Source organism: Mauremys mutica, chromosome 4 (genome assembly GCF_020497125.1).
Source record: "Mauremys mutica isolate MM-2020 ecotype Southern chromosome 4, ASM2049712v1, whole genome shotgun sequence".
Lineage (NCBI taxonomy): Eukaryota > Metazoa > Chordata > Testudines > Geoemydidae > Mauremys > Mauremys mutica.
In genome coordinates, this window is record NC_059075.1 from 21,978,574 (window position 1) to 22,102,504 (window position 123,931).

At 43.0% G+C, this 123,931-nt stretch overlaps 3 protein-coding genes across 13 annotated transcripts; 2 read left to right on the plus strand and 1 right to left on the minus strand.

Moving 5' to 3' along the window:
* The first annotated feature begins 5,768 nt into the window (after positions 1-5,768).
* On the plus strand, positions 5,769-9,159 carry ANKRD9 (ankyrin repeat domain 9). Its single transcript, XM_045012763.1, has 2 exons — positions 5,769-6,092; positions 7,461-9,159. The coding sequence occupies exon 2, from the start codon at positions 7,541-7,543 to the stop codon at positions 8,426-8,428; it is 888 nt and encodes a 295-aa protein (XP_044868698.1). The 5' UTR covers positions 5,769-6,092; positions 7,461-7,540; the 3' UTR covers positions 8,429-9,159.
* Positions 9,160-38,008: 28,849 nt separating this feature from the next.
* On the minus strand, positions 38,009-112,916 carry TECPR2 (tectonin beta-propeller repeat containing 2). 6 transcript variants are annotated; one of them, XM_045012761.1, is made up of 20 exons: positions 112,788-112,916; positions 105,025-105,307; positions 104,766-104,894; positions 102,930-103,061; positions 99,051-99,208; positions 97,213-97,525; positions 92,010-92,142; positions 90,020-90,322; positions 88,167-89,161; positions 86,273-86,456; positions 84,273-84,446; positions 81,231-81,411; positions 79,561-79,702; positions 77,091-77,331; positions 74,251-74,340; positions 70,909-71,142; positions 64,984-65,132; positions 41,632-41,773; positions 40,575-40,724; positions 38,009-40,263 (listed from the first exon to the last, which is right to left on the minus strand). In XM_045012761.1, the coding sequence occupies exons 2-20, from the start codon at positions 105,277-105,279 to the stop codon at positions 40,106-40,108; spliced, it is 4,263 nt and encodes a 1,420-aa protein (XP_044868696.1). In that variant the 5' UTR covers positions 105,280-105,307; positions 112,788-112,916; the 3' UTR covers positions 38,009-40,105. The 6 variants fall into 6 exon arrangements, with proteins under 6 accessions (XP_044868696.1, XP_044868691.1, XP_044868695.1 ...); XM_045012756.1 differs by having other exon boundaries at positions 64,984-65,147; positions 70,894-71,142; positions 90,020-90,499; XM_045012760.1 differs by lacking the exon at positions 112,788-112,916 and having other exon boundaries at positions 70,894-71,142.
* A 35-nt stretch (positions 112,917-112,951) lies between these two features.
* LOC123368190 (cyclin dependent kinase 2 interacting protein) lies at positions 112,952-121,567 on the plus strand. 6 transcript variants are annotated; one of them, XM_045012767.1, is made up of 5 exons: positions 112,952-113,001; positions 114,431-114,599; positions 115,415-115,541; positions 118,696-118,822; positions 121,139-121,557. In XM_045012767.1, the coding sequence occupies exons 1-5, from the start codon at positions 112,995-112,997 to the stop codon at positions 121,339-121,341; spliced, it is 633 nt and encodes a 210-aa protein (XP_044868702.1). In that variant the 5' UTR covers positions 112,952-112,994; the 3' UTR covers positions 121,342-121,557. The 6 variants fall into 6 exon arrangements, with proteins under 6 accessions (XP_044868702.1, XP_044868701.1, XP_044868699.1 ...); XM_045012766.1 differs by having other exon boundaries at positions 112,955-113,001; positions 114,428-114,599; positions 121,139-121,558; XM_045012764.1 differs by lacking the exon at positions 112,952-113,001 and adding an exon at positions 113,112-113,343 and having other exon boundaries at positions 114,428-114,599; positions 121,139-121,567.
* The last annotated feature ends 2,364 nt before the right edge of the window (positions 121,568-123,931 follow it).

A 123,931-nucleotide genomic window follows, 5' to 3' on the forward strand; every position in this document is an offset into this window, starting at 1 on the left:
TTCCATTGATGATAGTCAAAATGTACAAATTGGCAAAGTAAGAAAACTGCTGCTTGAGAACTTATTAGAATTTGATTTAAGGTTATTTATTTTATATATTTTGACATGTGATGTTAACAATTTGCGTTTTAATCATTATAAAACTTTTTGAATCTCAAAATCTGCTGTGATTAAACAATTATTGTCTAGCACTCACTACAGACAATTTCTCGTAACTGTGAAAATTGAAATAGATAAACATTGAAAAAATGCTTAAAACTCATAATCTGGTACAACTACGGAAATTTAAATAGATGAAAATTTTTAAATGTTTAAAAATAAATGATATTATCTGCCAAAATTATAACAAAAATTGAATTCTGCTAAGCTTATTCATAGCCTTGGGATCATATTGGATCCATTGCATTTCCTGGAATCTCAGGAGGCACAGAGTATCTTTCATAACTTGTATTCAATTTTGTATATAATACACTTCCTGCTAATTACATTGCACTTACATTTCAATTTAATCCTATTAATTCAGTCACTGGTTAATTTGAACAAAAGCTCAGGATCAAAATGATAACTATTTTAAAATAGCTAAACCTACATCCTTTATTTTGAGCAATTTTGAAATTATATATATTATGAGTTGCCTAATGTAAATGTGTGTCACTTCCCTCTGCTAGATGGAATCAGAAGTGATCAACTGTGTGTCATAGGCAATCAGGCAAACTGCCTCTGCTTTTGAAGCAGAATGATCTGAGTTCTATCTCTGTTGTTGCCACAATGGTGTAAGTGGCTCTGGTGTACAACATACTGACAACTAGGGCATGAGTGCTGGAGGGGAAGGGGCAAAGGGCCATTTCCCCATTTTTTTAAACAAAGGGGTCCATGCCCCCTCACTTTTGAGAACTTGAACTTGGAAGGGGTGCAACAGGGGGGCCAGCCCTTCCTCTGGCCCTGATTGGAGCTGGGTGGCATAACAGTGTAGCCTCATCCCTGCTGGCATGACGGAGGGGTGACTAGGCCAAATTTGAGTGAATGTAAGTGAGTGGTGTTGCTACCCCATGTACCAGGACATAATGCAACTCACTGAAATTTGGCCCAGTCGACCCTCTGTCATGATTGAAGTGGGGCTGGGCCAAATTTGAGTGAGTGGTGTTGCAATCTGACACATGGGATCATAATGCTACTCAGGTTTGGCCCCTTTTGGTTGCTTCCTCCCCTCCTCCACTTTTGCAGTCCTTCCGGCTCCCATGAACTAGGTGTACCATGTTCCCATCTCATTTTTTCACAAAGGTTTTGTTTGTGGAAAGCAAATTTGAGCCCATGGGCAAGAGATATGTTTTGTGACTGAACAAAATTTGCTTTGTAATAAAAACAAATATATTTTGATCAGAAGCTGGGATGCTTTATAAAGGACAAGCCATCCACTCAGGTGGGGAAAAGAAACAATACCATGTGACTTTGGTGTCCAGTCACACCGCTGAAATATTGAATTGAAACTGTTGAATACCCGAAGCCTCAGCAAGAACAGTTTGTAAGCAATCCATAGGCTATCTGTTTGCATAAAGTATTTGTCCAATTACTTTGAATAATGAACATATTATTATAAATTGCACTCTATTGGTTGATCATGCTCAGACAGGAAAGAAAGCTAAGTTTGCCGAACAAATTTGTTTATTGCAAATAGTTTGCCCAGCTGTAATGACAAACCATGATATCCATGATATCCATTTGTTAAATATATATTTTACACACACATACACTGCCTTGTTATTTCAGTCTAGCCTATTTTTATCACTTTGAATTAAGTAGCTGATCTTGTTACATAGATGATCATTTGGTGCTTATCTCAGGTTCCATAGCATGACAGTGATTATAGCATCAGTGTAACTAAATTGGAATAACACAACTCTTATGTGTGACGAAGACATGTGTCTGGCGAAGAGGGTATTCACCCACAAAAGCTTATGCTCCAATACGTCTTTTAGGCTATAAGGTGCCACAGGACTCTTTGTCGTTTTTTACAACTCTTAGGGCAGGTCTACATTTAAAATGCTGCGCAGCTGCACCAGAGCAGCTGCGTCGCTGTAGCACTTCAGTGAAGACACTACTGTGCCAACGGGAGAGCTTCGTCTGTCAGTGTAGTTAATCCGCCTCTATGAGAGGCGATAGCTTGGTCAATGAGAAAAGTTCTCCCATTGACAAAGTTCTGCCTATGCTCGGAGTTAGGTTGGTATAACTGTGTCCATCAGGGATGTGGATTTTTCACACCCTGGAGTGATTTAGTTATACCTATGTAAATGTATAGCGTAGACCTGGCCTTAGTTATGGTAATCTTTTATTACCATGTGCCTTTCTTGGGATACTTTTTTTCTTCCATCTCATTCAAAATTTTGGCTCTTTGCTAAATGGCAATTTTCTATAGCTATTGATTTAATAAAACCTGTGTAAAGTGATTGAAATTGATCCAAATAAAGGTTGGAGAGATGTGTTATTCTTTTAATATAAATGATTCGGTTCCTGAGGTTATGATCCAACTGAATGGGGGATCAAATTAACCAGTGATTGAATTAAGGAGATGGCATTCTATATCATTAAAAGCAATACCATGAAATTGACCATTATAAACGACCATGTTGAACATTGTTAAAGTTTAACATCGGTTTCTAGGGGAAAATAAACCCTTTGCATACTTCAGTTTTGAAAATTGCCTGACAATATAGGCTTTATAATAGTCTTTGCATTCAAGTGGATAGGACATTGGCCACTGAGCATTTATCAAACTCCATAATGGAGACCAGACCTAGGCCCAAGTCCCAGCAAAGCTTGGATCCTTACCCAAAAGCCCTTACAGCTCCAGGATGTCTGGATGTGGGATTTTTGTTTAAGCCTATACCTGCTGGAATCTTTATACATTAGCCAGACTGGAGCTGCAAAGGTAGTATAAAAATACCCAGTGTAACCAAAATCAAATTTTTTGGTGAGGGAAATGGCTTGCAGAGAGGCTTCTGTGGGTAAAGCACTGGACTGGGACACAGGAGTTTTAAGTTCAGTTCCTGGCTCTGGGACAAGTCATTAATCTCTCTGGCTGCCAATTTCCCATCTGTATAATGATACTTCCCCTGGCTGTCTTGCCTATGTAGATTGTAAGTTCTTCAGGGCAGGGATGGTCTCTTGCTATATATAGGTGCAGCGCCTAGCACAATGAGCCCTGAGCCTATATATAGCCATATATAATATGGCTGAGTCTCTAAGTGCTACTAGTACAAATAATAATGATAGCTGTCATTTGGCAGTGTGCTGTCTGTCACTGGGTGGGGCTTTGAGATTTCTTGTTCCTTTGGTTAAACCAAGGGTCTCAAACACGCGGCCTGCAGGCCGCATGTGGCCCGCGAGGTTATTTTCTGTGGCCCACGAGGTCCTCGTGGCCCCCCACCCACCCTCCCCCAGCGTTTACCTAGAGCGGCTCTGGCCCGGCGCACAGGAAGCGGAAAGAACATGGGGGAAGAGAGGCGCAGGGGTGTGTGTTGATGTTGCTTCAGGCACCACCCCCAGCAGCTCCCATTGGTCACGGTTCCCCATTCCCGGCCAATGGGAGATGCGCAGTGCCTGAAGCAACAGCAACACACACCCCTGTGCCCTTGCTCCACCACGTTCCAGCCGCTTCCCGGAGTGGAGCGGCGTTGGGGCAGGGCAGGCAGGGATCCTGCCCTGCCCCCGGTGCATGCTGGGCCACAGCCTGCCCCCCGAGCCCCTCCTGCAGTCAAACTCCCTGCCCTGAGCCCCTTGCCACACCCCGACCCCCTGCCACACCCCTTCTGCACCCCAACCCACTGCCCTGAGCCCCCTGCCGCACCCCAACCCCCTGCCACACCCTGCACCCAACCCCCCTGCCCTGAACCCCCTGCCGCACCCCAACCCCCTTCCTTGAGCCACCTGCCGCACTCTGCACCTGACCCCCTGCCCGGAACCCCCTGCCGCAACCCGCACCCCTCCTGCACCCCAACCCACTGCCCTGAGCCCCCTGCCGCACCCCAACCCACTGACCTGAGCCCCCGCCGCACCCCTCCTGCACTCCGATCCCCTGCCCTGACCCCCTGCCACGTCCCTCACCCCTCCTGCACCCCACACCCCAACTCCCTGCCCTGAGCCCCCTGCTGCACCCCTCATCCCCAGGGCCGCCCAGAGAATTCAGGGGGCCTGGGGCCCTCGCCGCCAAATTGCTGCTGAAGACCCGGCACTTCGGTGGCGGGTCCAGAAGCGGAAGGACCTCCTGTTGCCGAAGACCCAGAGCGGAAGAAGCTCCAGGGGCCCGGCCTCCACGAGAGTTTTCCGGGGCCCCCAGAGCTTGTGAAGGACCTTGCTCCAGGGGCCCCAAAAAACTCTCTTGGAGGCCCCTGCGGGGCCCGGGGCCTGGGGCAAATTGCCCCACTTGCCCCCCCCGGGTGGCCCTGCTCATCCCTCCTGCATCCCACACCCCAACTCCCTGCCCTGAGCCCCTGCCACACCCCACACCCCTCCTGCCCTCCCTGGGGGCAGGGAGGGGGTGGAGTTGGGGTGGGGATTTTGGGGAAGGGGTGGAGTGGGGGCAGGGCTGACGGCAGCAGGGGGTGGGGAGGTGTCAGTAATGCGGCCCTCGGGCCAATGTACTAGTCCTCATGTGGCCCTTGTGGTCATTTGAGTTTGAGACCCCAGGGTTAAACTGTGTATAGCAGCTGGGAGTGAATTATATAACATGAATAGTCTAGTGCCAATCCTAGGCTGTGTTATTTGGCTGCTGTGAGCAATAGCTGCTGCTGACCTCTCCTCGAAAGCACAGATAAACATTGTCTTTAGAAATATTTCTGTTTGTTTGAGTTCCTCTGCTGCTGCTGCTGGTTCCCCACCAAAAGTGCCCAGCCTCAGCCTTTGTTTATAACATTGCCCCAGCAACTAGCTGTCAAACAGAGCCTTTTGACTTCTGATGGGGAAAGAAATAAGCAGCAAGGGAGTTTCCAAGCTTCAGGACAATGCTCTTGATGGAAACCAAGTAAGGGTTTCCTCTCTCTCCCCAGTGAGCAGATCTCCCTGCCTCCTCCCATGGCTGATCCTTCCCCTCTCTGTACTCCTGACATCCTTATGCTGCTGGCTTGCCTCCTCTCTAGGCCACCTGCCCAACTTCCTGCCTGGAGCAACTCTGGGCTCCATGCTATTTCCTTTCTAACCTGTGGTCCTGCCCCTTGGTGCACTGCCTGCCTCACAGGATCATGGCCTTGGGAGGCTGCAGCCGGGAGGGAGGGCACATTCAGCTATTTCCTCCGTCCCCTTTGGGGACCCTCTCGTGCCCCTGCAGGGGGATGGATTAATAGGCGCTTCCCTCCCACTAACTCACCACGTGAGTGCCTTAAAGAGCAAACCCGACTTTGTCAGAGCGAGAAGAGGGGGAGCCAGACACCCCCTGCACAGAGACCCAGCCCTGCCCTGCCCCCTGGCGCTCGCCCGTCCCAAACCTCGCAAGAAAGCGTTACGGAGGGGAGAGGGCGGGGGAGGGATTTGGCTGGCCCCGCTCAGCTGCGCTCGCTCTGGACGACAGAGACACTCGGCCCGGCCCCGGCACGAGCCCTCCCGCTCCCCCACCCCTCGCCGTACAAAAAGCCGCCCGACAAGTTTCTTGGAACTTTGCCTGCCCTGACGCAAACAATGGTGCAGGGCCCCATCCTCCCGGGGCAGCCAATAGGCAGCTGGGGGACCCGGTTGCCACCAATCAGAGGGCGCTGGACAGTTCCCCGGTCCTGACTGACCTTCAGCCGGCTGGCGTGGGGGGGATAAAAGAGCCCAGAGGCGGGAGCGGAGGTTTGGCTGCTGCCGCCCGCCGTCCCTCCCCCGCCTTAGAGCCAGGCAGAGGCGGCGAGGACCCGGCGCGGCCAGAGCCGAGCGGGACGGAGCGCGAGCCCCAGGGGGAGCGGCCGCCGTTCCGGGGGCTCCCGCGAAGCGCCGCCCCTGCTCATTCACTGAAGCCCCAGCAGCGCCTGGAAGCCGGGGCTGGGCAGCGGCCCGGCAGAGCGGGTGCAGCGAGAAGCCTGCCCGCCCCCGGGAGGGCGCCGCTGCCCTGCGCGCAGCCAGAGGTGAGCGCCGAGCCACGGCCCCCCCCCCCCCGCCCCCGCGGCTGCCTGGGCTCGCTGCGCCGCCCCCTGCGCGCCGTGCCCCGCTACCGGTGTCCCCTGCGGAGAGAGGAGACGAGGGGACAGGGAAAGGCACCTTGGGGAGGGGAGGGTATCGGAGCTGGGTGAGTGGGGGGAGATTTGGGGACAGGGAGCAGGGTGACGGGGGGAGATTTAGGGATGGGGAACAGGGAGCTGGGTTACGAGGGTGAGTGGGGGAGATTTGGGGAGCTGGGTTACGGGGGTGAGTGGGGGAGATTTGGGGAGCTGGGTTACAGGGGTGAGTGGGGGAGATTTGGGGAGCTGGGTTACGGGGGTGAGTGGGGGAGATTTGGGGATGGGCCACAGGGAGCTGGGTTACAGGGATGAATGGGGGGGAGATTTGGAGATGGGTAATAGGGAGCCGGGTTATGAGGGTGAGTGGGGGGAGATTTGGGGTTGGGGCACAGGGAGCTGAGTTAAGGGGGTGAGTGGCCGGGGGGGAGATTTGGGAACAGGGAGCCGGGTTACAGGGGGAGTGGGGGGAGATTGGGGGATAGGGCACAGGGAGCTGAGTTATGAGGGTGAGTGAGGGACAGGGCCTAGGGAGCTGGGTTACGGACGGTGAGTTAGGGAGATGGAGACTTTATAAAATTATAATTTATATTAGCCTGTGATGGGCTGAAATTTCTCAGTCAGATTTATCAGCATATTGCATTTCTTGTTAAAGTGGATTTGTTTGCTTGTGATTCCAACTCTAGACTTCCTATCTTGCCCTTGCTTTGTTTGCCTATAATTCAGACAAAGGCGAGGGGGGTTAGTGCATCTCTGCCATTTTGTATATTATTGAAAATATGTGCCCTCGTGAGTCAAAAATGTACAAAGCTAGAGCAACCCCAGCACAGTTCTTTCCACTTAGTATCTTTCTCAGGGTGGCAAAACATAAGCCTTCTTTACAAGGAAAGGCACTGTCTTAGCCTCTTGGATACCAAAGTGAATCATTAGACACAGACCCTACCTACCAGCTTGAAAAATTCCTCAAGGCAGTTTAAACAGGACAGTGACTGTGAGGAGACCGCTGTGGCCTTGAGAAAGAACATTTCAGTTTGGACCAGAGTGGTAGTTCAGTTTGCTGAACTGATAAATCTGAATCAGTCCTGCCCTCTACATAAAAGTTAGAAATGAACTGTGATTAAAAGCACAACCAGAGTTGGAAAAGGAAAAAAAAAAAGAACAGGGCTTTGCTGGGGAGAGGTGTGTGTTACTGTGCTGCCACCAGGTTCACTGGGGAGGGGGAGTGACTGACTCACTACCAATCATTAAATTGCATTTTTGGTTTGTTTTTTTGGGAAGTGTTTCCATAGGTCTTGGACCTAATGAGGCATTTTGACAACGAAGTGGGGACAAGCCCCTCCTGAAACCCAAGCTCAGCGATGCCTTGGAACGTCAAATGGCTGAACAGCTACAGCAGCCACAATTCCCAGTCCCAAAAGCAATGTAAGAAATCCTCCTTCGCCTTTTACCAGGCAGTGAGGGACCTGCTGCCTGTGTGGCTTCTGGAGGACATAAGAACAATGGAGGCCTTTCACTGGGAGGAAGGCGGAAAGGTGAGCACCTATTCTCCCTCTGAGGCTCTTCTCTATGCCCTGGTGCACAATCACCAACCTTATGCTCAGTACCTACTGAATAAGTTTCCTCAGAGCGCCCTGGCCATACCCAGCCAAAACTTCAGCTGCTGCCAGTCATCAGCTCCTCACCTGGCCATGGCCGTTCGCTACAACCGGACCCACATCCTCTTCAGAATACTGAAAGCCATCAGAGGCTTTCCAGAGAGAGAGAGAGCCAGCTACTTGGACCGCAGGGGATGCAGTCGCGTGGAAGGCAGCAAAACTGTCTTGCATGTGGCCTGTGAACTGTTGAGACCCGAATGTTTGCTTCTAGTGCTGGGTCATGGGGCATCCCCCTGCTTATGTGACTGCAATGGGAATACCCCTTTGGACATCTTGCTCCAGCAGATTTCTCAGACCCCAGCGGTTAACATGTGCACCAAGCTCCTCTTGCTAGACTCCCTTTTCCTCTTCATGCCTCAGGAACTCCAGTTTTCAATGAAACAGCAACTGCTGGACAATCACCAGCCCTGGCAGGATCGTTTGGGAGAGAACAGATTCCAGTGGCTGGCAGGTTTAACTCCTACATCTCTGTTCATCACGGCTATGCGTGTCTTAATCAGGAGCATTCCACCTGAACAATTCCCAGAGGCACTGGAAAATCTGCCTTTGCCACAGTTTCTGAAGCCTTTAGGCTTGAAATTGAAGAACTAGGGGACGTGCCCAAGAGCCTCCAGCTTGTGTGGTTTCGGCAGATGTAGGCCAATGCTCTTGTTTTAATTAGAACATGTTTTTAAAAGGATTGTATCTGGCACTTTACATATCTTTTTATTTAAAGATCATTGTAGTGAGTAATTTTCACACCACTTTTTATAAAAGTATTATATGGTATGTGTAACTTAAGATACATGGGTGTATATATTTATAAACAGGTGTAAATAAACCAGTGGCAGATATGACTGAAAAGGGGAATCTAGTAATTTAAAGTTCTGATGTGACATATCCATGTGAGAGTGGTAGAGAGAGGCCCTTTGGTTCTGTCCTACCTTTCGTTTAAACATGGCACAATTCTGGAACAAAACAATTTATTTTTACAAGTATCCTGGTAGGAGTTGTGAGGGAAACATTATATATACATACACACGCACACTAAGGCATAGGTGAAAAATTCTTGATCTTGTACAAAAACGAAGGTATTTTTAAAAGAATCTAACTAAATAAGGATGGCAAGGATATACATATTAACAAAAATGGCCATGTGTATGAAAACCAGATTGTTTTCCCATAATGTTCTGTGTTCCCTTTGCCCTTCAGTGAAATCAGAGGGGCCTAGCTGTCATCTCTCTTTTTGCTGTGGAGGGAATGGCCAAGATTTGGTTAGAAGGAGGAAGGGGGTAATACATTATGGTTTCATCCTCCCTCAATCCTGCAGAGGCACCTTCACGTGAACACTATATGTTTGAGGCGCTATCGTCTTAGGGGAGTGGCTAGGAAAAGGAGCAGAGCTGGACAGAGCCATTCTCCTTGCTATTGTCCTCCTACAAACCCACAGGGACTTTTTTGTGCAAACTGATGTCTGCATTCTGTCATGTGGATTCTTCTTTGTTGTCATTCTCCATCGCCACCCCAAACATGTTGGCATAAGTTGTTGAAAAGCCTATGGCATCCTTAGTCGCTGTGGGTATTTAGGGAGCAGCTTGGATGCACTGGACCTCCACCTGAATATCTTGACCCTCAGTTGATGACCAAAGATACATGGAATATTCCCAGAGATTCTCCAGACATCTCTGCATTGGGAGAGCTATGCCCTTGTCCGCTCTGCAAGGAGCAAACCATGCCTTCCCCCACCAGTCATTGTAATCTTCATGGCTTCGACAGAGTTTTCCACCTACCTTTGGCTCTACAGTAGGAGGGCATTAGCTGAGTTGCCGTGTTTTTTTTGGCACCCAAGACTCTCGCCATGGAGTCAGTTATTATGTTAGAGATTTCAGCCTCCTAGCTCCCTACAGGGAGATGCACAGAGCAGAAGTGAAAAGCCCTTGTTTGAAACATAAATCTCTTTGATCATTAACAAGTTTGGTGAGAAAAACTATGAAAAACACAGAGCAAGCAACTGTAAATTGTTCACAGTTCAGCTGAAAAGATTCTAGAGAGTTTCTCCAGTGTGGAACTCCCCTCTTTTAAAAACATACAGTCCTATTGGATATATGATAATATAGGAAATACTAGAGGGTTGGTGTGCTTCAGAAATTTGAGATGCAACAGAGGAAAAAATAGTTTGTTTTACGCTGAGGTAGAAAAAAAACAAGAGGGTGATTGCTCAAGCTAATTAACACAGGAAATGCAGATCCCTTGCTAGGGTGGCTTGAAATAACCAAAATAAGCAGTCTTTGAACCTCCCTCCCCCTGACCCCATTACCTCAGGGATAACAAAATGCAGCCCCATAGTAGAATTCACTGAACTGCTCAAAGCCAAGAATGCCTCTCACAGCAGTATAAATACCTATATTGCTGGATTCTTCATACGACTATATCTTTCCCATTATTCCAGGAGCACTGCTGTATAAGTGCTCCTGGAATAATACTGCTGTATTTATTGCATAAATAAACTAGAAGATAAAGCAATCAGTTTTGCTCTCCACTCCATACACACATAAAAAACTAGCCTTCATAACACCATGGGCTAGGAAAATACAGGGTTTTGAAAGGATGCTCGGAAGTAAAGAATTGATTTTTTTAGCACGTTTTCTATTCCACCCAAAGGTGTTTACTAATGAGACACAGCACAAACCACTCAAATTCTGCTATCAGCAGAGCCTGTACATGCAAGCAACAGCTTCATTCTGCAGGGTTATTAATATATTAAAAAACTAGGCTATTTTATTCTCTTTCCTCTCACACCTGCTTTTCCTGCTCCCCCAGCCCTCTCAAGGTGCAGTTGTCACTTTCCAAAGCAATTACTCACTGCAATGCTAGTATGAAACTTTTACTCACCTCCCTCAGCAAGAAGAGAGGATGTATTATGCAGAACATTACACACCCCTATTGCTCCTTCCCTAGTGAAAACAAAAGGAAAGATTAACATGAATATTTTGTATCATGATCATTTCCCAGACCAGGGCCGTCTCTAGGGTTTTTGCTACCCCAAGCAAAAAAAGTTTTGGCTGCCCCCCACCCCCACCCCAGTCCTGGGCTCTCACCCCCTGCTGTCCCAGCCCTAGGCTCTCTTCCCCCCCACACACACACACCCTGCCGCCCCAGCCCTGGGCTCCCCCCCCCCACCAGTGATGGCTCCCCCCTCGCCTCCAGCCGGTCCGGCACTGGCAGGGTCGGGGTAAGCAGCAGGGCTCTCAGGCCGCGTCTCAGCCCAGGGTCCCTCCAGCCGGGACCCAGGAAGGCAGAGCCGGGGGACTGCCCCGGCAGGGGGCTGAGGAGCCGGGTCAGGGTAGCCCCAGAGAAAGCGGAGCCCTGGAGAGTGGGATGCGGGCCCTGCGTGGCAGCACCCCGTGTTCTATGGCCCCACTGCTGCTGCTGCTTCTGGCCACCCTGCTGCAGTCCCTGGGTGGCTCGGGCCGCTTCGCCCCGCCTAGGCTGCGGCCGCCCTGCAGCACCTGCAGATGGCTCCATGTGCCCTGTGGGGTGTCCCCCACTCAGAGCCTGCCCGGCCCAGCCACAAGGTGCGGCACTGCTCCCCCGCGGCGCAAACCGCAGAGGTCCGAGGGTGCCCCCCGCACATGACGTGCTGCTGCTGCCAGGGCCGGTTCTAGGCTTTTGCCACCGGAAACAAACAAACAAAAAAGATGGCCAGAATGCTGCCCTTGAAAATGTGCCACCCCGAGCACGTGCTTGGTTTGCTGGTGCTTAGAGCCAGACCTGTCCCAGACGCTTGTAACCATGCCTTAGTGGGTAACAACTGAGAATACCAAATTCAGGACAAACTGCTGAGAAATAGTGCTGACATCACAAAACTGGTGGTTATTCTCCCATAAGATATATCAAACCAGCAACAAAAGTAAACTTCTGTTTCACCACACTGGCTAACAAGGAGTCAGACCAATAGTGGACTGGATCTGTTCTTGCAGCATAATTCCTGCATGTCTTGTGTGATCTTGCCATGAAGCTCTGGCAAATGTTTGGAACCCAGTTAACATCAAGTCAATGTAGATATTAATGTTCTCCATAGTGTAGGTACCTTGGCATTTAGCCATGAAAGCAGTATGGTGGCATGCCTCAGTTTCCCTTCTCATACAGCATATTAGGTGCCCTATGTACAGTTTCAAGGCTGGTTACAGGCTCTAACTGTGAAACATCCATATTCCAAGGCCTTTTAACATAAAGGCTTCTAGCACATAGCGAGTTCTTATGTATCACTCCCAACATGTTCAAGAGTTTTTCCAAAAGACCATGCACATTGTAAATTCTTACAGTTGTTGGTATCAGCAACACATTAGTCACAAAAGTTAATATCAAGCATTAATATCAAATCTATTACAAGTGTACATTTACAAGCATTTTTGTTATGCCATTCCTTTAAATTAATTTAATGGAGATATCCTATTCTCCTAGAACCTTGAAAGATCATTGAGTCCAGCCCCCTGCCTTCACTAGCAGGACCAAGTACTGATTTTGCCCCAAATCCCTAAGTGGCCCCCTCAAGGATTGAACTCACAACCCTGGGGTTAGCAGGCTAATGCTCAAACCACTGAGCTATCCCTTCCCTCTGTAGCTCAATACCCTCGGAGTTTTGGCACTTTAGGGTTAACCTGTGGCTTCCATTTGCAGGATTAAGTTTTTCCTTTCCTCCCTGTCCTGTAGGGTCAAATCCTGAGCTCTCTTGCTTAACAGAATTAACTGGCTGGTTAGATGTGTCCTTTCAGCTAAGAGCTATGGGTAAGTCTTTCTCTCTCTCACCCCCTCCCCCCACCCGTTAGGTAATTTGCATCAACACAGAGACACTCACTTGTTTACTAGTTTTCAGATTCTTAACCATTACCAATTCCAAGGCTGGATTCTGTCTTAAAGAGATACCATCCATTTTCACTAGCATGTTAGACAAAGTTTTTTTGTCCTTCCATTACCACCCTCTGCTTCCACAGGGAATCAGGTGTCAAGTCCACTAAGAGACTACAAGACCTATCCAAAAAGTGTCTAGAGATGAGAGTTTGCCTGCCATCCCCTGTATTCTCAAAAGATCAACTGCACAACTGTCCTGCTCTGTAGATTGAGCTACACAGTCTTCCCTCTGAAACTGAGATACAAACTGTTTACTTAAAGAGTCAACATGGAGACATTCATGTCCCAACAACATTGCCTCCCCAAAACACTGGTCAAGCACAGCCACTTGGGCATCCTAGGGCTGTTCAAATTCCCTGACAATTTTCATTCCATATGAAACCTCACAGCTGGGTCTGTGGATCCATACACATCTGAAAGACTCGGGCAGTTAGGAACTGAAACTAACTTAAATCAAATCATTTCCACACCCTTCAGTTACAGCAAACTGCTTGCAGAAACTATCACAAGGATTCTCCCTAGCAGACACAAAACTTAGGGTATGGCTACACTTGCAGCTGTACAGCGCTGGGAGTTAAACCTGTCTTCGTACAGCTGAGTAGGGAAAGCGCTGCAGTCTGTCCACACTGACAGCTGACAGAGCACTGTTGTGGCCACATTGGCAGCATTTGCAGCGGCATTGGGAGCGGTGCATTATAGGCAGCTATCCCAGCGTTCAAGTGGCTGCAACATGCTTTTCAAAGGGGGGGGGTGGAGTGTGACAGGGTGTGTGGGGGAGAGAGAGAGTGGATTTTTGGAGCTGACACTGTGTCAGCAGCTGCCTTGCAAGTTCTGACCCCCTCCCCATCCCTCTTTCTCTCACTCACTAAAAGCAAACTGCAACTGTTTGTTTTTTTCCTCGCAGACCAGATAAGCAGCCGCTCCGAAAGGGACCCCCGCTCCCTCCCGCCCACCGTGCTGCTTCTCTCCTCAAGTCCCCTCCCTCTCCCTCTCCTCAAGCAAACACTAGCTGAGGGCGTTCCAAAAGGAGCCCCCTGCCTCTGCTCATTCACAGCAAACAGTAGCTGTGTTTGTTTTTTTGATAAGCAGCCTCGGGAGCCCAGAGTTCACAACAAAATAAAGAGAGGCATCATAACAAAACAAAGAGCGGTACCTTCACTTAAAAGGATTATGGGAAGCTTCCGGAGGTCAGTAACAGCGTACTAAGATTATTCCCTGTTTACACTGGCACCCCAGCGCTGCAGCAGCAGCGCTATACTCTTTATTCCTCTCGTGGAGGTGGAGTACAAGCAGCACTGTAGCCACGGAGATACAGCGCTGTATGTGCCTTGCCAGTGTGGACGGGGAGTGAGTTACAGCGCTATAAAGCCACTAACAGCGCTGTAACTCTCAAGTGTAGCCAAGGCCTTAGGAACATTTCCTTCCTGGGTTTTAGTTAAATCCAGAACCAACTTGGACAACTGACAAATTCTCAAGTAGCATAAGCTGAGAAGCACTTTCTGTCTGCTCCACAGACAAAAAACTAGAGACACACCCTTTTGCAGCAGACACTGCTATTCTTAACAGACAAAAATTGGAGATATCCTTTCCTCTGTCCCAGCACCTATGGCTGTTTTCAGACATATACTTGGAAAGTGGGACAGTTTCCTTACCAGGCATGTTGCCACTCCCAACAGATAAACTGCCATTCTTCACATTATACTGAGCTACTTTAAACAAATCACTTCTACCTTGTTCAGGCTTACTTTCACAAGCTTCACTTGCCAACAATCCATCACCCACAAAAAAATCTACCCTTTTTGTCCTCAATTATGACTTTAACATGACTTTAATCTGCTCTAGAGAAACACTGTCCTGATCAATGAGTTCTCTCTGTGCTTTATCTAATTCCAGATTCACTTCTGAGATATTAGACAGATATTCAGAAACTTCATTCACAAACAGCTTTTTTGCACAAACAGCTATTTTCCACCTTCCCCAGGTTAAAGACACCCTTTCCCTCACCATAGCAAAATTGGTTAAAACACAGACTTCGTAAAGTCATACAACATACCAACATTGTTATAAACTGGACTTCCAAGATGATACAGTTTCTGCTGTTCTTCCATTGCTTTTTTGATTTGGAGCTTCAGTTTGTCCACTTCTGTCTTAGCTTGCAGAGCTTCTATTTGCCTCCTCTACGCTGCTTTGGCTCTCTCTTCAGCTTGCTTGGCTCTCTGTTCAGCTTCTTTTTCCAGCTGGGCCAAGGCTTGCTTCTCTTTCAGTCAAAGTTCTGCCAGTCTTTGTTCATGTTCAAGACACAGGCTGTCTCTCAGGGCTTGCAGTTTGATGGCTTCTGCTGATGCCTTCTGGCTAATGGTCACTGATCTTTAACATTTAAAACTCTTAATATCAACATTCAAATTTTGAATAGTGTGGGGTTCTGATCCAAAGCTTAACTGACTTGGTTCTGTGGATCTTGCCAACTACGCTACTGTAACCGTGCCTCTGTGGGTCACAACTGAGAATACCAAATTCAGGACAAACTGCTGAGAAATAGGGCAGATACACCTCAAAACTGGTGGTTATTCTCCCATACGATAAACCAGCAACAAAAGTAAACTTCTGTTTCACCACACTAGCTAACAAGAAGTCAGAAAAGCAGTTTCCTTAGGTATTCCAGTCCTTGTATCACCACCAAAAACACTAGACTTAAAGATGAGTGGTTCTTTAAAACCAGTTTCATCCAATAAGAGATTTTTCTGATCCCAGAGGACCAGCCACACACCCAGGTGAATATATAACTCAGATCTTACCCAATAATCATGCTGTTGCCAATCCTTTAGTATCTAAAATCTAAAGGTTTATTTATAAAAAGAAAGAAAGGTGAGAGTTAAAATTGGTTAAAAGAATCAAATGTATACAATAAATGCACAGTTCTTAGATCAGGCTTGTAGCAGTGATGGAATAAACTGCTGGCTTCTTAAGTCTCTGGTTGCTTCCAAAAGATTGGAAGATCCTCAGTCCCTTGGTTAGAATGCTCCCATCAGTATGAGTTCATAGTCCAGAGGTCTAAGCAGGAAAGAGGCAAAATTGAGATCTTTCTAGGGCCTTTTATAGCTTCTCTCAGGTGAAGAGAAACCCATTGTTCTCACTGTGGAAAATTACAGGTGACAAGATGGTGTTTGGAGTCACATGGGCAAGTCACATGCCCATGCATGATTTTGTTTAGTCATAGCAGAAGCCATTACTCACACTGTAGTTGTTCATATGAAAGTCCATCAGGCGTGGATGGGCATCTTCCATGGTCCATTGTGAGTTAAGTGTTCCTTGATGGGCCACTTAACTTGAATAGTCCCTTCAAGATGTGCAGGCTAAATACCTTGTGGACTTTACCCCTGGAGCAAACATATTTGAAATACAGGTATAGAGCCAATTCTTATAACTTCAAATACAACAATGATACATGCCTACAAATAGCATAATTATATTAAGCAAATCACAAACTTTCCATCCAGCCTTGCATCTAACGAAGTGGGTATTCACCCACGAAAGCTCATGCTGAAAAACGTCTGTTAGTCTATAAGGTGCCACAGGATTCTTTGCTGCTTTAACCTTTCCATAGACCCCTTGCTTGACGTACTTTGTACAAGATTTGTTGCAATTATATAACAGTGGTAGCAACAATGATTTGCATTGTCATATTTTAATCAGATACTGTCACAACTCCTCATTGCTCAACCAAACACCCATATGGGTCATGTCCATATTCCATTGTATCCAATTACTAAGATCTGTCAAAAATCAGCCCTTTGCTCTGTGATTATGTTTTTAGAATGTATATAGCTGGGAGAAAATTACGATCCAATGTTACATGAAAAACGGCAATAATAAAGTGTAAAGGATGGGACACACTATAAGAAGATAAAAAAAAGAGGGAAATTAAAAAGCCTCTCCGTGACAGAATGGACTCAGTAATCCACCATCATTAACTAGGGCATGTGTCCCATGAGACTGAGCATTCATTGCCATAAAGACAGAATAGCGATCAGAACATTCACAGCTTCCATATTGATCCCAAAAGGGTCAAATTAAGCCAGATTAAAAAGTTGACCTGTTTTAGATGCTGTTCAAAGAGGGTCTAAGGACAGGCCCAATTCCCACAGAAGTCAATTAGAGTTCTTCTGGTGACTTTATTGGGGGTCAGATCTGGCTCCTGAATATAAATGGCAAAGGAATCCCTACTTGTGAGACTCTTCCAAATCCTATCAGAATAATCCAGTGTGCTCTAGCAGGGCGTGTTAGAAACATGGATAGCTACAGTCTTGATTCAGCTCCATTAGCATCAATAGACTCCCATTGATTTCAGTGGGAATTGGATTGGGTCCTAGGCTGAGCCAAATACAAGTGCATGAGCTATTACCACATATAGGCCAGAAAAAAAAGAGAATATTTAGGATTTATTAGACTGTAAGTACTTAGGGGCAGGGACTGTGTCTTCCAGTATTTGTGTAGAGCGTCTAGCACACTCTGGGCATTACAATTACAACTACAGTTATGTCAGTCACAACTTCAGTTTGATTTGCTGCCAAAAGAAATTTAATTTTCACACAATTCCACCACATGCATCAAAAATCTACACCGCCACAGTCTACTAGAACAGTGCTTCTCAAAGTGGTAGTCCACGGACCGGTGCCATTGGCTGCCGGTCTGCGGCAAGTTTCCGGTGCCATTGGCTGCCGGTCTGCGGCAAGTTTCCTCATAAGAGTGTTGAATAGGATAATAATATGGCACTGGTCCCTGGCACATTGGGGGAAAAAATTGCCAGTTCCCCACATCAGATAGCTTGAGAAGCACTGTACTAGAAAGTTCCTAATGTGTGAGAGGTCCTAGATAGCATGTTGTATTAAACCTGCAAAAGGTTAAAGGTCAAAGTTGCCTCAGAGTCCTTGTGTATGGCCCTGGCTGTTGAGTGATTAATTTGGGTAAACAAAGGCTCCAATCAATGTGTTATTATGGGACTGAAGTCAGGCCTGTTCCTGTGGACCTGCTGTTTTTACTCTAAGGTCACTGAGAGTTTGTTGCAGCCTGTTGATGTGTCTAATACTTAATCTGATAAATGGAGACTTTGGGCAAACTGTACTGTTCTTATATAGTCTGATAACATACTCTAATAGGGTTGGATTTTGTTCTTTTAACTGAGTCTAGTGCTTGTAAAAGATGCTGGCTTGCCAGCCCTGGGAAAGAAGTCCTCTGTTTATTTACAGATTAGTTACATTGCAGACAACGGCGGCAGCACGAGTTTTCCTCCCAATGACTTGCCTCAGCCCCATATTGGAGAAGCCTTTTGCAGCAATCAGAATGAATAGGTGTTCAGTCTCCACGGCCTATTCAGTCCTTGGCCTTTCTGCAGAGACTGCCAACAAAAATTTCAATTAGTGCCAGTTAGATAAAGCAAATGACGACACTTGTATCAAGTCTCCACAGGACCAGAGAAGCAATGCGAAATTTTGCAAGTCTGTTGCAGAGGCTAGGGAAAGCAGATGCACCTAGTCAATCACAAAACCAGGGTCTTAGGCAACAGGGGATTGAGCAGGAATAGCCTGGGTACATATCTAAGCAACTCCTTTCAGAGAGGAATAGCAAAAGGATGAGTTACTTTCAGCTTTGTGAAATGCTTTCAAAAGTATCAAGGATAGCACACATACCCAGCATTCCAGGTGTAGCCAGTGCCTCCAACCAGTAATTTTAACAAAGGTGGCACACATGCCATGCACTTAGCATTTAAACAATGCTTTAGATTTCGAAAGGGCTGTACACACTGATTATCACAGCATCTCAGTATTATCATCTCCATTGAACATGCTGAGAAACTGAGGCACAAACAGCCCTATGAAATTTGTTTTGCATCACTCAACTTCCTGGCTAAAACGTTTGTTACTCATAACCCTGCTGGAGTCAAAAAGAATAGCCCTAATGTGCAGCACAACTAGGGAGCACTCTCCTTTCTTGGCACTGGAGTTTTATCCAGCAGCTCTTTCAGATGTGTCACGTATACTGAACCTGCCTCTTCTCCTTCCACAGCATTTAAGTAACCCCAGCCACAGAAACACTACCTATTCCTTTCTCAGAATTCATCGAGCAACCCCTTCTTGCCATGCACGGTGTTTCACCAGTGGCTTAACTCTATAGTGTCGCATGGTTGCTGCTTAAAGAAGTTTGAGTGTTACCTTTTTCTTTGCACAATCTGCCCTGACTGCCTGTTCGCTTCTGTCTGGAGTTTAAGGAGCTGTTTGTAACCTAGAAAACCATACATAGTCTGGTTTCAGAGTAGCAGCCGTGTTGTTCTTTTTGCTGATACAGACTAGGAGTACTTGTGGCACCTTAGAAACTAACAAATTTATTTGAGCATAAGCTTTCGTGGGCTACAGCCCACTTCATCAGATGCATGCAGTGTATTTTCCACTACATGCATCCGATGAAGTGGGCTGTAGCCCACGAAAGCTTATGCTCAAATAAATTTGTTAGTCTCTAAGGTGCCACAAGTACTCCTGTTCTTTTTGCATAAATAGTTGGCATCCAGTTCCCTCTTTCCCTGTGCAATACCCACTGCAGCTGCAATTAGCAGAGGCACGTGAGCTGAACCTCCGCCCCTCACCCAGGTTAAGCTTGGTGGGCTCAAAAGGGCATTCTTCAGTTCTCAGCTCCAAACCAAGCTTCCTCCTGGTCTGCCAGTACCTTGATTCATTAGCGTTCAGCACAGACCACAAATCCCATTCTTTTTCTTTGGTGTTTCAGGAGGGAGCTGGCCAAGGGATATGATGTGGTGGATTTCATGTTAGGATGATTACTTCCATGTAATAGTATGTGAAGCACTAGGGAAAACTCATCACAGAGTCATGCTGTTTAATTCAGATGGTTTGCGTTGCTCACTCTTGTGAAAACACCCAGAGGAATGAATAGGCACTTTACCATCAATGGTCTGTGAAATCCACTACTGTTCCCAATACAATGGTTCTAAATGGTTTCTGTTCTGCAGAACATTGACCAGTCTTCACATGGTCTAGGCCATTCTGTAAATGGAGTAATCAAATAAAGAACCACCAAAAAAATACTATACTGGGTAAAGTTAGGAGGGTTTATACTGGTATCAACTGTACTCTTTGTGTACCCGGGAGATAGAAGGATCAGATGGCTTCATGATCATCTCCCCCATCAGATTTCAACATCCCAGCTCAGCTTTGACACCCCCTCATCCTCTTTGTGACTAAAGATCACAGCCAGGCAGCTCTAGAACTTTATTTAGCAACCGAATTATCTGGCAGAAAATCATTTTCTGAGACCGAGCCTGATGTCGTTACAGGGTTTGAGAGAGCTGGCGGGGGTGATTCATTGGCTTATTCATTCATTGGTTCAATCATTTTAACATTGAAAACAGATTTTTAAAAATTATAATCAACTGCATAACATATTTCCACCCCCTTCCTGTACATGTTAGGTAAAATGCTTTTTGAATACCTTGGCCACATTGTGAGCGCTCTGTGCACAGGTGAGTTATGCAAAGTGCAGGTGTTGCCTCCACAAAACCCTGCAACTGAATGTATGAAACCGGTAGTGTGTCCCCCTCCCTGTGCTCAATCCACAGAGGATAGAAGTTGTTACCGCCCTCAGCTACAGAGTTTGGCTCTTTAGCTCAAGCTGTAATAGCTCATGCGTTTAGCTCTTAAGGTCCCTGGCTCAATGTCCCACTGCGCTTGGCCAAGAGGGCAGCTGTCACAATTGCACAGGCAATCACCTGATTTGCATGTGCAGGCCAGCTGGCTGAGCATACAGTCACGTGGTCTTGAAACACCCCACCCACTCTGTGTGCAAACAACTTGTTTGCTAATACATACGTGGTGCCTAGTAGGTATATTTTGCACAGTTCACCGACTGCACTACTTTTAAAAACATGGTCCTACAGTCACACAGCGTGAAAACAAAGTCAGAGTTACACTTCTGCATTAAAAGGGTATTTACCTAATCCTGTGCTCAGACATCATGACTGTGCATAGCTCCCATTATCTTTCCACTTGCCCTGGTGAAAAACAACATAAGGAATTAAGAGGAAAGCTTTTTTTTAATTTTCCTGATTAAAGTGGGAGCATGAATTGATTTATTGCCCTTGAAAGTGAGAGAGTAGCACTGCGAGCTGGCACCAAGCAGGGAAGAGGCTGCACAAGGTGCCATGCTATCTTAAACCCTGAGCAGCAACACTCCAGTTATTCGAGTGCTGCACCTTTCTTCAGTGGAGGCTGCCGAGCGGAACTGTGTGTTGGCTTTGTGATACGACGTGTCCTGGCTGTTACTCTGGATACTGCATTTGCTCATCTTTTTAACATTTGCAGTGTGTGTGAAGGACAGGATCAGCACAGAAGTCATAAGAAATCTTGAATTCTGAGCTGCGAGCGTTCTCAGAAGTCCTTTGTTTTGGGAGTCAAAAGAACCCTTGCCTGCCTTCCACTTTGGGTTTAATGCTTTAGAAGCAGTTGCCCAGATACCAACAAAATCTTGTGTAGCCTCCATGCCTGCAACAATACTTCATTCCGATTGCTGCGGCCGTTAGCTAAGCAGGCTAGGGCTGAGTTGACATTTGGATGCCAGACTTCCAAGGAACATCCCAGATACCAGTACTGATGACCCAGTGGCAGGCAGCCTTTCTGATGGGGCTGCATGCTGCTGAAGGTGCCATTTGTATAATGAGACGTTGGCCTTGAGGATCCCTGACCACTCATGATCATGAAAGACAGCACAGAACATGGGCACTTATGTAACGCATTAGCAAAGCATGTGCCAGCCACACCCCTCTCTGCTAGCCAGTCTGCTCGAGGATAACAGCCCACTAACCCCTAATGGTCTTCAGCTCAGCTGGCAGAAGTCTATGCTGGGAGGCCAAAAGTTCTGACTTCAGGTCCCATGTGCTGGTATCGTTACATTATTTCAAGTATGGAAGTCACATTCCAATACATGTAATGGCATTGTACTTACCTCACTGCCTGTTGCTTCAATTGGGTAAAGTGTGGCCTTTTAGGTGCGTGTGGCCTTTTAGTGGCAGGGAAGCATGCACTAGACAAGTGCCCAGATGTTGACCAAAATTGCTGCAGGATGTAAACCTGAGCATTTTCTGATTATAATTCTAGAGTATGACAATGTGGCAGAATTAACAGAGACCTAAATTAATCCTCCCTCCTTTTAGACTCTTAAAACCTATTAACACAGCTTGATTTTTTAATTAAATTTGTGTGTTAACCTTTTTTAATGTATAACTTTCCTGCTGCTTTCATGTCTCCTCTGCTAGAGGGCCACAACTTTCATTGTGCAATTGAAAACCATGAATTAATCACTGTCACTCCTACATTTAAACTTTACCTGAAGTCTCCATCAGGAGTCTGGGGGATGATCAGAAGTGCTGAGCACTCACAACTCCAGGTGGGAGCTGCATGCGCTGAACTCCGCAAAAACCCAGGCCATTAGTTATCATCATTTAGACCTTACCTGGGGGGGAAGAGACAGGGGGAAGGTCCATGCTAGTACCTATCTTTAAAAAGGGAATCAAAGAACACTTGGGGAATTATAGACCAGTCAGCCTAACTCCAATATGTGGAAAGCTACTGGAACAAACTGTTAAACAATCAATTGGTAAGCACCCCTAAAGAATAACAGAGTGATAAGCGATAAGCCAACATGGATGTCAAAAACAAATAATGTCAAACCACTCTAATTTCCTTCTTTGGCGGGCAACTGGCCTACCGGATAGGGGAGAAGCAGTAGACATGATATATCTGGATCTTAGTAAGGCTTTTGACACATCATATTTATGTGATTTTCTTTTGAGACGGTCATGTGGGGTGTAGATTAAATTACTATATCAGAGGGGTAGCTGTGTTAGTCTGGTTCTGTAGAAGCAGCAAAGAATCCTGTGGCACCTTATAGACTAACAGATGTTTTGCAGCATGAGCTTTCGTGGGTGAATACCCACTTCTTCGGATGCAAGCAGTGGAAATTTCAGGGGCAGGTGTGTATATATAAGCAAGCAAGAAGCAAGCTAGAGATAACGAGGTTAGATCAATCAGGGAGGATGAGGCCCTGTTCCAGCAGCTGAGGTGTGAAAACCAAGGGAGGAGAAACTGGTTCTGTAATTGGCAAGCCATTCACAGTCTTTGTTTAGTCCTGAGCTGATGGTGTTAAATTTGCAGATGAACTGGAGCTCAGCAGTTTCTCTTTGAAGTCTGGTCCTGAAGTTTTTTTGCTGTAGGATGGCCACCTTAAAATCTGCTATTGTGTGGCCAGGGAGGTTGAAGTGTTCTCCTACAGGTTTTTGTATATTGCCATTCCTAATGTCTGATTTGTGTCCATTTATCCTTTTCCTTAGAGACTGTCCAGTTTGGCCGATGTACATAGCAGAGGGGCATTGCTGGCATATGATGGCATATATTACATTGGTGGACGTGCAGGTGAATGAACCGGTGATGGTGTGGCTGATCTGGTTAGGTCCTGTGATGGTGTTGCTGGTGTAGATATGTGGGCAGAGTTGGCATCGAGGTTTGTTGCATGGGTTGGTACCTGAGCTAGAGTTACTATGGTGCGGTGTGCAGTTGCTGGTGAGAATATGCTTCAGGTTGGCAGGTTGTCTGTGGGCGAGGACTGGCCTGCCACCCAAGGCCTGTGAAAGTGTGGGATCATTGTCCAGGATGGGTTGTAGATCCCTGATGATGCGTTGGAGGGGTTTGAGCTGGGGACTGTATGTGATGGCCAGTGGAGTCCTGTTGGTTTCTTTCTTGGGTTTGTCTTGCAGTAGGAGGCTTCTGGGTACACATCTGGCTCTGTTGATCTGTTTCCTTATTTCCTCGTATGGGTACTGTAGTCTTGAGAATGCTTGGTGGAGATTTTCTAGGTGTTGGTCTCTGTCTGCGGGGTTAGAGCAGATACGGTTGTACCTCAGTGCTTGGCTGTAGACAATGGATCTTGTGGTGTGCCCGGGATGGAAGCTGGAGGCATGAAGGTAGGCATAGCGGTCGGTAGGTTTTCGGTATAGGGTGGTGTTAATGTGACCACCACTTATTTGCACCGTGGTGTCTAGGAAGTGGACCTCCCGTGTAGATAGGTCCAGGCTGAAGTTGATGGAGGGGTGGAAGCTGTTGAAATCATGGTGGAATTTTTCCAGAGTCTCCTTCCCATGGGTCCAGGTGATGAAGATGTCATCAATGTAGCGTAGGTAGAGAAGGGGCGTGAGTGGACGGGAGCTGAGGAAGCGTTGTTCCAGGTCGGCCATAAAAATATTGGCATATTGTGGGGCCATGCGGGTGCCCATAGCGGTGCCACTGATCTGGAGATATATATTGTCATTAAATTTGAAATAGTTGTGTGTGAGGATAAAGGCACAGAGCTCAGCAACCAGTTGTGCTGTGGCATCATCAGGGATACTGTTTCTGACAGCTTGTATTCCATCAGTGTGTGGGATGTTTGTGTAGAGAGCCTCTACATCCATGGTGGCTAGGATGGTGTTTTCTGGAAGGTCACCAATGCATTGTAGTTTCCTCAGGAAATCAGTGGTGTCACGGAGATAGCTGGGAGTGCTGGTAATATAGGGTCTGAGTAGAGAGTCCACATATCCAGACAGTCCTTCAGTGAGAGTTCCAATGCCAGAGATGATGGGGCGTCCAGGATTTCCGGGTTTGTGGATCTTGGGTAGTAGATAGAATAACCCTGGTCGGGGTTCTAAGGGTATGTTGATTTGTTCCGGTGTTAGTGTAGGGAGTGTCCTGAGTAGATGGTGCAGTTTCTTAGTGAATTCCTCAGTGGGATCTGAGGGAAGTAGCCTGTAAAATTTGGTATTGGAGAGTTGTCTGGCGGCCTCCTTTTGGTAGTCAGACCTGTTCATGATGACAACAGCACCTCCTTTATCAGCCTCTTTGATTATAATGTCAGGATGGTTTCTGAGGCTGTGGATGGCATTGCGTTCTGCACGACTTAGGTTGTGAGGCAAGCGATGTTGTTTTTCCACAATTTCTGCCTGTGCACGTCGGCGGAAGCATTCAATGTATAGGTCCAGACTGTCATTTCGACCCTCAGGAGGAGTCCATGTGGAGTTCTTCTTCTTGTGCTGTTGGTGGGAGGGTAACTGTGTATCAGTGCGCTGTTCAGTGTTGTCCTGGAAGTATTCTTTGAGTCGGAGACGGCGAAAGTAGGCTTCCAGATCGCCGCAGAACTGTATCATGTTGGTGGGGGTGGCAGGGCAGAAAGAGAGTCCCCGAGATAGGACAGACTGTTCTTCTGGGCTGAGTGTGTGGCTGGATAGATTGACGATATTGCTGGGTGGGTTAGGGGTATCACCGTTGTGGCCCCATGTGGCAGGTAGGAGTTTAGACAGCTTACAGTCCTTTTTCCTTTTTAGAGAGGTGAAGTGAGTAATATAGATCTCCTGTCTTATTTTAGTGAAGTCCGTTTGTATGGAAGTTTGGTTATTGATGAGAGTCTCTAGGTTGGAGAGCTCTTTTTTGATGTTTTCCTGTTTGCTGTATATTGCTAAATTACTATAAATAACTATAATTTTAACTCACTGAAAAACCATACTCAAATGGGTTGGTGTTAAACTGGGAGCATAGGCGCCAACTCCGTGGGTGCTCCAGGGCTGGAGCACCCACAGGGAAAAATTAGTGGGTGCTCTGCACCCACCAGCAGCCAAGCTCTCTGCCCCATCCCGCCTCACCTCCTCCACCACCAAACAGCTGTAGCAAGCTCCAGGAGGGAGGGGGGAGGAGCGGGAATGTGGCATACTCAGGGGGAGGCGGGGAAGAGGTGGGGCTGGGGTGGGGATTTGGGGAAGGAGTCGAATAGGGGCAGGGAGGGGGCGGAGTTGGAGCAGGGACTTTGGGAAAGGGGTTGGAATGGGGGCATGGCCGGCAGCAGAGGGGGGGGTCGAGAACCCACTGGTGCCATTAGAAGTTGATGCCTATGGCTGGAAGAACACATCTAGTGGAGTCCTGCAGGGGTCAGTCCTGGGTTTGGTATTAGTATTTTTGTTAATGACTTGGCTAATGGAGAGGAGAGTCTGCCTATAAAATTTTCAGCTGACACCAAGCTGGGAGGGGTTGCACACACTTTGGAGGACAGGATTAGAATTCAAAATGACCTTGCCAAGTTAGAGAATTGGTCTGAAATCAAGATGATGAAAGTCAATAAAGACAAGTGCAAAGTACTACACTCAGAAAGAACAAATCAAAGGCACAACTACATTTTGGGTAATAACTGGCTAGGGGGAAGTACTGCTCAAAAGGATCTGGGGTTATAGGAGATCACAAATTAAATACGAGTCAACAATGTGATAAGGTTACAAAAAATTACTAATATCATTCTGGGGTACATTAATAGCAGTGTTGTATGTCAGATACAGGAGGTAATTGTCCCATTTTATTCAGCCATGGTTAGGCCTCACCTGGAATACTGCGTTCAGTTTTGGGGGCCACACTTTGGAATCTTTCCAATTTGTCCACAACTTTCTTAGAGGAGAGCAACAAAAATGATAAAAGTTTTAGCAAACCTGGCCTATAACGAAAGGTTAAAAAAACTGGGCATGTTTAGCCTTGAGATAAGAAGACAGAGGAGGGACCTGATGATAGTCTTCAAATCTGTTAAGGGCTGTTATAAGGAGGCTGGTGATCAATTGTTCTCCATGTTTACTGAAAGTTGGACAAGTAGTAATGGGCTTAATCTGCAGTAAAGGAGATTGAGGTTAGATATTAATGTAACCCAGGTTAATGGGTCTGATGAAAAAGAGCCAAGCTTGCTGCTGGGTAGAGGAGAGATAGGGAAGACGGCAGTGTTTACCTTGCCGAAGGTGCTGAGACTTGAAAATGGGCAAACCCTGGTGGGATGGAAGGCTGACTAAGCCAGTCAGAGGGGCAGGATGAGAAGAGGACAGTTCTGCCTGAGAGGAGTGTTGGCTAGCCCACACTTTCAACAAGTGTTCTTCATGCTCTTCCAAAGTGCGACCAAACACTATCAAGTCATCCGGATACACCAGAACAGCCAGAAGATTCATGCAATGATCTGCTCTATTAATCTCTGGAATGTGGCCGGGGCCCCAGATATTCCCTGGGGCAGTCTCAGAAATTTGTAGAATCCGAGCAGACAGATGAAGGCTGTCTTCGTCATATCAACTGGTCCCCTGGGTATCTGCTTCTCAGATCCAAAATAGAAACCCAACAGCTTCCTGTTAGGCAATCTAAGGCTTCATTCACTTTTGGGGTGGTGTTGGTCAGGGATTGTACCCCTGTTCAAAGTATGATAATATATGCATTTGCATACACCTCCATTCTTTTTTCTGGCCACAACAACTGGGGAGGCATAAGAACTTCCAGAGCTCGATTCCTGTGGTCTTCAACTCCTGGATACGTTTTCAAACATCTTCGACATCTGCTAGCCTCTTCGATCTTTCATGAAAAGGCCTATCATTCAGCCAAATGTGGTCAAATCCCTTGCCACAACCTACATCCCACTCGCAAGGAGAACACTTGGGCTCATTGCACTAGTTTTCATTTCTATCTCTCTTTCCGCACTGGAAGAAATTGGGGAGTTCCCAAAGTTCAATGTGTCTGGGTGTAATCTTCCTGCTGGGGGCAGTATGGGCCACAGTTGCAGCCAAGTATACCTGTACTAACAGTTCCCTGAGGGATAGTGATTGGCTGCTCAGTTTCATTAGCCACCAGCAGCTTTATTGACACTTTTGTACGAGATGAGGTTTTGGCTATACCTTCTTCACCACCCAGCAGTGCATCTGTGTCTAGGGCTTCAACCAGGATTAACTGATTGGTGGCCTTCTGATCCACTTGAGCAATTTCATCCACTACCTGGGTTGTCCTAGCAGGAATAGTAACTGGAGGCCTATATCTTAGTTTGATCGTTCCCACCAATCCTCAAGTCCACACTGGTCTCGCTCTCCTTCTTTAGCTTGATATGCTTCTGAACATAGTGCATGGATCTTCAGGCTGTGTGCGCATTTAGGTCCAGCAAAGGTTTTTCACAGCTGATCCAAAGCTCTAAACATGGCTGCATTTGTTCCTACAATTCAAGGCACCTGGTTTGGATACCCAGTGGATGAACCAAAGCAAGTGTCTCTCTCTTTCTCAATTCCAACCACATCCTTTGGGATTTTAATTTCACTAGCACATATCCCAGTTATGGGTACTGCTCATCTCCTAACTCCCATACAGCCAACCCAGTTAGAGGTTGCAGGGGCAGATGGCGTAGATGTTGCCATGAAAAGGGTTCAAAGATTATAGTGACTTGAGCGCCACTATGTAGGACCACTGTACACTCTCTTCCCTCAATAGCCACTCCAACCTCAGACTTCGGTCCAGCCACTTCTACAGGCAAGCCAGACACATTGGAGGCAAAGACTCAGCCTTCACATCGTTGAGTGGAGGGGAGCAAAGGTGGTTACGGGACCCAGGGTGCTCCCTTACCTGGTCCCGCCAACGTTTCCCACTATCTTATTGACATAGAGGGCCATAAATTGTTCCGCAGCTCTCCGAGAGCTTACAGGATCCGAACATTCTCATAGGCAGTGCCTATCTTCTCCACACTAACAACAGAAACGTGGGCTCCAAGAGGCAGGGGTTCTGCCAGGCCCTATCATTTTCTTGACCCCTGCCTCTCTGGTATAGCTGTCCATCTCGCATTTGTCTGGAAGTCGAGATACTCCACCTCTTCTCATTTGTTGGGGGAGACACTCCTGAGTGCTGTTTCACTGTCAGTACTGCTACTTTCTCTTGCAACTCAGTGATCAGTTTCATCATATGGTTACTTTCAGGAGAGGTGTTACACTGAGTGGCTTCCACAGTACACACTAGTTTCAGTCCCTCCAAAAAGCTTATCTCCAGAGTCCCGAGTTTTCCTCTCCCTGATCTCTCTCATCAGTGTTGCGAAAGACAGGGGATTCCCCTCTCTGTCCTCTATATGTAACTGGAGCAGCATGAATCCAGCATGTCTAACACCCTTTAACACTTGCTCCAGTCTGAGGTGATCCAAATCACTCCCTGCAACTCTCTTCTCATAGTGGGCTCTCTGCTGGAGTCATTCCATCCATGCCAGGTACCGAGATTGCTGCCCACCCATCAGGAGCCAGGAGAGAAACAATTTTAATATACCATCCTCTCCACTTTCAGTGCTTCTAACCATGCCCTTCAAAGCTGAGAGGTATTCAGCCATAGTTGCCTCTGGGTTACTGACCCAGAGCGACCAGATAGATTCAGCAGCAGGTCCTTGTGGACTTTCCACTAGGCTCTTTTGTTTTTCCCTTTTGGAGCAGGTCCATTCCTGTTCCATCTGAACAACCAGGCTTCAAATTCTTCCTTCTGCACAGGGGGTAGGTTTTAGCCCTGAAAAGGTTCTTAGTCTCTGATGGCTGCTAGTTCCAGTTTCCAGGCCTGCCACTTGTCCCATGGCCTGGGTAAAGGCCTTCAGGAATGAATCTTCTGTCAGAGGGTGAGAAGATGGGGCAGGAGGACTATACACTGCCGTCAAATTGTTTTCCTTCTTTCCCATTCTCAGGAGCAAATGTGGAATTTCTCTTTGAAAATCAGATGTCTCATCTGATGGTATAGGAGGCATAATAGGCATAATGCCTACAGTTTGCAGAGTCCACTTCATCCCCAATTATTTCTCTGGGTGCCATCTGCACATCAAACCTCATGGACAGAAGGCATCCCATCTCTGTTCTTCCTCTCAATAGGTTTTGCCAAGGAAGGTGACCTTTCCCAAGGCCTGTACAATCTGTGCTCTGGAGATACTCTTGCTAAAGCTTCCCACCACCACAGCCTATTTTGGATCTACTTTATCCCCTTCACACAACTCTAGGACCTGTCCTCTATCCATGCTGACTAACAGAGGGAATGTTAGGGGCATGGGTGTTACAATTGGTGGTCCATATGAGGAATTCAACTGGAAGGTCTCTGAAGTTCAGGACACACTGCCCCTCCCAGGGGCAGTATGTAAGCCATGCCTGCTCAGTGTGGCACTCTGTCCCCCTCTAGTAGTGGCTATGCCAGCTAGAGAAGCATCTCTTTTAGCTCAGGCAGTGGAGACTCATGCATTAAGATCAAGAGGTTCCAGGGATGTTGGCGTTACATTACGAAAAACTTTCTAACTCTAAGGATAGTTAAGCGCTAGAATAGGTTGCCAAGGGAAGTTTTGGACCATCCTTTAAGGTTTTTAGAACAAACTAGCCAAACACCTGTCAGGGATGGGCTAGGTATACTTGGTCCTGCCTCAGCACTGGAAGAAGGACTAGACACTTGAGGTCCTTTCCAGCCCCACATTTCTATGATTCTGTTTTAATTTTACAGTCAACAAGAAAAGACAATTTGGATGGGGGAAAGGAATCAACTTGTATAATTAAAGTGGCAAATCATATAAAGGAAAAATTAAAAGGCCCTTTTAGATCATCTTGTCCCTTCATGTCAATGCAGAATTGCTCCTTGCAGTATATTTTCCAGTGCTCTGTGAAGTCATAAATGCCTCAAGCAATGGAACTTCCACCATTCCCCGTGAAAGACAATTGCAGAGTCTAATAAACCTTATTGTGAGGAAATATTTCCTGCTAGTGAGCGTGGCCTTTTCTTTACTCCATTTCATCCCATTTCTCCTAGTTAATCCCCTTTAGGGACGTACAAACAAATGTATTCCCCTACACTCATCCCATCAGCTATGCTTTACTCAAGCCATACATATTAGGTTCTTTAAACATTTGCTCATGAGTCATTCTCTGCAGCCACTTAATCATTTAGGACAGTCTGCTCAAGTTTCTTTTAGGGACTGAGGTGTATTGAGTGGCTTAGGTGCAGTCTCCACCATGTCACACAGAAAGAGGAGCTAAAAGGCCATAAGACAAGATGATATAGGAACATTAAGAATTGGATCATTTATTTTGCTCCAACAGAAGTTTTACTGAATGGTAAATCTCTCATTGACTTCAATGGGACTCTAGTTAAGTCAATAGTGGACATTTTTTAGAAGCCCACACTAAACCCTTATCTTTCCAAATAGAAGTTATCTTTATAGCTGCTTGCTGGCTTCTATATCCTATTGCGTTGAGTCCTCACTACCCCTTGCACATGTTAATACTCAGAGAAGGCCTCACAGACACCAAGGGAATTACCAGTTGCTGACAATGGTTGTCATCAACAATTCCCAAGACGTCACATAAAAGTGGTGTTGAACTCAGGCTAGCTGTTGCTGTGGACAGGACAGGACAGCTCTCTGCACCCTTCCGGGAGCTTTGTAGAAACCTTGGTCCATCAGGGCTCAGTGCTGCTCCCCGAAGGGGTGATAATAGTTTTGCTGCCAGAATGGCCAGGAATCCATTTCCAGCGTGGTTATAGAAAGTGTGGCTGAGACCTGGAGGAACATGGTATCCCCCTCATGTTTTCTGTAAGGTGCTGAAATGGGTTTTTTTCCCCCACCTGCACTAGCAGCACAACAGTTTTCAACATCACTTGAGAAAAGGCCATGGGGCACCCACTGCTAACAACCACTCTCAGCACTGGATCACTTTGCTAGTGCAAATAAGGCCTTGCTGCTTTACCAGCCCCACACCTGAGGCCTAGCTTTGCTACCTCCATCCTTCTAGCCAAGGAAGCTGAACATGTCAGCCCCCATAAGTAGCTCTTGATCATCACTTATTGAGTAATGCCAGGTACAGTCATCCTGCCACCAACCACCGATCAAGCTGCCTCTAAAATGGATCACAGAGCACATCCCTTGCTTACGCGGACCATGAGAGAGACACTGGAGTACAAGCTGGACAGGGACAACATCACATCTCACAGCCCAGACGGCATGAGGCAAAGTCTTAGATTTACAAATGCACTTAAAGACAACCCCAGGACCTACAGGAATCTGAGTTTTACCATGGAAGAACATGAGAGCAGGATTTGACCCTTAAAAGGTGTGATAATCCCACAATTTCCATTTGTTTGTTGCAATCGCCATGCTAAGAATATAACCCAAGGAAATGTCAGTGATCAGTAACATTAAGATGTAATCCAAGACCAAAAAAAGGCTTTGCCTAGAGAATTCATTACTTGAAAAAGAATAGTATCTAAACAGTTATACCAATGCTAATAGATAAAAATAAGCTCATGTTCATAGAAGGTGCCAGGTAGGTATCTCCTTTAAAGGCCAGGAACACAATGTATATGTATGTACTGCTATGTAGTGGTGTTCTCTAGAATTATTTATTCTGATGAGTAGGTGCCTTTAATGGAAACCAAGAAAGAGAGAAAAGAGCCCTTTGAGGCAGTAGAAAGCAAGAGTCACAATGAGCAGAAGAGTCTGGGTGCAGACTCAGATATCATGGTAAAGACACCCAGATACTACAGGGAGGAAAACACTATAAGGCTAGGGTCCTCACCCAACTTTCACTGAAAGTCAATGGGATTTGGGAGCTTCACTCCTTTAAGATCCTTCGCAAATCCCTGCCTTGCTGCCTAGACAGAATAGGACTTGCACTGCTCCCCAGCACATTTGACCTTTTAATTGATCAATTGCACATTACGGGTGAAATTCACCAGCATGCAGAGGGCCAGCCCTGGGCCTATGCACCACTACAGCTCTACTCTGAAAGATTAAGTGGGATTTAAATTGTTCAGAGCTGGCAGGTTCTCCCTTGGCTGACACCAGGGATTGAACGAGGGCTGTCTAGCACTAAAAGCATGGGCCTGTACAGCTTGAGTTAAAGAGCCGGGCTCTAGAACTGAGAGTTGTAGTAGACTCACTTCCTTTGTAGATCGGACGAAGCAGACAAGGGACACAACATGCTGGCCAGGAGGCCCTCTGCACTGGGATGAATTTCACCCCAAATGAACTTCCTTATGGGAAATGTTGAACTCCATGGCATGACTCCTAAGGATAGCAAAGAATCCTGTGACCTTATAGACTAACAGACGTTTTGGAGCATGAGCTTTCGTGGGTGCATCCGACGAAGTGGGTATTCACCCACGAAAGCTCATGCTCCAAAACGTCTGTTAGTCTATAAGGTGCCACAGGATTCTTTGCTGCTTTTACAGATCCAGACTAACACGGCTACCCCTCTGATACTTGACTCCTAAGGATGTTCTTCAGATAATATTCCTCTTCAGATTTTTGAGCCCTGCCCTGCTCTAAAGCCCTGCCTAGATCTAAAACTGGCTTTGAGAAATCAGCGATTGCGAAACTCAGGGATTGAATGAAGCATGGCCTTTTAAATGAAAGCTGAGCCCATTGCTCAATGCAGCGCGCTCAGTTCACATGGCAAGAAGCCTGTCTCGCCCATGCACAAACTGTCTGCCACATTTCCAGTTAAATACAAGGCTTTAATTAAAACAGGTACCAATGAGTCTCCTTGCTGGCAGCACGTGGGTTGCTCAAAAGTGCCATAAAGCATGAATTAGCAGAGCAAGAGCCATAGTGTCAGAGCTAACACACCAGTTCAACCCTGGCTTTAATAAAGGGTTAACAATCTGACAGCACTTTAGTGGAAGGAAACAGCTCAATTGCCTTTTGGTATTTCTTGCTGTAGGGTAGTTATGAGCAGTAAGGTGGATGGGAGGAGGGCGATACACAATCATGAAAGGAAGGAGGCTGGTGCACAACAACACAGGCAGCAGCTTTCCTCAGATGATCATTTGGTTGGGTGTCAGTCAGATGAGGTGGTTACATTCAGAGCATTCACCCTCCCTCAGAGAACGCTTTACATCGGTGCCATGTAATCAAGCTATTTTGTGGGTGGGGTGGTGTGTGGGGCATGAAAAGGAAGCGAGCTCTCTCGAAGGCAATGGGATTTGGCTCTCTGATTTCGCTGGGCAACAGTTAGGTCAGCCAAATACAATCTTTACCATTTTTTTGGATACATACTGATAACATTTGAAACAACCATCCAGCTAATTAGTGTGGAAGTGCAATAGATCTCCTACACCAGTACTTATGGCATCCCTATTAATATCTGATGCGGTTAGCATTTTAGTACTACAATTACAAAATGAATTAACAGGGATTAACCTGTTATTTTAAAGTGTTACCCTGACAATTTATCATGCTCTCCACAAACTCGAGAAAATTACACTTTCACCACAGGCAAACTATAATAAGTGCAATATTGATGACAGGTCTTTGCTGGCTTACTTCTATGTATAGGTCACACAGCAGTTGCTCTTATAAAGTTCAAACTATTAAACAAATGTGGGTGTGAAATTGACACATAGTTGATATATAACCTTAGGGGTATTTTCTCTGAAGGGGATATTTCAGCACACAAGCTGCAATCTCTTTTATTCAAGAGATGCAGAAGTAGACAGTGGCAATTTAGAAATCCACAAAACACCATCTCATATATTTCACTGGGAAGCAGCTTACCTTTCTCTGTATCTGCAACACGGAAATCCCGCATAAGGCTTCTTAAATATAATTTCACTGTATCTACTGAGAAAACTACACTACAACAATCGCTAGCTTGTCGTGAGGAGACAGACTAAGAATAGAGAATGGTGTTTGAAGGCCATATGTAACATTTAAAGAAAAAGTCCTCATATTACAAGAAGGTAGAATTGAAAGTGTCTGGGAGGGAAAAAAAAATCTTTATTTCTCCTGCCCCACTTGTTCACTAATATAAAATATAATTTTATGGCTGATACAAGGTTTGTGGCAGATCTATTAATAGCCCTTAAAGCCATTATGATCTGACTGCCTACATAACACAGGCCATAGAATTTCATGCCGCAATTCCTGCATTGAACTAGATCATCTCTTTTAGACAGACATCCAATCTTGATTTAAAGATTTAAGGGATGGGGACTCCATTACAGCCCTTGCTAAACTCTTCCAGTGGTAGGCCTGAGAATATTCCCACTCTGCAGGCTGGCTATACGGCAGATTTTAAAATCCTTTAATCATTATTACTCTTCTCTGAACCCTCTCCAATTTCTCATCATTCCTTCTTGAACTGTGTATGCCAGACCTGGACGCAGTATTCCAGCAGTGGTCACACAGTGTCAAATACAGAGGTAATATAGCCTCTCTACTCTTAAGGAAATGTCAGGACCTTTGGTCAGTATCACAGTGTGCTCATTTGCAGTTGAGCATCCACATCACCATCCAAATCTTTTTTAGAATCTTTGTTTCCCAGGATAGAGTACCCCCTTCCAGTAAGTATGGCCTACGTTCTTTGTTCCTGGAGGTACACATTCATTAGCCATATTAAAATGGATATTGTTTGCTTGTGCCCAGCTTACCAAGCAATCCGGATCGCTCTGTCTCAGAGACCTGTTATCTTCATTATGCCACACCACCAGTTTGTCACTTGCAAACTTGATCAGTAATGATTTTTTCTTTTCTTCCCCCAGTCATTAATACAAGCATTAAATAGCATAGTGCCAACTGATCTCTACAGGACTCCACTAGAAACACACCTGTTTGATGACTACTCCACATTTACAGTTACCTTTTGAAACCAATTGAGTAGCCAGCTTTCAATCCATTTAATATCATTTTAGTTTTTAATCAAAACATCATGCAGTACCATATCAAAAAATCTTATAGAAGTCTATTACATCAACACTATTTATTAACCAAACTTGTAATCTCAAAGCAGGATATCAAATTAGTTTGACATTTGCCATAAACCCATGTTGATCAGCATTAGTTACATTACCCTCCTTTAACTCTTGATTAATCAAGTCCCATCTCAGCAGCTCCATTGTCTTACCTGGCATCTATGTCAGACTAACAGGCCTATAATTACCTGAATTATCCCATTTACCCTTTTAAAATATTGGCACATTAGGGAAATTCCAGAAGACTGGAGAAAACAGAATAGAGCAGAGGTTTGTTAAAAAAATTGAACTGGATTTGCTACAAAGCATTTTTTTTATGGGTTGCTCCCTAAATCAATCCAGAACTCAAGGAGGTGCAATCTGTAGTGGCCTATTAAGCAGTGCTTCACACTCAAAGAAAAAGACTCTTTGAGCTTCAGGATCTGCATGGGCTGCCTATTGGTTTCGGGATGATTTAAGGGGCTGGTTTTAGTCTAAAGAGCCTGCCACCTTCCTATTTGGCAACATCTACACTGGGAAAATGTATTGGTTAGAAAATGTTAGCACAAATGTGAAACCTGACTTGGCATCTAGAATAGACAGGAGCAAGTCATGTTTAAAAATATTTGGTGGTCATGGCTGTGATCAGGAGAGGCACTGAGTGGAATCCCCCTAGATTGAAAAGTGAGGGGACAGCACTCCCCTCCAGTCTGAAATAGCCAGTCTACTAGCGTTCAGGACAATCTTCAGGATTCTTCTACTTGTTGGGCCTGATGCAGAGGGAGGAGCATGATGGGGTTGGGCATGTGTGAGGGTGGGGAATTCCGTAGCTGTTGAGGTTTGTTGGCAATTGTGGGAGTTTTCTTGTTCTTGCAATTTGTGTCAAGGGTGCAAAGGGGCATAGGGAGATGCTGCTTTTTATATTTGTATAAATATTTTTTAGAAACTGAAAACAAACCTGCAATTAAAAGTTTATTTCTTTAGCATCAGGAGAACTTTTAGAAAACAACATACATACGTACATAATTCATCTATTATACAATTCTCCTCAATGCTTTTGACAGTTAATGTACTTCCAACAAAACTCATTTTCTTCTGTTCAGTCCTGCAGTGAAATCAATATGAAAACTAAACTATTTTCATCTGCCAAGCACGGTAATCTATACTGCACCCATCCCTGGGCGCCTGACCTGTAAACTGTGACTTGACAATTACTCCTGTGTCATAGAAATGGATTGAAGTTAGAAGCAAAAGATATAATTTCACGGCAAAATTCAGCAGAAGCTGGGTTTTCAGGACAAAAGTTATACTGATCCTCACTGAAGACACTAACATCTGAATCTAAGCAGGAGAGCCAGGATGGTCTTGTGGTTAGAACCTGGGAGTCAGAAGCTAATTTATTAATCCTTGCTGTGCCTTCCTGTGCGAATCAACCTCTCTGTGCCATAATGAGTACCATAATGTCCAATATCCCTGGGAGGTAGGTGGGGAGGTGGACTCAATATACAAGTGCTTTGAGATACTGGGATATTTACAAATGCTAGGTATAATATTGAGGGCACAGATATTGTTTGAATCATCTTCATGTCTTTCCTTTGCGAGACCTTCATCTAACGTGCAAATAAAACTTCTGTACATTAGCAAATAAAGTAGTATCATGATATCACAGTAGCAAATGATAAAAACATAGGAATGGCCATATGGGTCAGACCAATGGTCCATCTGCCCAGTATCCTGTCTTCCATCAGTGACCAGTGCCAGATGCTTCAGAGGGAATGAACAGGAGAGGACAATTGAGAGATCCTGTCGTTTAGTCCCAGCATCTAGCAGTCAGAGGCTTAGGGACACCCAGAGCATGGGATTGCCTCCCTGACTATCTTGGTTAGCAATTGATGGACCTATCCTCCATGAACATCTCATTCTTTTTTGAACACAGTTACTCTTATGGCCGTCACAACAAGTTCCACAGGTTGACTCTGCATTGTGTGAAGTACTTCTTTATGTTTGTTTTAAACCTGTTGCCTATTAATTTCATTGGGTGACCCTGTCTGTTGATTACCTGTTACAGAAGGCCAAGATCAAAGGCCTGAGCTGTATAAAGAAATGGGTGATCAGCCCAGCCTTTGTTTTGATTCTGAATTTAAGGCAGATAAACTTGTAACCACAGGGAAAACCCAGTTGTTGGTTTTGAAGGTGCACTTCAGTTCCTCCTATTCTCTCCCTGTAGCACATAATAGTCTAGTCTCCTGTAGGCTGTAATACTTTGGCCACATTTTGGCTTTTGGGTTTAGTGTGCGGGCGCTGGGTGATGTCCTGTAATATACAGGAGGTCAGACTAGATGATCTAGTGGTCCCTTCTAGCCTTAAACTCCAGGATTCTGACTCAGGACTAAAACCTACAGAGCCCTATGTTGAAGTTGGGGGTGACCTGTTTGCAATAAGGTAATAATATTTCTTACACTGGGGATGTCTTATGTTGTACAGTGCTCAGAGCACTTTGATATATGTGTATGATGCTTTGAAAATCGAAATTGTGTTCTTTAATATAACCAGCCCCCATCATAGTGTCTGGAGCTTCTGGACATTGCTGGGTGGTATTTCATATGTATGTTTCTCCAGCATCAAGAGGAGCTCCCAGGATGAACAGACTCCCTTTTCTATTTGTCAATCATAATAATTGAGGCTCTGAATACAGTAGTTTGAAAAAAGTCTAGTTTATTGCACTCTCTCTCAAAGCACAACAAAAATAAAAGAAAATCAAAAGTACTGAAATAAAGGAAAGTAAGGAGGTTAAAAAAGTGTTTCAAATTATTACCTGGGTTCAGGTTTAATCAAATTACACAAAAAAGTCCCACCAATTTAGAAGGGCTTTCAACACCAATTAATATTAATGAACAAAGCAAAGTACAGTATTATGTGGTGTACAAACAGCCAGCAAGCTCAAGCCATTACCAAGACGACTTTTTAAAAGTGTAATAAAAAAAAGCGTCAGTATTAAATAACACCGTTGTATCTGAGCATCGGGTCCTTGACAGGGAGTGGGGAAGATGTCTTGTCCCTCCTCTGAACTGGCTGACTTGGGAGCTGCCACAAGATACTGAATTTCCACTTGCCAAGGGGTTCTCAAAACAAACACCCTGCCATGTTTGTATAAAACAAACTGGGTAACTTCAGAAGCTGAATCCATTAGAGTGTGGTGCCAGGAAGACTAAAAAAGAAACTCTGTGGCAGTCTCCATATACAGATGAGAAAGAAATCAAAACAGATCAGCTGTCAAAGGGAAACAAACCTGATCTCTCCCCAATCACCACAGATTTAAAAATCAGACAGAACCAAGTCAATAATACACATGCTATATTTAAAAAAAAAAGTGAACCAAGTTAGTTCTCTCTCTACAGTCAGATTTACATTTAAACCTTTCACCTGTGTCTATTCCAAACCAAGCACAAGAGCTATTTTGAAAGAGCAGAGGTTAAAAGGAAACGTCTCTCTATGCATTGACTCCTAGGTTCTCCATACTGAATTCTCTCTCCACTTTTTCCTCATCTCCTCCTGAAGCTGGCTCATTTACAGCATTGGTTAGCAGCTGTTTAAACATTCTGATGATGTATGAGTTTAGAATGAACACAAAAAATATTCTTCCGCTTACATCAGTGAACTCAAGTTCTTTTCATCTATAATTCTAGTCTTTAAAAATGAGGTATCCTTTAGAGAACATTTAGAACATAAAGAAAAATAAACAGCACTGATTAATTTATTCAGCATGGTGCCCAGTTCATTAAACACCTCTGCTGCAACATTTGTTAAGACACTTCAAAATTTAGCTAATGTAGCTAAAAATCACAATATTGTTAAGCACCTCCCCACAATATCACAAACTTTTTATGGGTGATAGAATTATTTTTATATATATAAATAATTAATTCTATCAATTGCCATATTTTTTAAACTGGCTGAATTTGGTACTTTAAAAAAAAATGAGTCCAGTCCATAAAGCACTGGCTACAGGCACAAATACAGTGCACCAGGTACCAAGAAAGCTGCCTCACACAATCCTGCCAATATACCAGAAACTTTGCTGCTATTCCAGCCCTGGGCCTCATGGAGCAATCAGTCAGTTTCTTGATGGTATGTGAGGTGGACAAATCCACCTGAGATTACGGTAATTTCAAACTTCTCATCTGTGAATGAAACCAGTTATCAAACCCAAATGTCCAGAGATGGGAGGTCAGTGAAGCATTGGTGATTTTGAAATGAAAATGGTCCAAACAATATTCATTTTGACACCCGTGCTGTAGAATATGTTTTCAGTCCCTATTGGGATCATCTTAAATTGGTACGACACGACAGACAGACGGCATTTCTCTAACTAGAGTTTCAAGTACAGGAAGAAATTGAGAAATATTTAATGTTTCTGCTATTGAGAAATATTTAATGCAACAGAAAGCCTTCTCAAAAGAAGAAGAAGTACATATATATTAGTGTGCATGCTGTTGTAAAATATTCACTTTCATTGCTAATAAGGTTAACAGAGTTATATTTCCAAACGAGGTGCTAGGGTAATACAATTGAACAATTTCAGTATGACACACTTACTGTCTCCCAAGAAATACTGGAAAAAACATATGAATGCACAGTTTGGGGGTTATTTGAAAGGTCATTTTTTTAGTTAAAAAAGTGCTAATATTGCATTTTAAATACAAGTGGCTTTAAACCCCAACATTTTCTATGCATGTTACTGGAAATACGAGCATTGCTCTCTCATTATTCCACTGCCTCTCATGCTTGAGTGCCTTCATATCACTTCCCATTCATCTTCAAAATCATCGGGATGAAGCAAAACAGAAGTGTCACTACTTTTTTGCAAGCTATGAGAGTGACTGAATGTTTTCGTGAGACGCTGAAGAAGGTATCCTGAAGAACCAATCGCCCACAGTTCATCTAGAGGTGTCACTGCCAAGCAAAAGTTATCCAGATTTTAATCAAAGAAGTATGTTCCAGTTGCAAACACTCAAAAAGCAGCTTATATTTCAGTAAATTTTTCTGACTAGACCCAAGAAAAAAATTTTTGGGGGTCGAGGGGGGGGAGAGATTATAAAAGCTAAATTGATGAAAGAGTCATGGTCAAATAACAAAACAGCAGCACTTAAAAATAGTATTTCTCTTTACTAATAATCAATTTGAGCAGCATCAGGTAGAACACACGCTAGCTATCATAAGGTCAGTCAGTGAAGGTTTCAGCTCATCGTGCAGAACTGACTTGCCTGTTAAACAAGACACACTCCCTGGAATCTTCTTCCAGTAGTCTCCTGCTGGGTTTTTGTCAGTAATGCCATACCGACGTGCTACATCTCCATTTGGACAGCATGCCCAAACAGTTCTTGTACTTATAGCCAGCTGACATGCCTGCAACCCTAAATGGAAACACATGAAAGAAATAATAACTAAATGTTTTCTTATTAAACTGTATGTAACAGTTTCATATAAAGGTACCAAGCCTGTCAAGTTTTCCACATTTCTTTCTTGACTGTCCCTTTGACTAAGACGGTTGCTCAAGCATGAGGGCAGAATTTGGACCTAAGAGTTAAGATGGACAGGATAACTTCCTCAATATTATGAAAGTGGGAATAATCTTACATTTATTTAACACCCTTTAGCCAAACTGAGCTCAAAAGGATTGTGCAGACTAACTTGTGCTCCCTGCAGTCATTTCTGGCGTGGAATGTGGGAACTTTTTAAAAGCACACAGCAACACTACTCAGCCATTTAGAACAGGGGGTCAGGAAGAATACTGTATCCAACTTCAACCAAACTTTTTGGCAGGCAGATGGAAGTTGTCCAGGACAAGGGGATTAATACAAGTAGATTTGAAAAATGAGATTAAGTTTTTAATAATCACATGGGGGCAGGACCCTGGATTTTATCACATTCAAAGACAGAACTTCCAGGAGCATAGCAGGGCCAGACACCTTGCTGAGCACTGCTTTAGTACCAACTCAGAGGGAAGAGTGCACCAGCAGCACCACTGATTGCGACCACTTGGAAACGGTGCGGTGCAGCCTGTTCTACAATGGAAACACTTCCAGAATCTGAAATTTCTCATCAAGGGGCACTTACAATGTTTAGTGAAAGTGAGACCATATTTAAGAGAGACACACTCAAGTCAAGATAAGGATTATCCGGTAACCAAATAAGTCTTGTTAATTACAACAATCTAGCACGCTTGGCATTGGAACAGCTCACTAACAAAAACAGAATTAAAGTGTTTCAGGGACTGAATGTGTGAGAGGAAGCACATAGGAATAGTCTCATTATTTTTACCTGGTACATGTTCCCAGTCAGTGCCTACTGGCATTTCTTCTGTAATTCCTATTCGTACATGGACATTCCATTTGCTATCAATTGCCCATAGGATCTGATCATTTGGACTTGAATGAACACTGACCAAGTTTATTCCCACTGGCTAGAAACAAAAACAGTACTTAAAGTCTCAGCCAGTACAACATTTAAAACAGATCAATTCACTCTCTTACGGATATCTGCTATGGAAGTAATAAAATATGTCAGACTACAGACAAAAACAAAACAAAACAAAAAACAACCCCAAACCCTGACAGTTTTGCAAATACAGACCACATTGCATAGTTACCATGTAAAATGTAATGTTTCCTCTAAGTTAACGCGTTAAGGTTGCAAAAAAGGAAATAATCTGGGCCGGCATAAATTGATGCTACTTTGTTTTCAAAATCTAATTGTTTTATTAATTAAAAAGCATATTTTAATTTGCAACATCCAAGTTCAGTAATTGCAAACCTAAATTTTATTGTTCCAATGTTCATATAAGCAAATCAGTCAGCACTGCAATTGGGATAGGGCGAGATTAAAAATGATTTGTAAGTTCAGTAGAAACCTTCCTATGCAGAGCAACAGATGCACCAATTCATTATTTTCTTACTGCCTTCTCAAATTCTCCTAGCATATTTACATCTTGACCTGTATTGACAAAAACACACTGGACATTTTTAAAGAGTCCAACTGTCTCAGATTTGGGACCATTTGGTGACTTGCCTCCACTGTTCCCACCCTCACTATTAGTGAGGGGTCTGGCTTTGCAGGTCATGTCTACACGGCGAGAGAGTGGTGTGATTTGACACATACTCATGCTAGCTAAATAGCAGAAGAGGTGCAGGATGAGCCATGCCAAGTACAAACTCACCAGCTTCAGGCAGGTATGTACTTGGCTACCCTGCTACCGCAGCTACATGGCTATTTATACTTGAGATAGCACAAGTATGCATACACAAGCAGAGGAATCACACCCCTAGCTCGTAGTCTAGACGCAGCTGCAGATACATCTTCTTAGGTCTGGATCACCCACATTTTCACTAGAATATCTGAAATCCTAGTTTCCTGGGAGCCCAAGTGAAACATTTATCTCATTCTATTCCCAGGCATCAGTCCTTATTCAGTGAAGACTTAATTCTGGAAGCTTAACAAATGCAAATATAATCTGAAAAAAACTGCATATCAGAGCAAAAACAATGCTTCCCTCTAAACGAACTTTAGGAGGGCTCCACTGAACGACAGACAGATACAGCTTTAAAAAGGTCAACATCTTACAAGGAACTGAGGTATTTACGATCATGTATTTACAATCATTTGTAAGCACCTAGAGTCTAACAGGGTAATAAGTAATAGTCAACAAGGATTTGTCAAGAACAAATAATGCGACACCAATCTTATTTCCTTCTTTGACAGGTTTACTGGCCTAGCGGATGGGGGAAAAAAGATGTAGATGTGATATAACTTGATTTTAGTAAGCCTTTTGACCCAGTCTCATGTGACAGTCCCATCAGAAAATGAGGCATATGTGGTCTACATTATATTACTATGAAGTGGGTGCACAACTAGTTGAAAGACCATCATAACAGAGTATATCTATCAATGGTTTGTTGTCAAACTGGGAGGATATATCACTTGGGATTCTGCAGGAGTCTGTCCTGGATCCAATACTAGTCAATATTTTCATTAATTACTTGGATAAAGGGATGGAGAGAGTGTGCTTATAAAATTTGTAAATGATACCAAGCTAAGAGGAGTTGTAAGCACTTTGGAGGACAGGATTAGAATTCAAAATAACCTTAACAAGTAGCACAATTGGTCTGAAATCAACATGATGAAATTCAGTAAGGACAAGCATAAAGTACTACATGTAGGAAGGGTAAAAAAACCAAACCAAATGCACAACCACCAAATGGGGAATAACTGGCTAGGCAGTAGTACTACTGAAAATAATCTGGGGGTTGTAGTGGGTCATCAATTGAATACGAGTAAACACGATGCAGTTGCAAAAAAGGCTAATGTTCTGGAGTATCTTAACAGGAGTATCGTATGTAAGACACAGGAGATGATTATCCCACTCTACTCAGCACTGGCGAGGCCTCAACTGGGATACTGTGTCCAGTTCTAAGCACAACAGGTTAAGAAAGATGTTGCCAAATTGGAGAGAGTCCAGAGGAGAGCAACAAAAATGATAAAAGGTTTAGAAAACTTGACCTAAAAGTAAAGATTTAAAAAAACTGGGCATCTTTAGTTTTGAGAAAATATGACTCGAGGGGAGGGAGAACACCTGATAGCCCTTAACGTATTTGAAGATGATTGTTATAAAGATCAATTGTTCTCAATGTCTACTGAAGGTAGGACAAGTAGTATTGGGCTTTATCCGAAGCAAGGGTGATTTAGAAAGGTAAGATATTAGAGGGGAAAAAAAACTATAAAAGGAGTTAAGCTCTGAAATAGGCTTCCACAGGAGGTTGTAGAATCCCCATCACTGGAGGTTTTTAAGAACAGGTTAAACTAAGTCCATCCCTGAAAGGTGCAAGCATTCTTGGCCCTGCCTCAATACAGGGAGCTGGATTACAATGACCTTCCAAGGGTCCAGCCCAGTGATTCTATGTTGTCACATATGTGCTGGGTTGCATTGTCAATGTGAGATACACCGCTGCAAGCATCTCTGCAGGTACCTAATTTAGGAGCACACACATACATGCACAAATCTACACATAGCCCTGTGCCAAACTGAGCTTGTGCACATGCGGGCTTGCCCGCTTTGCATTTAACATTAAAATTCTAGCCCAATGTCTGTCTGGCCCTCTTTCTGACCCCCCGCCCCTCTTTCCTTTTCAGGCTGCCTTCATAGCGTTCTCTAAACCAGCTCTGCTTTTTATCCCTATAAAGACCATCTCAAGATGCCTACTATAGTATCTGCTTTTTGTGATATGCTTTTCATGTAGGCTAAACGGCATGGGAAGATCAGGCCTACACAAAAGCATACTCCTTCTCCACTAGCTGGGAACTTGGCCTTTGCAATCTTTATCTCCTAGGAGATATACCAGGAGAGGCGGAAGGCAGGTCTCATGCAACATTTCATCTACCAAAGAAAGTCTATGGCATTTCAGGAACTTAAATCAAGCTTTTTTCACTGTAGGTGACTCATCAGCGTGGACATATCAACTTTACCATGACATTTTTCACACACACATGCTATATGCTCTTAAATGCCCTTTAATCTATGCAGAGAAGAACAGTAAACACACCCTCTTATCCAGTCATCTGGTATTTTTAATATATATTTCTAGAACGCTTTGTATACTTTATACTTATGCTAAACTGTGAGCCATGCTCCCAGGGTACCTTGCTGTAACGCCAATATGCTAATAGGTGAACTCAACCTCTGGTCTGTGTATCTGTAGAATCTGTCAGAGAAGATGTACGTTGTGTTGAAGCGTATCATATATGATAAGTGTAATACGTATAGCTCGCAGAGTATACTAAGGAAGAAGATGGATGATTTTGTTGACACTTGACCAACATGCCTCTGTACCAACCTATGGCAGTGCAGAATATCTCCAATTTTGCTGACTTTTGGGTAAACTATGTTCAAAACAAGATAAGAAACTGGTAAGAACTGGTGCATAAGTTTTGGCTAATGTTTCATCAATCAAACAATTATTGTATAAATATAAATAGGCTTGAACTCATACTTTTGAAAAGAGGGTAAAGTATGGCTTCTTTTCATGTTGTGCTGTTCTAGGTTTGACTGATAAAGCTGAATGAGCCTGGATTATTTGACATCTCATCAGTAATCTAAATCAAACCCTAACAGTTAATTTTACCAATTTCATTCCTGGTGGAAATCTGAGTGCTTAGGTATGCACTTGGAGTGATGAGTATCTGCCCTCATAAGAACTTATCTTTCATACCTCCTATTACAGACCTGAAGCACATGCTACACAACTGGGTTTTCTACAAAGTTAATTACACAACTGAACTCCCAAGTAACTCCTTATCATGGACTTTAAGAAAACAATTTAGAGAGTCGTAATGGAGATGTAAACTTTCTAGCACAACTTGTTAAACTTTCCATTGTGTTTAAGTGCAGCAGAAAAAAAATCACAGACAAAAACATTATAAAAACCATGGCACTAACATGGCATTTGCCAACCATCACTGAGTTTGTGTTGCATCCTTTTGCCCATTCTATCTATTTAGGCGGTAAGCTCTTTGACACACCATTATGTTTGTGTAGTGTACTGCAAAATGGGACCCTGATCTCTGTTGCAAACTCTAGGCAGTATTGTAATACAAATAAATATCCCACAATCTGTCTCTCATACTCAGGGCCGCCCAGAGGATTCCGGGGGCCCGGGGTCTTCGGCGGCGGGGGTCCCTTCCGTTCCGGGACCCGCCGCCGAAGTGCCCCGAAGACCCGCGGCGGACCCCCCCACCCGCCGCCAAATTACCGCCGAAGCCGGACCCGCCGCTGAAGTGCAGCCCGGTCTTCGGCGGTAATTCGGCGGAGGGGGGCCCCTGCCGCGGGTCTTCAGGGCACATCGCCGGCGGGTCCCAGAAGGGAAGGGCCCCCCGCCGCCGAATTACCGCCGAAGACCGAGCTGAACTTCGGCGGCGGGTCCCGCTCCGTCTTCGGCGGTAATTCGCCGGCAGGGGGTCCTTCCGCCCCGGAGCAGAAGGACCCCCCGCCGGCGAAGACCGGGAGCGGAGAAGCTCCTGCGCCCGGCCCCGCAAGAGTTTTCCGGGCCCCCCGGAGGGAGTGAAGGACCCCGCTCCGGGGGCCCCGAAAAACTCTGGTGGGGGCCCCTGTGGGGCTCGGGGCAAATTGCCCCTCTTGCCCCCCCTCTGGGTGGCCCTGCTCATACTTTGTGAACATGGGTGAGAAATTAGTTTCCTAACTATGAGAAGGGGGAGGGGAAACACACCTTTCCCCATTTCTTTCCCTCCCCTCCTCTTCCATCTTTCCTTTTTCTTTCAACTGTTCTCCTTTTCCAATATTGTTTTCCTCTTCCCATGGCTAGTATCAATCTTTTTCTGCCTCCATTCCTTTCCAATATTTTATTGATATATTTACAATTTTTTTAGCCAACAGTCTGAGCCCTGCCGTCTGGGGCTGACAGCCCGAGCCCGGCCCATTTCTCCTGATTACCCAAATTTTTGATTATCCAATCCGGCTCTGGTCCCAATTAGATCAGGTAAATCGGGGTTCTACTGTATATGTTTATTTTTTCCACAAAATATAAAAACTAAAAGATTCTCTTTAAAAATGAGAATTCTGCATTTTTCCATGGCAGATGGATTTCGCAGATCCCTGATAAAGGTAACTAGATAGTGGTACAAGATTAGATGGTGTTCTTTTCCCATTACTACTAAGAAAAGTATCAGTGGAGGTATATAAATTGGCTTATGTTTCAAAGAGCAAAAACCTTGCAATTTTACACAAACTATCAGAGAGAATTCTCCCTAATGTTTGCTCAACTTCTATTTGCGTTAATGGGATTTATACACACTTACCAATTGTAGAAGATGCCATATTTGTAACTTGTACAATGGTTTGGTATTTTTAAAAGTAGCATACAAGTCTCCCAACCTTCCTGATCAACAGCTGATATGCCAAAAACTTATTTATAGGCTTTTATGTGGTGCTCATCACTAGAGTCTCCAAGTCCGTCACAAACACTAATTTAGCCTTATCACTCCTGTCAGGTAGGGGAGTATTGTCATTTTACAGCTGGGGGCAACTGAATCAAAGAGAAAGTAATTTATTTCCCAAGATTGCAAAGGAATCTGTGTCTGAGCCAGGGTCAAAACCCAGATTCTCCCGGCTCCCAATCTTGTGCCTTAATCACACCATTGCTGTGTCTTCACCTATTGGGACAGAGATCCTCCCACTCATCTCAGATATGGAGACTAAAACAGACGTGTGGTTTTCAACATTTAATCCAATGTTCCTATAAACAATGAATATTTGGTTTTCTGTCTCTGCCTACAAAATCATTTTTTGAAAGTAAGTTTCTGTTCTGCTAGCATCTAAGTGCTTGGGAAAAATCAGTGCTGATTAAGCAGTTTATAAATACAAATAAATGAAAAAGGAAATACATCAACTTCCAAACATCAGTTGTGAAATGACATCAAGAAATGACAAGACAAAATAGATACAACAGAAATGTTTTTCACTAGCTCAGTAGTGCTTTCTAACTTGTAAACAATGATCCTATAGAAACAAGTGGCTTTGGGGGCATATTTTTGAAGTACACCTTCTGAGTAAGGTGAACATGCTGAAAGACGAGAATTGCTTCCTGGAAGAACAGTATGTATATCTCCTTTTCATAATGTACTGTTTTACCTTTAGACAATACATTTGGCTAAGTTTGGTTATTTGGTCAAACATTTTTCAAAATGAACCACAAGTGTAGTAATACGTGTAGCTAATCTGACAACAGTATGAAAAGACGGTTACTCACCGTAGTAACTGTTGTTCTTTGAGATGTGTTGCTCCTATCCATTCCAGTTAGGTGTGCGCGGCTCTTCGGAACATTTTTACCCTAGCAACTCCGGCGGGCCGGCTGGGCGCCCCCTGGAGTGGCGCCGCTATGGCGCTGGATATATACCCCAGCCGGCCCGTCCGCTCCTCAGTTCCTTCTTGCCGGCTACTCCGACAGTGGGGAAGGAGGGTGGGTCTGGAATGGATAGGAGCAACACATCTCGAAGAACAACAGTTACTACGGTGAGTAACCGTCTTTTGTTCTTCGAGTGATTGCTCCTATGCATTCCAGTTAGGTGATTCCCAAGCCTTACCTAGGCGGTGGGGTCGGAGTGAGACGTGGCAGAGTGCAAGACTGCGGAGCCGAAGGCTGCATCGTCTCTGGATTGCTGCACCAACGCGTAGTGGGAAGCGAAGGTGTGGACAGAAGACCAGGTGACCGCTCTACAGATGTCGTGGATGGGGACATGGGCCAGGAAGGCGGCCGACGAGGCTTGTGCCCTCGTCGAGTGAGCGGTGAGGCGGCACGCGAGCAAGCTCGTAGCATGTCCGGATACACGCCATTACCCAGGAGGAAATCCGCTGCGAGGAGACCGGCTCGCCTCTCATGCGATCGGCAACCGCTACAAACAGCTGGGTCGAACGCCGGAAGGGCTTCGTCCGCTCGATATAAAAAGCAAGGGCCCTGCGGACGTCCAGGGTGTGAAGCTGTTGCTCCCGAGGTGAGGCGTGCGGCTTCGGGCAGAAGACCGGGAGGAAGATCTCTTGATTGACATGGAAGGCCGAGACTGCTTTTGGGAGGAAGGCCGGGTGCGGGCGAAGCTGTACCTTGTCTGCACGGAAGACGGTGTAAGGTGGACCAACCGTTAGGGCACGAAGCTTGGACACTCATCTCGCTGAAGTTATAGCGACGAGGAAGGCCGTCTTCCATGACAGGTAGAGGAGGGAGCACGTGGCCAAAGGTTCGAAGGGGGCTCCCATCAGCTTGGCCAGAACGAGGTTTAAATCCCAGGCCGGGGTAGGACGCCGTATGGGCGGGTACAACCGGTCCAGGCCCTTCAGGAAGCGGGAAACGATCTGGCTGGAGAAGATGGATCGGCCGTCTATTGATGGGCGAAAGGCGGATATGGCCGCCAGGTGTACCTTTAAGGAGACCGCGAGACCCTGCTCCTTAAGGTACCAGAGGTAGTCCAGGATTGTAGAAAGAGGGACTACGAAGGGATTGAGGCCTCATTGATCACACCAGAGGGCAAAGCGCTTCCACTTCGCGAGGTAAATGGAGCGGGTGGAAGGCTTTCTGCTTTCAAGCAGGACTCGCTGTACTGCCGCGGAACAGCCTCTCTCCGCCTGGGTCAGCCACGTAGGTACCAAGCTGTGAGATGGAGGGACTGCAGGTCCAGGTGGCGGAGTCTGCCGAAGTCCTGTGTGATGAGGTCCGGCCACATTGGGAGGGGAATGGGCTCCCGAACGGAGAGCTCGAGCAGCAGGGTGTACCAATGCTGCCTCGGCCAGGCCGGAGCGACGAGTATTAGGCAGGCTTGGTCCCTCCGAAGTTTGAGCAGCACTCAGTGGACGAGCGGGAACGGAGGGAAGGCGTAAAGGAGGTGATCTGTCCAGAAGTACAGGAAGGCGTCCGACAGGGAGCCCGGAGAGCGACCCTGGTAGGAACAGAACTGGTGGCACTTCCTGTTCTCCTTGGAGGCAAACAGGTCGACCTGGGGAAAGCCCCACTGTTGGAAAATTGTGTGTACCATGTCCGGTCGAAGGGACCACTCGTGGGCGAGGAAAGACCTGCTGAGGTGGTCCGCTAGCGTGTTCTGCACTCCTGGGAGAAAGGACGCTTCTAGGTGAATTGAGTGAGTCACGCAGAAGTCCCACACGAGCATCGCTTCCTTGCAGAGGAGGGAGGAGCGGGCTCCACCCTGCTTGTTCACGTAGAACATTGCCGTCGTGTTGTCCGTGAACACCGCGACGCAGCGGCCTTGCAGGCGGGTGCGGAAGGTTTGACACGCCAGACGGATCGCTCTTAGCTCCCGGATGTTGATGTGAAGAGCGAGCTCTTGGGGTGACCAAAGACCTTGGGTGTGAAGGTCGCCCAGATGAGCCCCCCACCCCAGCGCTGAGGCATCTGTGGTCAGCGTGACGGATGGGCGAGGAGGGTGGAACTGGACTCCTGCACACACCACCTCTGGGTCCAGCCATCAGCTGAGTGACTCGAGGGTGGGCTTCGTGACTGTGACCACCATGTCGATGGGGTCGCGATGTGGGTGGTACACCGACTCCAGCCAGGACTGGAACGGGCGAAGGTGGAGTCTCGCGTACGCGGTGTCAAACGTACAGGACGCCATATGGCCCAGGAGGCGGAGGCAGGACCGAACCGTTGTCGTGGGAAAGGTGAGGAGGTCTCGGATGATGGAGACCATCGTCTGGTGCCGCGATCGCGGGAGGCAGGCCCTGGCCAAATTGGAGTCGAAAACCGCTCCAATGAACTCCACCCGCTGAGACAGAGTTAAGGTGGACTTCTCGGCGTTGATGAGAAGACCGAGGTGTCGAAATAGAGACAGGATTTCTGTCATCTGGTCCATTACCAGCCGCTGGGACGTTCCGCGAACCAGCCAATCGTCGAGATACGGATAAACGTGTATATGACGACGGCGGAGGGCTGCGGCAACCACTGCCATGCACTTGGTAAAAACTCTCGGCGCGGTGGATAGGCCGAATGGCAGCACTGCGAACTGGTAGTGCGCATTGTTGACTACAAAACGCAGGTAGCGTCGTTGTAAAATAAAAGGGGAGGATCCGGTACAGAGACTGATGGGCCGTCCTCGGGCGTCCCATCAAAACGCCTGCTTGGGGCCCTGGGGGGCCTTGGAAGACGGATGGGTTTGGTTGCGCCGGTTGCCCGATGGTCTACGGCGATTCAGGCCTGGCCGTCGGCTGTTATAGGGACGGGACCTGGGCTGATTAAACCGGTAGGGTTGCTGCCTGAACGACCTGCGCTGGGTTGCAGGTGTATGCATCCCCAGAGTGCGGATGGCTATGCGACCGTCCTTCAGGGTCTGGATTCTGGAATCAGTCTTTTCAGAAAACAGACCCTGGGTATCGAAGGGCAGGTCCTGCAGGGTGTACTGCACCTCGGGCGGCAGTGTGGAAGATTGTAACCAGGAGATGCGCCTCATGGTCACTCCTGAGGCCAGGGTTCTTGCACCCGAGTCCGCCGAGTCGAGAGCGGCCTGGATGGAGGACCTGGAAGACTTTTTCCCTTCTTCCAACAGCGCCGAGAACTCCTGGCGGGAGGCTGTTGGTACCAGCTCTGCGAATTTCGCCAGGGACACCATGATGTCAAAGGTGTACCTGGCGAGGAGGGCCATCTGGTTAGCGATCCGGAGCTGGAGACCGCCTGCAGAATAGACCTTGCGGCCCAACAAATCCATACGCCTCGCCTCCCTGGACTTTGGCGCTGGGGCGGGCTGGCCATGCCTCTCCCTGTCGTTGACCGACTGGACAACCAACGAGTCTGGGGCAGGATGAGTATACAAGTACTCATACCCCGTGGGGGGGACGGAGTACTTCCTTTCGACCCCGCAGGCGGTGGGAGGAACGGACGCCGGTGACTGCCAGATGGTAGCGGTGTTTTTCTGAATGGTGCAGATGAACGGCAAGGCCACCCGCACTGGAGCCTCCGCTCCAATCACATTTGTCACCGGGTCTTCATCTTCCGTGACCTCCGCCACGGGGAGGTCGATAGCCTTCGCCACCCGGCGAAGAAGGTCCTGATGGGCCCGCAAGTCAATTGGTGGAGGGTCTGTTGTAGCAGCCCCGGCCACCGCCTCGTCCGGTGAAGACGATGAGGATAGGCCTTGAACCACTGCCTCCGCGGGTGGTTCTTCTAAGGCGTGGGCGGCTGACTCGGGCCGAGGATGTCTCTGGGGATCAGGTGGCAACTGAGCCGAATCTGGTGGAGAAGGGGGCGGTCTGCTTATCGTGGCCTCCGGTACCCTGTGTTCGGAGGCGGGGGCCCTCGGAGGGAAAGACATGCCTTGGGTTTCGTATTGGGCCCAGGGGACCCAGAAGCCCCACTGCTGCGCACCCTGGGCTTGACCTTGCGGGGCAGCCGGAAGATGAGCATCGCTGCCAGTCCCCGAAGCGACCGATGAGTGTCGAGATGGCCACACGCGTGCGGAGGCGCTGATGGACTGCGCTGTCGAGGTCAGCCATTTGTCCCCGGACGGTGCCGAGGATCGGTGCCAGTCGTCGCAGTGCCGAGATGGCGAACGAGACCATCGATCGCCGCGGTGCCGGGAGCTCGACCGGTGCCGGGAGCTCGACCGGGATCTCGACCTGCGGTGCCGGGAGCGGCTCCGGGAGTCACGGTGCCGGGAATCGGACCTTTGTCGGTGCCGACGGGAAGGCGATCGGGACCGGGAGCATTTCCGGGAGCGCGACCGGTACCGCGATGTTGAGCGGTACCGGGACTGTGACCGGCGTCGAGAAGGCGACCGGTACCGCGATGGTGAGCGGTGCCGGGATCTCGAGCGGTGCGACGGTGACCGGCGTCGGGACCGGGAGCGAGACCGGGACCTGGAGCGCCGTGTACTTCGTCTGTCCAGTGCAGGGGGCCGCATCATAGCCGGCTTACCCGCTGACACGACAGCCCGCACCGGCGGTGCCGGGGGCTGGAGGCTCAGTGCCTCTGTGAGCTCGATGAGCTCCCTCGCCGTCGAGAAAGTCTCGGGCGTGGATGGCAGCTGCAGCTCAACTGCGGTCGTTGCCGGGGAGCAGGGTGGTACCGGACTCGACGGCCCTTGCGGCGCCGGAGTCAACGGCACGGTGCACGGCCTGTGCACGGCCACAGCCGGTACCGGAGGTGGTGGAGGTGGCTAGGCGATAGGACCCTCAGCATGGGTCTTTGCAGCTGTTTTCGCCGGCTTACGCTTCCTCGATGGTGAGAGGGAGCGGTGCCGGGTCGTCGGTGCCGCTTGCAGAGGACGAGGAGCCTCGGTGCCGGAGCGGCTCGGGGCTGCCGGTGCACTGCGCGCTGATGAAGACTTTGGCGCCGGCGCGGTCGGTGCCGGGGGCTGGAGCGTTGCCTCCATGAGGAGCTGTTTTAGGCGACTGTCCCGCTCCTTTCGTGTCCTGGGCTTAAAGGCTGCACAGATAGGGCACTTATCTGTACGGTGAGTCTCCCCGAGGCAGCGCAGGCAGGAGTCGTGCGGATCCCCGACAGGCATGTGCCGCTGGCAAGACGCGCAGGGCTTAAAGCCCGGTGCCTTGGGCATGAGCCCGCACCGGTTGCGGAGAAAGGGGGGGGGTAAACCCTCCTTATTCCCTTATACCTAAACTATACTAACTAACTAATTCAACTATCTAACAGTAACTACTGAAACAACTATATACAGACAAAAGTAGCGAACGCTAGGGTTGTGGAGGTAAGGGAGCACTCCACTGTTCCAACTGGCCGTCACGGGCGGTAAGAAGGAACTGAGGAGCGGACGGGCCGGCTGGGGTATATATCCAGCGCCATAGCGGCGCCACTCCAGGGGGCGCCCAGCCGGCCCGCCGTAGTTGCTAGGGTAAAAATGTTCCGAAGAGCCGTGCACGCGCGGCGCGCACACCTAACTGGAATGCATAGAAGCAATCACTTGAAGAAGAATCTTCCTTCCATCTTCTGCTCCTAACTCATAAATGTACCAGATTTCTAGAGTTTTTTGGCATCTAAGCTTTAAGAACTCCATATTACGTTAAACATCTTGGAAGGAGGATGGGCAGCTCCCGTCCTGAGAGGCTGATCCCAGCTTTCCACATTTGCCCCTCTGTAGAGTGAGACAGAAGGGCAGACTGGCCAAATCTGAGTGGCACCCAGACAGGAGCCACCACTGTAGGGTGAATGCGGGATGGGCTCTCCAACACCCACCTCCACACCAGCCATTTCCAAGATTTCACAGGCTTTATTTGGGCCATTGAAAACTACACCACTGAGAAATGTATTTTCCTTGAGGAAATCCCTGAAGTACATGGCTAATCTACAAAAAGAGCAAAGCTACATGACTCCTGCCAGGAAGGCTAGTGCTTGCTCTCCAATCCCTGCCCACCCACCCCTCTGTGCCTTTTCATTTTTCCCCCTGCACTTCTGCTGTGAAGTTTACCCCTAAAAAAAACAAAAAACACCTGTGCCAAAATAGTCATCTTCCTGCTCAACTAATCCAAAAGTTCTCTCTAAAGAATATTCAGTACAATATACTTCTCAATAAACACACCAGACAGAACACAGCATGGAGTGGTATAATGCTTTTATGGGCATAGCTTCTTTAATCACAAAGGTGAGTCAGTTATACAAGTCATCCTAAAGGATTGCTAATAGAGTCCTTATCCCACCACATCTCATCGTGTATGTTAATGTTTTACAGAAAAGCCACTATGAATAGTTTAGAGAGTTTTAAAATATTTTGCTGGTATTCTATTTGAATCCTTTCACTTCCAGATCACCTTAATGCTTGAGCGAAATAAAAGTGCTAAACGCAGGTATATGGTTGCAATAGAAATACTATTTGGATATGAAGTGTTTTATTTCGTTTTAGTACCTGACTATCAAGGACCAATTTTCCAAAAGGTAGAGAGTACTTTGGCATGCAAACCCACATGCATATTTTTGCATGCAGACCTACATTGGCACATACAATTACTAAAATTGCACCCCCAATTTGGGCACTAAATACCTAAAAATCTATTTGCATGCCCAAATACCAGATTTGCGCCTAAAATTACAGTAATTGGACTTGAAAATAAAGGGATTGCCATACAAACTAGTTCTCAGCGTTTAAACTTCTGAACCTCAATAAGATCACCTCCATAGTTTTGGAAGGTATAGGATGCCTCATTGAAGAAAGGATTTCTCAGAGAAGCGAGCACTCTAGATTCTAGTTTCAGCTCTGTTCTATGCTGTATGTGATAATGGTCATTATCAAAGCAGTTTTTAAAGTGTAAATCCATGTTATTTAAACATTCTTAAGAGGTTTGTGCTGCAAATGCAACAATGGAGATGGTAAACAGAACCCTGCTAATTTTACAAGCTAACACAGTAGTTTCTCACTCTCCAAACTCAACAAAGTAAATACAAGTGACCTTGAGAAGCCATTTATACAGACAGAGCAAAACTAGATACACCTCTTCCCCAATATAACACAACCCGATATAATATGGTTTTGGATACAACGCGATAAAGCAGTGCTCTGGGAAGGCGGGGCTGCGTGCTCCGGTGGATCAAAGCAAATTCGATATAACGCAGTTTCACCTATAACACGGTAAGATTTTTTGGCTCCTGAGGACAGCGTTATATCGGGGTAGAGGTGTATTCCATTAAAATCAAAGATTAGGGTTAGGGTCTTCTTTAAACAGCCATTGATCCAGGACTGAATATAGCTCTGAATACAAGACCAGCATAATTTCCATACTTGCTTTAACCTGATTCACATTTGAGAGGACAACCAGGAGAAGCCTTGGAGAGGGGTGTTTATTTTTGTTGTTGTTGTTTTGGGGGGGGGGGGGGGAATTAATTATTTTTTTAATCTCAGCTGCTTGAAAAACAGCTCACATGTTTGAGCACAAGTCCAAGTGGAGAAGCTGAGGCACCCCTCAGGTGCACACTCTTGTTTAACTTTAAGCACATGAATAGCCCCATTGGTTTCAGCAGTACGGCTCACAAGCTTAAAGTGACAGTTATAAGTGTGTTTATAGTATTAGTGACGTAGGGTACGTCTACACTGCAAAACACCTCACGGAAGCAAGTCTCTGAGCCTGTCAATTGAGACCAACACAGCTACACCACCACAGACAAGAAACTCTACTGTAATGCACAGGCACAGCTGGGCAGGTATAAGGTTTGTGTGCTGAACTTCCTGACTTTGGTGCAACAAGAAAAAAAACAAACTATGTTAATATGACTAAAGGCTGAGATTCTAAAGATTAACATCGGGGGAAAAATTCCAGTGTGTAAAAAAAAAAAAAAAAGTACCATGTGTTTCTTAAAGGTTCACCACTCAATCAAGTACTGCTGGACAGGTTTTCTTCAAACTTTCCTCCCCAAAACCACCCACCAGCCAATCCATTTCCCCTTAAGCGAACAGTAAAATTTTTGAAATTACCCTTTGAACTAAAAAGTTATACACCTTTGAAAACAGGACTTTATAGTGAACCTGCTCTCTCTCTCAACCACAGTTAAATGCATATAAAAACAGCTGAACAGCTATAGTAAATATTAACAATGTGTTCCACCTAGAACAGTCATAATGCCAGATCTGGCCATTGCAGAATACAGGAAGTTGGTGAGTAAAAAATAGATCTTGATTAATCTTGCCTAACAAAAACAATGAACCAGGAACATCCGCACCCAAAGACAAGAATCTGTGTCTGTTATTACTAGTCCAATCTGAAAACTACAAGCAAATGTTGCTCAAAAGATACTCTTGTTCTACAGACTTTGTCCCTTTGAAGGTCTCTCACTTCAGTACTGACAAGATCCAGTCCTTCTTGGCCTTTAAAACCAGATAAGCTTAAGCCTACTCTGAAAAGAGCAGCACTGACTGACTCTCTCAAGCATCCAGAAACTGGTGCCTTAATTAAAATTTTTGTGAATTAATTTATGCCAGGATGAATCATTTTATCTCTAAATCTCACATGAAAAGTCTCTACTCAGCAAGTATTCCATCACACACCTAACTTTAAGCACGTGAGTAGTTCCACTCAAGTCAAGGCATGTATTTAAGTATCTTGTTCTAAACAGATTATAGAAAGCTGTGCCAGAGTCAAGTTAGAAGTTGAAGATTATCTTTTCAGTTACTTAATCCTGTAAAGAGAATGGTTAAGGAATATTTTTTAAAAATAGCAAGGCATAGATTTATCTGATGAAAAAAATTCATAGAATATATTGGTGAAAATATGTCAACAGATGAATGCACAGGTGCATTTCAAGAGTCCTGATCTGATTTGAAGTAACAAGCAAATGGATATTTGAAGGAGAAATGGTCCCCCCCACTCCCAATTTTCATTTTTTAAAGATATTTATTAAAAATTACTACAATGAACAAGCCTGTTAATTTCAAGGTAAACACTTGCTTTTTGGGCAAATAGCCTAAAGAAAAGAAAGTGAAAATACCAGTTTAAGAGGAATGTTTTTAAAAGTAGCACAGAAAAACATCACTACGCACTGCAGTAATCTAGTCCCAGAGTCTTTAGGGTGTGGTGAAAACATTTTTGGTACCGATAAGAGTAGCTATCAAACACATAACAGGCTGCACGTATACTTCCTGCACCATGACGGTAGCAATATCTTAAACAAAAAATACTGGAAGGCTAGAATTCTTAGCAAAAGCAGCTTAGAGTATGTTAATATTGGCTTTCTTGACCGGTAGAAAGAGGAAAATATTGCGTCTCACTGGACAATGGACTCCATTTGAAACAAAGACTTTAAACAGATTTATTTAAAGTGTTGTAAGAGTGTGAGTGTGTACGTGCGTGCACGTGTATATGAATGATTGCCTGCTAATTAAAATACTTCAACTACAAAGATGGTTTCTAACAGAATAAAACGCTGATATTAAGGAAAAGCAAATACTTGAAACGAGACACTATGGAATTCTACATCAGCTGAATAAGCCACTTTAGTGGGAGCCCTGATATGCTGTATTTATCCAGTTTCATTTATCTATAACATGCGCTGACTAAAACACTCATGTGGAGCATTGCCAAGTCATTGTTTGCCTTTTCCCTCCCTCCCTCCCGATTGAAAAAGAGAGTCCTCTAGGAAAATCCTCTCCTCCATCACTACCTTGAATAGAACCCACATGGCTAAAGAGAGCTGGCACCAGTTCCTCCAGAGGCTATCTGGACTAGTCTGCATGTTAGTCAGACACGAGTTACTAGAGTGTACTATCTCCCTGGCAGTATTCACAGGGAGGAAGAGGGGAGCAAATGAATACAAAACAAATCTGGTCTCTTTCTTGTTTTGATCCACTCCATCTCTCTTATACATCTTGGGCTGGTAGCAGATGGTGCAGTATGACTGCTAGCCATCGTCATCTCCTGGCTGCTTGCCAGAAGATGGTGCAGTATGACTGCTAGCCATCATCATCTCCTGGCTGCTCGCCAGAAGACAGTGCAGTACGACTGCAGGCAGGACTGAATCTCCATGAGACGAAACTTAAAAAGAGAATGACCTGGAGTCACTCCCATTTATGTCCAGGCGCCCCTGACCGACCTCACCGAGGTCAGCTAAAAGAGCACCCAGGAGACGACGATGATGACGGCTACCAGTCGTAATGCACCGTCTGCTGCCAAAAGGCAATGAGCTGCTGTTGTGTAGCAATGCAGTACCACGTCTGCCAGCACCCAGGAGACGTACGGTGATGGTGAGCTGAGCGGGCTCCATGCTTGCCGTGGTATGGCGTCTGCACGGGTAACCCAAGAAAAAAGGCTCAAAACTATTGTCTGCCGTTGCTTTCACAGAGGGAGGGAAGAAGGGGGGGCCTGACAACATGTATCCAGAACCATCCGCAACAACGTTTTTGACCCATCAGGCATTGGGATCTCAACCCAGAATTCCAATGGGCAGCGGAGACTGTGGGAACTGTGGGATAGCTACCCACAGTGCAACGCTCCGGAAGTTGACGCTAGCCTCGGTACTGTGGACGCACTCCGCCGAGTTAATGGTCTTAAGTGGGGACACACACAATCGACTGTATAAAATCGATTTCTAAAAAATCGACTGCTATAAATTCGACCTAATTTCATAGTGTAGACATACCCTCAATCTTTCTAACCTCTCCTCATATGGAAGCTGTTCCATACCCCAATCATTTTTGTTGCCCTTCTCTGTACTTCTGTCCAAGTCTTTTTTTGAGATGGGGTGACCAAAATTTCACACAGTATTCAAGATGTGGGCATACCATGGATTTATATAGTGACATTATATGTTCTGTTTTATTATCTATTTCCTCATGGTTCCTAACATTATTAGCTTTTTTGACTGCTGCTGCACATAGAGCAGATGTTTTGAGAGAACTATCCGCTATAACACCAAGAGCCCTTTCATGAATGGTAACAGCTAATTTAGACCCAATCATTTTGTATGCATAGTTGGGATGTTTTCACATGTGCATTACTATACATTGATCACCATAGAATTTAATCTGCCATTTTCTTGACAAATCACAAAGTTTTGTGAGACCCCTTGTAGCTCTACCGAGGGAAACAGTGGGGGTGAAGGACCTCTCTGGCTTTAAGATTGAGCTTGATAAGTTTATGGAGGGAATGGTTTGATAGGAGAACGTGATTTAGTCAATAGGTCAATAACGTGCGACCACTGGTAATTAGTACCGAGGGTCAATGTTGGGATACTGAAAGTCTTTTTCCTGAGTGTCTGGCTGGAGAGTCTTGCCCGCATGCTCGGGGTTCAGCTGATCGCCACATTTGGGGTCGGGAAGGAATTTTCCTCCAGGGTAGATTGGCGGTGGCCCTGGAGGTTTTTCGCCTTCCTCCGCAGCATGGGGCAGGGGTTGCTTGCTGGAGGATTATCTGCTACTTGAAGTCTTTAAATCAGGATTTGGGGACTTCAACAGCTGAGTCAAGGGAGAGAATAATTTCAGGAGTGGGTGGGTCAGCTTTTGTGGCCTGCATCTTGCGGGAGGTCAGACTAGATGATCATAATGGTCCCTTCTGATCTTTAGTTCTATGATTCTTTGCAGTCAGCTTTGGGCTCAACTATCTTGAGCAATTTTGTATCATCTGCAAACTTTGCCACTTAACTGTTTACCTCTCACTGTTTACAGTAATGTTTCTTCAAAGGCAGTTTTAAGGATTGGTTACGATACACAATGAAATGTGAATGGGTCATAGATTTTTAACATTTGTGCAGAAAATTATCTTAGCATTCTAACTGTGCTAAAATGGGTAAGGTTTCTGCTCGTGATAAAGTCAAGTTGAAAGACCAGACAAAAGTACGTAGATTTATTGTTTGTTCTCTTGTGTGCTTAGGAGCCCTAATCATGGACGAGGACCCCATTGTGCTAGGTATAGTACACAAACAGAACAAAGAGCATGTCCCTTCCCTGAGGAGCTTATGATTGTCAGAAGTAGACTGGTTAGAGGAAATGTAGAAAAGTCTTCAGGATTCACTAACTCAGACCACAAGAGAGCATCTATAGCCAATTACATGAACTTCAGCAGTACTCATCTACTAATTAAAGAAAGCGGATAGCAGTTACACAAAATGGTCAAATGGTAGCCATCTAATTAGGTAAATCCTTTCCCTTCAGTGATAGCCAGAGAGTAAATGAAAAACTTTGTTTAAAAATGGTAACTTCATTCCACCTTCTTCTCTCCACAATGTCTTTGTTATAAAGCAGAGTAGAGGTTAATAGGTGAATTGCTTTTCTCTGTTTATTTTTGTAATTCTGTGTCTACTTTATTATTTCTTTAGACTGAGTGTCTTGGAAGCACTACATTTATATTTATATTTCATAAACATTCTATAACACTGTATATCTGAACACATGATATAGTGTAGCAATCTCTTTGTATTGCATATAAGCAATAAAATGAAAGGCTTTCTGTATATGCTATAGTCAAATCATACCACGAAGAGAGATTTTTTGACCAGTCTAGTCAACGGCCTTATATAGCAGCTCCCTTAGGGTAAAGGCGTCATTGACAGCTTTAAACATGTTTTGTAACTTTTAGAAGTGTAGAAACTACAAAATGGAACAGGCAGAAGTCTAGAAAGCCACTGTTCAAGATTTTACAGCACTTAATCTAGTCTTCTTGCTGACCACAAATCTAACATGTTGGATAAGACAGGAAAGCATGAAGATGATATAGCATATCTTCTTTTACATGAAGTGGCACAGCAATCATTGTCCAGACTGTGGGGAAGAGGATGGAGAGATGAAGAAAACAGGAATGCCTACATATCCATTTTATATTAGCTAATCAGATTCACCTTTCTTAAAAACAGAGGTGCGGTTTAATTGTTAGCTGATTTTATTTTGATTAAAGTCTTATCAAAACTGCATTGTTTCTGAATACAGCCCATGAAACTGCTTGAATACTGATATACAAGGAAAGCTATGATAGTACAGCTTCTGAGTACTGACATTATTAAAGCAGAGCCAGTAGTTTATGGGCACTTCATGAATCCTAAGCTCTAGGATACAGAAGATCGTATTTTTTACATTCGTGAGAGATTGAATTTTAAAACTAATTACATACATCCTATATTTTGAGAGAGCTTCTGTACCTCAAGCAACTGAAATGCAGTTTTGCCCTTTGATTTTCTTCTTTAAACAGAAAATATGATTGAACTATTCATAAATATTTCTGACAATACTCTTGCTGCTATGAATATATAGTGATGCAGTATAAACTCTGTGTCAAGTCAATTAAGGGACAAATATCAACTAAGGAGCAGCTAATAATAAAACCAGGTATTATTCCCTGAAGGGCTCACTAATCAGTCATTGATTTGTTACATTTGCTGGTCAAATGCTACGTTAACATTTGAAAGTTTATATATTTTCTTATTTTGCATTCAGTCTTCACATGTGCATGAATAATTGCTCTTTTAATACTCTTGTAATGACTTGATCTAATGCCCTGGAATTGCCTCAGGACTATTATGTAACCAATGAGTTTTCATCTTCCCTGCAAGAAAGAGTTTGAATGTTTTGCCTTTTGATATTGACTTATTAAATTTGCAATGCTGAAATTTGGCAAGAGGACATGAAAGAACTACATTGCTCTGGGTATAAGAGTTATCAGCTGGAAACACTGCATCTTATGGGAAGACGCTGTCACCCAGATGCTTTGGGAACTGTAGCAAATAACTTGATGTTCAGCCTTATCCAGTTGGTAAAAGCTAACGTTGTCAGAGGTTACTTTAATTTGATATTTTTGCTGTTGGAAAGCTCAAAGTAGAAAACAGGTTGGTGTTGCTTTTCAATTTTTGTTTTTATTGTAAGTAATTTTACCTATGGGAAAAGCTCATAATTGGGTTTGGGTTTTCCTAACCTCCCCCCTTTTTCGAGATAGTCCATAAGCAGAAACTATGCTTTTCATTGATTAGGTCAGAATGAACCATATGCAGCAGCCGTAGAAGGGCGACTGATGTAATCTACCTCCTATTGCTAAAGTCCCTGTTCAAAGGACAGTTGGTGGTAACTTATTGGTCTGCCCCTCTCCTTTGCAAAACACCCTCGTCTTCAAAATTGGCCACCTGTCTGGCTCACGTCCATTAATCCCAAGCAGTCACGGAGTCTGAGCACTGATGTGTTAAATGATGAGGTGCAACTGAGAGCCTCATTTCTGTGTTGCCTCCTCCCCTTTTCTGCTAATCCCCTGAGGGAGGCAGAACTGGCAGCTGGCTATCATGAGATAAGCAAAGCTAAAAGGGAATGATGTAAAAACAAACTATTGCAATTATAAATGCTGGGATTTAACTTCATTCCATATTATGAGTTTTTTAGAACACTGCATTTTAAAATATTCAAGAAAGAGTCTGTAATGTTGTTAATGTGACTGGAAGATTGTGGTTTTCTCACAGCAAGAGCTTCGCATTAGCCACTTTTCGCTCTGCTAGCAAATTAAAAAGAAAACTCCAGACACCACTTCCCCAAATTTTATAGTTCAGGCTTCCTTTTTGTCCTCTTTGCCCAAGCACGTGTTATTCAAAACAAATAATTATACAGCAGCACTGTACTTACCTATATCTGGTAAGCATTGGTATCTGGTAAGTATTCAAACCTTGGTTCTATTACAAGCCTATAAAGCAGCTTTGTTAATAAAATCTGTCATATTTAGTAATGATGGGAAACAAGACACTTTATGAGCTTTGCAGCAGTTAAGAAAAATTCTTTAAAATGGAGTTACACAAATTGTGGGGGGGTATTGGGCAGGAAGAGCACCATTTTCAGGATATGTTACCTGTAGCATTCCGAGATCTAGGACTTACAAAGTTTAAACCTGGCAATTGCAGCCCAGCAACCGCTGGGCAAATTGATAGAAACTATAGTAAAGAACGGAATTATCAGACACACAGATGAACACCATTTGTTGGTGGAAGAGTCAATGTGGCTTTTGTAAAGGGAAGTCAAATCTCACCAACCTAACAGAATTCTTTCACAGAGTCAACAAGTGCACGGATAAAGGTGACCCAGTTAATACAGTGTACTTAGATTTTCAGAAAGCTTCGACACGGTTCGTCACCAAAAGGCTTAAGGAAACTAAGTAATCATGGGATAAGAGGGAAAGTCCTTTCATGGGTTAATAACTGGTTAAAAGATAGGAAACAAAGGGTAGGGATAAATGATCAGTTTTCACAATGGCGAGAGGTGAACAGTAGGGTCACCCAAGGATCTCTACTGCGACCTGTGCAGCTCAACACAGTCATTAACTGTTCACTCCCTTTTCCAGATCATTAAGTGTCAAAGTTTGCAGATGATACAAAGTTATTCAAGATCATTCCAAAAGCTGACTCTGCAGAGTTACAGGGGAATCTCACAAAATTGGGTGACTGGGCAACAAAATGGAAGATGAAATTTAATAATTGGAGATATACCAATCTCTTAGAACTGGAAAGGACCTTGAAAGGTCATTGAGTCCAGCCCCCTGCCTTCACTAGCAGGACCAAGTACTGATTTTTGCCCCAGATCCCTAAGTGGCCCCCTCAAGGATTGAACTCACAACCCTGGGTTTAGCAGGCCAATGCTCAAACCACTGAGCTACCCCCGCCCTTCAGTGTTGAGAAGTTCAGAGTAATAGACATTGGAAAAAATAATTCCAACTATATATCTAAAGTGATGGGGTCTAAATTAGCTGTTACCACACAATTAAGAGATCTTGGCATCATGGATAGTTCTCTCAAAACTTCAGCTCAATGCAGAGCAGTAGAAAAAAAGGGCTAACAGACTGTTAAGAACTAATAGGAAAGGGATAGAAAAGTAAGACCAAAAATATCATCATGCCACTATATAAATCCATGGTGTAGTCACACTTTGAAGATTTTGTCCAGTTCCAGTCTCCCCATCTCAGAAAGGATACAGTGGAACTGGAAAAGGTTCAGAGAAGGACAACAAAGATAATCAGGGGTATGGAACGGTTTCCATAGGAGGAGAGACTAAAAAGACTAGGGCTGTTCAGTTTAGGAAAAAAAAAACAAAAAAAAAACTACTAAGAGGGGATAGGATAGTGATTTATAAAATTATGAACAGTGTGGGGAAAAAAAAAACAAGTATTTTCCCTTTCCCACAATACAAAAACCAGGCGTCACCCGATGAAATTAACAGGCAGCAGGTTTAACACAAACAAGATGAAGTACTTTTTCACACAACGCACAATTAACTTTTGGAACTCATTGCCATGGGATGCGGGATGGCGAAAAGTATAACTGGGTTTTAAAAAAACCAAAAAAAACACAAACCAAAAAAAACCCCAAGAAGAACTAGCTAAGTTCATGGAGGATAGGTCCATTGATGGCTATTATCCAAGATGGCCAGGGATGCAACCTCTGACTGCCAGAAGCTGGGAGGGGAAGACAGGGTTGGATCATCCCAACTGCCCTGTTCTGTACACTTCCCCTGAAGCTCTAGTACTGGCCACTGTCAGAGACAGGACGCTGGGCTAGATGGATCATTAGTCTGACCCAATATGGCAATTTTTATGTTCTTAATTTCAGACTTTTTGGGGTCCTTCATCTATCATCTTTTCAGAAGGAAAAAAGTGTTGAAGTTCCTTGATTTTCAAGGCTGATAGCTAAATTACCACATTTTAAAAGTTATGATTCACTGTTTTACCTGTACAGGTGGCTCAATCATTATCCACGCAGGAAGCATCAAACTTGGGTTTAGAGGCTGAGTTCCTACACGGAAGTAAACGCTGCCACTAGTATCACACGCCCAGATGTGCTGATTTCCACATGCCAAACTGGTCAATTTTATAGCTCCTAATGATGAAGAGACTGTTAATAATTTGGCATGATTTTTTTTTAATTCAGCTAATCTCCACTGTAGAATTTGACATTTGATTTTACAGAAATCTCTAAAAAACTAACATTCAAAAAAGTTATCAATATAATCTATACATTTTTGTAAAAAGAGAACATTTGCATACAGTCTAACTATAAAGCAAATGGGGGAAAAAAACGAAGATCTCATTTACATTTCATATTCTAGTGATTTTTTCTCATCTGTCTAAAACGGCCTATTTTATGCAGTATCCTGCCATTGTTCAACAACATTTTGACAATGCATCATGTTCTATCACTGCTGCTAGAGAACAATGCAATTCAAACGATTATCATCAGGGAGTAAGAGGCAGAAACCATATGAAATATAATTTTTTTCTATACTTAGAGAGACAAACTTTCATGCGACCTAAAGTGAACTCTCTTCTGTAGTTAGTCATGCTTATAGAATCTTAATGGTCTAGGTCTATAAATACATGTCAGCAATGAACATTCCAAATGTTACCAGCAAATGCTAAGGGTGGGTTAATATTTCAAGGTTAACAAGTCTTCATTACTTGTGTTGAGTATAAAACCTATTTGAAAAGTGTCTCCCTATTTGTGTCACACAACTCTCTTTTATTTTATAGTGGTCACAACAAAACTATCAATGCTTTAATCCTACATAGACAAGCAACATGAAGACATATAGCTCTGAAACAAGTGTGTTCCAGAGTTCTTAATTTTATTCTCTCTTTCACAACCGGATTACAAATACCCATCAAATTAAGCTGTGAAATGTCTATGATTTTACAAGGATGGGAAAGAAAGCCTATAGGATACTGTAGACTGAAATGCTGTGATCTTGGTAATTCTTACTTTTTCATATTCATTTACTTTTAAAAACATCCATTACAGTTAACATCTGGATTTTTTTCTAGTGTTAGGAAGGCATGCACAATGTTAAGTAGTGGAAGACATGAACTAACAATGCTGTTAAGGCTGCATACTGAATGCTTTGGTCAGATGCCAAATTAAAGAATCTGAGAATAAATCTCACTGGTTTACTAAATGTTCGCTGTTCGGGATACCTGTTAATCAACATAATGTTCACTTGGGGGAAGTGAAATCTGGCAACCAACTCTTCATAAAGCACATCACATAATACTTTTCACTTTGATTAGAAGATGCAACTTTATCCCTTAAACTGTATGCTTACTGTATGCTTATAGCATTTATCCGAGTACAGATTCTACAATGTATTGCTAAAAGCTTGTAGTAAAAAGACACAAGCACTATACAGCTTTAACTTTTAGTTTGTTAGAATGGTGAATGGATTCATTCCTATATCAAAACTATTTGGTATTTAACTGTTTCTGCTTATGGGCTCAAAGGAAAGATTTTATGGCTTATTTCTAAATTCCTTTATTTTAACACTATTACTATACTAAAATTAATCACAGAGTTCAAAATTCTGTTGCAAGGAGCACAAATTTCTACAGCAGTTAGAAGTCTGACATACAGCTACAAAGTCACTATTTAAATAAAACTTCATTACTCCTTGCAGCATGAAGTATGTCTGACAGCAATGGTTTTATGAGAGAGAAGGTGGGTAAGGTAATATATTTTATTGGACCAGCTTCTGGTGGTGAAATAGAAAAACTTTCAAGTTCTAGAGAGCTGAAGAATAAATAAAAGATTACCTCACCCACCTTGTGTCTCTCATTCTGGGACCAATATGGCTACAACTACAAACAGCAATAGTTTTGTCACATGATATCTCAGCTGTCTAAATGTTTTGATCCAAATAAGCATCAACTCACTCGAACATGGAGTCATATGTCACTTACATGGCATTGCAGGTATTACTAACCTCTAAAGTAAAATATGACATGCCAAAATACAATCACTATGCAAACATTTTCAGCTCCCTGCCCCCACTCCCCCCTTATTGCTTTTACCTTAGGGAAAGGTCATGCTAACCACCATTCATCCACAAAAAAGGACAGAGGTATCTCTACACTGATTCAGACACATTGTTTATTGTTGAATTGTAAAGGTCATTCTACTGTGTTTAGAAACCTTGACACTGATAGTGTAAACCTTAATCAAAACAGTTTACCAGATACTATTCTACAGTACATAGTGTAGGGATTGGAGAAAGTTACAACTGACATAATACAAAATATTTCAGCATTTATTCTGGGAACATGCTCATCCAATTCCAAAGTCTGCATCTCTTTTTACAACAGTTATATTAATGTTTCAAGACAGTTTACTACTTTTAAAACTTTTCCATGAATAAAATTTGGCATCTAGATTTGACAATTATTTTATAGTTATTACATTTCTTGGGCCACAACATAACAAGCTAAAGACCTGATTCAATAATTCACTGCATGTGGATTCATTGCTGTGCCTGCACAAAGCCCCGCTGACTGCAAAGGTGGACCCGAATGCATTAAATTGAAGGACTGTGTCCCAAAATGGTGGTAAGATGATGTAAGATGTTTTATTGCACCAATCAGCTACTGTCAATGATTTCTTGGCCTTTTCCCCCTCCCAATGGATAACTGATCTATAGCGGAATCATTTCTTAATCCAGTGGTCACCAACCAGTTGGTCGCGATCAACTGGCCCATCCCAGAAGATCTCCCAGTCGATCATGATTTCTGGTGCTGTAGTGGGGCTGTCGCTAAGGCAGGCTCCCTGCCTGCTGGCCCGGCCCCACACCACTGCCGGAAGCGGCCAGTGTGGCCCCACAGGCAGGGGGACATGGGTCTCCCTCCACACACTGCACTTCTCTGCAAGCGCCACCCCTGCAGCTCCCATTGGTAGCTGTGGCAGCGGTGCTCGCAGACAGGGGCAATGCGCGGAGCCACATGCCCTCCATCCCTCTCCCCCAAGGGCCGCAGGGGCACACTGGCCCCTTTCAGGAGCGGCGTGGGGCCAGGGTAGGCAGGGAGCCTGCCTTAGCAGAGACATGCTGAATTGCCAACTAGGAGCTGCCAGAGGTAAATGCTGCCTGGGAGGCGGCCACACTCCAGCTCCCTCCCGGACCCAGCACCCTGTACCCCCTCCTGCACCCCAAAACCTGCCCCAGCCCTGAGCCCCTGCCCAGAGCCAGCACCCCAAACCCCAGCCCTGACCCCCCTCCCAGAGCCAGCACCCTGTACCCCCTCCTGCATCCCAACTCCCTGCTCCAGCCCTGTACCCCCCTCCGAGAGCCAGCACACTGTACCTCCCTCCGTATCCCAGCACTCTACCCCAGCCCGAAGCCCCCTCCTGCACCCAAACACCCTCCCAGAGCTTTCACCCCACACCCCCTCCTGCACCTCAACCCCCTGCCCCTGGCTCAGCCCAGAGCCCCCTCTCACACTGTGAGCCTCTCGGCCGCAGGCCAGAGCCCACATCCCCACCCGAACCTCACCCCCCTACCTCAGCCTGGTGAAAGTGGAGTGAGCGGGGTGGGGCTTTGGGGAAGGGGCGGGGTAGATCCTGACATGCCCTTAAATTCAAAAAGTGATCTTGGGCATATAAAAGGTTGGAGACCACTGTCTTAATTCTTAAATAATGTATCAACTAATTGAGAATTTTGTTTATATAAATTAATACTAGAAGGTATTTAAGGTGATTTGAGTCAGTTAACCCACAGATAGTGGATTACAACTATTGTAAAATACACTACAACATCTATAATTCACTGTAAAGATATGACTAATCAAACTTTCTATGAAGCCACCAATGTATGCCAAGAAAGAAAAATACCAGTTTAAATACTCCTGACCCATCATGACAGTTCCTGTAGTCTTTTCAAGAGTTTACATATTGTAGCAATGACTGAAAATGATTCCCAGCTGATAAGCCAATTTACATTTTAGTGTCCATCCTCCAGCCCTCTCTTTGCTCACTGGCTCCCAAAGACAGGTTTCTCATGCTAGAGAATTATTTGCTTAGTACAGTCTGGAGTCTTCTACTACAAACCTCCCTGATCCACCACCGCCACCACCGCATGATTTACATCTAATGTGTCACGTAAGTCCTGGATATCTCAGAAGTGAGAAATGTACCAGAACGGATCAAGTGCTGTGTGGGCTACTGTATGTAACAACAGAGTGGGGAGACCTAAGGTCTATTCCAAGCTCTGCTGGGTGATCTTGGACAAGTTACTTCACTGCCGTGCCTCAGTTTCCCTTTCTGTAAAAGGAGGATAGTGATACTTACACCTCCTTTGTAAAGTGCTTGACATCTACTAATGGAAAAGCTATAACAGCTAGGTATTAACCATGAAATTGAAATATCACCACCTAAACTGCTAGAAAATAATAATAATGATTATAAAAGAGGTTCAAAGCCCTGCTATGCAAGTGAGGAAGCCTGTTGGTGGCCTCACTCATGAACCAGTGAATGTGAAACAGCTTGAGAGGCATTCAAATTTAAGGTTTCAGAGTAGCAGCCATGTTAGTCTGTATCCACAAAAAGAACAGGAGTACTTGTGGCACCTTAGAGACTAACAAATTTATTTCAGCATGCGGTTTCCTGAGCTACAGCATCTGAAGAAGCGAGCTGTAGCTCACGAAAGCTCATGCTGAAATAAATTTGTTAGTCTCTAAGGTGCCACAAGTACTCCTGTTCTTTATTCAAATTTAAGACATCTTGGCAGCTGGGAGTCAGTCCAATTAAAAAAAAAATAGGTCATATTCCTGCTGAAAACTTGAAGCTTTAAACATGGACAATGTTTTTTCTGTGCATAATTTATGATTTTTTTTAAAAAGAAAAAACAAAGATTAAAAATGTTAACTGTTTATATAATTATGTTACATAAAATGAAGTCTGTTGCTTATGCTTGCCTAGCTTAAAACTCGCTGAACTGATTTTGATCCAACTTTAAAAAAAATAAACCTATGATCGTATGCCAAATGCAGAAAATTTCATCCCAAAGGAAATGCAAAGTTAAGAGCCAATTTGGAAGCGATGTTAGAATGGACTTCATTCTTAATTATGTCACCTTCGCATGAATCAATTCACTTGTCTCCAGGAGACTTGCATACAATATAGTGTGGCAGCTAATGAACACTGCACAACATTAAAGACTTTAGGACAGGAAGTAGAGACATAGCCAACCGAGAGACACTATAAAAGAAATATACATGTAGAATAAAATTGGCTAAACTGCTAAGTAACCAGGACACCCCATTGCTTATGAAGAGAATCATATTGGGAGAACGTTTTAATGACCACAAGCAATCAGGGACTACGGTTTTATGTCTCATCCAACCAAAGACAGCAATTTCAGCAGCACCATAGTCCCCAGTGTCATGCTGAGGTATAAGTTCAGTATCAACTTGAACAGAAGAGCATCACCAACTGAATCACTAGCGCTGCTTTCTGAAACAGTTTTCCTTGAAGGGCTCCCACCCAAGTACTGACTGCTTTGCCTGATAAGATCAGACAGACATGAAAACAAAATAAAAAATACCCTTTGCAAAATACCATCAAGTGAACAATGAACACTTAAATTCTACCTTCATAGCAAAAGGCTATCTAAAAGCATGCCTGCTATTGGAAAACCCTGGGATTTTTTCTGACATTTTATAAAGTTGGAAAATTATACATCTTTACTAATACAGCAGTTATTTTCAGGTGTTATTAAATCCAATAAATCTTTAAATTTAAATTGGTATTTGCAAAGCCAATGAAAAATGCAGGAGAATTTTTTTAAAAAAATCTGTTTAAAAATAAGTTGAGTCTTTTCGCTTACCACAAAAAGCCATACCTAGCTGAGAAAGGTCCAGTTTTGTCCAGTGCATCCCAGCTGGGCAACTTGGTGAAAGTGTTCTGATAAAGACCTGTCCTTGTTTATTCAAACCCCATATGGCATCCTGGCAGGCTGAATAACACACCATTTCAGCATCAGGCGGTAGCTGAACTGAAGAAGGATGGAACTGGGGATTCTGATCACTGACACAAAACAGATCCTTCTTGTTTTGGCATAGCCACAGAAAGCTTCCTATGGAGAGAACGTGTGTTACACTGTTAAAATCACTCCTAATCCACTCTCGGAAACTTACATAGTTGCTTCACTCTACCATTAAGTGCTGAGTGCATTTAAAAACAAAACTATCAGTCTTCTGAAATGTATTCTTGGGTAAAGATTTTCTAACCTAAATTCCTAGATTTAGGCATCTAAAATAAGTGGCCTGATTTTCAAAGTGCTGAGTATTTAACACTTTATTTGGGAGTAAAAATTAGTGTATTTACATATTTCCCCCCACACACACACTCCTGCAACCACTTCTTTCTGTCATCCTTCTACTTGCTTGCAATTTCTTCTCCCAAATTCCATTGCTGCTTTCGTTTTTCCCCTGTACGACATTAGCACTTGTTCAAAACCCGAGTCTTGCCTAAGCAAAAGGTGCTAAACAGGTCTATCCTAACACCTCAATTACCTACAAGTAGTAAACAGGTCCTCAAGAAAAGCAGGAGGAGGAGATGGTAGGAAACAGAATAATTTGCATTTTAGCAAACAAGTGGGAGACCAAAGAGCACAGAGCCTTCACCACCAGACTGCATGCTGCCTTCCTCACTGTTTGGATAAACTTTACTTTGAGGGGTAACCTTGAGAATAATCCACTTCAAACGTTCATTGGACTATAAAAGAAAATGGCAGAAAACCAGGTTCTCTCTTTCACCCAAGACAACAAAGGCACACCTTTGGGCCTCTGGGAGTGATCCTGACCAAGGAGTGGGTCAGTCACTATCTTGCTGGAAGACTCTGGGTGAGGGAGGCCATCTTAAACAAAGCCTTGAACCAAAACATGCTAGATTAAGTTTTAGACTTTTAGATGCAGGTTTTCACTTTTATTTGCTGGTAACCATTTCTAACTATCTCATATACATGAATACACTTAAAATCCTACCTGCTTTCATTAATAAACTTGTGTTATTTTAACTTTAAACCAATCCAGTGCTGTATTTAAACTGAACCATTTGGTAACTCCAGTTAAAGCAGAAAACTCAAATATTGACTCCTTAATGGGACAATGGACCTTAATATCCCTCTGATTGTTCCAGGACAGGGCTGGACATTTCAGAACATATGTTTCTGGGAAATTTGGGGCTGGGGAGTCACTATGCCAGTTGTTAACCAAGGCTGGTGGAAGCCAATGGAAATCTGTGGTATTGCAGACAGGTTCCAGGACGGGCCTCCATCCTCCATTTTTCTTTTGGGTGAAGAAGTAATGGGAGTAAAAACCCTTCCCTGTGTTGTGGAGGAACTTGTTCCACAGCACATAAGTGTAGAAGACAGTTTACTTCTTGTCATAGAAGGTGCTCATGAGAAGGATCCCTGAAGAGGGACACGGAGGAAGGGAAGTAAAGGGAATCAAGTAGCCCATGTGTATGATTTCTAGGGCCCACTTGGTGGTGGTGATGGAAGACCACGTCGAGTAAAAGGGAGTAAGACAGTCCCTGAAATGGAAGATAGATAGTGTCATCAGCACTGTAGAGTGGGGAAGTTCATTCAGCTCCTCGACCAAGCCCTCAAATTTCTCGCTAAGAGTATAAGGTTAAGTAACCAAACTGCTAAGCTAAAACTATGCTAGTAAACTATTTTAACGCTAAATGAGCTAACTTTGTGTCACTGCTGGGAACACCATCTCAGGATGGTCGAAAAGGAACTGAGGGGGGTCAGGTTGTGTGCACGCTAGATGAGGTGCCAATGGCGCCATAAGACGGGGATCGTGCATGCTGAAATTCTCCAATCAAAGGCACCGAGATGCACCAACATTTGAAGTGGAGTAGCTCTGGGGCATCACTTGAAAAAAAAAAACCCACAAATTTGCACCATGGCAGTTTACTGCTTGAAACACAGTAAATTGCAAATTACAGCTTACTTGGTCTACTGGTGGCTGGTCATGAATGGCAGAAACTGGGGCAACTACAGACAAGGCCTTAAGCACCTTAAATATTTCAGAAGTGTTTTCTTAACATGAATCCACCCATCTGCCTAACAATATACTGGACAGATTACTTTCAAAACGTATGCAACTAAGGGAAGGTTTATATATTTTTAGGGAAGTTCTATTTTCTTTTAAAAACATAAGGTAATAATAATTTTTTTCAGTCCCAGAGACAGAGAAGGATGGATGTGGTTAAGGCACTGGACCTAGAATCAGGAAATCTGAGTTCCATTCCCAGTTCTGAATACGTGATCTTGATTGATCTCTCAGTTTCTCCTTCTGTAAAATAAGGATAATATTTCTCACAGGAACGTGGTGAGGCTCAGTTTATATCTGTGATGCTGTGGTGAAAAGTATATAAATACTTTAAAGAAACCACGCTATTTTATTTTTTATGCTGTGCTGCAGTCTTCCGATGATGATGGCAAAAACTGAAGGGAGTGTCAGTTCACCCACTGGAGAGCTTTACTGACTCCAGTAACCTAAGAGGTTAGGCTGCCTAGCCTCTTTCCCTCTAACTGGGTAGTGCTGCTTTAAATTAATAGACTTCACTAGCACCGGTCACCATTAGCAGCAAGTGTACAGATTAGAAACCCAATACAGAATATGGTATTGCAGGCCAGAATTAGCATAAGAACAAGTACGGTAAAATGCAAATAGTTCATGAGAAAATGTGGATTACAAAGGCTCCACTCCCCCTTCCTCCCCTCTTCTCCCCCCCACCCCGATCTTTGGTGGCAGACCTACTGATCCCACCAACTCCTTAGCATCTATGCACACCACATCCGTTAAAGCTATATTTGTTTTTCCCTCCACATTTACTGGCTCAGCACCCCTCCAAATGAAGGCTATGTCGCTTCAAAAAAGAAAGACACTAAACACATTATTCCTTGCATGAGCCAGTAAGGATGCTCAAAAAAGCAACACACCTTACTCAAGGCCATTCCACTGCAGTCCCACCACGGTTTTATCTCCAGTAACTTAAACAGTAGGAAATTCTAACTTGTTCAAAAAATATGGGATTTCTGCACACCTAATAGACAAAAACTCTGGACTAGTTCAGCATTATGGAACCTGTTAGCATCATTTCAGCTATCAACTCTAATGCATGAAGTCAGTTAAATTACGGTATAAGCTTATACTGAAAATTCACATACCTTCTTTAGTTGGAGATGTGGAAGCTAACACAAAAGCCCATTTTGTGGCAGAAACAGTACCTCGAGGCACAATATTATTCCAATATGTTCCTGAAAAATAAAGGAAAAACAATGATTACCATGAATCGCACACTTTGCAACTTAAATGTTATGACAAATTCTTTTCTTGGAAATTTTTTTTTAAAAGATCTGATATAATCAACTATTACATTTATTTGTTCTAATCAATATCCAATATTGCCGTGGCCAAAAAACATTATAAAGCCAAATGACTATTTATTAAGATTGAAGAATCCCCATGTTTCCCACCAGTTCATGCTCATAAGTTTGAAAGACTGTTTTCTTGTTAAAAAAACCAAACACATCATTTTTCATTATTTTAGTGCATTTATGTCACTAGACAGTTTGTTACATCATCAAGGATGAACACCAAATCAGCACATAAATGAACAAGTCATGGCAACAGGGATTCTTTCAGGTTCAATGTTGAAACGTTTGGCAACTGTTTACATTTGTGAATTACCCTAAGCAGTAATGAAATCTAAAACCCCAAACAGAACTAAAATCTAGTGCAAAGATTATATCTGCTGCTTCTCAGCCCTGTCAGGAGGTTCCCCTTTGTTGCAAGCTTATATGAAATGATCCGTTAGGTCACCTTTTGTTCTAAGCACTAGTGGCAGTTTTGACCCAATACTTACAGCTGAAGATTGTGCTGACTCTTCAGCAAAAGACTTTGTGACCTTTGTAAATCTAAACAGACAAAAGCGAGAAGGATGTTCTTTCCCATCAAATGCCAAGTTTGTTGCTTGCAACCTTCTGCCCTTCTAGGGATACTGATCATGTAAATTAATTATAGTTGTGCAAGGCTAAGATTTAGTCATGGGTATTTTAAGTAAAATCATGGACACATCATGGGCAAAAACCAAAAATTCACAGCCCGTGACCTGTCCATGACCTTTACTATAAACACTCATAACTAAATCTCTGCTCCTGGGGCCCCACTGCTCTGGAGGGCCCTTGCTCCAATGGCAGGGGCTGACTGCCCCTGGCGGCCCAATGCTCGGGTGCCCAGGGCTCTCCAAGCAGTAGCCAGTGCGGCTTGCCCGAGGGCCGCTCCAACAGCCCCCGACGTTGCTGGCCCTGGGACTAGCTACTCAAGTGGTCCTGGGGTCAGCTGCATTGGCTGCTGCGAAAGTCACAAAGGTCGCAGAAAGTCACAGAATGTGTGACTTCAATGACCTGTGTGCCAGAATCAGAGCCTTAGTGATCAGCAATGCCAGTCATTTATTAGTCTTCTGAAATGCAAAATCCAGTATATTGCCCATTCCCACTTAAATGACAAAAACAATGTTAACTTCTTGCATTTATGGTCAAATCTCACCTAAACGGGACTGACTGGGTACCATTCACAAATTGAAAGATCTGCAGAGCAAATAAAGTCACACTTTGTTGGGAAGACACTATTCTTTTTTTATTAGACAAATACAATTCCAGGCAGATGTTTCTTCTTTAAAGTCGTTGGTATAAAATACTAGCAACCCCACAAGTCAAACAAAATCTAAAAGGAAAAACATCTACACAACCTGCAGAGAGCTCTTCAGATGGCTTAGATGTCAATCAATAAGCTTTCCGGCATCAGTTTTCTGCAAATCTTTTCTTAGGCTTGTTTAAATACATGTCAAGCACTTCTATCTAGTTTAGTGTTTGAGTAATCATGAAATCTACTCTTAAATCTTAATCTAATCTAATCACATACTCAGAGAGAAGGAACAGGAGTCTTTTTTGACAGTTTCCATGTGTAAATACTGGGTACAGTACTACATAATCGTTCACGTCATCTAATTAGAGAGAATCCTACAGGAGTGTCTAATCTGGCATTTTTTGGCTACTATGCTGCTATCAAGAGGCCATCAATAAACTTTTTTGGTAGAATAAGAGAATAATTTCTATACTCAAGTTTAGACCTATAGCTTTAGGAACATCTCTCACAAAAAGGACTGAGATAAAGAATACAGCTCTAAACAGCCTCCAACAAGTCTAGGGAAATCCTCTTGAAAATGACTGTTTGAGCAGGACTCTTCACCTGGTTCCTCCAAGAGGGAAAGTCTACTTACATTGACAGAACAAATCAGAATGGCTTGAAGACAAGGGTGAAAAGGCACCTAGGCCTGCAGATGAAGCCAGGATTGTGTGAGATGAGAGCACAAAGGTTAGAGGCTTCTGGCAGTAGACCAAATCAGTCATGAGCTATAACATTCATCAGCCAGGCTAAAGTCATTAAGCATCTTGTTTAGTGTTCAGCATGTTCTCTCATCAGAGCATACGCAGTAATACATGGCTCATTTTCCTAGACACATTTCCCAAAGTGATCACTATATTACTATTGTGTCTACAGCACCATACATAGGTACCATAGCACCTAGTAGCCCTAGTTATGGACCGAGACTCCATTGTGCTAGTGCTATAGTGCATGGTTGCGTGATATCGGTATGTAACTCTCTTTAATTCAAGATTTGGACGCATGCACTGAAAGAAGCAATATGACCTACTTTTTGGAAAGCATAACAAGCTCTGAGCAACAAGCTCCCAAACTTGCCTTCTTCACAGTACTACTTTTAAAAGGACAATTACTCAAATCAAATGTTAAGACAGCATCCCGCAATACTGTCTGCGCTCCCACTCTAGTTTAAGAAACAAAAGCTTTTGCAACTTGCTCTTTACTTTGCTGTGGCTGAATTTTACCATGGGTAGGCTAGGGGAATGGTAAGGGGTGCAGAGTGGATGCGCTAGTTAGTTTCTTTGATTTTTAAAAAACCCAACAGGTGTAAAAATGCACCAACCTATTAGACTTCCCTTTGCTACATGGAACTCATTTTTGCCTGAAGAGATCCAGACGCCACTACTGTTGACTCCAAGAAGGCTTGGCTGACATTGAAGCTGCTGTGACCAAAATGCCATTCGAAGTTTCTCCGCCACTTTCTCTACTGGAGCCTGGGCTGCTGTTGCCACTGTGTGTGTTGCATGGATTATTGTCTGGAAGAGGCTGCACTGGTCAAACACGACGTAATCGGTAATGCTTACCTGGAAAAAAAAACGTTCTGGGTAATCAGTTAAACTAGGGATGAGTTAAAGGACCTTCCATAAAAAGCATGGCAAACTAGATACGTTGCAGAGGTGATGCATGGGGGGTGGGGGGGAGCGCCCATATTTTGCCCTTAGCCCCGCTTCATTCCCCGCAGAGGAACGTGCTGGGGGAAAGAGCAGTGACTTAAGGCATTCTGTGCTGGTCGAGGAGTTTGCCCACATAGGCTGCGTAAAGGGAGGGCAGGGAGCAGCTCCCCTGACTCACCACACAGTCCACGTGGAGAAACTGACCAGCAGGCACAGAACGCCTGGTGTTGGTGCTCAACCCCTTCCCCTTCAGCACCCTAGGGGGCCAAGGAGGAATGTTTGGGGGAAGCCAGTTGTTCCCTGCTAGCAGGTCAGTTTCCCCCTCATGATCAGTGTAAGGGGAGGGCAAGAAAGCAGTGACCCAAGAGAGCCAGGCAGCTGAACTGCTTCCCAACCATCTGTGCAGTGTACAGCCCAGTTGAGTGACAGAGTGAATTACTCCTGGGGGAATTGGAATTCTGCATCTGGCTCAGCTGCTGGGGGTGGGCATGGGGGAGAAGAGAAACAGAACTTCCTCTTCCCCTGGAATAGCTGAGGCCAGGTCAGATTCATCCCCAGAAACCTCCCTGGCTGCAGGAAGCTCTGCACCCCTCCCCCAGTTCCTGTCCCCTAATCACTCTTCAGCCATTTGGGGGAGGAGGGGAGTGTGTTGGGGAGGGAGGCACTGTATAGGGAGCTGCCCCTCCCCCCCAATCTGCCCAATCCCTTTGCATTCAGACCTCTCCCCACACACACACACACACACACACAACTTCCTCCACTGAGCCCTTCATGCCCAGACTGCTCTGTCAAGCCCCTCCCACACACTTGAATCACTACCCCATTTAGCCTCACCCACCACACCTGGATACCCCATTGAGGCCCGCCTCCCCACACACCTCGATCCCCCACCAAGCCACACTCCCCCATCACCTTGCCACCCCAAATACAAAAGTCAAACTACGCTTATGATAAAAAGATGCCTCATCTGCCTTTTGAATAGGGTTCAGGAGTCTCAGGAACAATGTTCCTGAGTGAACCTCAGGAACCTCTCTACTGAGTGAGTGAAGGAACAAGTTTGAGTCTTGAGTTTTGATGGATTTAAGTTTTAGGAGCCTTGATTATAAACCAGAATCACATAACAGATAACAGCTTCCTATATAAAACAAAACAAAAACCCAACTAACCAAAAACAAACACCTGCCCAAAATTTCTTAATATTTTTATCTATTTCAAGTACATAAGAAAGGCCGTACCGGGTCAGACTAAAGGTCCATTTGCCCAGTATCCTGTCTACCGACAGTGGCCAATGCCAGGTGCCCCAGAGGGAGTGAACCTAACAGGCAATGATCAAGTGATCTCTCTCCTGCCATCCATCTCCATCCTCTGACGAACAGAGGCTAGGGACACCATTCCTTACCCATCCATGGACTTAACCACCATGAATTTATCCAGTTCCCTTTTAAATGCTGTTATAGTCCTAGCCTTCACAACCTCCTCAGGTAAGGAGTTCCACAAGTTGACTGTGCGCTGCGTGAAGAAGAACTTCCTTTTATTTGTTTTAAACCTGCTGCCTATTAATTTCATTTGGTGACCCCTAGTTCTTGTATTATGGGAATAAGTAAATAACTTTTCCTTATCCACTTTCTCCACTCACTCATGATTTTATATACCTCTATCATATCCCTCCTTAGTCTCCTCTTTTCCAAGCTGAAGAGTCCTAGCCTCTTTAATCTTTCCTCATATGGGACCCTCCCCAAACCCCTAATCATTTTAGTTGCCCTTTTCAGAACCTTTTCTAGTGCCAGTGGCTGAAGAAAGCAGCCCTGTGTGGTTTGGAAATAGTTGGATTAGGTGAAAAGCAGCCTCCCTGCATTATTAATTATTATTATTATTATTAATTTGGCTAAAGGAAACTGTCCTGTCACTGGTTTTATTTTTCCTCTGGCTGATACTGGAATTTTAACAATGCCTTTCGGGGAACAGATTTAAAAGGGGCCTCAGCACCCACAGTCTGGTGGTTCCATTACAGGTGTATTAATAATGTTTGTAAGCCTCCAAGCAATTATTTCCTGATATTTTTAGGTTGGGATCCCTACAAGAAAACATCACAACGATGGAATGGTGGACTTTACTGAAAGCTGAATAAGGAGTACATACTTGCCACCAATGGTCATCATCTCCTTGCGGTTTCTTTGAAACTACACCAGTTCTGAACCATAGATTTCCATGTATGTCCAAAGCCCATAATGTCTGTTGGTCTCCAAGAGTTATGCACACTGGTTCCAAAGCTTGCATTTCACTGCAAATGCAAAACACATTTTAAAATACATAACACATTAAAATCTTCCTTAAAACCTTCAAAATGAATAAGAAACTAGAGTGGAAAAGAAGTTCTTCATATGGTACTACCAACGTGTAAAATAAAACACATCTTTGGACACATCTCCATATTTATCTAGTAACTTAACATTTATTAGATATCTTCCTCCGAGTATAATTCAGAAAGCAAGATAAGCCTCTGGGAGTTGTTTTATGTGAATATCAAGACTACAAACATCATAATGGACCAGTGTTGAATTCTTCAGCACATAACAGTACAGAAATGATAAAAAATAGTAGCTATCGATTTTCTGCAAAAACTTTAAAATGTAATGTCACAAGCTTTTTTTGTTTTGATTTTGTCTCTCTCCTTGTGACTAGAACATTAAGAGCACAGACAGCATAATCTTGAACTGGTTGTGACTATACAATAAGGACAGAAGCTGACCTTGATTACAAAAGCTTCCTGTATGAAACAATCACGTCTAAACTCAGAGAAAACTTATCACTATAAACAGTATTTTTAAAATAGAAAAAGTTAAGTTGGCAATCCTATTCTGATAGTCACTTCCAACATGCATTCCAGAATAGCTCAGAAATCTCAATTTGCATTGATTTGAACAGTCCTAAACAGTCTCAGTCAAGTCTGAGAACATGCAGGATATCTGGTTTATAAGTCAATCTTGTGTATTTACGTAGAAGAGCTTCAACTTTCTTCGATGTAATAATTAGATGCAAGTTGCAGATTTGAACATTAGTCCCCCCTCCCTCAAATCTTTCAAAAAAAAATCAAATACAAGGGTCAGGTTAAAGGCTAATGTTAAAGTAATTACCTATTGGGAAAGAAATGGCATTGATTTATGCAAGAATGGACACATTTCCCTACATTTTACAAGATAATATAGGATGTAACTACTCTCTGGATCAGGAAGGCAGAACAAACTGGTCTGTTGCTGATAAAGCTAAAAAGAAGGAATTCTGGTGAAACTGGCTACAGAAGTAAAATATACTTCCCAGTGTATCCGAGGTGAATTTGGGGGTGAGATATCCAGTGCAACTTCTAATCTCGTGACTGACTGACAAAGTCAACTGTAAATATATACATGTATTCTTGAAAAATCAAATATTTAATATATGGAGATCCAATTTAAATAATGGGAGCACCATTATAGCACAAATGAAGAACTAAACAGTATTTAGTATAAAAAAGGCCTATTTCATTAATTCACATTTCAAGGAATCTTCCACTGTTTTCCCTCCCATACACAATTCTGTTAAACATTCCCCATTCACGACCAATAAATGTCTTCCAAATAGTGTCCTTTTTTGCTCACTGACTGATTAAAAGTGTGATGTAACAAGATGCACTGATAAGGTAATATGAGGATTACAATTTGGATGCAAAAAGCTTTATAAGCAAGAGGTAAGTGGTTCAATTACTGTAAGATGAAATACCCATGAATGAAAGCAACCTTTTCTGTCATTCTGATTAAACACTGCCCAATTACCTGACAAGATCACACTTCCATTGTTCTCCTTCAGGACAGAAGCTGCTCACTCCCTCTCGATAGAGAAGTGCCCGCTGCTCAGTCAGTGCCCACACTACATTGTTTCTGGATGTAACTTGAGATAGTGGATACATACAATCAACCTTTACTGCTCTGGCACATGGACGATCCACACTCAGGCCTGGAAACAAAACAAAGAAGAGAAAGTGTGGGTGCTGTAATTAAGTGGTGTTGTCAAGTCAGATAAGTTAGAGCACAAAGGGAAAAATTCAATGAGCATGTTAACATTTTCTTGTATAGTCACTTTACTGTACTCTCCATAGACTTAACATTTAGTGTAGAAATGTTCAGTTTATACTTTAACAAACTAAACATTGTACATCAAGCTAGAATATGTAACTCAAACATTTTCAGTTTAGTAACTTCATGGAGAGCCCACAATTCTCATTCTGCAATTTCCTCTCCTTCCCTCCTCCGAGTGGCAGTATCAGGAATCTCCATTTAAAAGATGTTCATCAATAAACAGACTAGAAGTGACTCGGAATGATTCAACAGGTGAAAACTCTTGTAATATCAAAAGATGTTAGACAATTATTGTACACATTTAGATATATCCATTCTTCCAAATTGCACATCATCCTGTCCAGAACTATATACAAATTGGATTTTCATGTCTGTGAAAGAAAAGCTCAAGAGAGAATTAGCTTTTTCTCAAGTTCTCATGCTAATGAAGCAAGAAGTAGCTGACGATCATCAGTCTAGGGCCTGGTCTACACGGGGGCGGGGGGGGGGGAAATCGATCTAAGATACGCAACTTCAGCTACGAGAATAGCGTAGCTGAATTCGACGTATCTTAGATCGACTTACCTCCCACCCTCACGGTGCAGGATCGACGGCTGCGGCTCCCCTGTCGACTTCGCTTCCGCCTCTTGCCCTGGTGGAGTTCTGGAGTCAACGGGGAGCGCATTCGGGGATCAATTTATTGCGTCTTGTCTAGATGCGATAAAATCGATCCCCAATACATCGATCGCTACCCACCGATCCGACGGGTAGTGTGGACATACCCTAGGGGATACTAGAAAGGAAGTTATAGTAGTCAGCTTCTAACTTTGGGACACAAGTTCCTGGTGCAACTGTTAGATGGGATGCTGGAGGTACTGACGGGATTGTTCTCACCCCACCATTACTGTCTTTCTTCCTGGTTGCCTTGTGTTAAAAGAGACACACACTGGAGGATTTACTTGGGCATCTAAGTCTATCTATGAAATCCACAAATGGTAGAATGCAAGCTGTTAAACCACCGCCCAGCAGGAGAGGAAAATACCGATTAAAAACTCCACATAGCTCTCCATGTGTGGAACCAAAAACTCATTCGCTACCATCACTCTCACTGCTGAATAGTAGTGCATGGTCCTGGGCAAGTTGCTTTAAATTGCTAATGGGGCTGACTAGTTAGCAAAATCATTTAAAAGGAGGCTATCCTTGAAAAAAATGCTGGATATTTAAGTTTCCTCAAGTTGAGCAATTACAAAGAATGTATATATGTTTATTTTTTTATTACACATACATATTAGATATACATGAGAAAAATGAACAAAGAATATGACCAATTTTAAGTGCAAGACAAGATTTCCAAATGGCTATCGCAATTCTGCCTTGTCGTTCCACCCTCACCCCAGGCTTCCATGACTCTGCCCTCTTCTGGTTCCCCTTCTAACTCTCGAATAACTTCTTCAGAGTGTCCTTTCAAGGGCCCTCCTCATCCCCCCTCCAACTTTCTGTGGTTGTTCCACAGGACTCTGTCCTTGCTCTCCCTCTTCTCCCACGTCTATGCAAAGATGGTTTTTAATCTCACGCGTAAATACAAATTCAGCCACCACCTCTCTATTCCAAGTCTGTCTCCTTATGTACAAATGAAAATACAGGCCTCTTTCTGACCTCTCCTGTGGATTTCTAGCCATCAGGCCAAGCTCAACATGGCTAAAATAGAGCTCTTAGTCACCTCCCTATTGCAACTCCCACCCCCAATCTCTGTGGACAACCCCACTATCCTTCCAGTCACTCAAGCCCATAACCTGCATGTCACCTTCATCTTGATCCTCCCTCTAGGTTCTCAAATTCAGGCTGTGTCTAAATCTTGCTATTCTTTCTGTATAGGGCCCTTCCTTTCCATCCACACAGCTAAAACTCTTGTCCAGGGTCTCATCATCACATCTTGATTACTGCAATATCCTTATCTCTGGGCTTGACAATGCAGTCTTGCCCCACTCATATCCATTCAGAATGCTGCTGCAAAAATCATTTTCCTAGGCCATCACTTTGACCATTTCACCCTTCCCTTTGCATCCCTCTTCCGGTTCCCCTTTCTCTATCAGATCAAACAAACTCCTTGTCTTTAATTTCAAAGACCCGGACAGCCTATCCCCATCCCACCTATTATCTCTCATTTACTACTGAGAGGTCATCTCTCACCTCCAATCGCCCATTCATTAAATTTTCAAACATCTGCATGCTTTCTTCCTTGTTCTCTCTCATGCTTGGGAGAAGCTCCTCGCAAAACATCTGCAAAACCACCTCGCTACTTACATTCACAACCATGCTTAAAACCCTCCTTTACTTTGATGCCTACAAAAAGCCTGGCAATGGTTAGAGTGCTAGACCCCAGCCTATCATGCTGACCAACATGGTGTTGCATTGTTGCTTTGTGCTCCTGTCTGTACTCATCTATTGTCTCATCTTATACTCAGATTATATAATACTCAGGGCAGGGATTAGGTTTTTTGTTCTGTATTTGTACAGCATCTAGCACAATGGGGTGCTGGCCATGATTTGGGATAGTTGCTATGGTAATACAAACAACCTTTCCCTGGCTTGTATTATAACATCTCATAACTGATTCCCAAGATAAAGGATTACTCTGCCATGAATAAGTAAGTTTTATTCTGGATTCGGAACATGGTTTAAACCAAATCATGATGATTTGACAGATTTACGCACTTCTGATTCTCATTTACAAAAACTGTAAGGCAACAGTTTAAATACCTGTTTGCAGATACAGATCTCCATTAGTTCTGATAATCCAGGCAGTGTCATCACTTAAAGCTACAAATACTGTCTGAGGTAAAGCCTCATACCAGTGGCGCTTTCCTTTTATGGTTACTTTTCCACAGGCAAATGCTTTGTTAGTTTTCTGTTCAATCTTCCAGAGAAGAGCCCCTGTATAAAAATGAATGGTGGGTGATACCAAATATTGATTGTAACTTTAGAGACAGCTGGTCTACTGTACACACAACAAAATGATTAACAGAAAAGATTAATGCCAGCCAAGTTAACAGAAAAATGCGAAATTTATCAAACTTTTATTAATCTTACATAACATTACCTTTTTAAAATGTTTTAAAGGGAGACAACAGTTACCAGCTTTACAGAGAGTTGCTGAACCATATATATTGCCACAGACTAGATGTTACTGAAAAATGTTTTCAACTCATTCACTCTCTAGCCATGGTTATTTTCAAAATATCAAACACACAGCATCCAGTGCCAAATGAAACAAATATTAAAAGGCCAAATTTACAGATGGCCCCAATGCTAGTTTCTGAAACACACCTGCTACTTCTACAGACACGCGCGCGCACACGCAGTCATACAATTACTAATCCCATGGCTAATCACAGTTGTCAGGTTAAAAAATAATTTCATATATGCAGCACAAGGCAAATTTCTGTAACATGTATATTCTCTATTAGCTCATTAGCAGTAGTAAGGTTAAAGTTTATAATCTCTGTAGGTAAGCCACTGGTGAGTGACAGTCAAATACTTGAACAGGTGTGACATTCCACAGAGCAGAGGTCAGTGGTACAAGCAGACAGAATTTACAGATGCAATTTCAGGGGCTAGTTTTCAAAATCTGGCCCAAATTTTGCTTTGTAAACAGTCCTATCATAAAAAGGTAACAGACCAGTGTAATGGAATTCAAAATCTAAATATGGCATGCTTGTGAGTTCAAATGGCAATCAGAACAGCATACTGATACATTAATAGCCTTTACACAGAACAGGAAAGTACAATACCCAGAATTGCATTCTCATATCTTTGGTCTGTTTACATACTCTTATAAATGCTATCATATCCCCATCAGGGTTCAGTCACTGACCAAATGTGACAATTTAACGAAAAACTGAAGAAGTACTTCTTCCTATCCTTTAGACAGGGCAGTAAGGTTATCAGCTGTTTTAAGTGGCAAGAGACAGAAGAGAAATCATGCTATGGGAGACTAGAATGAGAAAATGGTTGAGAAACCTGCTTACAATCATACCAGCACTGGAGCAATCTGGAAAGATGAACAGGGTACAAGTCCACATCCAAAACCTGTTCCCTCCCACCACCCCAACTTTCATTCCCAGGCCACCAACAATAAATTTTAAAAAAGTCAGTGACAATGTAACAATGTGCGTGCTGCGGGAGGGGCGGCAGGGTGGAGAGAGAAGGGGGGGGGTAAGTTCATTATTATATTAAAGCTACATTTTAATTAGAAAGTCTTATTTAGGAGTAGGTATTTTTCTAAAAAAGGTGATGTTTTGGTCAGAAAATAACCTCTATTATTTCACAATTTAACTATAAAATGAGAATATCAAATAAAAAGATTCAATAATGCATCAGCGATACATTTAAAACTGTTCAACAAACAAATTCATATTCTGCTATTTTAAGAACAACCATTTATGCTAGAAAACAGTACTTTAATATTCCACGAATGCAGTCACATGAACCAATATAGCCTTTTAGCAACTTTTAAAAGAGACAGTTTGTGCAAGTGAATTAGGGAACTTGGTCCTGGTGTGTTTTGTAAAACAAGTCAGATTACAGACAGCAGAGCAATCCTCAATGACTACTATAAACATTGATACACAAAGTACTGGGATGAGACGGAATACACGCCACATGTAGTTATACAGTTATATGAAAAAGAGCTTAATTTGCACAAATTTATAGATTTTAATTTTAAAAGTTAACAAAAAGTGAAATGCAATTTAACCAACCTGAAGGCGAGACTGCCACCTGCTGGACAGCGTCTTCAAACTTTTGCCACCGCAGACCTGCACTAGGTAAAGCACTACAGTAGAGACTACCTTTGTAGTCCAGGCACCAAATATACTTTTCTGAGACAACCAGGCTGAGTATCCCATAGCCAGGGCCAGAATATCCCATCCAGCTTTCTGCAAACTAAAAACTGGAGAGTCAGAACAATGTCAGGTATCTTCAGTTATAAAAGAAAACAGTCATACATACACAGCGTACATACATAAAACAGCAGAAGTATTTAAGAATCAGAATGTAAACATTAAATTACATCAAAAGAATAAATGCCTTTGATAAAACAATCCTATCACCAGCCAGTTGATCAAGTACATAGTGCTACATGTTGCTACCTGTATTTAGGAGTAACTCTGACAGCTGGGATTGCAAGTTTCACCAAAAAATAAATCAAACAAAAACCTCACACTATCCTCCTCCTCCCCAGGGCAGTCCAAAATCCATCAATATTACCCTGTTAATTGATAGAAGCAAATAAATTACTTATGTAAACAGCAACAGTAAAATGGAATATGCAAAAGCTTTCCAATTCTCACGAATGTTTTAATGATCATTTAACACAGGGAAAATGGGTCCTTTTAGAATAAATGCTTGTGAGTGAGGAGAGAAGATAAATTGCCTCTTATGATACCCTTGGGTCTTTCTGCTATACAAAAATAAATAAATAAATAAATAAATAAATAAAACTCAAGGCTTTTAATGGAATATTATGGATTTTCCAGCCTATATTACCAAGCTTGAGTCCTGTATAACTAGTTCCAAAGCCTGTACGTTAACTAAAATATTGAGGTTTTCCCCTCCAGATTCTCAAATTCACAGCCTTCTTTCACTATTTATAGAGTATATCACTTAAGGGAAATGAAAACAGTTACATTTTTATTTAGTTTGCAGAGTGTTACTTGGGACATCAAGTCAAAAATTATCCTTCATCTGAAAGCATCAACAACAGGTAAAATACAAGTTACACCAAAACTTGACTGCAGCTAAAGGAGACAAGACTTATACCGGTAATTTTTTTCAGTTTGCTTACATTGTGCATTTAATAGCACTTTGAGCCTGACCCTGCTACAAATAAAGTCAGAGAGTTAAAACTCCCATCATCAGCAGTTCAGGATCAAGACTTTTGTAGTAAATTTCACTCTTTCCACTGTACAGTCCATTAGTTAAAATTTGCTATTTCTGTGGCTTTCTTCCACACAGCAACAGCGAAGGAGAGAGAAAAAACCGAGGAAGGAAAAAACTCAACATTTTAAATAATATGAAAACCTAGTTGTAAGTTGTAACTGACAATGTCTCTTTCAGCATCAATGTGCTCACTGCTGTACAAAACATGAAAAGACACTAGTCCCTGCTGTGAGCTTACGATTTAAATAGGCAAAGATTAAATAGAAATGCACTAAGACCCCAAACCTGTGAGATGCTCAGCATCTTCCATTCCCACTGAAATCAATGAGAGATGAAAGTATCCAACATCTTGCAGAATTGGTCTCTGAGAAACTCAAATGATTGTGCTACCTTAGAGCACTTTTTGGTACTGTACTGCTTTCTGGTGGGTTCACAGCAGCATTTTCACATAGGAAAAACAACTCCTTTTGAACAGGTGTTAACAGGCATTTCTCCCTCAGCACACTGAAAACATAGCCCTCTGTATATCGTTTTGAAGTCTGCAATAATAATTTGCATTGTGTATTGGATACACTTAGTTTCCCCCATTTGAATTTTACTTGCTGGATCAATGAGAAGAAAACACTTCCATAAAGAACTGAAGAAAAACATTTGTGATTGCTTCTTCTAGAATACTGTCATCTTAACTATTTTAACTATAAATAAAGCACATACCTGATCTGATTTTAAGAGCATTATTTCATCTAGGCTTGTTCTGGTCATATCCTGGGAAGTAAAACTTCCCCCAATTTCTGTCACACTAGTCTCTGAAGATGAATATGGTAGCCCATGCCCATAAATATCCTCTTCATCACTGGATGCAGATCTCTCAGTCCTGGTATCGTGGGTGTTGGTTACCCATTCAGCAGCAGCAGCACTACACTTAGCTTTGATTGCATCCTCCAAGTCCCATCCAGAAACTGTCTCTTGTGAACACACATCTTCCCTAGAGATGTCAGGCTGGGGATCTGTAGGGTTTTCTGAGGCAGTATTTATTAAACAATGTGGCTGCTGCTCTCCCCTGTGAACTTCATCACTTCCCTCCTGTGGCAGTGATTTTTCAGCAACACATGTGGTATTAAAACCTAAAGACACTTGGTCTGTGATCTTAGTTTCTTCAAAAGCATTTTCAGTATCCTTCAGACTTATTCTAGCTAAAGTTTCATCTACTTTACATAGCACAGGAAAATTCTTTTGTTCCTCTTGGGGTAATAATTTATAATGGCATTCAGTATTTTCAGAAAGCAGGCTTGGATTACATTCTGTATCTTCGCTACCCTCTACGTCTTCAGTGAGGCTTAAGAGAGGGTTGGCTGTCAGAGTAGCTGTAACAGCTGGTGTATTCATTCCATTGTCCTGGTTAGGAAGTTTTAGTAATTCAATTGTACCTCCATTTTCTTCCGAATCTGTTGCTGTACTAATGCATGGAGACTGAAGCACACTGAATGATTCCGAGCCATTATCCTCCTGCAAGACAGCATGCGACTCCACACTGAACTCACTCTCCTGATCAGGAGAACCTGTGCTCAAGTGATCTATACTATAGCTCATTAGGCTCGAAGTCATGGACAATGAATCTGCATTTAGAGAATGTACACTATCACCAGAAAACTGACGCTCATAGTTTGGTAAACCTTCCAGAGAGCTGTGGTTTTTCCTGGTCACATTTTCTGATCTCAGAGGAAAAAAAAGAAATATTCTTATTAATAAAACTAATCCAAGTTCAATGAAAATAAAAACGCAAATATTTCTACTGTTAATGAGCAAACAGGAAACTTGTACTTTTAGAAGCTGGAGTTAGTCCAAATTTTGACACACTAAGAATTATATCACTTCTCCGTTGGGTGGCACAAACTGACACAGCGAGAATGCAGGAGTATTGTACTCACATATAAACAGCTTGATTAAGGTTTTATTAGAATGGTCAATGTAATCTTAATAGGCAAGAATTCAAAATTGTAAAACCAGATTATTACAAGGAATAAGAATGGACAATATAATCTAATCCATGGTACATAAAGAAATGCTTTTTATCTGGCAAAGAAGTGTTGCTTATGGGTGCTAATAGTAAGAATATAAAAACAGTCAAATATTTCAAGTGTAACAAAGACGAGATTAAACAATAAAACAGAAGTGAGGTTATTAGCATTAACCCTTTTTTATATACTCATGATTTTTTCTGCTTTGCATAATGTTACAAATAAATGTAAAAACAAATTTAAAATTAGAATAGAAATAATAAAGAACAAGTAGGTCTGCAGAGAGAAAAATGACCCCCTCTTGAAAAGATACAAGTTTATTACTTTCTTAATGGGCTTTCATCCTCAAGTGAAAGGGCAAAACTACAGATCAATTACTGTTAGGTGACAAGTAATGATTACTGAAAGACATGTCACCATAAATATAAGGCTTGTCTCTAAAACCAAACAAAAACTTATGTTTTTAGTGAAAAAGATACCAAAGGTGACAATAATTCTAAGAAGTGGCAGAGTTAGAGAATGGTTGGTTTTTTGTTTTTGTTTTTTTACCTTGTCTCTTCTTTTTCTTCTTTTTCACGTTGATGGGTTTTACAATAAGTTCCTGGTCAAAGTCTTCACAGCTAATTATGCTGAACCGTTGTGAAGAAGGTTGACTCTCTCTAGGCACTTCAGACAATGGTTGGTCTCCACTTGTCAGGAGACTAGAGCCACTGTCCACAGAATTTACTGAACTGCTCCTGCTTCTTGATTCACTTACTACCGAAGAGCCTCTTTTTCTTGTTTCACTGCTTAAGTCCCCCACTCTATCAAGACTTTTCTCCAATACCACTGTTGTTTCCAGATCATCTTTCACTACAGAATAAGAGTCATTTTTATCATCAATAATTTTGGGAGAAGGAACCATTTTTATTTTTTGGTGTGTTTCCACGGAAGGGCCAGGCAATACAGATACAACCACAGATAGTGGGCTCTGCAATTTGGGACTCAAATCTGGTAAGGGACTCAGCAATTTTGAATTTGCATCTGAAACTGACAAAACAAAAAGAACAACACACACTAAGTTGTTACGTAATTAGAAGTATAGTTCTTGGATAGCGTCCTAAGAAAAGTAAGGTTTTAATTCCCAGAAGGTATCTGTCTAAACCAAGAATATTTCACATCAATACTGTGGTAATCTTATGTAACTGATCTATATTGAAATGACATTATTTTAGCAATAGCTCAATTCATGCCCCAATGTCTGGACAAAGCTTCCATTAATGTTAGCCGCAGTTATGCCTGTATATTGAAAGAGACATAGTCCTTTAGGTTTCAGGGCCTGACTGTGTGCAGTGCTGAGAGAGACTCTTACACCCTCAACTCTCATTGTCTCCACTGAGGCGTTTAGCATCTTGCAAGATCATGCCCCTAATTTAATCCCCGTTAAACCATTGTGGTCAAAATCAAAGAAAACATGTTCCAAGAGAACTTCTTTCCAATAGCACACAGAATTAGAGGTTGCATATTTGTCTGGATCTCTAGTCTCGCATTCAAGAGCATTTTAAGAATGTAATTGTCATGTTCTTTTTTTTTTTTTAAATGTTCTGAATACAATAGTAATGTACAAAAACAAACACAAGAGGCCTATGGATGAAGCGCTGCTTACATAACAAAGCTATGCTTGCACATCTATGCATTAAAGATAAATGAGAGACTAAGTCTCTAGAATTTGTAGAGACTGTTGTATATCTTATTTAGTAGTATTTTGTTAGTACTGGAGCAAAGATTAAAAACCACACACACAAATGGCATTAAGCAGCCCAAATGATATAACTGCAAGTAATGCCTGGGAGATGTCTATTTCTCATGCTAAAGTGATATGCTCTCATGCAGTGCGGATATCTGAATCTGTTTCCATCTGTGGATGCATTTGATATTTTAAAATTATTCAAGTGCATATTTCCTTCTGTTTTATTTTTTCCATGATTTTTCATACTGCCTTTTTCCACTACAGAAAGAGCAACAGTAAGATGAACAAGTTCATTTCAACTCTGTAAGACCTTTGTTTGACACAATTTCATCCAGTGCTTATGATCCCTTCCCATACTTATGGCCACTTTTATGAGCACAAAGAGAACTCATCATCCAACACACCTACAAGTAGAAATTAGAAAAGACTGTCAATGAAACATGACCAAGGGAAGGGATAATGCACAGCTAGAGTCTGATCCACTCCAGCAATGACAACCTCATATGTAGTTTCTTGGAGACTGCTACCAGGTGGAGTAGGTTAGAGCAGTTCCCAAGTCATGGCCAATGCTCAGCCACCCTCAGAAGCAGAGAGATATAACCTATTCCCTAATGGTTACCTTTTTCAGCTACAAAAAGCAGACATTTGGCTCAGTTGAGAATCTAGGCCTTTTGTAATCTTAAGAAACAGGGAGACAATTCTACAGAAGTTACTAGAGGAAGTTTCTTTAAAGAAGCAGTACAAGAACACTTTCCATGCACCACTTTCTTTAAAAAAGGTATAAATTAAAGTTGATAAATCTATACAAACCTATTGATAAAAGTCCTTCAGGTCTACTTGAAATTCTTATTATGTCTCTATCTCCCTTTAAGAGAAAAATCTCATTGTTGGTACACGACACAGACACAATATCACCAGATCCTTCCAAGCCACCTATCATAGCCTGTTAAACAAAAAAAAAACAAAACCACACACATGTAAAGAGCATTAATTAAAAAAAAAAAAAAAGAAGATTAACTACCAAATTCACGGTCCATTATGGTTAATTTCACAGCCATAGGATTTGAAAATTGGTAATTTTCACATTTTCAGATGTTTAAATCTGAAATTTCAGTGTTGTAACTGTGGGGGTTCTGACCCAAAAGGGGATGGGGGGGGGGTCACGGGATTGCCACCATCATTTCTGTGCTGCCTTCAGACTCTGGACTCTGAAGGCAGCAACTGCAGAGCTTCCTGCAGCCCCAGGTGGTTCCCAGAGATGGAGGTGGGTCTGATCTCCCCCATGCTGCTGGGAGCGCCCCAGTCATGGTGCTCCTAGCTGCCAGTCCTGGCCAGCTTGGGAGGGACAAGACTTGCTCTTCCTCTGCATGGATGCTCTCAGATACCTCTCCCATCTGCACAGAGCTCCACACCATCCCCCCCTCACTTCTTGCCCCCATAGCTCAGCAGCCGCAGGGGGAGGAGGCACTGTAGAGGGTGCACCCCCCTCTTTCAGATGCAATTATTAGCTTATTTCAATAAAATAAAGAAAAAAAAACGTGACCTTGACAGGATTTATTGACTGACACTTTACAACAGCAAATAACACTCAGAGCTCAACTCCCTGATTGGTAGATACGCGCATCTGAAACAGTTTTGTAGGGTAGTGATCTCAATTGGGTAGCCTCAACTTAAGGCTGTGGCTCTCAAGTTTAACAAAAACAAGTGAAGAAAAAAAAAAGTTCTGGTTTCAAATATCATTAATCGAATGTGAGCATGGAGCATCCAGCAACTGTCTTTCTTCATTCCCTGTCTCTGTGCTGAATACACCTGCCGTGTTTAGACACGGCTCTCTCTGCAACCACGGAGTTAGTTGGAATTGTCAGCCAGCGCCGAGCTAGCCTGGCAAGATGGGGGATTCTGCCTCCAACTGAGTTCCAAAACTGTAGCACAGGCAAACTACAGTCCGCTTTTTTCTTAATATTTTTGTAAGCAGACATCTCCAGTCTACAAGTCTTATCAAAGCCAGGAATTGCATTAAGCGAGCTTAAATCCATCATCAACAGATGCATTTGCACAGGGTCAAAGATATGCACTGCTTTTAGGAACCCTGCTGCAAGTTATTGAAACTTCTGAGCTGTTTTTGCTACAATCACTTGACTCTTTCCCATAGCAGTAGTATTGTCTGAGCTTCTTTGCCATGCAAGAAAACACCTGCTGAGTACTGGCATTTAAGTCAGCATTGTCAGAGTGATTTTCATTTCACTGTGCTTCAGCCCAGAACAGTATATCCATTACTTTGTTGTACACTTGGTGGATTGTGCCATGTCAAGATTCAAACCAAGTGGTTAAGTCCATGAGTCCTGTGGCATTTTTGGCAACAAACTGAACTTCCTCATTCAACTGAGCATCATTAGAAGGGTTGACAGTTCTGTTAAAACCTGCGTTTTCATTGTCAATTCTTCTGAGATGAACTCAGAGTAGTACTTCAGGTGAGCTTCATGGAATTGTACAGCCCAAAACCAGGAATTCCAACAAGTAACTACCGGCTCTGGGAGAACTGCAATTTTTTGTTCCCCAAGTTCAGTCATGTTTGCAATGTACTGCCTGTATCGAAGTTTGCAACTAGGGCAGTGTTTAAAGATCTTTTTAATGTAGCTGACCAGTTTATCAAGTTTACCAAATTCACATCTCCACAGCTCACTGACAAGGGAATTTATTAGTGCATTACATGTAATATGGACGGCATTAGTCCTTGGAGAACCGATTTGAAAGATTTTGTCATACGAGTTGTATCGACACTTATGAAAACAGATACTTTGTCAAAGTTCGCAGTGTTTTTTGAAACTCTTTTAATTATTGCTTGAGAAACTGTAGTGTAGTTAACAGCATCCAAATAATGCAGTCAGTGAGCACTGATAGCTTTCCTGTCTGTACATCTTCAGCCTTGTCAGAAATAAAATCAAACAGAACAATGTTGTCTTACTCATCTGTGGACTCATCTGAAATAATTGCAAAAGACTCAAATTAATTAATTTGAGACTTCCTGTCCTCAAAATGTGTAGCAAAATCCTTTGGAAGGTAGTTCTGTTGTAGCTTATTCACACTTAGTAAGCAACCGGCATTTTGTACATTCCATTGAATGAACTCACACAGCTTTGAGTGATCAAGTTTTTCCTCCAATCTCAGAGCTCTCTGTCGCCTTCTTAAAAAAATAATTTGTATTTTGTTATTTTAACTTTTCATTTACCAGAAAGGCACTATCTGCAGCCCTCTTTCTGCTTTGATAGGTTTCTGAGTCTAAGCGGCACTGAACCGTTGCCCGATGTGTGTTATCCAATGAAACATTGCGGCTTGTACAAAATAGTTTATCACCATCGGCATGTAGAATTTGTCATGATTTACTTTGGATACTCATTTTATAGTAATTGCACATCTTCTGGTAGGCAGTCAATTGAGATCACTACACTACAAAACCTCCCCACGGTCCATATCTATCAATCAGTGAGTTGAGCTCTGAGTGTGATTTGCTGTTGTAAAGTGACTGAATTTTTTGATTGACAAGTGCACCTTTCTTTTTATTTTTATTGAAATAAGCTAATAATTGCACCTGGAGGGGGAGGGGGGCAGTTTCCTGTACAAATGTCCCCTCCCCAGGCAGCTGCAAAGGGAGGCGGACAGGAAGCAAGTGGGAAAGAGGAGGTGCAGAGCTGTTTGCAGCCTGGAGAGATTCTCTGCAGGGCTGCTCTTGGGTGAGAGCAAGTCCTGTCCTTCCCCAGCCCTGCCCAGCAGCTAGGAGCCCTCTGCTGGGGTGCTCCCTGCAGCACAGAGAAGATCAGATCCAACTCCACAAGCCTCCTCCAGCTGTAGGAACCTCTGGGGCTGTTGCCCAGTTCCAGAGCATCCTGCAGCGGGGGGAGGCACCCAGAGGTGGGTCTGGTTCCCTCCCACCCTCGTCCCCCGGAGGGGCTGTGCAAGGGATGGACAAGTCCTGTCCCTCCCCAGCCCAACTGGAGCTAGGAGCCACCCTTGCTGGGGCACGCCTAGGAACAAGGGGACATCGGATTTCACAGGGAAGGGCTTATTTCATGGTCTGTGATGCGTTTTTCATAGCCCTACTTATACTATTGATATGCGGGGAGGATCAGACAGGTTTTAGCATGGTTTTTTTCTTATTAAAAGTTTACTGGATATTAGGTAAGTCTATAGTTATACAATCAGAAAAAGAGGAGAAAGCACTCCAGAAAGAAGGAAAAAACGGATCATGGAAAAAGGAAACAGAAGAGAAGAACAGATGGTTTCCATGATGCTCAGTGAATGAGCAGCATGTAAAGTGGTATTAAGATACAGAGTCCAATATTTTCAAAAATAGGTGATTAAAGACAGGCTTCTATGTCCATATTTAAGCACCTAAATAAGTGGCTTGATTTTCAATAGTGCTGAGCACCAGCAAAGAAGAATTCATACTGAGACCCCAAACACAAGGAAAATTTTAAAAAATGCAAATGATGCATACAACTACCAGACATTATCATAATTTTACGCTACTGAGGATTTTGACTCTCTAACCACCCACTCATTCATTATTTCCTGTCCAAGAGGTTTCAGTCAAATCACTGAACTTCAATGAGAGTGGTTTGGGGAAGGAGAAGAGCTCTCCTGACCACAAATCACCAATGTAATTCGTACCAAAAAAATAGAGGGATAGCCCAATAATGATACTACTAAAGGTGTGTCTTCTCTCTCATATACACCTTTTAAATTGGAGAAACTGCTTATAGCTTTCTCTTTATAGAATTCAGAGTGGTAGCCGTGTTAGTCTGTATCAGCAACAAGAACGAGGAGTACTTGTGGCACCTTAGAGACTAACAAATTTATTTGGGCATAAGCTTTTGTGGGCAAAAACCCACTTCATCAGATGCATGCAGTGGAAAATACAGTAGGAACAGGGCCAGCTTTAGGCCGATTCCGGCCCCATGCCTAAGAGGGCCCAGCACCCTAAAGAAGAGGGCCTAACTTAGGCACCTTTTTAATTTTGACTCACCCGGCGGCGGTCCGGGTCTTTGGCGGCGGGTCCTTCACTCACCCTGGGTCTTTGGCGGCATGTCCTTCAGTGCCACGGAAGACCCGGAGCGAGTGAAGGACCCGCAGCCGAAGACCTGGACCGCCGCCGGATATTTGAATCGGGCCTCGCACTTCCTAAAGCTGACCCTGAGTAGGAAGAGAGAGAGAGAGAACATGAAAAAATGGGGGTTACTGTACAAACTCTAACGAGAGTTATCAATTAACATGGGCTATTATCAGCAGGAGAAACTACAAAAGTTGGTGATGATCACTGCAAAAGTTCTTTTTCTCCTGCTGATAATAGCCCACCTTAATTGATTACTCTCGTTAGATCTGGTATGGCAACCCTCACTTTTTCATGTTCTCTGTGTCTGTGTATGTATATATCTATACATCTTCCTACTGTATTTTCCACTGCATGCATCTGATGAGTGGCTTTTAGCCCACAAAAGCTTATGCCCAAATAAATGTGTTAGCCTCTAAGGTGCCACAAGTACTCCTGTTCTTTTTTCTTTACAGAATATAAGTGCAATGCTTGTGGGGGGGTTTAAGTTTTGCAAAGGGGTGATGAGGGTAGTGGAAGGGAGAGGACAAACAGTTTGATAATACATTATTATACATTGACAACTCCCTTAAGCTTTTTTTCTTTAAATATACAGCATGAACAACTAGAATTTTAAACATGAACATTTTCCTAGGTGTGTGGAATTCACTTTAGGCAATTAATTTCCATGCTTTAGACTGTAAACCTTAGATATCTAATATCTCCAATAATTTATACTATCTTATCTTTATGACAAAGTTAACGTAACCAATTCTAAAACCTTTTATTATAAAAAAGTTTAACACCTTTTCTTAGGTCACCACAACATAACAAATGCAGACAAATATGCAGATACAGACAGGAGTTAATACTGATATGATGCCAAACAGTTAAGGAATGAAATATGCATCCAATAGATACACCTACCTGGTTCATTGTGTCAAATAAATAGATACTATATTCATTCCAGCTCAGCACCCATCCTTCCTGGGAAAGGCAAGAAATGAGCCCAAGGTGTTTCTCTGGGAAGCCGTAATTTCCTTTGTCAGATGACTCCAGCCGAGGATACAGTTCAAAGGGCTTTATTCCTCCAGCAAATACATCTTTTAGAATAAAGGTGGCCTGCACAGTTCCATGGACATCAGACTTCCAGAGGCGGAGCCCAGGTCTTGAGGCAAATAGCGTCAGGTCACTTTGCTTACACAGTCCAGGTATAAAACATGCTCCAAATTTGCCAGTGCTAAGATGTAAACAAAGATCTGTAAGAAACTTGTAATCAATTAAAAAAAACTGAAAAAAGAAACTAAGGTATTTAGTCACTGAGTTTACAATCACAAGTTGAACAAAACAGGATTTTCTTTTGCTTCCATCAACAAGGTATTATGGAAATCCATAGTCTGCAACACACAAGTTTGAGTTAAAATGTGTTAATCAAGGATATAGCCTCAAAACACTGAACTGTTCTCTCAACTCTAGGGAAAGCATAGGTTGGAGAAGACAGAAAGAAGAGTGTTCTCCCAACATCTCACAATCATGATGATGCCCTCCTTCCTCAACTCTTCCCACAAAAGAGATCCCTTATTGCAGTGATTCTTCCTCCAGAGGGAAAGTCTGCACACTGCTCCAGGATATGCTGAACCTTCAGTTGACTGTAGAATCACTAGGGAATGATGGGTAACTTCCAGCCTCTGCAAGCAGTGGGCAGAACTCAAGTCTTGTATTCTCATCCCCCACAAGCCAATGGCATTACAACCTCTGGAAGAGTCCCCTCATTTACAGAACTAATCCAGTCACGATAGCTGTATTAGAGTTACAATAGCCCAGTGGTTGCATAGGATGTGAGAGACCCAGGTTCAATTCCCTGCTCTCCCATGAACTTCTTGTGTGACTGTGGCCATGTCACTTACCCACCCTATGCCTCAATTCACCCATCTGTAAAATGAGGGTCCCTGAAAGGAGATGGACACTACCAGGACAAAAACTGAACATTGAAATGTCATGAAAATGATGCCCCTACAACTGAGTTAGTCACAGGATACACACACAGTCATATTCCTAACACACGTCTATTATAAACATTCCTTCAACACTCAAATATCCTCAGGCTGTGTAAACATATACAATTACTCTCAACATCTTTCAGTTTCCAGACTGCCTTTTTTCCTTCCATATCCAGTAAAGATTAAGCAACAGGACATGCCAGAAAACCATGTTACAGGATTTTTTTTAATATTATAAAAACAAAGAAAGTACTTTCAACTTAAGTCACCTTTTTAAATATTTGCTGTATCCTTTCACTATTAAAGAGTGAATCATAGCAGAAAGGTCTAACTGAGGCTGTTCTATCACTTTCATGTTACATAGGAATTCTAAAAGCTCACCCACAAAATGGAACCCTCTTTGGTGACCGCTATGTTTGTATCAAGCCACAGCAGCTCCCAAGTTGGTGGGAAGAAAGTTAAACTTTATAGTTTAAATGGGGGAAAAAAAAAAAATCTGTGCACAGTAGGGTTGCCAGAAAGTTACACAGTCACAGTCATATTTTTCAACAAGGCAGAGTAATTTCATTGAAAAATAATAATTGAAGGAATACAAATATATTAATACCCATCCTTAAGAGTTTTAACTAAGTGGCTGCTGTGGCTAATAAGTTTGAGCAGAAAATGATGCTGTATTAATTTCACCGCTCAGATCACTGGGTCTCTACAGTCTATTCTGAAAAGCTAGAATTAACAGATGTGCCTGCATTAAGTTTTGAGAGTTACTTTTTTCTGGGCTGTGTTCCAACTTGCTTGACAGATTTTTCTTCTGTGTAAAAAAGTAGTGTTCTCTGTAAAGTAGAGACCAGCAGCACTTTCTGGTTATAATCCAATTGTACAACTGAAGATGGCTCTTCCAATACCAGACTGGAGTTGCAAATACCCTTTAAAGACATGAAATTAAAAGTCAAGCCCTTTGCAAATTAAAATATCTGGTAGTAATTTTTTTTTTAAATTAGAAAGTGTACTGGTTGCTTTAAGTACTAACTAGGGCTGTCGATTAATCGCAGTTAACTCACGCGATTAACTCAAAAAATTAATCGCGATTAATCGCAGTTTTAATTGTGCTGTTAAACAATAGAATACCAATTGAAATTTATTAAGTATTTTGGATGTTTTTCTACATTTTCATATAAATTGTATTCTGTGTTGTAATTGAAATCAAAGTGTATATTATTTATTACAAATATTTGCACTGTAAAAATGATAAAGAAATAGAATTTTCCAATTCACCTCATACGAGTATTGTAGTGCAGTCTTTATCATGAAAGTGCAAATTACAAATGTAGATTTTTTTGGTTACATAACTGCACTAAAAAAACCCCACACAATGTAAAACTTCAGAGCCTACAAGTCCACTCAGTCCTACTTCCTGTTCAGCCAAAGACAAACAAGTTTGTTTACATTTACAGAAGAGAATGCTGCCCTCTTCTTATTTACAATGTCACCAGAAAGTGAGAACAGGCATTTCCACGGCACTTTTGTAGCTCGCATGTAAATACCTTGCAATGCCAGCTATGCTAAACATTCATATGCCCCCTTCATGCTTTGGTCACCATTCCAGGGGACATGCTTCCATGTGGATGGCGCGCATTAAAAAAATAATGCATTAATTAAATTTGTGACTGAACTCCTTGGGGGAGAATTGTATGTCTCCTGCTCTGTTTTACCTGCATTCTGCCATATATTTCATGTTATAGCAGTCTTGGATGACGACCCGGCACGTTGTTCATTTTAAGAACATTTTCACTGCAGGTTTGACAAAAACACAAAGAAGGTACCAACGTGAGATTTCTAAACAAAGCTACAGCATTCAACCCAAGGTTTAAGAATCTGAAGTGCCTTCCAAAATCTGAGAGGGATGAGGTGTAGAGCATGCTTTTAAAAGTCTTAAAAGAGCAACATTCCGATGCAGAAACTACAGGACCCGAACCACCAAAATAGGACATCAACCTTCTGCTTGTGGCATCTGACTCAGATAATGAAAATGAATGTGAGTCTGTCCGCACTGCTTTGGACCGTTATCGAGCAAAACTCATCATCAGCATGGACGCATGTCCTCCGGAATGGTGGTTGAAGATGGAGACATGAATCTTTATCACATCTGGCATCTAAGTATCTTGCGACGCTGGCTACAACAGTGCGATGCGAATGCCTGTTCTCACTTTCAAGTGACATTGTAAACAATAAGCGGGCAGCATTATCTTTTTAATCACGTGATTAATCGTGATTAATTTTTTTAATTGCTTGACAGCCCTAGTACTAACAGAGTAAATAATATTCAGAGCTTTCAAAAACTGCCCCTTGAAATTCATTCGAATGAATTTCAAACTCTGATATCCCACTGGTCTGTGTGAATTATACGTATAGACAACTCCATACTATAAAGTTCAGTTTCTACTGGCATACTAGCTATCACATTTGTCTGAGATCAATGGGAACTGCACTACACATTCCCCCATCCAACTGATGGAGTTCACAAGAGAATGGGACGCTGATCCAATTAGTGGCATTAAATCCTGGAGGGTATGGCTACACTATGAAATTAGGTCATTTTATAGAAGTCAATTTTTAGAAATTGATTTTACACAGTCGATTGCATATGCCCACACTAAGCACTTTAAGTTGGCAGAGTGCTACCATGGCTAGCATCGACTTACGGTGCAGTGCACTGTGGGTAGCTATCCCACAGTTCCCGCAGTCTCCGTCATCCATTGGAATTCTGGGTTAAGCTCCCAATGCCTGATGGAGCAAAAACATTGTCGCAGGTGGTTTTGGTACATATCATCAGTTGCCCCTCCCTCCATGAAAGCAACGGCAATCGTTTTGCGCCAGACGCCAGCGAGATTAGAAGAGCACAGCAAGGCGCGCTGTGCATCAGAGAGACTTTGAAAACCAGTTTCATGATTGGCCAGGCTTCAGTGTAACAGTTGTGTGTGTTTCTTCTTGATGCAAACCCACCCCCTTTGTTGATTTTAATTCCCTGTAAGCCAACCACCCTCCTCCCTTCAAAATAAAGAACTATTGTTTTGAAACCATGCATTCTTTTTTTTTTTTTAAATTAATAAGAAAGAGAGAGAGAAGATAACAGACAAGGTAGCCCGGGTGGGGTGGGGGAGGAGGGAAGGACAAGCCCACATTGCTTATTGTAGCCACACTAAAAATCAAACTGTTTGAATGATAGCCTTCTGTTGCTTGGGCCATCCTCTGCAATGGAGTGGCTGGGTGCCCGGAGCCTCCCTCCCCCACCTTCTTGGGCATCTGGGTGAGGAGGCTATGGAACATGGGGAGGAGGGTAGGCGGTTATACAGTGGATGCAGCGGGGGGGGGGGTCTGTGCTCTTGTTGGCTTTCCTGCAGCTCCAACAGACACTTGATCATGTCTGTTTGCTCCCCCATTAGCCTCAGCATCACGTCCGTCTCCGCTCTTCGCGCTCACTTAATTCTTTCCTAGCTTCTGCCACTAAATGCCTCCATACATTAAGCTGTACCCTATCATTGCGAGAGGATTGCATGAGCTCGGAAATCGTGTCAGCATGTGAGTACATTTTTTTCGCCTTCTAATCTGCGATAACCTCAGGGACGGAGATGATAGGGGGAGCGCAGAAACATTCTACGCTCTATGGTTCTGGGGTGACTGTAGGGTCACCTGTGCTGCTGAATTCGCCACGCTGACCAAACAGGAAATGAAATTCAAAAGTTCCCGGGGCTTTTCCTGTGTACCTGGCTAGTGCATCGAAGTTCAAAGTGCTGACCAGAGCAGTCACAATGGAGCACTCTGGGATAGCTCCCGGAGGCCAATACCGTCGATTTGCATCCACAGTACCCCAAGTTTGACCCAGGAAAGTCGATTTTAATGCTACTCCCCTCGCAGGGAGTACAGAAGTCGATTTTAAGAGCCCTTTAGGTCAAAAGAACAGGGTTGGTTGTGTGGACACATTCATTTTAAAATCGACCTAACAGCTAAATTTGACCTAACCCTGTAGCGTAGACCAGGCCTTAGTGTCTGTCCAGACTAGAAAGAACTGAGGTTAGATTGGGAGAGCATTTCTCCCTCGAGTAGATGCAAGTTAATACCTTTATCCTCAATGTAATTGATCAAGCTAAACCGTATGTAACACTTTATTTATACAGTCCCTCAGGAAGACTAAATTCAGTGGTAGTATTCTGCAAAGCCACCCAGTGGACACCAGCTTCATTTTCACTGTACACCCCGGGCTACTGAGATATGAAGTGCTTCTGGAGAAGCACTGGATCACTGTGGTAAGGAAGTGCCTTGCCTTGCTGAATGGGAACTTTACCAGAGAATTAAAAAGGGGCACTGGTTGGACTCTAAAGGAAGCTGCATCCAATACACTTCAAACAGATAGTTGGTGGGCATGACTGGGTGAGAGGGAGAGAAGTAGACGCAAAAGTAGGTAAAAATGGGAGGAGACGACCACTGTCTACATTAGTTGTAATGAAGAAACCACAGTGCTCCCCTTGCCTTACATATAAACAACTTGACTACGAAGAACTGAAGATTTACCCATCTGCTAAATATTTAATTAACATTCTTTCAGAAAATCTTAAAACCAGAATTCTAATCTCCAAACGAAATATTTACCTGGTCTAAATCCAGAGCAGAATAGACAATTTTCCCTTTGTCATCACCAGAGAATAATTTCATTCCATTGGGACTCCAAGCTAAGGCTGTGATGCTGCTTTTGTGGATACCAGCCACATCAAATCTCCGAAGCTGCAAATTGACACCAAGGGAACACAAGAAAGAGTAATGGGGAGGGGGAAAAACAGACCCTGGGCATATTCAGTGACTCAGCTTTAAGTATTAGCTCTGAATTGACAAAATTAAATAAAATTGCTGATTAGGAATGAAGATAACCTTAATTTCATCATACATCAAGCATTGCATGAAAGAGTTTTTGACCAAGCACATTGTTTAAGAGTGCTACTGAAGAAAAATTAATATTTTCATAAGATTAATACATGATTAACACATACTCACAAGATATTTCATTATACACGGATTTCCTGATCCTCACTGTTTTAGATGTGCAAAATCATTAAACAACAATTTATTAGAAAAGAACAGTTATTTGCCCTACAGTAACTGTGCTTCTTCAAGATGATGATGTAACTGAGAATCCCACTGTAGATGTGCACACAAAAGCTCAAAACCTTTTTTCTAATAAGGTCTGGTGGGATCGCAAATGCACACAGGCATAAAGAGTGAAGCGGCCACAACTCTCTTTCAGTTCCCTTGCAAAATGAAGACTTTGTTAACGGATTACTCCAAAACCGGGGATGGAGGGTGAGTTGTGGAATCTACATTAACATCAGCATGAAGAACCACACCTTACTGTAGGGTAACCAACCATTTTTCTTGGTTTGTGTGTCAGTGTGGATCCGGCAAGCAGTATCCTCTTATCAGCTGCATTAGTCAAACAGAGAGTAAAGTACAGCCCCCGCTAAACTTTGAGTCTGATTTGGCAGCCAAATCCTGTGCACAATGCTTGACACAGACCTAAACAGGTTGCACCACATAGCAGCTTTTGGATATTGGTATGTTGCAAAAGCATGCTGAGGATGCTGCTTGGGCTCTCCTGAAGAGAAGGTCACATCAGTCAGCTGACCGCACAACAAGATTCAAAATGGGTAACACAATTTAAGTCTTTGGGATAAAATAGCCTGACATTTATACTGGCTAGCTATAGCCACAAATAGACTTGGGGACAGTCTGAAAGATCTGGCCTTGTTAATAGAATATTGAAGAGCCAGAATGCTCGAAGATAATGTCTACTCCTGGATCGGAAGCTACCCTCATAGGTTTCTCGAAGAGTCTTACATCTTGGGATTTCTGGTGTGGGATGAGAAGTGGCAGACAGCATATTTCTTGGGGATGTCTGCTTCCCCAAAACAGAACAGGCATCTGCTATGTTCATCTGTGATGAGTATTAGCCCATCACAAGAAATGGTTTGAACCCAGTGGATTTTGAATCCACCACAACTAGCAGTTAGCCTGAAGCACCTCACTCTGCTCCCCTAATCTGTCCTAACAGTTTCTTTTCCCTTTTGGGGGTGAGGGACAACAAACAAACAAACAAACATCAAGTGAAGAAATTAATGAAAAGTCAAAATAAACATGACATTTCTTCACCAGAGAAGAATTCTGGAAATCAAAAGCAGGTGATGTTGTACACAGTCCAGATTACATCTCACTGCCACCAGTGATAAGAGGGAACTGAGGAAGAGCTTCCACCATCCCACCCTTTACTTCCTCACATGGTAGCATGAGGCGGCACAGATAGCCTGAGCAGGCCTGATGGACACTGCTAGACAAATGACTCTGAGCATACGCATACGACATGAGAGCCACACTGACATATAGTCAAAGAAGATCATACTTAACATCAAAGAAGTTGTAACCAAATTTAACATTTACTTGTTTGTTTCTTCCAGGTAACAAAGAGACAAGTTGAAAAATTGCAACCCGGCCTGAAACTGTACCAACAGCAACAAGATCATCAAAGCAGCTCAACAACTTTACAGCAGTAATAGATTCAGTCTTCCCCTGTTGAAACAAGAAAAAGAAAATTGCAAAATTAAAGACGTTTCCTGTAACCGCTAATTTGCCGCCAATAGCTAAAGAAGTATTGAAAAACTTCTGATGATAAAGCCAGGCACAAAAAGTTAATTTTTACCTCAAAATTGTATTTTTTCATCTGGTTTAAATGTCTGCAGTACAGATAGAGCATTCCAATGCTACTGCCCACAGCAATGTAGTCCCCACTGGTATCAAGTGCTGTGAGGTACACCACAATGGAGCGAAATCCCTTTTGGACCTTCGTAGGAATGGCATTGAGGAGATAGTACAGGGGGCAAAACTCCTTAAACGTAACTGGCAGAGCTGCAGATGCCATGGTAAGGGTTAGTTTCAGCAGTTTACAGGCTGGCATAAACACATTTACTTCACACTAAGGAAACCTGAAAAACAACAAACACCTTTAGTTAAAATGTATTCTTTCCAAATGAGCTAACAGAATAGCTGTAGTTTGGTACAAACAGCAACCAATTAAACGAAAAAAGTCACTTAGTAGAACAAGTCATTCTACAGCAAGAAACTGAACATTTCCGCTCAAATTGAGCCAATATTACCATCAGCACCAAATGGTGTACATTGTAATTACCCAACAGTTGATAAGCAATTTTCTCTCCAATCTTGACCAGCACAGCTCTGCCCAGACTGAGCCCAAATGCAGCATTCCACTCTCAAAAGAGAGGGAAAAGCATCAACTGACTGGTACAATTCATTCCTATTTGGTTACTGAAAGAGTAAAATCAGATTAGCATAAAATTAAAAGAACTCAGTGCTCACTGCATGGCACAAAACAAAACATGCAAGTACATGCAGGAGAAAGACTCCTATAAAACACTGGGCTCAATCCTAAAAGCACAGAGTTCTCAGCTTCCCTGAATTATAAGAACAACATAGGACACTGCAAGCTTGTGTCCTCTGACTTTTATACTAAATGGCATCTATATCTAATTCCTTAATCCCACCACAGGACTACAATTATATTAGGTATATATTTAAATTGTCTTCATATTTAGCAAGTAAATACAAGAACATATATTAGCAAGATAATTTGTGGGAACAATAGGGGCAATCGAAAAAGTGAGGAGACTCCCAATTTGACAGGCACATCCAGAGATTTGTTTAGTTATTTCATTTAAATAAGTGACAGGGAAAGCAGTTAAAAAAAAAAAGTGTACACAAGAGTTTCCTGTTATGGTTAATTTGCCAATTTCATGCTGAAACAAGAAGTTTATAGAATGTTTAGGAGAGAATGTGGTATCTTCTCAGGAATAAAGGAAAAGAAAGCCATAGTTTGCTTCCCTTGGAGTTTGAGTGTATGATGATCTTACTGTACTAACTTCAGGGCCAGCTCTAACTTTTTTGCTGCCCCAAGCAAAAAAGAAGAGCGCCGCCCCGCCGTATCGCCCCCCCCATGAGCACCACGCCACCGAACCCCCCCCAGCACGGCTGAAAACCCCACCCCCCGAGCGGCGCACCGCCCGAAGCCCCCGCCCCTCCCGAGCGGCGCGCCTCCCCAAGCCCCCGCCCCTCCCGAGCGGCGCGCCGCCGAAACAAAACAAAAAACCCCTTCAGCGCTGCCCCGACGAACCAAGAAAAAAAAAACGGAGCGCCGCCCCACCCCGCCCCAAGGTGCCGCCCCAAGCATGTGCTTGGTCGGCTGGTGCCTCTTATTAACTGTCTCAGTTGCTTTCTGAAACAGTCTCCTCATTCATGTGGTATGCCAAGATATTATATGATGCAATTAAAAACTGAAGCCACTCTGCTTACAGGATCACAGCCTTGATAGAAGTCTTTTTATTATTATTATTTGCAGCAGCTAGTCTCCTCATGGATGACTTTGAAAGACAGGAAAGAACAGAAGTCTTCCAGTTTCAAACCTCATTATACCAGAGGGTATTTTGATTATTAAGACAGTTTTGATCCAGCCAAAAATATTTGCAGCTTTTTAGGCTAGGAATTCTTTATTTCTGGGGAGAAGAAAGGCTGCTATATGATTCCAAAAACACAACTCTGAAGCTTAAAGAATTTAAAAAAAAAAATGCTCAAAATGTCTAAAACCTCAACTATTGTGTGAAACATTCTAGCTATAGTGACCATGCACATGTACAGTTTGTAGCCAATTGTGCCTGGACTGTATGTTTTCTGAGGAAAAGAAAAGTTATTTGTTTGGCACACTGTTGGGAAGCACCATGCACATTACAGTGCTATATAAACTGATTTTAAAAAAAAATACCCATCACCATTTTAACATCTCCATTACTACGAATGAGTTTGATGTCTCAATTTATTTTGTTATTTTCCCAACAGAATTCAGTGTGCTATCTTTGGACCCTGAAACACTTACTCTTACAAAATTCACTTTTTTGGCTTGATTTCCACCGCTAATTCTCCATTTCACCCTTATAGCTCAAGGCCAACTATTATTTAAAATATGATTAAAAACAAAAATCTATTAAAAGAAACAAGATGCAGGAAAACAGTTTATGCAACCTGTGATGTTGCACTCCATATGTTTTATGGAAATATGCTAATGAGTGTGAATATAATGTAACTGGATTATGCTTCATGCAAAAGATCTTTTGTAAGGTATCTTTACAAAACTTATAATCTATTGAGTGTGTTCATCCTATTTGTATGTATGTATCATTCTTGTATCTGAAACTAGAAATATGAAGTATTACTCTGAGGTCCTATTGTAATTATGTGAAGTGGGGGCCATTAATGATGGCTTAGAACAGGGTAGGCAACCTATGGCACATGTGCCGGAGGCGGCACACGAGCTGATTTTCAGTGGCACTCACATTGCCCGGACGTCCTGGCCACTGGTTCGGGGGGGCTCTGCATTTTAATTTAATTTTAAATGAAGTTTCTTAAACATTTTTAAAACCTTATTTACTTTACATACAACAATAGTTTAGTTATATATTATGGACTTAGAGAAAGAGACCTTCTAAAAACGTTAAAATGTATTACCGGCACTCGAAACCTTAAATTAGAGTGAATAAATGAAGACTCGGCACACCATTTCTGAAAGATTGCTGACCCCGGCTTAGAATCTTGATGGCTCCCATTTACTATGACAATTGGTTGTAGACGGTTTATTTACCTGCAAGCCTTCTTGTGGACATGGAGGCCATGTGAACATGTCACATGATACTGGAATCCATCTTAAACATAGTGCCTTTCCATTTAGAAGGAAGGGTGTGAACCCAGAGAAAGAAAGGATTCCTGCCTTGTGCCAAAGCTATAAAAAGGGGGTGGAACAGAACAAAGGGGGCTGCAGTCATGAGAATCTCCTAGTTATCACGTGGGCTGGAACTAACAAGAACTGTACCAGGGGAAAGGATTGGTCCCAGACTAAGAAGGAGTCTAGTCTGTGAAAGAAACTTATTGGAACATTCAGCGTGAGATTTACCTGTATTTAGTTTCTTAATGTATTAGGCTTAGACTTGCATGTTTTGTTTTATTTTGCTTGGTAACTCACTTTGTTCTGTCTGTTATTTCTTGAAATCACTTAAATCCTACTTTTTATACTTAATAAAATCACTTTTGTTTATTATTAAACCCAGAGTAAGTGATTAATACCTGGGGAGCAAACAGCTGTGCATCTCTCTCTATCAGTATTATAGAGAGTGGACAATTTAAGAGTTTACCCTGTAAAAGCTTTATACAGAGTAAAACACATTTATTTGGGGTTTGGATCCCATTGGGAGCTGGGTGTCTGGGTACTGGAGATAGGTGACCTGCTGAGTGGTTTTCAGTTAAAGCCTGTAGCTTTGGGGGCATGGTTCAGACCTGGGTCTGTGTTGCAGCAGACTAGCATGTCTGGCTCAACAAGGCAGGGTTCTGGAGTCCCAAGCTGACAGGGAAAACGAGCTCAGAGATAGTTTCAGCACATCAGGTGACAGTCCCAAGGAGGTCTCTGTGACCAAGCCTGTCACACAACCTATAAAGCAACATCTCTTCCCCCTCCAACTGCTGTATTCCCATCCTACCATGGGATTTTTACTAGTTTACCCATCTACCTTAATCAAAGTCTCCTTGAGATAAGAACTGTGAGTGAAACGCAGGCCCCACTTAAGACAATGGCATTTTACCACTGACATCAATGGAGTCAGGATTTCGCCTTGCACATTGTTATAGTTTGAATAGGGCCATACGCACCCAGTGATGTCATATGAAAAAAAATTATCTTACTTTAAAACACTATAAAAGTCTCCAGAGACTCTCTCATATATTCAAATATTAAACAACACTTTATCAGAGAATATTGGGCCTTTGTGACAAACTGCTCATATGAGTTTTCCCACTGACTCCAGTGAAACTATTCTTGAAAGTGAGGATTGGATCAGGCACTATGTCTTACGACAGAACTTCTGAGAATTCATTTTGACTTTCTCCAACACAAGTCATTTTATAATTTAAAAAGTGTTTATAAAAAGTACAGCTGCAGTGTTTGTGCTTGTGAGGTTTAGTTTATCATCTTACAATACCCTTGTGAGGGTATTTGAATATTATTTCCCCCTCACTTTATAGATGGAGAATCTGAAAGTGGCCTTGATCCTGCAAGCTGTCCCACCTGGGAAGACCCCTGGACCATCTGCATGGACACAAGGGTACACCTGCTTGGAACAGTTAGCATGAGCAGTGCCTAAATTAATTGTTCTGGACCATACAACAAGTAAATGGCAAAGCCAGGACTAGAAGAATTTCGGGATACATGACTACCAGGGATGGGTTTTGTGTGTTTTAATGGTGTATGTTTATTTGTTTTTGAGCTGGAGGATAGTGGTGGCTTAATTTACAGAGGACGATATCAGATTAGAAGTCTCATCCTTAGTCCTTTACATGAATTCCTACCTCAACCCAAGACGGTTAAAACTAACAGTTATCAGAAAAACAAATCTACTTTTGACTCTTTGTGCTACATTTGGCTTGCACAATTAAAAACAGTTTAGGCAGTTTCATTTTCTAGTAGTTACACAGTTCAGCTTCACTTTGAGGTACTACCAGACTTTGAGGTACTCCAAAACTGAAGAGTCCTCTTTTTTTTTTTTAAACAATGAAAATATTTTTTGTTTTTGTAGGTTCTTAAACACAATGGTGCCACTGACCACAGGGCCAGCCGCACCGGCTGCTGCTAGGGCAGTCTCAGGCCACCACATGCCTCTGCCCGTCAGAGCACCCAAGATTTAGTCGGAGTATATAGTACAAGTCATGGACAGGACACAGCCCGTGAATTTTTCAGTACTGCCCGTGACCTGTCCATGACTTTTACTAAAAATACCATGACTAAATCTTAGCTTTACTTAGCTTTACTTATGATGCATTCCACACCCCCTTAAAGAAAAGATGCTCCTTCAATCCACAAAAGCCACAGCCAGCCTCTCTGTTACTTCTCTACTACTACCACCTTCTCTAGTCTCAATAATGGGGACTATGGCTCAACAGCTGTGAAACAGCGAAAAGGAAGATGGTCTTGTAATTAAGGGACAAGACTGGGAATCAGGAGATGAGGGTTCAATTCCATGCTCTGCCACAGACTTGTGTGACCTCAAGGAAATTATTGCATCTCTCAGTTCCCTGTCTGTACAATAATATTTCCCCTTTCTCACCCTTTGTTTTGTCTATTTAGATTTAAGTTCTTTAGGACCGGGAACATCTCTTATTATGTATATGCACAGCACCTAGTACAATGGGCCCTAACCTCAGTTGGGGCCTCTGTGCACTACAAGAATATAAATGGCAATAAAATAGTTTTCCAATTTATTTAAGGGGCAACTCAACTTGTGCCCCCTATGCTCTAATTATGAGATTTTCAGATTGGGCACCTACTTTTTTTTTTTTTTTTAATTAATCAGTAGTTTACATCCCATTTAAAATGTAGTCTTCAAAAAATCTTACAGTTCTAGCACCAGGATACTGTCAATGGTTTAAAACATGTCGCGTGAGAAAATATCAGAAAGGTTGCAAACTTTCCATTGTTGTGTGTATTTAAAGAGCTAGTGGAAGCCCAGATTTAGACAAAATTAATATATAAAGATGTTACTAAGATTTTTATTTATGTTTGGCTTGAGAGTTATAAATCCAAATAATGTGTAAATATATTTTTATACAATACAAAATGCTCACTGTCAAGAACTTTTAGAGTAGTTCACCTTGTACCCCCACAGGCAATGCATATTCACCACCTGACACAAAGATAGAGAGATTCAAAAAGCATGAAAGCCTAGAAATACTGTCCTGTTGCACAAATAACTACATCACCATCCTTTCAATTGATTCAAAAATTATTAATAAACTGAAAAACTAAAAATTCAAACTATTCAAGATTATTTTAATCTTAAACAAATGAACTCTCACATTTGCAAGACTGATACTGAGAGTATTGGAAGGAGTCAAACAAATCACAAGTATGATTAACAGTCCCCATCTTCGGACACTTCCACAGTGTATTTAGGTTCCAATCCTACAGAAACTTACAGAATGCTTAACTTTTCTTATGTCAGTAGTCTTACTGAACTCAGTGGAATTACTCATGAGCTTAAAAGGTAAGCACATGCATAAGAGGTTGCAGGATCATGGCATTAGTTTGCAATATCATTATTTTTCATGATTATTCATTTCTAAGGTGTTTACCAAAACACTAGCAACTTTAAAAACATTGCAATGTTATCGTGTTGCATATATGACAGCAACTGAACAAAAACTAAGCTTCCATAGTTAAAATATTAAATTACCTATAGCTCATATTGTCCACTCTAATCCTCTAGCCCATGTCAAATTGCAATAGTTTTCCCCCACAATCTGTTTACAGAGGCACTAAGGAAAGTAACAAATGTTACTTAAAAGCATTCATGTGACCTAAGAACTGGGAACTACACTTATGAAAGTGGGCACACAAAGTTTATTTGCAGTTTAGCTTAAAATAACTTCCGAATTTGTGGCTTCAACTGCAGCAGCAGCAACCTTATTGTGCTGATGTCGCAACCATGTTACGAGACTTTATTAACTAACTAAATTTCTTATTCATAAAAATAAGCACAAGTCAGCACATTTTAAACTATTATTAAATAGCCTGACATTCTCTGTCCTGCCTCCATCCCCACACCCTGCAAACTGTTTTAAGAGACACCACAGAGAAATTTGGTTAGAAAGTTTGTTTCATTTTCTTTGTTATTTAATTCTCAAGTTAAAAATAAATTTCCTACTCCACCCTCTGAAGAAATAAAAACTGGGATGGGGAGCGTGAAGCTGCACATCTTTGTAATTAGAGAGCCAGGTAGGCGAAGTAATATCTTTACTGGACCAACTTCTGTTGGCATTACCTTCCCCAGCTTGTCTCTCTAATATCACTGTTACAACTAGGCTGCCTACATCCTTCTAACGCCACCCCAGGTTTTACAGTGTTTACAGGCTAGTTGGCCAGATTAACCGAATCAAGAACAAAACACCGGTACTGGTCATGCGCAACACATTCCCCATGGGGAGAATTCAACAGGCAGCAAACAGCAGAGCTCAGCAGCAGCAGCGGCTGCTTCACGGGGCTGCCGAAGGATGAAACGAAGCGGGGCTACCATGCACCTCCAGCCCCTTTGCTCACCGAGGGAAGCGGAGTTTAAAGCGGGTGCAAGTACCCACAGCCTCGCCGAGGGGCGAACGATCCCCACCGGTTTCCAACAGCAGAGGGGGGAACTGGGGGGGGGCAGTTTCCCTATTTCAGCCTCTGCTGGAGCCCCAGCCACAGAGCAGCAGGGGGCAGGGGAGACGCGGGGGGAGAGGAAAAGGGGCGGGTGGGGGAAGGGTTGATGGAGAAAAAGGGCGGAGGCGTGAGGAGGAGCCCAGAGCGGCAGCTGCCTAACTCACCTCAGCAAGGGGCCGGGCCCCTCATGTCTCGCGGGCGGGCAGGGGCTGCCCCGCCGAGGCCCCGGGCGAGGGAAGACTAAGCCGCTGGGCCGGGCACGGCTGAGCGACGGCTGCTGCGCCGGCGGGGGGGGGCCGGACGTGAGCGCACTTCCGGGGGAAGGCGGGGCGCGGCCCGGCCGGGGGGCCTATCACGGCGGGGCTCGGGCCATGGCGGGTGAGCGAGGCCCGCGGCCCCCGGGGCGCATGGGGGGAGGGGGTGTCTGTCTCCAGCCTGGGGTCGGGTGCCGGCCGCGTGCGCGCGGAGGGGGGTTGCCCTGGTCGCCCAGGGGCGCTGCCTTCATGGTAGACCCCGTTCTGCCCCTCCCGCCCCCCGTTTTCCCTCCGAGGGCACGTGAGCCGGGCTGCGCGCGCATTTCGTTAGTTCTATCCCGTTATTATCGTTACATTTCCAAACGCGAAGGAAATCGACCAACGCGGGCTGCGGCTGTGGGGCCTCGATCCCGCGGGACCGTCAGCCTGCGCAGCACCGTGAAGCCAAGGCGGCGGGACCCCTCCCGTGCGTAACGGTCAGCGGGCGGCCCGGTGTCTAACCACACGGAAACCCCGGAGTCTTCCCAAATGTTTCTTACTTACCGCCCTTCACTTCCTTGCCTGTTAATACTGTGATTTAACAAATTAGCATTAATGAGTGTTAGTAAAGTGCCAGGGTTGTTAGTTTAATGTTCGTGAAGCACTTTGAGATCCTCTGATGAAAAGTAATTTAGCGGTGTAGAGAATTAGCATCAATTGTATGTACAGTCACACTCAGTGTATGTTTATAAATAACAGTATTATTCCTAGCGGCAATACCTCTGAAATCTTAGCTCGCTTTGTATTATCCAGAAACTGTTGATGTGATGAACAGTAAAGTTGAGGACAGAAATTAGGTTGTCATCTGAATCTGCAATGATTGCAGATATGCGTAACTACATAGCTGAGTAGTCCCACTGAATCAATGTTCCATTGAGGCTCACCTGTGTAAAATTAATCATGTACATACATTTTTTGCAAGATTAAAGCCTTGCATTGTCATTAAAATCCTGTAAAAATCTAAGGTGACATTTTGGCCCTATTGAAGTCAATGGCAAAACTCCTATTGCCTGCAGTAGTGCCAGGATTTCACACTTCCTGCCCTGGGCAAACCTGCTGAAATATTAATGATAGAGACCACAAGGTGAAAAGGACTCGGCCCTAACAGAGTTAGTGACTAGCCAAGAAGTGCTACATTAAAATTTGACTTCAGAAAATACAGCCATTACTTGTATTGGCAAAATATTATAGGATTGCTTATTAGTGGTTTTACATCATTAGTTAGGTGTTCTAATGGAATACCTCAGTATGCAGTTTATTTTTTTCAGTACCCTAAGAATGTGGTTATTTTACACTGATGGTGAAAGGCTGACAGGCTAGAAACTTGATTTATGATTAAAGTTAGTAGGATGAACGTAAACTACATTTTACTGAGTCAACATTCAGGAACAGAACATTGAGGAATATACTGCATGCAGCCACATACAACTATAATGACAAAATAAAACAGTGCATTGATTTGCTATTGTAGATTTGTAAGGGTTTGCATTTTCTCTCTTTTTTTTTTAAAGCAGCAAAGAGTCCTGCTGCTGTTGTTCCAAAACGACCTGTCTTATCTGTCAGTGCAAGAAAAATTAAAGATAACGCAGCAGACTGGCATAATTTAATGATGAAATGGGAGACCCTGAATAATAATGGATTTACTACTGCAAACAAAATTGTAAACTTGAAAATTGGCACACAGTGAGTACATTAACAGGTCTTACAAATAATGACAATGTAGAGGTCACTTTTACCGTGAAACTAGTTTGTTTTCCTGACTGGGCAGCTTTACAAAAAAAACAACAGAGTGGACAGGTTTGATATTCTATACCAGTAGCATTTTGTGATTGTATAAAATCAAAAGATTCAAATTCAGGTAAGGCTGTTTAAGGTAAAAATTGGATAACCTCATATGGGCTGTATTTGCAGCAAAATGTTTTTATACATACAAATAATAAACAAATATTCAATATTTAAAATGCTAAATTACAAAATTAGGGTTTGATCCTACAAACCCTTTCTTGGGTGAGTTTTCTCTGACACACAACTCAGGTTACAAGATATCACTTTGGTCAAGAGCTTTGCAGGATTAAAAAAGGGATTGTCTATTTACATGAATAACAAAAACATCCTGAGTTACAATAGTAAAGATTTAAAAAAGCCACTAACTTTGGAAGGGACATAATTCCTGCTTCAGGACATAAGACAACCTGTAACTAATGGGAATTAGGAAGAAACTTTCCTTTTCCTGGTGGACAGGCTATTCCTTAATTGCCTAATGTAGGGTTCTTGTACTTTCCTCTGAACCATTTGGTACTAGCCACAGCTGAACACTGAACTAGCTAAACCATTCATCTAATCCTGTACAGCAATTCCTTTGTACTGTTCATGTGAAAAAGGGCTTGTAGGCTCAAGCCTTTTGTTAGTTGTGTAGAGGATAGCATAGACTTTAAATTCCTACAGTCTGTGAGTAAAGGTGTGCACAAGTATTTACACTAATATATGCTTTTGTTTAGATTTAAAGATAACAAGCTGGAGATAGAATGTGACAACATTGCATCTGACTGTGGAAAGCTGTCTCCAAGCTATAATGAAGAACTTGAGATGTTCTGTGCAGAATTGCTTGGGACCTTGGAAAACATGGTAATGTTCATTTGTTTATCTTTCAAACTGTATACTCCCTAACCTGATGAAGCCATTGTTGGCAAGTGCTTTTGTCCACTAACTAAATCATTTTAAACGTTTACTGAAAATAAACTTTCATAAGGCTTTCATTCAGAGAATGACTCTAACTTTGGATATGCATGATTACAAGTACTGCGTACTATGTTTATTAGATTGACTTGAAAATTTAAAAGTTGATTTTACATCCCTCTCCTGGCTCCCCCTCTATTTCCCCTTTTCATAGTATGATTTAAAAAAAAAATCTGCAAAATAATACAATGCCAATATTGTACCTATTGTCTATTCTTTATCATCCTAAACGTGTTCAAAACAAAACAAGCATCAAGTTAGAAAGAGGATAGAACAGTTCAGACTTAATATGATGTGGTATCAATAAGCATATGTCTATGCAGCAATTAGAGGTGTGATTGTAGCACGTATAGGCGTACCCAAGCTAACTTTAATCTAGTTCGAGTAACAATAGCAGTTAAGCACAGCTGCACAGGCTGTACAAGCCCACCTGGGACCCTGTGTACATACATGACCAGCAATCCTATGCAGCTACAGCTTCAACTCCCATTATTACTCACCCATGCTAACTTTAGCTACCTAGCATATGTCCACATGTTGTAGTCACACCTCTGATAGCAGTGTAAACACAACCTAAGAACTATATTTTGTTTGATTGGACATAATTCAGTTTCCAGTTTTCCTAAATGCAGTTCTGTGTTACAGCTCCCATCTCGTTAGGGAACAGAGTGGACATTTATCATCTAACCTACTTAATGAGTGGACACACTATTAAGAATTGTCACCCCAATAATTTTGGAAATAGCCAATACAAGTGAAGATAAGTGACGTTCCTACTGTAATAGTAGTTCATACCTTCAGAATGGTATAGTAACCTAAATTAAAAAGAGAAAAAGTAATACAAATCAAAAGAAAAAGTGTACAACCTATTCACTTTGCAGAAATAATTTCATGCACCTCATTGTTAACTTAACCTGAATTTTATTTCTTTATTAGAATAACTCTAATATCCCTTAGCTATAAAGAAAAATGCCTATTAAAATGATATTGGTTTGATGTTAAATTGAGCAGTTCTGTGCAAACTGGAAAAAATTCCAATGATTGGTATAAGCAGGAAAATATTCCAGATTCCTCATCAAATTTGGTTCTCTGGAGAAAGTAAGAGTAATGCTTCTGTTTCTTAGTTTGAGTTACTGTCATGACTTAGCCCATTAAATGCACTGATATAAGTTGTCATTCCTGTTGAGCAGTTAAAGTCCAAGCATCTTGTGTTGGATTAGACAATGCATATATACATACATTATTTTCCACTGTTTGTAATCATATGTACCATATATTCAGGAGTTTACAGCATGACCATGATGCTCCTAAATTCTTTACTGTAAAATGCTGCTACCAGCCTCAATTATTTTATTAATGGTTTCATAGATTTCAAAGCCAGATGGAACCATTGTGATCATCTACCTCCTGTATAACACTGGCCATAGAACATCCCCAAAATAATTCCTAGAGCATATCTTTTAGCAAGACATACAATCTTGATTTAAAAATTGTCAGTGATGGAAAATCCACCAGACCCTTGGTAAATTGTTCCAGTGGTTAATTACTCTCACCATTACAATTTTACACCTTATTTCCAGTGTGAAGTTGTCTAGCTTCAGCTTCCAGCCATTGGATCATGTTATACCTTTCTCTGTTAGATTGAAGAGCCCTTGTTAAATATTTATTTCCTGTGTAGACACTTAGACTATAATCAAGTCACCCTTTAACCATCTCTTTAAGATAAACAGATCGACTCAAGGAGTTCAGTCACTATAAGGCATGTTTTCTAATCATTCTTGTAGCTCTTCTCTGAACCCTCTCCAATTTATCAACATCCATCTTGAATTATGTTCATCAGAACAGGACACGGTATTCCAGCAGCGGTCACAGCAGTGCTAAATACAGAGATAAAATAACCTCTCTACTCCTGTTTGAGATTCCCCCGTCATCCCAGGATCACATTAGCTCTTTTGGCCACAGTGTCACACTGGGAGCTCATGTTCAGCTGATTATCCTCTACAACCACCAAATATTTTTCAGTCACTCTTCCCCCATCCTATAAGTATGGCCTACATTCTTTGTTCCTAGATGTATATACATTTAGCTGTATTAAAAGGCATAGTGTGCTTATGCCCAGTTTACCAACCAATCCAGATTGCTCTGAATCAGTAACCTGTCCTCTTCATTATGTACCCCATCTCCAATTTTTGTGTCATCTGCAAACTTTATCAGTGATGATTTTATGTTTTCTTCCAGGTCATTGATAAAAATGTTATCATATCATAGCATAGGATTAAGTACCTATCCCTGCAGAACCCCACTAGAAACAGACCTACTGGATGATGATTCTCTATTTACGGTTAGATTTTGAGACCTATTGGTTAGAACTATCAGGTGTTACCTTAGATAATGCACAATTGTTAATTCCCTTCTACCTTTCTAATCCTTCAAGATTACTATTATGGAAAAGTGCCCACGCTGCAGTTAGCACTTACTATCCTAATTATTGGCAGTCTTCGGAGGGAGTAAAAGACTGAAATTGCATAGAGACTGAACTATTTTTCCATACCTAGAGGTGATTCTACCAGGTTAAGGCTGAGGGACGTTGGTAGGGAAGCTTGCACTTTCAGTGCCTGTGCGGTACCTGTTCTGTAGGAAAGAGCAACTTTCACCCTCAGTCCCAGCCCCTTTCACCAGTACCAAATCGTTATAAAGGAAGAAAAACAAGAATATTGAGACAGAGCTTTACTAACTTTCTGGGTGGTAAACTTGGATTTAGGATTAAAAAAAAGGACTGAAGCTAGGGAAATGATCAAAATAGAAGTAAATAAACTGTACATGCAATGTTTGAAACACCAAGTGTTTCTCACATGAAATCTCTATATTAGTCCCACTAATAGCTATTTTTTGCAGCCATAAAAGTGAATTAGAAATTTCATGAATCTGGTTGAGGTAGTCACATAAAGTATTTTTGAACTTCATTAATAGTTAATATTTGTAAGATCTTAGTAGCATAAAATGTCCCAAATGTTTATTAACTTGAAACTCTAATCATTCTCAGGCAAAAATACAACTGAAAATGGAAAAACTGTGTTCAACTACTAAAGGAATTTGTGACTTAGAAACATATTATGAAAATGGAGATTGCGGGACACCACTCTTTCACACATGGCCCACTACGTACTTCTGTAAGTAGAATATTGTTTACTTATAGTTATCCATTAGTATTTCACAATGAGGAGCATTTTAAAGGACATTGGATGTCATTTGAAATTGAAATAGTAATTTAGAAGAACTAAAAAAATGCCCTGTTAACTTTTATCTAGATAAGATTGTAACTTTGCCTTATGTAATGAGAGAGTCCGTCTTTCTAACAGAGTAAGCAATAGCGAAGTTACTGCACTGGTTCTCAAACTTTTGTACTGGTGACCCCTTTCACATAGCAAGCCTTTGAGTGCGTTTCCCCCCCCCCCCCTTATAAACTAAAACCACATTTTTATATATTTAACACCATTATAAATGCTGGAGGCAAAGTGGGGTTTGGGGTGGAGGCTGACACTCGTGACCCCCCATGTAATAACCTCGTGACCCCCTGAGGGGTCCCACCCCCAGTTTGAGAACCCCTGAGTTACTGCAGTAATTAACTTAAAGCAGTGGTTCTCAAACTATGCGGCGCACCTCCGTAGGGTGGTGTGGGAATGCGTCAAGGGAGATGTGAGCTGTGAGATGTTTTTTTTTTTTAAGAGCCCTGGCTGCTAGCCCCAGGCAGCTGGGGCTCCTGCGGAAGGGCTGTGCACACCTGGGAGGAGGGGATAAAGGGGCTAGACGGAGCCCCACCGCCAGGGCTCTCCTTCTCCCCTCCTCTTCCCCCGCCCTCACTGGGAGGCAGCTCAGGCTCTGGCTCTTCCTCTCTCCCCTCCCGCCCCCCCAACAAAAATCTCTCACCTGGAGATGGCAGCGGCTCCAGCTGTGAGTCCCTTGGTAAGGGAGGCAGAAGTAAGGGTGGCAATGGGGCATGAAGTCTGCCAAATAAGTTTGTGAACCACTGACAGGTTATTGCCACTGACAGCTCATGTAAATTGCAAAGCAACTCACACATTATAATTAGTGTTAAGACATACAGACAGATCCAGTTAAAACAAGCATCTGCTGCTGCTAGAAGTGTCAAAGCTGCAATAGCTACTCCCTACAAAGAGCAAAAATATCTGTGGTCTGGAAGCATTGAGAGTCCTATTCTACAGTCCAATTTGTAGAATTGGGTTTATTCTTAGGTGGGAGATGGGAGTTCCACCTCAGTTAATTGTAAGACACAGAAGAGTTTTAAAAGGGCTCTGATCCAGAGAATGACCAGACTGAGGAAGAAGGCTCATCACTCTCTACCACCAAAAATAGGGAATGCAGATCCTTCCAGCATTCACTTCGTAACAGAGTGTAGGTGAGGCCTTCTCTGCCCTTCCAGTTATTTAACAATCTAAAAAAACCTAGCAGGCTTCAAGTGCGTCTGTCTGACAAGCAGCATTACTGCAGTTTTACAACTCTTGGATCTCAGGAACTGGATGGCAACAGATTTGTTTCTCTGATTAATTGGAAGTAGTTGTTTTGTGCAGTGTGTCCCCTGCTGCTCAGTTCACTGCCCTAGAATAGTGGGATTCTCGTGTCTTGGTTTCTGCTGACCAGAAGACTGGCAGGAGAAAGGGGATTTGCTGGACCCTCGGTTATTGAAAAAATCCAAAGAAATGTGGTTGCAATAATTTTACCTACAATTCTGGCTGAATTCCATGGGAATTGGAGGCTTGAGCCCTTATTGACAAATATTTTGTTCACTTACTGGGTCCAGCAATTCAAGTGACAATAGCCAGATACGTTTTAAAAAAATATCCTTACCAGCATTACTAGTAACTCCTGCACATTAGACAAACATTTCAGTTTCAAACTATTTTCACCATTTATTCTTCACTCACAAATAGTTTAGTTAGTTAAACAGATCAGCATTACTTCCTGGTGCTCAAGCACTTGTACTATTTGGGTTAATATAGTATGCAGATTATGGTTTAGTTGCCCAAAAATATCAAGGTATCCAGAAAATTTATGCAGAGTTTTTATTCAAAGTATTATAAAACCTTTACATTTTTAAACCAACATGTCCCTTTAAAGAAATGGCTTAAAGTAGTACCATTTTTATAGCTGGTTCTAAGATACTACTGTTGATGTAGAAATAAAGGGGGATTTTATACTGAAAAAGCATCTGTGTGGTAGAAATATATCCAATACATGAGCAATAAATTTGGCATTTCATATTGCAATGAAGAGGAGTGGTGTTAACTACTGTAAAGATCAGGATAGCTGTCTTACCTAAAGAAGAGGGGGTAGTTATAAAAGCTTGTATTCTGTAATAGCTATTTTTAAAAAAATGATTAGTATAGCACAAGTACTGATTTATTACTTTTTCAGAGCTGCTTATATATGATTAGAAATTGTGTGTGTAATTGTTCAATCCATTTCAGATGAGGTTTCTTTGAAGCTCACTGAAATGTACAAGAAGGAAATACGACTTAAACAAACGATTGTGCAAGAGATTGCTCATACAGCTGACCAGGATCTTATGATGGTTTATTTATCGTCTTGGTTGTACCAACCCTATATTGAGAGCAGCAGCAAACTACTGCTAGAAAGCATGTTGCTGGAAACAGGACATAGACAAGTGTAGCATTTAAGACTACTTCTAAAGATACTCATGTGACACTGAAGCAGCAACAAACTGCAAGGTTAATTATAGGTTGTATTTTTATAAGGTTATTAAAATGTGTTTTTCCTCTGTTTGTATTTGTTTCATTTGTCACTTGGTTGATATAAAGCAATTATCTAAGATACTTATATTACCTCCTTCGCTGTAGTATCTGAACAGCTCACAATTTTAGATGTGCTATTATCCTCAAATTACACATGGGGAACCAAAGTAGAGAGGCGCTAAGGGCCAAATCTTCAAAGGTATTTATTTGAATTCAGTTGAAATCAATTGGCTTTAGGTGCCTAAATACCTTTGAGGATCTGGGTCTAAGGTCACACAGAAGACTGCAGTGGAACAGGGAACTGAACCTGGATCATGGAGCCCTAGGTTAGAGCCCTCACCCCTGGACCATCATTCCTGACACCAAACTTGACACCCACTGAATGTCTTGCTACTTCTGTTTTGAACTGTCACTCTACACAAAATCAAAGACAAAACATGTTCTGTTTTTTCCCTGTGTACATCCCACACAGATTTTCTGAAGGTTCAGGGTGGCATAGGCAATTACTAAGATCTGAAACTATACCACTGTGGCATGAGAGTTCTGCCATTGATTTAAATAGCAGCAGAGTCAGTCCCTTAATGAAGTAGCTTTTGTTATAGTGAATATATACAAATCTAGAAGTATCACTATATCCAGCTTAGTCTCGCTTCCCCCAAACAATAAAATGCCCCTCTCTGTTCTTACAATATGACTTTCCTATGTTGAAAAACTACACGTTATGAAACTATTACAAAAATGGTAGAGCTATTTATAAGCACCCTTAGATCTGCTTCTGCCAGTTGCAAGATGATGACTGTTAGCCCAAAACAAACAGTTGAAAGAGGAGCCTGTCTTCTCTGACATGCCAAAAATTGATTGATCATGGAAATATTTACTGCTTCACTAAGTGGTCCCTCCAGGACATGGATGAGCCTGCTGTGGTAGCTGTTATGCTCTCCAGCTGTCAAACCAGCCCCTTTCAAAAGCACTAAACATTTTAAAACTTTGAGATTATACATGACTAAACTTTACACCAGCATTTTGATTAACCCCATTAAATAAGTAATCAGAAAACCCTTTGTGTTAACAGATATTGCTATATTAGAAATTGTGTATAATTTTCTCACTTAAAGCTGCTTCAAACTGTCACTACAGATTTCATAGTATCACTACTTCCTAGCAATAAATACAGTGAGAAGTGTTATGGGACATTTCAAGTTCTCATGGATGTTTACAATGTACTTGCAGAAAAAAAATGGGTGTTAAATTTTCTCCTCATACTATTTGGGCAGACTGTCTCCTTTGAACAGAGGAAGGATTGCACCTGACAGGCTTGTAAGCTACTATACGCTCACTGAAGTTCTAATCATTAAAAGAAATTATAGAGCAGTAGATTAAGAAAATCAGCAATAAGTAATGAATACAGCTTAGATACCAGTTAAATATGTCAATAGAGTAACCGTGTTGCCAAAAAAAACAAAAAACTGGGATGTATTAGCAGGAGTGTTGTAAGCAAAACATGAGAAGTAATTCTTCCGCTCTACACTGCACTGATTAGGCCTCAACTGGAGTAGTGTGTCCAGTTCTGGGCACCACATTTCAGGAAAGATGAGGACAAATTGGAGAAAGTCTAGAGAAGAGCAACAAAAATGTTTAAAGGTCTAGAAAACATGACTTATGAGGGAAGATCAAAAAAATAAAGCTATGAGGTTTGTTTAGTCTTGAAAAGAGAAGACAGAGGGGTCATAACAGTTTAAGTACATAAAAGGCTATTACAAGGAGGAGGCAGAAAAATTGTTGCTCTTAACTTCTGAGGATAGGACAAGAAGCAATGGGCTTAATTGCAGCAAGGGTGGTTTAAGTTGGACATTAGGAAAAACTTCCTGTCAGGATGGTTAAGCACTGGAATAAATTGCCTACAGAGGTTGTGGAATCTCTGTCATTAGAGATTTTTAAGAGTAGGTTAGACAAACACCTGTCAGGGATGGTCTAGATAATACTTAGTCCTGCCATGAGTGCAGGGGACTGGACTAGATGACCTCTCAAGGTACCTTCCAGTCCTATGATTCTAGATACAACTTACTAAAATTATGAGAGTGGATGTACTGTATTCATGGAAACAGGTTTCAGAGTAGTAGCTGTGTTAGTCTGTATCAGCAAAAAGAACGAGGAGTACTTGTGTGGCACCTTAGAGACTAACATTTATTTGGGCATAAGCTTTTGTGGGCTAAAACCCACTTCATCGGATGCATGCAGTGGAAAATACAGTAGGAAGATATATACACACACAGAGAACATGAAAAAAATGGGTGTTGCTATACCAACTCTAACAAGACTAATCAATTAAGATGGGCTATCATCAGCAGGAGGAAAAAAAACTTTTGTAGTGATAATCAGGATGGCCCATTTCAAACAGTTGGCAAGAAGGTGTGAGTAACAGTAGGGGAAAAATTAGCATGGGGAAATAGTTTTTATTTTGTGTAGTAACCCATCCACTCCCAGTCTTAATTCATGCCTAATTTAATG

What these genes read in the sequence shown, in the direction of transcription:
- ANKRD9 (XM_045012763.1), top strand. Translation starts at nt 7,541, where the DNA reads ATGCCTTGGAACGTCAAATGGCTGAACAGCTACAGCAGCCACAATTCC.
- TECPR2 (XM_045012756.1), bottom strand. Translation starts at nt 105,279, where the DNA reads ATGCCAGCCTGTAAACTGCTGAAACTAACCCTTACCATGGCATCTGCA. An exon ending in GGAACACAGCCCAGAAAAAA is followed by an intron (nt 97,526 to 99,050) that starts GTAACTCTCAAA and finishes TTTACATCTTAG; the next exon opens with CACTGGCAAATTTGGAGCAT. An exon ending in TATTTGACACAATGAACCAG is followed by an intron (nt 92,143 to 97,212) that starts GTAGGTGTATCT and finishes TTTGTTTAACAG; the next exon opens with GCTATGATAGGTGGCTTGGA.
- LOC123368190 (XM_045012764.1), top strand. Translation starts at nt 113,127, where the DNA reads ATGGTAGACCCCGTTCTGCCCCTCCCGCCCCCCGTTTTCCCTCCGAGG. An exon ending in AAGGCGGCGGGACCCCTCCC is followed by an intron (nt 113,344 to 114,427) that starts GTGCGTAACGGT and finishes TTTTTTTTAAAG; the next exon opens with CAGCAAAGAGTCCTGCTGCT. An exon ending in AACTTGAAAATTGGCACACA is followed by an intron (nt 114,600 to 115,414) that starts GTGAGTACATTA and finishes GCTTTTGTTTAG; the next exon opens with ATTTAAAGATAACAAGCTGG.